The following is a 121896-nucleotide window of genomic DNA, read 5'->3' on the forward strand; positions in this document are numbered from 1 at the left end:
AGAAAAAAGAAACTGTCTAGATAAAGTTAGCAAGAACATTAACATTATACAACTAAGCTAAACTTTGTCTTTGCTAGCTAACGTTAGCTAACTAGCTTTGCTACATTATGCTCAAATAGCCACAATAGCCTATTGGCTACTGTCTAAAACGGTAAGGGTACAGCCTCAGTGTTAACTGTAAACACACGCCGGAAGTTGAACAAAATTCTCACAATGTTTAAGTTTCCGCTTACAAGACCTAAAATTTGCTCAGTGCCCCAACATTTTTGGGGGAACATTATTTGTAACTATGAAAATAATTTTGTCAAAACAGATTTTGAACCGAAAAGTGTACGTTTGATTCTAGAGTGGGGACAATCAATCCAAAAAATATTTTGGTTAGGGTGTAGGGGCAGATTAATGTAATCTTGTCTTCAGGAGATTTTATTATCTATTAACTTTATTTAGTCTTATCAGTGGAACAATTATCATTCTTAACAATGGCCTAAAATATAGGTTAGTTAATATGCTTGTCAGCAAGAACACTACTGTTATTCGCCACACTTATTATTCCACTTCTTCCCAATTTTGTCAGTCTAATCAAAAATTTTTTATCTGCCTACTTAAATCTTTGAAAATGAATTACAGTGGGGGAAAAAAGTATTTAGTCAGCCACCAATTGTGCAAGTTCTCCCACTTAAAAAGATGAGAGAGGCCTGTAATTTTCATCATAGGTACACGTCAACTATGACAGACAAATTGAGGAAAAAAAATCCAGAAAATCACATTGTAGGATTTTTAATGAATTTATTTGCAAATTATGGTGGAAAATAAGTATTTGGTCACCTACAAACAAGCAAGATTTCTGGCTCTCACAGACCTGTAACTTCTTCTTTAAGAGGCTCCTCTGTCCTCCACTCGTTACCTGTATTAATGGCACCTGTTTGAACTTGTTATCAGTATAAAAGATACCTGTCCACAACCTCAAACAGTCACACTCCAAACTCCACTATGGCCAAGACCAAAGAGCTGTCAAAGGACACCAGAAACAAAATTGTAGACATGCACCAGGCTGGGAAGAGTGAATCTGCAATAGGTAAGCAGCTTGGTTTGAAGAAATCAACTCTGGGAGCAATTATTAGGAAATCTGGAGCTCCACGCAAGATCTCACCCTATGGGGTCAAAAATCCCAGAACCACACGGGGGGACCTAGTGAATGACCTGCAGAGAGCTGGGACCAAAGTAACAAAGCCTACCATCAGTAACACACTACGCCGCCAGGGCCTCAAATCCTGCAGTGCCAGACGTGTCCCCCTGCTTAAGCCAGTACATGTCCAGGCCCGTCTGAAGTTTGCTAGAGTGCATTTGGATGATCCAGAAGAGGATTGGGAGAATGTCATATGGTCAGATGAAACCAAAATAGAACTTTTTGGTAAAAACTCAACTCGTTGTGTTTGGAGGACAAAGAATGCTGAGTTGCATCCAAAGAACACCATACCTACTGTGAAGCATGGGGGTGGAAACATCATGCTTTGGGGCTGTTTTTCTGCAAAGGGACCAGGACGACTGATCCGTGTAAAGGAAAGAATGAATGGGGCCATGTATCGTGAGATTTTGAGTGAAAACCGCCTTCCATCAGCAAGGGCATTGAAGATGAAACGTGGCTGGGTCTTTCAGCATGACAATGATCCCAAACACACCGCCCGGGCAACGAAGGAGTGGCTTCGTAAGAAGCATTTCAAGGTCCTGGAGTGGCCTAGCCAGTCTCCAGATCTCAACCCCATAGAAAATCTTTGGAGGGAGTTGAAAGTCTGTGTTGCCCAGTGACAGCCCCAAAACATCACTGCTCTAGAGGAGATCTGCATGGAGGAATGGGCCAAAATACCAGCAACAGTGTGTGAAAACCTTGTGAAGACTTACAGAAAACGTTTGACCTGTGTCATTGCCAACAAAGGGTATATAACAAAGTATTGAGAAACTTTTGTTATTGACCAAATACTTTTTTTCCACCATAATTTGCAAATAAATTTATAAAAAATCCTACAATGTGATTTTCTGGATTTTTTTTTCTCATTTTGTCTGTCATAGTTGACGTGTACCTATGATGAAAATTACAGGCCTCTCTCATCTTTTTAAGTGGGAGAACTTGCACAATTGGTGGCTGACAGGGAAAAAAAGAGGACTGAGCACGCCCCCATTCTCATCGACGGGGCTGTAGTGGAACAGGTTGAGAGCTTCAAGTTCCTTGGTGTCCACATCACCAACGAACTATCATGGTCCAAACACACCAAGACAGTCGTGAAGAGGGCACGACAAAGCCTATTCCCCCTCAGGAGACTGAAAAGATTTGGCATGGGTCCTCAGATCCTCAAAAAATTCTACAGCTGCACCATCGAGAGCATCCTGACTGGTTACATCACCGCCTGGTATGGCAACTGCTTGGCCTCCGACCGCAAGGCACTACAGAGGGTAGTGCGTACGGCCCAGTACATCACTGGGGCCAAGCTTCCTGCCATCCAGGACCTCTACTACCAGGCGGTGTCAGAGGAAAGCCCTCAAAATTGTCAAAGACTCCAGCCACCCTAGTCATAGACTGTTCTCTCTGCTACCGCACGGCAAGCGGTACCGGAGTGCCAAGTCTAGGTCCAAAAGACTTCTCAACAGCTTCTACCCCCAAGCCATAAGACTCCTGAACAGCTAATCATGGCTACCCGGACTATTTGCACTGCCCCCCCACCCCATTCTTTTACGCTGCTGCTACTCTGTTAATTATTTATGCATAGTCACTTTAACTCTGCCCACATGTACATATTACTTCAACTACCTCAACTAGCCTCTGCCCCCGCACATTGACTCTGCACCGGTACCCCCCTGTATATATAGCCTCCCTACTGTTATTTTATTTTACTTCTGCTCTTTTTTTCTCAACACTTTTTTTGTTGTTGTTTTTTATTTTTAAATAAATGCACTGTTGGTTAAGGGCTGTAAGTAAGCATTTCACTGTAATGTCTGCACCTGTTGTATTCGGCGCATGTGGCCAATAAAATTTGATTTTATTTTATTTTATTTGACTAAATACTTTTTTTCCCCACTGTATATCAGGCTATGTATTTTGCAGCCATTCATGGACAGTTTTGAATAAGTCATACAAATAAGCATTGGATATTAAATGTTCCATGAATCAAATATAATTTTTGACATTTTAGTATTGCGCACAAGCTAAGCAGAGATGGTAGGGGCCTCAACTCATAAACACATCATATTTTTTCAATGTAGAGTAAGATGATGGCAAAGAACACCCAGCATTTTATTTTGAATTTTGAGTGTTCATTTAATGTTCAAAAGGGTGTGCAAAAACAAAATAGTAGGACATTTAGGCATAGGCCTACAGCTTATGAACAAAAAGGGTGGGTCTCTTTCTTCACAGAGATACACACACCCCAATATGCTATTTTTAGTTGCTTGCTTGTTGTTCTCAACACTGTACTTATCATTCTGTGTCACTTGTGTGTTGTGAGCTAGTGAGTTGTGCCAGCACTTTCCCGATCCTCCACCAATTCCTATGCTTTTTCTGTGGTCGGAGGCGCCATATGGATGGTGTGACGCAATTGCGGAGCCTCTGGAGGCACGCAGAGGTCAAATTGAACTCTGTACCGCATCGCTGTGCACCTCTCAAATTTTGTAACAATGCAGAGAGCTCCGTATAGCTCCGCACTGACATGATTGGTTGACGGTAGGCAGGAGATCCTGTATAAACACAAACTCACTTCCTAGACAACTTCCTTCACAACAGCTCAGCGCTGCTCGGCGAAGTGCAAGATGTATGAATGCCCTGACTTCTGCAGAGGCCATATCAGCGTAAATCCTGCACGGCCAATGCAGACGTTGTATAGACCATGCAGCACGTTTAAGTTGCTTGTTTCCGTCAATGGATCAGGGACAGGGGCACGGGGCAGCAGATAGCCTAGTGTTTGGAGAAGGTTCGAATCTCAGCTCAGATGAAATATTCTGGTGCGGAGTGAGCCGGCAACTGGAGGGCTGCTGGATACCATTGCCTGCCGTTGTACCCTTGAGCGAGGCACTTAACCCCCTACAATTGCTCCAGCTCGGTGTGTGTGTGTGTGTCTCGGGGAGGGTTGGGTTGCATAAAGACAAATGTCGGTTCTCTGCAAGTTAATGGACAATAAAATACATCTTATCTTACGTGGAAAGGTGAGGACAAACAGACTTACATATTGTAGCGACCCTCTTGCTCTGTCATGTAGCGGGCTCATGGGGAAAGTATGGGGGGAGGAGTTGCTCCTAGTTCAGATAGCTGATAGGGTACTAGTATTGGGGGTTGAGGGGTGTCAGAGCGAGAGCGAGTCAGACCGAGACTGGATGGACCACAATAACTTCTCCTGAGTTCCACCAAGTTAAGATTAGCCAGATGCTTTTATTGTTTTGGGCAGCCATCCTAACCTGCTGTTAGCCGGTCATTCGAGGGCATTAAAATCTGGTTCGCTGGTTCAACTTGAGCTACCGTCTCCTCGTTCTTGTAGTTAGTTTAGCTTGCTAAGGAGTGGACCCGCTAATGCCAAAATATTATCGAAGATACACTATCTAGAGTTATGCTTCCTTGCTGAATAACCTTGCCAAGACCTGTGACAGAAGTGGTTCAATTCAGGGGGGGGAGGGGGACTCAGGCAGGGATGGGCAACTTTGATGGGGTGGGATCCACAAAAAATCTGAACTCATCATGAGGGGCCGCAGTGGCTCACAGGTCTGCATACCCACATACCCCCTCACATGCCGTCAGAGCCGGCCCTAGGCTTTTGGTTGCCCTAAGTGACATGTCTCAGAAATTCAAAAAAGTTTGAATTTCCTGCAATTCTACACATTTTGCCATTGGGCGTAGAGAAAATGTTGCCGTTTTAAAGCAAGTTTGCTGCAATTCTACACATTTTGCCATAGGGTGGAGAGAAATGTTTGCAGTTTTTAATATGATATCTGAGTGAGAGTGACTAACAAAATGAAATGGGGGCCCACCGGTCAGTAATTCGACCATGATTACTACATGTTTCAAATGCCGACCGTATTATCTCCCAAGATAATTTTCTTCGGTTATAGTCACGGCCGTGTATATCCCCCCTCAAGCCGATACCACGACGGCCCTTAAAGAACTTCACTGGACTTTATGCAAACTGGAAACCACATATCCTGAGGCTGCATATATTGTAGCCAGGGATTTTAACAAAGCAAATTTGAGGACTAGGCTGCCGAAGTTCTATCAACATATTGACTGTTGTACTCGCGCTGCCAAAGTCCGTCGACCATTGCTATTCGAACTTCCGGGATGGTTATAAGGCCCTCCCCCACCCTCCTTTCGGAAAATCTGACCACGACTCCATTTTGCTCCTCCCTTCCTATAGGCAGAAACTCAAAAGGAAATACCCGTGCTAAGGACTATTCAACGCTGGTCTGACCAATCGGAATCCACGCTTCAAGATTGTTTTGATCACGCAGACTGGGATATGTTCAGGGTAGCTTCCGAAAATAATTTAGACGAATACACTGAAACGGTGACTAAGTTTATCAGGAAGTGTATAGGTGATGTTGCACCCACGGTGACTATTAAAACCTACCCTAACCAGAAACCGTGGATAGATGGCAGCATTCGCGCCAATCTGAAAGTGCGAACCACCGCATTCAACCATGGCAAGGTGACTGGGAATATGGCAGAATACAAACAGTGTAGCTACTCACTCTGCAAGGCAATCAAACTGGCAAAACATCAGTATAGAGACAAAGTGGAGTCGAATTCAACGGCTCAAACACGAGACGTAGGTGGCAGGGTTTACAGACAATCACGGACTACAAAAGGAAAACCAGCCACGTCGCCGACACTGACGCTTCCAGACAAGCTAAACACCTTCTTCGCCCGCTTTGAGGATAACACAGTGCCACTGACGAGGCCCACTACCAAGGACTGTGGCCTCTCCTTCTCCGTGGCCGACGTGATTAAGACATTTAAGCATGTTAACCCCCGCAAGGCTGCCGGCCCAGACGGCATCCCTAGCCGCGTCCTCAGAGCATGCGCAGACCAGCTCTCCCTTTCCCAGTCTGCTGTTCCCACATGCCAAAGATACAAGCGGCAAGATTTTAAAATGGCTGTCTAACAAAGATCAACAACCAACTTGACAAAGCTTGAAGATTTTAAAAAAAGATTAATGTGCAAATATTGTACAATCCAAGTGTGCAAAGCTCTTACGAGACTTACCCAGAAAGACTCACAGCTGTAATCACTGCCAAAGGTTATTCTAACATGTATTGACTCAGGGGCTTGAATACTTATCTAATCAAGATATTAATTTTTTTAATGTTCAAGTTTTTCTTCCACTTTGACAGAGTATTTTGTATAGATCATTGACAAAAAATAACAATTTAATCCATTTGAATTCCACTTTGTAACACAACAAAATGTGGAAAAAGAAAAGGGTTGTGAATACTTTCTGAAGGCACTAATATTATATGCCCACGGGGAGCAATTATAGTGCCCGTAACTGTATTTAGACATAGCTTATTTAAAGCAAGTTGCTTTGTTTAATTCAAATTATTCACTGTCGATTGATGTCTTTAATTTTGTTTATTGACAATGTTTGGCATGTCCATGGCTCAGACAATGCATTTTACAGTAGGCCTATATCATTGTGAATCATATGTTTAACAATATATTTCCACATTGAAGCCATGCAATTACTTATTACAATGTGGACTGCAAACATGTTCAACATTCTTAGCAAATATGGGATAGGTCTACATTTTGTTATTTTGTTTCTGTTTAACAAACTAGGCTATAACGGACTAACATTCTAATTGGAGTTGATCAAAATGCAATACATAACTTGAAGCAACCACATATTTAGCCATAGAGCATGTTCTGATTGACCAGTGAGGGATCAATCCTCGACACACCTATAACTTGTTTATTCATCAAAATCAAATACATTTTATTTTTTCACATGCACCGAATACAACAGGTGTAGACCTTACCGTGAAATGCTTACTTACAAGCCCTTAACCAACAACGCAGTTTAAAGAAAATATTTACTAAAAAGGTAAGTGAAAAAATAAGAAAAAAATAAAATAACAATAACAAGGCTATATACAGGGGGTACCGGTACCATACCGAGTCAATGTGCGGGGGGCATAGGTTAGTCGAGGTAATTTGTACATGTCGGTAGGGGTAAAGTGACTATACATAGTCCCCTGTAGCTCAGTTGGTAGAGCATGACGCTTGCAACGCCAGGGTTGTGGGATTGTTTCCCACGGGGGGCCAGTATTAAAATGTATGCACTCACTAACTGTAAGTCGCTCTGGATAAGAGCGTCTGCTAAATGACTAAAATGTAAAATGTAATAATAAACAGCGAGTAGCAGCAGTGCAAAAACAATGGAGGGTGGTTGTCAATGCAAATAGTCCCGGTGGCCATTTGATTATTTGTTCAGCAGTTTTATGGCTTGGGGATAGAATCTGTTAAGGAGCCTTTTGGACCTAGACTTGGCTCTCCGGTAACCCAGCCCTTTTGCGCCCATAATTCTGGTTGTGAAAAATCGCTAAAACATTTCCGACACACCCCCAAACCTATAGCGCCATCGCTAAGATTGACCATTGCATTAGGTTTGTTAAAAGGCGAGATCAAAATGCTTTGGTTCGATGGACCACACTGCGAGGTGAGTAACCTTGCCTGAGACCACAAAGCTTGTGTCAGCTCCCCAAATGTGCCAACGTTTACATCAGCAGGTTACCACTCTTGTAGGCTAGTATGCAGGCCTAGGCAACTCAATCATTCGTTTTTTACTTACTTCCACAAATTCACCATTGCAAGCAACAAAACGTAAGTGCGACTTCTGAGCAATGATAATTCAACAGTGATATACCGTAGCACCATTTACAGTCACTGTTGGTAGTGGTACCGCATTAGAATTGGAATCTTTGTTGGTAGGCCTACTGCGTGGAATGGATAGGTGTACAGCAGTTTGCCCTCGTGCATAGAACGCTTGCGCAGACAAACTTGTTAGTCACGAGAAATCCGATTTGCCTCTCAACCAACAAGGTAGACCCCCTGCAACAACACCATAGTAAACGTAGCGCAATTATATTAAATGAAAGGTTCATTGTTGTAAAATAAAAAGGAATGGTATGCATTATAACTTTCGTGCCAGATTTGAAGGTCGGAATTCAGTGGGACTCGGAATTGAAGTTGACAGCTGTGGAATATTTTTCCAGGGTGCTGCGTAGGATTTCAGGAGAGGGAGGGGCTTCTCGGTTGCTCAATATGGCTGCGCCCTGTGGAGAACAACAAGTGTAGAAGGTAATAAAACGTATTCAATGCATTTACCTCAGTGTTGTTTTACGCCGTGACAAATATTGTAGTCTAAAATCTCTACTTTGTTGGTACAGATTTGAATTAAAATAAATAATTCCCCGCAAAATCCTTGATGAACTAATCGAGTTTGTCAGTACAGTATTAGCTACTGGTAACAGTTAACGTTAGCTAGCCAACTAGCTAGCCTAGCTATAGTTAGCTAACATTTTGGGGCAGCGTTCAATCAAGTTTGTGCCGTAACGTCAGCTGCCTTTCATTAGCTAATTCTTCTCGATTCATTGCAATATTTCTTTAGTATGTTGCAATGGTAATAATTTAGAAATATGTTGACACAAGTAATGTGGCGGCTACTCAACTCCCCCCAACCAATGTAACTAACGTTAGCTAGCAAGCTAGGATTCACAGTTGGCTAACTAACCACACGCGCTCACTTCCACCAGGCAGGCACCACTGATCACGAATTTGGCAATTGGCATTCTTTCTGTTGTAGCTAAACATTACATAAAAAGGCAGACTTGGCATAATAACAATTATTGACAGTAACTAGATGGTGGTCAATGGTCATATGATGTAAGTTATGTTCCTATTAATATTCTTGATGTGTATCTAACTGCACAGCTGTATGAATTATTGGATTTTTAGCTTGACCACATTTTCTTTGGTGTCCACAGTGCCTGCCGTGGCCACCCCATTACGACAGCACAGCAGGTTGCTGGCTGGCTTTATCTTGAGAGGGGGGACAGTCTCATAGGCATCTGCCTTCCAGCAGCACCATGGCAAAGGAGCAGCCGAATGTGAGCGACCTCCTCCCGCTCCTGGAGTCGTCCGATCTGCATGAACTGGATCAGATTAAAAGTGTCCTCAATGACCACCTCAGCACAGGTCAGAAATCACAATTCAGCATTATCCTCCCTCTCCCTACTAGTCACTCCACCATGACAGGCTGAGGTTACTACATACAAGTAGGGAGAGAATAGGTCAGTGTTTGCATGGTCTTCTGTAGGTCGTCCGATCTGCATGAACTGGATCAGATTAAAAGTGTCCTCAATGACCACCTCAGCACAGGTCAGAAATCACAATTCAGCATTATCCTCCCTCTCCCTACTAGTCACTCCACCATGACAGGCTGAGGTTACTACATACAAGTAGGGAGAGAATAGGTCAGTGTTTGCATGGTCTTCTGTAGGTCGTCCGATCTGCATGAACTGGATCAGATTAAAAGTGTCCTCAATGACCACCTCAGCACAGGTCAGAAATCACAATTCAGCATTATCCTCCCTCTCCCTACTAGTCACTCCACCATGACATGCTGAGGTTACTACATACAAGTAGGGAGAGAATAGGTCAGTGTTTGCATGGTCCTCTGTAGGTCTCAAACTATAGGTGACATTTTGCCTTCTCTGGTGCTGAGCGAATATTTTTCTTTATTCTGGATTCTTATTAGCTGCTGCCAAGGCAGCACTTGACTGTCCGAACTGTGTAATGTAGTAGGGAGTTGTAGTTACCAACAGGCCAATATTCTACGTAGTTTAGCGCAGAAAAACGTAATTAACTACAATGACCATAATCCATTTTGCGCCTACTTGTCGGGTCTATGTGTTTCTTTTACGCCTGCTACGGAAGAGACAGAAGAATGCGCAATAGAGGGAGGGACAGAGAGCGGTTGCTTCGCAAGGTATCTCTACCTAAAAATAAAACAGGCCCTCAGTGTCTGGTCTGAAGCGTGAAGTCAAGTGCTCTGCTGGTCGGCTACTGCGTAGCAACCTAGCAGTGCCAAAAGCCCTGGTCTGCCTTAGAAAGCATATGTACATTACGATCGCCAGAATGGTAAAAAAAATAGTAATCTATGGCCATTTTGGGCTCTAAAATTAGTTTATTATGAAGTTTGATCTCCTCTGTGAATTATTAAGTTAAGTTTGCGACAAATCAAGATATTTAATTAAATAGTGATCAATTCTGACTACTACATTTGTCATCACACAGGACCATGTGCTGAGACAGACCAATCACAGGCCGGCAGGCTACGAGGAAGCTTGCGCCCTCATGCCATAGACATTAAGGTTGACTCTCTCAGGCAGGATGAAACTGACTACATCGACCATGATCCTTTGATAATTACGGCCACTTTCACCATGATCCTTAGCGGGGTGGGGGGTGCCATTCAGCCCAATAAAACAAATGTAATATACACAACAGCTGAAATATTATATTCAAGTAAAGTAATGTGAATAAATGATGGTTAATAAGTGATGAGCAGTAATGGTCAGTCACTGCCATCATGTGACTTTTATTAATTGTTTTGTTCTGTGTTACAGCATTCAACCCACTTAATGCATAGTGCATTTAATGTTTAAAAAAGAATCGAAATTGAAAACTGACTACAAAAGCATTCATCGCTAGCACTAGCCTTCTCCCTACAGTTTCCAGCGGTTAGCTTTGCCCACGACTGGCTCATATGAACTATGATCCCGACAGTGTTAACGTTTAGAAATGTCAGTAATCATCGCTTACGATACGGCTTTTGAAACATATGGTCCTTATCTTTCATCAGCGAGATATACAAAAGATACACTTACTGAAGCAGTTTAGCACAGATCCATACAGCTATGGGTGCCACCATCCAACGAAACTACAATTCTGCTACTTGCCGAGTTATGCTTACACGCCTCTGTCTTCCGTCTGTTTTCCGTAAACAAGCACTGTAACATGGAGAGATGGCCGTGTGGGAACACTTACCCTATAAAGGTGTGTATCAATTTAACCTTAAGAATATATATTTCTCACATATATGAAAGATAAGGTCCTTATGCTTCCAAAACCGTACAGCAAGCGATGCGTGTTAAAGTTCAGACCGAGCATCGGGGCTCTTAACAAAACTCCCCTGTACAGGAGATACCTTTGTCCAATGACTTATGTGTAATGTAATGGAACTGAGAGTTATGATCAAGGGCTGGGTCCTCTGTAGCTCAGTTGGTAGAACATGGTGCTTGCAACGCCAGGATGGTGGGTTTGATTCCCGGGACCACCCATACTTAAAATATATGCACGCATGACTGTCACTTTGGATAAAAGCGTCTGCTAAATGGCATATATTATTAGCAAAGAATGAACAAATAAACCAACATCTAATGTATTGGCAGGATCTCCCTCTATGTCCTTGACATTGTCTCCAGAGCCATATATTGAGATAAATAAATACATGGCTATTATACATATAATCAATTCAAAATACATGGCTCTGGTTGTCTCTAGTCATCAACATGCTACATACATTGAATGGTTGATTCTTCCCTTGTGTTTGACAGAGCGAGGGTCTGTGCTGCTCAATGGCCTTGTGGATTACTACCTTGACACCAGCTCTCCACAGGCTATACTCATCCTCTGCTCTGTCAGGGAGCCTCATGACAAGGTGAGCACTGTAGGGTAAAGTTGCCCCTAGGCTCTGATCTTGGGTCAGTTTAGCATTTCCCCCCACTAATAGTTAGAATAAGGGGGAGGGGAAGTTGATCTCTGATCTGTATTTATGGGAATCTTCACCCGTAGCACCAATTGAGTTGCCTGGTCCCAGATCGGTGAGCTGTCTTGCCAACTCCTATGATCATTGGCACGAGTTGGCAGGACACCACAAACAGAACTGGGACCAGGCTACCAATCCAGCCTCTGTGGATAAAGTGTGGTTTACCACAGGGATGTCAAAACATAACATTGTGCTCTGAAGAATTGGATCCTGGCTGTCTCACCACACATCTTAAACATCATGATTTATTCATTGACAATATCGCACGGAAGGCATTGTTGACAACATGTTGAATTCCACGAGCAATCATTGAGTGCACACCATAGCAAAATGTTTTCCAGCGGAAAAAAATACTTTCTTATTGGACAAGTTTAGGTTAGTCCCTTTCCCCCCCCCCTCCTGTTTGGTTCCTAGTGAATACACCTTTGCACTGGATATGTTAACCTGTCTGTTGTCCCGCAGCACCTCCTGGACAAGCTGAACGAGTGCATGGCCAAGCCGGCCTGTCGGCTGCCCACCCTAACCCTCCTGGGGCACGTCATCCGCAAGCAGCCCCCCTGGATGCACAAGATAACCCGCTTCCCTCTGCTCACCGCCTTACTCAAATGCCTTAAGGTACGTCAGTCAGCGCCTTGGTCATAAGTAGTGCACTATATAGGACACAGGAGGTTTGTGGCACCTTAATTGGGGAGGACGGTCTCGTGGTAATGGCTGGCGCAGAATCAGTGGAATGGTATCAAATACATCAAACACATGGTTTCCATATGTTTGATACCGTTCGCGCCGTTCCAGCCATTATTACGAGCCGTCCTCCCCTCAGCAGCCTCCACTGTTATAGGGAATAGGGTGCAAAGTGGGACACAGCCATTGACTTTGCACTCTCTTTTTTGCACTTTCTAGACTGACTCTGATGTGGTGGTGCTGATAACTGGAGTCCTGGTGTTGATCACACTGCTACCCATGATACCCCATGCTGGGAAGCAGCACATATACGACTTCTTTGACATCTTTGGCCGACTGTCGTCCTGGAGCCTGAAAAACCCAGGTGGTTTAACGTAGATCAGTGTTGCCCACATAGAAACACAATTACTAGAAAGGGCGTAACCCATCAGACCACAGCAATTTGACACAGCAAATCACACTTCTGGGACGACCAACCGTTTCACATATTTGATCTATTCCACCACTAGATTCAGCTATTCATGGTTTTTGATGATTAGTTGACCAATTGAATCAGGTGTGTTAGTAATGGGATAGATGAGATGAGCGAAATGGCTGGAGGTTGGAGGAACACCCTAAGATCAAACCCATAACCTGTCCCATGGGAATGAAAATGAATGGGAAGGAGGGGACAGTAGCTCTCTGAGTACTATCTGATATAGGATTTTCCCTTCATTAAATGTTTGGTGAATTGTAGGTCACAGCCACACTATTCAGCAGTACTACTACTAGAGAAACCATGCTCATCTAGCTACAGGACAGGATCTATTTCCTTGGAATCTCCTTTGGTCATTTCCTTGGAATTGTGAAATGTTGCATAACCCCCTGTTCTCGCCCCACAACCCACCCTGTGGACCATAGGGCATGTGCACGGGGTATATCTGATCCACCTCCATGCCAGTGTGTACTCCCTCTTCCACCGGCTCTACGGCATGTACCCCTGCAACTTTGTCTCCTACCTGCGCTCCCACTACAGTATGAAGGAGAATGTGGACACCTTTGAGGAAGTGGTGAAGGTATTTTGTATTTGTATTTATTATGGATCACCACACTTCCTGGTGTCCAGCAAAATGAAGGCAGTTCATACAATCTTTAAAACATTACAATACATTCACAGATTTTATAACACACTGTGTGCCCTCAGGCCCCTACTCCACCACTACCACATATCTACAGTACAAAAATCCAAGTGTACTCGTGTGTGTCTGCATGTGTCTGCGTCTATGTTTGTGTTGCTTCACAGTCCCCGCTGTTCCATAAGGTGTTTTTTATGTTTTTTAAAAATCGAATTTTACTACTTGCATCAGTTACTTGATGTGGAATAGAGTTCCATGTAGTCATGGCTGTATGTAGTACTGTGCGCCTCCCATAGTCTGTTCGGGACTGTGAAGAGACCTCTGGTGGCATGTCTTGTGGGGTATGCAGGTGAGTACAACAGGACATGCCATACTCACCCCATGCTAGAGTCTGTGCACTACATAAATGTATGTTGTGTGAAGAGATGTCTCATGATCATCTGTCTCACCAATTTGCTCGTTTCTTAGCCGATGTTGGAGCACGTGCGGATACATCCCGAATTGGTCACTGGAACCAACGACTATGAGCTGGACCCCTCCAGGTAAGCACTCAGAAAGTAGGATTCCCAAATGGCACCCTATTCCCTATATAGTGCACTACTTTTGACCAGAGCCCGGGCCCTGGTCAAAAGTAGTGCTCTATATAGGGAATAGGGTGCCATTTGACACAACCAAAGACTCTTTCAACTAGTAAGGTCTGACCCGACAACAGCCAAGTTTACACTAATAATAAGGGGTCCTATCAAACCCCTTGGCCAGGTGGAAGAGGTTTGAGATCCACGACATTGTGATTGAATGTGCAAAAGTGTCCCTGGACCCCAAGGAAGCGTCCTGTGAGGAGGGTTACTCCAGCATGCCAGACCACGTCTTCATCCACCATCACCCCCACCTGCGGTCCGGTCTCGACTACACTGCCAGCCCCTACACCGACTTCCTCAGCAGCTTCGGTAAGAGCTCCGACACATTCACTTTGATTCAACACAATCCCAATAAAATCTTACCAATGTAGCACAGCTCTCTCCTTAGCCTGGTCCCAGGTCTGTTTGTGCCAAACATGTTTGGCATGACAAGGAGTTGACATGATGGCACAAACCGAATTTGGACCAGGCTACTCCGTCGTTGCTGTATTTTGTTGGAAAGTCATTTGTGATAGAGTACTGCAGTTACAGGCTAGAACAGCAGTTTGGCGATATACCACTTGGTTACTTAGTTGTAAGCCACACTTAACGTTTGTATTTTTCTACCACACAGTGTCAATGTTACTTCAGGGGGGCAAAAGAGGTTTTGAGCTGTTCATCAGCGTGCCTGTATTTACAGGTTGTGTGTGTATTAATGTTCGAGGTGCGTATTTTTCCCCCACACAGGTAGCTCTGCCTCTACCCCCTTATCGGTTGGCCGACCACCTCTCTCCTTGTCCTTAACCCAGCTATCAGGGACCCAGTCCTCCCTCTGCAGTCCCCACACCTCTTTCCATCAGGTGGGTCACCGTTCTCCAAGCAAAAACACCCATTAGCGAGATTACATTGAAAACCTTTGGTAAATCTAAAGCTCTGAACAGAAATATAAACGCAACATGCAACAATTTCAAAGATTTTACTGAGTTAGAGTTCATATGAGGAAATCAGCCAATTGAAATAAATTCATTAGGCCCTAATCTATGGATTTCACATGACTGGGAATACAGATATGCATCTGTTGGTCACAGATACCGTAAAAAAAATGGGCCTCAGGATCTCGTCACGGTATTTTTGTGCATTCAAATTGCCATTGATAAAATGCAATTGTGTTCGTTGTCCGTAGCTTATGGCTGCCCATACCATAAACCCACCGCCACCATGGGGCACTCTGGGTCTGCGGTTGTGAGGCCTTTTGGATGTACTTCCAAAATTCTCTAAAATGACATTGGAGGCGGCTTATGGTAGAGAAATTAACATTGAATTCTCTGGCAACAGCTCTGGTGGATATTCCTGCAGTCAGCATGCCAATTGCACGCTCCCTCAAAACTTGAGACATCTGTGGCATTGTCTTGTGTGACAACTGCACATTTTAGAGTGGCCTTTTATTGTCCTCAGCACAAGGTGAACCTGTGTAATGATCATGCTGTTTAATCAGCTTCTTGATATGCCACACCTGTCAGGTGGATGGATTATCTTGGCAAAGGAGAAATGGTCACTAACAGGGATGTAAACAAATGTATCCACAATTTGAGAGAAATAAGCTTTTTGTGCATATGGAACATTTCTGTGATCTTTTTTTTTTCAGCTCATGAAACATGGGACCAGCACTTTACATGATGCGTTCATATTTTTGTTCAGTGTACCAAGTATATAACATAAAACACTGAAGTTCCCACTGTGAAAAATAAAGTTATTCTACACAATTGTATTCTATTCTGTATTCCCATTGATTGTGATTCACGTAAATTCTCGAGACACATGGCCCTCTTGTCCCTGTGCCTGTGTTTCCAGAACCAACACTGTGAAGTTTACCCTGCTGGGAATAAAGTGTCGATGTGGAGTCCGTCCTCGGAGTGTGGAATGACCACACCTCCCACCTCGAGGGGCATCTCCCCTGCCAATGTCCCAGAGCTATCCCAAAGTGCCTCCCATGCCCCCAGCCGAACAGCCAGCACATCAGGTCATTTTTGTTCATTTTTTTATGTTATGATTTGACTTTTGTTTTTGCTGGTCAAATACCAGCTGGGGAAAACATGAAGATCTAGTGAAAGTTAAGATGGGAGAAGAAAGAACAGTTGGTATACTTTCCGGTGCTACGAAGAGTGTTTTGATGGACTGTCATAAGAACTTTTCACTCAGTTGTGTGTTCTTGTTTCATCACAGGTGGGAAATGTCTCAGTCCTGCCCCGACTCTCTCCAATGAGTTTGAGCATGTTTGTTCAGCCCCCAACACAACCAACCAGGTATATACTGTAGCACACAATTCTTACTACCAGAATCTCTGTACCAGAACCCCTAAGCACTACTCCTAGTAGTTAATTACCGAAGATGTTCTTCAATTATTTAATTGGCCAGTACAGATCATAGCAACGCAGTACAGATCATAGCTATGAAAAGGAAAGTATCTGCAGAGCCAGAGTGTACACTGACCACAAGCAGAGCTGAAGATGGCAAACTGAACTAAACTGAACTCTCTCTAAAAGTCACGCAAACGAAGCCGTCACTCCACCCGCAGAGTAGAGTTTGTTTGCTCCAGACTGTGTTGACTGTATTTATGTTAAGGTTGTACCGAGTGCTGTTTGTGCGCTGGTTGTGTGTGTGTGTGTGTGTGTTTGAAGCCACTGGTCCATCTGTAGGACTTTTCATCAGCTGAATTTGTATCTGTCCCGACAGCTGAAGCAGAAACCGAGCGGAGAGGCGGATAGAGGCAACCCTGAGGTCATCAGCAAAGGTCAGCGGCTTTGCTCATCTCCGAAGAGGAGCAGATTTCGCTCTGTCATGATTCATTGCAGGCCCCGTGTAGCTCAGTTGGTAGAGCGTGGCGCTTGTAACGCCAGGGTTGTGGGTTCGTTTCCCATGGGGGGCCAGTATGAAAATGTATGCACTCACTAACTGTAAGTCGCTCTGGATAAGAGCGTCTGCTAAAATGAATTTTTTTTATTTATTTATTTGCTTTTAATAGGGCGAATGTTAGCCCTTTACACTCGTACCAATATACGGGTTGAAAATGGCAGATTTGGACACCGATAAGCACCTAAATTGGAATGCAGTGGCAGTACAGTAACATGCTATACATGATGTCAGAGCTCAGTGGCAGTACAGTAACATGCTATACATGACGTCAGAGCTCAGTGGCAGTACAGTAACATGCTATACATGACGTCAGAGCTCAGTGGCAGTACAGGAACATGCTATACATGACGTCAGAGCTCAGTGGCAGTACAGTAACATGCTATACATGACGTCAGAGCTCAGTGGCAGTACAGTAACATGCTATACATGACGTCAGAGCTCAGTGGCAGTACAGTAACATGCTATACATGACGTCAGAGCTCAGTGGCAGTATAGTAACATGCTATACATGACGTCAGAGCTCAGTGGCAGTACAGGAACATGCTATACATGATGTCAGAGCTCAGTGGCAGTACAGTAACATGCTATACATGACGTCAGAGCTCAGTGGCAGTACAGTAACATGCTATACATGACGTCAGAGCTCAGTGGCAGTACAGGAACATGCTATACATGATGTCAGAGCTCAGTGGCAGTACAGTAACATGCTATACATGACGTCAGAGCTCAGTGGCAGTACAGTAACATGCTATACATGACGTCAGAGCTCAGTGGCAGTACAGGAACATGCTATACATGATGTCAGAGCTCAGTGGCAGTATAGTAACATGCTATACATGACGTCAGAGCTCAGTGGCAGTACAGGAACATGCTATACATGACGTCAGAGCTCAGTGGCAGTACAGGAACATGCTATACATGACGTCAGAGCTCAGGGTCTCCGTTCTGAACTTGAGCACCCCTCCCACTAATTGAGCAACTTTTGCAACTTTTTTGTTGTCTGAGTGAGGTAAATGCTGTAAATTACGAGGTCTCGATGTATTTTGAAAAGTAAGGTGAACTGTTGTCCTCACTTTCAGTCTAATAATTTTATCATAATCTCCAAACTGTTCCCTTTTAATTGCTACAATGGTTATGCATATGCTTTTCATATTTCTTCTGTAAGAAACATTTAAATGTAGACCTATCCATATAGGCCAATTCCCACGAGTGTAAGGAGTTAAGAACAAATGTCCTCTTCTTATGAACGATCGTTCACTAGACCAGATTTCTTGCCTATTTATTAGGGCTGGCAATTGCTAGGGACCTCATGATACGATATTATCACAATACTTAAGTGCCGATACGATGTGTATTGGGATTCGATACTGCACTTTTTTTATTTTTTATTAATTACTTTTTTTGTTACAAACATATTGCTCACAATATGTCTTCTGCAAAGAGATTAGAGAGAGCATGAGAAAATGAGTTTTGATCACTCGGAAATAAGTGTTGTAAACATGTTGGCTCACTATTTAAAACGATGTAGAACAAGCTATAGGATGAAGAATACTGGAGCACTAGCTAATGCTACCTACAGTAGCTAAACATTTGTTATTATATATTAAGTTGGAGTCAAATATCAATTTAATATTGTCAAAATGATATTTTCCCCCCCATCGCTACTATTTATTGCCTAACATTACTTGTTAGTTCTGTTGACGTCGCCAAAGTACCTTTCCTCCCCCAATTTTTTGGCTTTTTGTGGTGTAAAGAAAGGCATGACCTGAGACCACTATATAATAGAGGTGGTGTTGATGGGACCTGGGTTGAAATGGTATTAACAGAACCTGGGTTGAAATAGTATTGGTTGTCTTTCGAATAGTTTTTGTTTGATTGAGCCTTTCTAGAGTACCCAGATGGTCGGGGTTTGCACTTTTGCTACCTATTCCATTAGTTCCATTGAGGCAAGTTCAATGTAGCGCAGCTGAAGTATTTGAAAGAAAACAAATTCTATTTGAACCCAGGTCTGGTGCTAAGCACTCTCTATGCTCTGTCTTTGTCAGGTGCTGCTGGTGAGAGCGTGAAGACCATGTCGTTGACCGAGCTGTCGGACTTCATCAAAGAGCAGAATCTGGACAGTCAGAGGATGGAGAAGGAACGAGACGAGGGTGAACGGTTTTTCCCAATTCATGAAATGGTGTATGGTGAAGTTGCCCCTATACCACTTGTCTTTGGTCAGTTATGCATTTTCCCCACTAGTGGTTAAGGTTAGGATTGTGGGAGGGGAAGCTGATCCTTGATCTGTACCTAAGGGAAACATCACACCAGAGCTCATTAAATCCCCCCCAAACCTACTACGGTATTAATATCTTCCCATGAAAACCACTTGTGTTCAGTCAGTCGGTGTGAAAGCATTGATTTGTTCCATACGCTCTTCTCCCTGGTCAGATGCCATCACAGAGGAGCTCCTGAAGTTGACTGAGCAGAAGCACCAGGCAGCGGTGGGGGGGGCAGACCGCTCATTCTACAGCACTACAGAGACACTGACTGGGCCTCAGGAGAAGGAGCTGCTCCTCACCGCCTCCAACCAGAGCCTAAACAAGGAGGCTCAGCGCCTGGACTCCACACCCGACAAGAGCGAGTGCTCGGCGGGGGGAGGAGACCAGCAGCTCCCCTGGTCCTTCCGGCCGTGCTTCACCCCCATCGACAACCTGCTGACCGGCTTTAGCTCTTCTCGGAGCCCCTACGGGGCCGAGGAGGAGGGGGGCTCCGGTCTGGCCAAGTATGGCCCGTTCTCCTCCCCCAGTACCTTCAGGGACCCTGCGAACCCCGTCTACGAGCCTCTGTTTGAGCTGGCCCTGCCCAGGGCCGCTTCTCTGTTTGTGGGGAGGAAGACATCGGTGGCACTGGCACAGAGGGCAGCTGGCAACGGGGGGGAGAGGAACGCGAGCAGGGGGGAGGAGGAAGGGGACGAGACGGCGGCAATGTCCCCGCTGGAGGTCCTGGATCGCCTGATTCAGCACGGCAACGAGGCCTACGACAAAGTGCTCAAGAGGTGAGAGGTCATGCATGGCTGGCTGAGTGTGTTTTGCTACTCTGTCCGTATGGACAACGGACCCTTTATGGAAGTCTGGGCGGGCAGGCCAATTCCTACCATAGAATAGTACTCCATCCATGTTAATGCTCTCTCGTGTGAGTTCACGATTCACTGGTAGTGGGTTTGTCTGTACATTGCTATGAAGTGCTCGTGACCTGGCTGTGTGGTGTGCCGTACTGTACTTAACAGCCATGTCTGTTATTGCCCCTTCATTGTGATCTCTCCTCACACTCCTCTGTACTGTGTGTGTGTGTTATAGATTGCCCATGCCAAACACGTCAGTGGATTGGACACACTTTGGAGGTAAACAACAGAGTATGAAAGCGAAAAGGTATTGCAAAATATATTGCCACTACGCTATGCTGGGGAAGAGGACGAGACCTCTATCGTTTTTTCCTGTCTGCGCGCTCCATCCTACCACATCCATCTCTCTATTTTTCGGTTTATGTGTCTTTTTTCTAGCAGGTTCCTACCTGTATCTTTGTTTGAAAAGCTACATATCAGCTGTAAAATATGCAGTAGGGTGTGGTTGACCCTAAACGCTGATCTTGGGTCAGTTTTGGATTTAACCCACTAATGGTTAAGGTTAGGATTGGGAAAGGGGGAGCTGATCATAGATCTGTACCTAGGGGAACTTCCATGAGTGTGTGGCTCAACCTGTCCTTCTGTTTCTGTCCTCCAATCACTCCAGTCTAATATTAATTAGATTGACCTATTCAATCCAATGGAATTTGGCTTACTATGTTGATCACAATCTGAGAGCCACTGTATCTCATGGTTTCTTGCCCTTTGCTATGGAGTCAAAAGTTCAAGGTTTTTTTGAGACAATCTATGCATGCAGTGCTTAGGTTAATGCTTAAAATCTATGCAATATACAGTACCATTTTGTTTTGATATATACTGAACAAAATTATAACACAACATTCAACTAATTTGAATTACATTCCATATAGGAAAATCAGTCAATTGAAATAAATAAATTAGGCCCTAATCTATGGATTTGACATGACTGGGCAGGGGCACACCCACTGGGGAGCCAGGCCCAGCCAATCCAAATGAGTTCTTCCCCACAAAAAGGGCTTTATTACAGATAGAAATACTCCTCAGTTTCATCGGCTGTCCGGGTGGCTGGTCTCCACCGATCCCGCAGGTGAAGAAGCCGGATGTGGAGGTCCTGGTCTGGTGTGGTTGTGAGGCCGGTTGGACGTACTGCCAAATTCTCTAAAACGACGTTGGAGGCGGCTTATGGTAGAGAAATGAGCATTAAATTCTCTGGCAACAGCTCTGGTGGACATTCCTGCAGTCAGCATGCCAATTGCACGCTCCCTCCAAAACTTTAGACATCTGTGGCATTATGTTGTGTGGCAAAACTGCACATTTTAGAGTGGCCTTTTATTGTCCCCAGCACAAGGTGCACCTGTGTAATGATCATGCTGTTTAATCAGCTTCTTGATATGCCACACCTCTCAGGTGGTTGGATTATCTTGGTAAAGGAGAAATGCTCACTAACTCAGATGTAAACCAATTTCTGCACAAAAGTTGAAAGAAATAAGGTTTTTGTGCGTATGGAACATTTCGGGGATGTTTTATTTAAGCTCATGAAACATGGGACCAACACTTTACATGTTGTGTTTTATATTTTTGTTCAGTATAATTGTAATAGTTTTAGATACCACAGTACTAGTATCTAGTTTTCTGTGGAGATGAATAACATGGTCTTGAAGAAATGAGTTGGTAAACAGTCAAACATTTTTGCTCCTCTGTCCTCTCGACAGGCACCACGCCGCTGGATGAGCTGAACACGCTGCGCAGTCAGGTGCTGCTGCTCCACAACCAGCTCCTGTACGAGCGCTACAAGAGAGAGCAGCACGCCATTCGCAACCGCCGCCTGCTCCGCCGCATCATCAACGCCACTGCCATGGAAGAGCAAAACAACTCAATGGTTAATTTAAAAACCTTGCACTCCGTACCCAGTCAGAAGCCATTGAATCCCGAATAGAACATAACTTATTTTTGGAAATGAAAGCATGCATGTTGTTTACCAGGGTCGTATTCATTAGTGCACCGCGTAGCAAAATGTTTTGCAACGGAAAAAGACAAACGACCACTCCATATTGGACAAGTTCATATTGGTGCCTAATGAACATGAGTATGCGGTTCCTTAGGTTGATGTGGGAGCGGTGGTTGACATCTTTTTATTAATTTTTTTTATGGCCTGCTTGTTTTTGTATCTCATTAATTGGTTGTTTTACTGTAAAGTGTGTTGTGATTTTAAATGCAGATGTTTGATTTGGTTGCAGAAGGCCCAGCTGAAGCTGCAGGACGTGGAGATCCAGTCTCTGCAGGCCAGCCTGGCGGAGGAGCAGCAGCGCTACAGGCGCCTGAAGGAGGACGGAGACACTGAGACGGCCTGCCTCCACAGTCAATTCCAACAGCTACAACAGGGCCACAACCAGTACCTAACCAAGGCTCAGAAGCTGCAGGTACACATGTGCACACACACACATATAGTACACAGTATCACTTGAGACACATGAGTGAATGTAATATTTAACCAACCGTATTTTTATGAATCAACCGCCTTATAACCAGGACTTGCATCTTTTCAGGAGAGGGTCTGTATATGTTTTTACTAATGTCCAGGGGCCTCATTTATAACCGAAGCATACATTTTACACTAAATATCTACGTGCGCAATTTCTGAAAAAACTGTGCACGCTCAAAAATATTGAGATTTATAAACTTGCCGTGTACACGTTTCCCGTTATAAATCAGACCTGTCGTAAAACTGTGCAAGCGTGAACGAGCATTATAACTCTGCCTGAAAAACGCACATCATTCACCTTTTATGGTGACAATAACTCCCTGTATATGCCTTCTATGGAAGTATTGGAATTGGGCCAAAACAGTATCTAAAGGATAGCCATGGCAAACTTGATCAAATGTATTTGGAGGTGTTGGCAGAATGTTTTCTTTTGCAGGACATTTGATGTTTCCATTTCTGAAAGACAAAAACAATTAATTGCAAATTGTTGTGGACCAGTTAACAGATTGTTTGAATTCAATAATGTTTTGCATTTACTTTTTCCCGAACCTAAATATGCTGCCCTGCCTGCGAATTCTGAAACATTGTTTACTTGGAAAACAATGAAAACTACAGTAGACCTACTTACAGTGGTAGCCTACACACTTCAATGCAAACGATCAACTGTCTGTTCACCTGTTACATTCTGCTGTATGTTATAAAGCGCGCTCCCTTTCGGATGCATACAGCAACAACTTGAAATTATAATAGCCTATCTAATAGGCCCAATTAAATGAGAGATGGGACGAATGGTAGCCTATCCTAACTTGTTGTAGGCCTAAAGGCTATTTTGCGAGTGAGGAATTTATTCTGTCATGGAAATGAAATAAATAATAGGAAATAGATGCCGATTTCTAATTATTTTAAAATGCTAAGATAAACTAAATCTATCAACTTTTTCTACATTTTGTTGTGTTAAAGCCTGAATTTAAAATAGATTAAATTCAGATTTTTTTGTCACTGGCCTACACACAAATACCCCATAATGTAAAAGTGGAATTATGTTTTTAGGAATGTTCACTACTTAAAATAAAAATGAAAAGTGGAAATGTCTTGAGTCAATAAGTATTCAGCCCCTTTGTTATGGCAAGCCTAAATAAGTTCATAATAAAATGTGATTAACAAGTCACGTAATAAGTTGCATGGACTCACTGTGTGCAATAACTGTTGAACATGCTTTTTGAATAACTACCTCATCTCTGTACCCCACATAAACAATTATCTGTAAGGTCCCTCAGTCGAGCAGTGAATTTTAAACACAGATTCAACCACAAAGACCGGGGAGGTTTTCCAATGCCTCGCAAAGAAGGGCACCTATTGGTAAATACAATTTTTAAAAAGCAGTCATTGAACATCCCTTTGAGCATGGTGAAGTTATTAATTACACTTTGGATGGTGTATCAATACACCTAGTCACTAAAAAGATACAGGTGTCCTTCCTAACTCAGTTGCCGGAGAGGAAGAAAACCGCTCAGGGATTTCACCATGAGGCCAATGGTGACGTTAAAACAGTTACAGAGTTTAATGGCTTTGATAGGAGACTTATGATTGATCAACAACATTGTAGTTACTCCACAATACTAACCTAATTGACAGTGAAAAGAAGGAATCATGGCCTTCTGAGTGGCGCAGCGGTCTAAGGCACTGTGTCACTACAGCCTGGGGTTCGATCCCAGGCTGTGTCACAACCGGCCGTGACCGGGAGACCCATAGAGCGGCGCACAATTGGCCCAGCGTCGTCCGGGTTAGGGGAGGGTTTGGCTTGGGGGGGCTTTACTTGGCTCATCGCGCTCTAGTGATTCCTTGTGGCGGGCCGGGCGCCTGCAGGCTGACTTAGGTCGTTAGTTGAACAGTGTTTCCTCCGACACACTGGTGCAGCTGGCTTCCGGGTTAAGCGAGTGGGTGTTAAGAAGCACGGCTTGGCGAGTCATGTTTCGGAGGACGCATGACTCAACCTCGCCGAGCCCGTTGGGGAGTTGCAGCGATGAGACGATTGTAATCACGAAATAAAAAAATTAAAAATAATAATGGAATCCTGTACAGAATATGCATCATGTTTGCAACAAGGCACTAAAGTAATACTACCAAAAATGTGGTAAAGCAATTCACAATTTTGTCCTGAATACAAAGTATTGTTTGGGGCAAATCCAATACAACACATTACCGAGTACCACTTTAAGTTTTTTCAAGCATAGTGGTGGCTGCATCGTGTTATGGGTATGCTTGTAATCGTTAAAGACTGGGGAAATTTTCAGGATAAAAATAAACTGAATCGAGCTAAGCACAGCCAAAATTCTAGACGATAACCTGGTTTAGTGTGCTTTCTACCAGACACTGGGATTTGAAGTCACCTTTCAGCAGGACAATAACCTAAAACACAAGGCCAAATCTACTCTGGAGTTGCTTACCAAGAAGACAGTAAATGTTCCTGAGTGGCGAGTTACAGTTTTGACTTAAATCTACTTGAAAATGTATGGCAAGACCTGACATTTTTTGTCTAGCAATGATCAATAACCAATTTGACAGAGCTTGAAGAATTTTGAAAAGAATAATGGGTAAATGTTGCACAATCCAGGTGTGGAAAGCGCTTAGAGACTTACCCAGAAAGACTCACAGCTGTAATCGCTGACAAAGGTGCTTCTACAAAGTATTGAGTCAGGGGTGTGAATACTTATGTAAATGAGAATTCTGTATTTCATTTTCAATACATTGGCAAAAATGTATAAAAACATGTTTTCACTTTGTCATTATGGGTTATTGTGCTTAGATGGGTGAGAGATCAATTTAATCAATTTGGAATTCAGGCTGTAACAACAAAATGTGGAATGAGTCAAGGGGTGTGAATACTACACTGCTCAAAAAAATTAAGGGAACACTTAAACAACACAATGTAACTCCAAGTCAATCACACTTCTGTGAAATCAAACTGTCCACTTAGGAAGCAACACTGATTGACAATACATTTCACATGCTGTTGTGCAAATGGAATAGACAACAGGTGGAAATTATAGGCAATTAGCAAGACACCCCCAATAAAGGAGTGGTTCTGCAGGTGGTGACCACTGTTGTGCAAATGGAATAGACAACAGGTCCTGCCCGTTCCCCAGACCTGAATCCAATTGAGCACATCTGGGACATCATGTCTCGCTCCATCCACCAACGCCACGTTGCACCACAGACTGTCCAGGAGTTGGTGGATGCTTTAGTCCAGGTCTAGGAGGAGATCCCTCAGGAGACCATCCGCCACCTCATCAGGAGCATGCCCAGGTGTTGTAGGGAGGTCATACAGGCACGTGGAGGCTACACACACTACTGAGCCTCATTTTGACTTGTTTTAAGGACATTACATCAATGTTGGATCAGCCTGTAGTGTGGTTTTCCACTTTAATTTTGAGGGTGACTACAAATCCAGACCTCCATGGGTTGATAAATTTGATTTCCATTGATATTTTTTGTGTGATTTTGTTGTCAGCACATTCAACTATGTAAAGAAAAAAGTATTTAATAAGATTATTTAATTCATTCAGATCTAGGATGTTATTTTAGTGTTCCCTTTATTTTTTTGAGCAGTGTATATGCCTGTGATCAAAATCAGCACAGGGTAGGCATACAGTGAGTATTTGATCCCCTGCTGATTTTGTACGTTTGCCCACTGACAAAGACATGATCAGTCTATAATTTTAATGGTAGGTTTATTTGAACAGTGAGAGACAGAATAACACCAAAAAATCCAGGAAAACGCATGTCAAAAATGTTATAAATTTGATTTGCATTTGCATGAGGGAAATAAGTATTTGACCCCCTCTCAATCAGAAAGGTTTCTGGCTCCCAGGTGTCTTTTATACAGGTAGCGAGCTGAGATTAGGAGCACACTCTTAAAGGGAGTGCCCTAATCTCAGTTTGTTACCTGTATAAAAGACACCTGTCCACAGAAGCAATCAATCAATCAGATTCCAAACTCTCCACCATGGCCAAGACCAAAGAGCTCTCCAAGGATGTCAGGGACAAGATTGTAGACCTACACAAGGCTGGAATGGGCTACAAGACCATCGCCAAGCAGCTTGGTGAAAGGTGACAACAGTTGGTGCGATTATTTGCAAATGGAAGAAACACAAAATAACTGTCAATCTCCCTCGGCCTGGGGCTCCATGCAAGATCTCACCTCGTGGAGTTGCAATGATCATGAGAACGGTGAGGAATCAGCCCAGAACTACACGGGAGGATCTTGTCAATGATCTCAAGGCAGCTGGGACCATAGTCACCAAGAAAACAATTGGTAACACACTAAGACGTGAAGGACTGAAATCCTGCAGCGCCCGCAAGGTCCCCCTGCTCAAGAAAGCACATATACAGGGCCGTCTGAAGTTTGCCAATGAACATCTGAATGATTCAGAGGAGAACTGGGTGAAAGTGTTGTGGTCAGATGAGACCAAAATGGAGCTCTTTGGCATCAACTCAACTCGCCGTGTTTGGAGGAGGAGGCATATAACCCCAAGAACACCATCCCCACCGTCAAACATGGAGGTGGAAACATTATGCTTTGGGGGTGTTTTTCTGCTAAGGGGACAGGACAACTTCACTGCATCAAAGGGACGATGGACGGGGCCATGTACCATCAAATCTTGGGTGAGAACCTCCTTCCCTCAGCCAGGGCATTGAAAATGGGTTGTTGATGGGTATTCCAGCATGACAATGACCCAAAACACATGGCCAAGGCAACAAAGGAGTGGCTCAAGAAGAAGCACATTAAGGTCTTGGAGTGGCCTAACCAGTCTCCAGACCTTAATCCCATAGAAAATCTGTGAAGGGAGCTGAACGTTCGAGTTGCCAAACGTCAGGCTCGAAACCTTAATGACTTGGAGAAGATCTGCAAAGAGGAGTGGGACAAAATCCCTCCTGAGATGTGTGCAAACCTGGTGGCCAACTACAAGAAACGTCTGATCTGTGTGATTGCCAACAAGGGTTTTGCCACAAAGTACTAAGTCATGTTTTGCAGATGGGTCAAATACTTATTTCCCTCATTTGACGCGCTATGACGCTGTTGACACTCGCGGCCCATCTGTTTGTTCTCAGTCACTAATTCCAGTGTGTTCACGGGCGTAATTGAGCTTGAGTGGCATCATACAGTGCATTCGGAAAGTATTCAGACCCTTCACTTTTTCCACATTTTGTTACGTTACAGCCTTATTCTAAAATTGATTAAATTAATTGTTTTCCTCATTAATCTACACACAATACCCCATTATGACAAAGCGAAAACCGGTTGTTAGAAATGTTTGCCAATTCATAAAAATGTACTTAAGTATTCAGACCTTTTGGTATGAGACTCGAAATTGAGCTCAGGTGCATCCTGTTTCCATTGATCATCCTTGAGATGTTTCTACAACTTGATTAGAGTCCACCTGTGGTAAATTCAATTGATTGGACATGATTTCGAAAGGCACACACCTGTCTATATAAGGTTCCACAGTTGACAGTGCATGTCAGAGCAAAAACCAAGCCATGAGGTCGAAGGAATTGTCCTTAGAGCTCCGATACAGGGTTGTGTCGGTGAAGCATGGTTGTTGTAGCATCATGCTGTGGGGATGTTTTTCAGCGGCAGGGACTGGGAGACTAGTCAGGATCAAGGGGAAGATGAACGGAGCAATGTACAGAGAGATCCTTGATGAAAACCTGCTCCAGAGCACTCAAGACCTCAACCTGGGGTAAAGGTTCACCTTCCAACAGGACAACGACCCTAAGCACACAGCCAAGACAACGCAGGAGTGGCTTCAGGACAGGTCTCTGAATGTCCTTGAGTGGCCCAGCCAGAGTCCAAACCCAATCAAACATCTCTGGAGAGACCTGGATATAGCTGTGCAGCGACACTCCCCATCCAATTTGACAGAGCTTGAGAGGATCTGCGGAGAAGAATGGGAGAACCTCCCCAAATACAGGTGTGCCAAGCTTGTAGCGTCATACCCAAGAAGACTCGAGGCTGTAATCGCTGCCAAAGGTGCTTCAACAAAGTGCTGAGTAAAGGGTCTGAATACTTATGTAAATGTAGTAGTTTTATTTTTGGTATTAATATACATTTGCAAAAATGTCTAAACCTGTTTTTTCTTTGTCATTATGGGGTATTGTGTGTACATTGAGGAGGGAAAAAACAATTTAATCAATTTTTTAAGGCTGTAATGTAACAAAATGTGAAGAAAGTCAAGGGGTCTGAATACTTTCCGAATGCACTGTATATTCCCCATTTGCACAAGGCTACTACTATCCTACTTTTGCTTTTGCCTTCTTGCAATGCAATACTTCAACCATTAGAAACTGTGTGCGCATGGTCTAAAGTTTGTGGGACGATTCTCACGTCAATTTCAGTTTTTATGAATGCCAACTTTTGCGTGAACTGGCACACGCATGTTTTGGTGCATATTTTGTGCGTACGCAACATTTATAAATGAGGCCCCAGGTACTGACTTCTGATTTTGTCTACAGAGTGAGCTACAGGAATGCCAAAGCAACATGGGAGAGCTGGAGTCTGAGCTTCAGAAAGCCAACAACGAGGCATACAACACTGGACACCAGCTCACCCAACTGTCCCTCAAGGTGAGATTACCAACACATAACTATTGCCATTATTACGCATATTAAACTACCAGTCATTTCATATCTCTGTTTATTTCGTAGTCCTCAAAGAGAAAAGAGCTTATCTTAAAGCTAGAGGAAAGGTAGTTATAGGCTAGTCGAGCAAAATAAAAAAACATTCTATTGGTCAGTGTATTTCAACAAACAAAACAAAAAAAGTAATATGCTCCCCCAAAATCTTTCCTTTTCTCTTCCCCTGTTCAGCTCACCAACAGTGAGAACCTCCAGCAGCAGATGTACCTGTTGAACAAACAGCTTCTGTTGCTGGGAGAGACCAACAAGCTGGCAATACAGGAGGTGCAACGTCTGGGACCGGAGAGCAGCAAGGTAGAGGTCACCCCCCCCCCCCATATTCAATACCAAGTAGACCGGGGCCACAAACAACCCAAAGCGCAGTGTTTCCCCAATGCTGGTCCTGGGGACCCAAAGGGGTGCACATTTTTTGTCTTTGCCGTAGCACTTATATTCAACTCGTCAAGCCTAGTTGAATCATGTGTGTAAATCTGAAACTATTGGATAAACATACTATGGTAGTAACTCCCACTTACCCTCTGAAAGGTGAGGTGGAATTATTTTTGCCATATTGCTTATGCCTACCCAAACATTTAAGATCTACACAAGTGGCTAAGCGTTGTTTCTGGACCGGACCCAAACTCTTCATATCAACGATCATATCACTTGTATCCCTCTTTATAACGGTTTCTTGACACATTTATCTTTTGGCCAAGTCAGCTCTTGTACCATAGACCAGTGTTTCCCAATCCTTGTCCTGGGGACCAAAAGGGGTGCACATTTTAGTTTTTGTCCTAGCACTAACAAAACTGATTCAAATAATAAAAGACTTGATGATGAGTTGATTAATTGAATCAAGTGTGTTAGTGCTAGGTCAAAAAGTAAGATGTGACCGACCGGCTCGATTCGGTCTTATGTAGCAAAATTTGAAATTGTGTTTTTTACATTGGATAAAAGTAGAGACTCAGAGCTAGAAAATGGTATATCATACACTACAGTTAAGGAACAATGGGAAAGTAATTCTGCTTTGAAAGTTGATAAACCTGTAACCTCACTTTTGAGAAAATGACCCTTGAATGTTTTGGTACACCCACTGGAGAGCTCTTCTTTGTCTACACCCATTCAGCATTGTTCATACCCTCTTAAGCTTTAGCCCCACCCATCTCTTTAAGGATTCACATGTGAGGCCATGTACTAAACAACCAAAGATTTCAAGACTAAAGGCTGGTTTATACTATGGGTGTGTTTGTAAATTTAATTTGGAGTATCAGAGTGTGCTCAGAGTGCGCTCTGGGCGTTCGTAAACTCAGAGCGTTGTCAGATTGTTCATTCGTAAATTCAGAGCGGTTCGCTCTCGGAGCAATCAGAGTGCACACCTGACGCTGTGGCTGAGGAGTTGGGTTGATCCGAGCGTTCTGGCCTAACAGCAGTCAAGCTAACTGGCTAAAGTTGACTAGCTTGCTAGCTACTTCCAGACACAAATGAGAGAACAGCTCACTGACCATTTTGCTTGCCCTAGCAGAGCTGGTTAGGCTGTTTCTATGTTATCCAGAGCGTTGGTGACTGCAACTGCTGCTGGCAATAATTTAATTACGTGTTTTTTGCCAACGTTTACTGACACCAGCCATATTCAACGTGTGTTGAGCGTTCGTAAATCTGTCAGTTATTCTGCGCTCTGGCACACTCAGACGAGAGTGCTCTGAAATCGGAGTAGATAGCCAGAGTGAATTTACCAGCTACGTCTATCGACAGTTGTCGCAGTGACATCATGAACATTCTATTGAAATGGTTACATGCATAGAGGAGTCTTTTTTTGTTTTGACATGTAGCTAGCTAGCTAGCTCGCTAGACAATGAACCATAATCCTTACTACACAATAATATTACTACACAGATCATACACGTAATGTTAGCTAGTGAGCCAGCCAAAATTAGAAACGTATATCTAAAAATGTAGCTAGCTAGATTATCTTACCCGTATACATAGATGGACGCTTCTCCCTCTCTGTCATGGATGCCATGCTTGCCCTTAGTTTGAAGATGTAATCCGGAGACAGGTGTTTTCTCCATCTCTTTAGCTATCATACTCGTAATTCCACTGATTTCAAAACTCGGTCCTCCCAGAAATTGGAGAGCAATACTCATGCAGTTCTACTAGGTGATATCTTTAAAAAAAGCTGCGTTAGAAAGGATTACCTACACATACTAACCAGCTCATGTTATAGACAGAAGCGTGCTACATGGCAGACCAATCCGAACTCATCTCTCGGCATGTCCAGCCCACTCATTATCTCAGCCAATCAAGGCTAGCGAGAAGGTTGCTGTCTTTTTCCGTGGCTAAACCAACTAATCTCGTAGTTTAACAATTGTATTCTTATTTACAGATGGCATACAAGTATGTTATTAAGGCACATGAAAGTTCACGTTAGAGAAGGCATTTCTGTCAAAAAACGCATTTTGATTTTTAAAAAAAGTTTACGTTCAAGTGGCTCTCCTGTGAAGTAGTGACGCGCGACATACACCTAGTTTCCTGAAACGAGTCACAAATGTGCACCCCTTTGGGTCCCCATTTCCTGGTCCTGTGCGTGCGTTGCTGCAGGAGCTGCGGATGCTGCAGTCAACCATGGGCAAGGAGCAGGAGCGTCTGCGTCAGAGCATGGTGCAGCAGAGACAGGGATTGGAGGCGGCCCAGCAGCGCATCGGAGACCTGGAGGCCCAGCTGGCGAAGAAGGACCACCTCATTCTGGAGCAGAAGAAGTTCCTGGAGGAAGTCAAAGGCCAGACCAAGTAAGGGCCCAACTCCACTCCACATTATGTATAAATTATTTTTCAGAGATTGAATTTAGAGTGGGGGCTAGATTTGAGAGGGGAGAACAGGTAGGAAATGGTGGGGAGGCTGGATTCAACCGACATCAGCTAAGTGCTTGGTTCCTGTACTCAACTCTTATTATTCAATCATTCCACAATGGATGGACTGTATCGTGTAGTCTTTCACCCCTGTGAACTTTTACATTTTAAAGGTGTGTGTGTCTGTCTGTGTGTCACCCCAGGGGCCAGCTGCAGGCGTCGGAGAGCAGGTACCTGGCCCTGCGACGGGTCACCCAGGTGCTGCAGACGGAGATGCTGCAGCTCTACAGCCAGCTGGATGCCGAGATGCTGACCACCAACCAGAGTCTCTCAGAGTCTGACGCCATCGAGCCCTCCAGCGCTCCTCCTCCCGGCACCTCCAGGTGAGACCCAGCACCTCCTTTGATCCCTTTCTCTCACAGTGTGAGGGATGGCTCCAGCTCCCACAGTGTGGAGATAACACCCAAGGGACTTCAAAGTATAGTTACGCAATATAGACAAAATGCTGCTGGTGGTTTTTTTTGTACAATAAATGTCCTCTCTCTGGGACAAAGTTAAATTATATAACCATGCCAAGTGCTACTAGCAGGAGATGTTCTTTTAGCTGGGCTATACCCAGTGCAGTGCAATTTGAATTTATTTGAGCCATCTCATCATTACTACACTCCAGAAATACAGTACTATTGAAACCAACGCAGTCAGGATTAGGGGTGTGAACGCGTTAAACTAAATTGGGATCCTTAATATTAAGAAGAATTGATATCACAGTGCAGCTGGCTCGCCTGCTCTTTCTCTTAGCTAATGCTGCGAGTGTGTGTTCAATCTTCGGTCTGCTGCGTGTAGAATATTCCAGCCTATTTCTTGATGATAGGCCCTGCTTTACTGAAGTTGCGAGCCATTGCAAGCCAAGAAATTGTGATGCCCCTCCCCCCTCTTTCCGTCCCTCACTAGCTTGCTATGAAAGATGCAAGTGTTTGTGTTCTCAGAAGTACGCCAACTAATCAGTCTCCTCCGTGCCCAAAATACTGAATCTTAGGAGTCGATTCCTAGCGGAAGATGTTTTCTTTCTACAAAATGGCTTTCTTTTTTAGGAGAGCATGGCCTGCAGCAGGCAGTTTAAGATTATGTGATGGACGTTAGTCCCCGCTTCAGAAGCGGCATTCCTTTACTGACAAGTAAAATGCCCGTTAAGTGGTGCTTCGAAACTTATCTCCAGAGAAGGTTTTGTTTCGGCATTTAAAAAGTTGTAGTGTACCCTTGGACAAACAAACATGCCGTAGCCGAGGTGCTTTCAAGGTTTATATGACTGCGGTAGATGTAACTTAATTGCCTGGCCATAGTGGATATACATAAGTAATAGGACCATTATTCTGCATTGTAAGTTGATGTCTATTTTTATTATTGTTTTAACAGAAAACCGATACATGGCTGTTTAAACGTTTAGCAAAATTGTCAATTTGTCACATTCCTAGTCAGGATAACGGAGAGGATATTAGCCTGTACATAAATTAAAAGTAGGGACTATGGACTAATCCCAGAGAGATACAGCTCTTGAACAGAATGTGTTGATTCATCTAGTGAAGCTGAAGACCAATGTAAAAAGATGAACAATAGTGTGTCTCTGTGTGTTTGCTAGGCCAAATGGCAGCAGTAGCAGAACTGTGCCAACTGCTCAGGGCAGCGCTGACCGAGGCACCCAAGCGTGGCCGCCTGGCAACGGAAGCACTTTACCCCCCGGGGGTGGCGCTCAGTCCACCACCACGGTGACCCTCAACGGCAGTCTGCAACAGCCCCCTCTCCTGTCAGAGATGTCCCCGACCCACCTGGCCGCCTCTCCACTTTCCTTCTCCCCGGTTGACACCCCCTTAACTGTGGGCTCCTACCCCAGTGCCAAGAGCTTCCTAGGCATGCACACCCGAGAGCTGTTCCGCAACAAAAGCGAGAGCCAGTGTGACGGGGATGAAGGCACCCAGCTCAGTAGTCTCTCTCAGGGCCTGGTCGCCAGTGAGGAGAGCAGCGAGTCGACCGAGAACGTCCAGTCCAGCCCATTTCCTCCTCCCGCCACAGGCACCCCCCCTCATTCCCATCCTGCTCCTCCATCACAGGGCTCTGCTCAGTCTGCTCTGGCCCAGGAGCCACCCCCGTCAGACAGCCAGCAGCTTAGGGCCCACCACGGGCAGGGGGCAAGGCCTAGGGCCAGCGCTGCCGCTGCCGCCCGCCAGAGGAGGAAGGACCTGCGGATCATGGACTACAATGAAACACAGCATGAGCACATCTGACGACGAGAGAGGGAGGGGCGGGGCAACAGCTGCTGATGAGCTGCCACTGTAACAACACATGTAAGGAAATATCTCTAAATGCAGTGTTATTTTCCCTGTGGTTGGCAGCGTTTAGGTTCTTACAAAAGCTCTATTGTAAAAACAAGAATAAAAAAAATTACAAAAATAATCCCTAAGCAAGGGACAATGAGCAAATTAATGTTATTCAACTTTGCCCTTCTAATTAGCTTTTGAATGTATTCCATTAGGGTGAGCAAGAGTGAACAAAAAGTATTCAACAGTGAACCTAACATGGATTCCTAATGGCAAGTCCTATCACACGGAATTGGTCTGTTGGGTGTGTAAATCTATATCTTGAGGCTACATCGGTCTGTGTGAGCTTTGTGTGAGGTAAAACGAGCAAGAATCTTTTATGTTAGATGTTTTAATAAGCTATTTATTTATGGTTTCGGCACACCCCAATCTAGAATGGCCTGAACGTTTCTGTCGGGTTCGGAGGGTCCTACTCACAAGTGCAATACTTTTCTCAAATGACACTTCAGGCCAATGGATTCATGTTGTTTTTTTGCTGCTTGGTCAAAGGCCTCACAGCCTCAGCTTTTCAGAACACTTCCTGAGTTGTTCCATCACATTTCCCTCCCCAAAACACTGAGTGCTTCTTGTTTAACATATATAGTTCTACAAATAGGTACTTCAGTTATTGCAATAATCAGTTGATATCATTGAAGAAATGATACAACCAGGTAAAGAGAAGCTTAAAAAGGATCAAGTAACTATATTTTATTTTGTCTTGTTGATAAAATGGGCATGATCCCACCATCCAATGAAGTTTTACAGCAATAATGCATCTTGCCTAGGTTCAAGCTAAATCTCTAGCTCAGGTCTAGGTTGTTAGTATGTGTTCCTGCAGTAACACCCTGGACCAGAGCTAGTTAATTCTTATACATTCTCTTGTTCTGTGTGCCACTTTGCATCCATCTTGCTTTTTGGGGGTTTATTGATCAAGTTGATGTGGATCACTGCATTATTTTGTCTAGGCTAGAGGCCTGAGAGGACTGTGTTCTTTTGGATATTCAGTGCCTTGATGGCTGCACACAACTGCCAGAACTTCTGTAGTGGGACTCTGATGGCACTCTTGATGTCTTGGCATTGAAACTATGCCAGGTAAATATCCCTCTTCATAGAGGTCCTTCCTCACCCAATGCCTTTAAAGTGAATCAGGGGTCATATTGGAGTTCTAAACATGGACCTATTGTGAATTGGTTTCTGTTGCCATATCATTGTCAATCGTCTAGGATGACGATCATTCTTTTTCCATCATTTTTCCATCCCCTACTCAGGTTAAGGGCTTGCAAGCTAGTCAGTTAAGTTGCATATCCAATGAAATCAGTATTACCCATCTCCAGCTGTTATCCTCAAAGCATGGTCTCTGTCCAAGATCCTGGTGTCCATTCAAGTGTTCCTTTTTTCCCCACATCTTTTGTTATCAAGCATGTAAATCAATGTTAAACACCATCGGAATAAGGAAACTATTGTACGGTGAATCTGACAGTATGTTAAGACAGTTCTCATTACAAATGTTCTGATAAAAAAAAAAGAAATTGTTAACTGAACAATATAAATCAATAAAAATATTTTGCATTGTCGCTTGTTCTTTTCATTTTGCCAAAGCACACAAACATTGTTACATGGTAATGTACCAAGATTTGGTTCTGGGTGCCGAGATTATAGTTATGGGCGGCAGGTAGCTTAGTGGGTAAGAGCGTTGTGCCAGTAACCTAAAGGTCGCTGGTTCTAATCCCCGAGCAGACTAGGTGAAAAATCTGTCGATGTGCCCTTGAGCAAGGCACTTAACCCAAATTGCTCCTGTAAGTCGCTCTGGATAAGAGCGTCTGCTAAATGACTAAAATGTACCATCTTTGTCTAATTCTACAGTGTCAGTGGGGTTTAGAAAAGCCACTGCATTGTTTTGATAGAAATCACTTATGTCTCAAAACCCAAATGGTGTTGAAGACTATTTTTCCAGTTGCAGTCTGTTGTATCAAACATTTGTGTAATATGGTTGCCAAGTTCTGAGTAATAGTTAATCACAAGTCAAACCAAGAGAAACTAACTTTCTTACAATGCTGATTTATGTAAAATAGAGGAAATGGTCAAAGGCCTAATGCCTAATCCTGGCGGTGAGGCCCGGAGGTCTCCAGGCTGGTTTGCTTGCATGCCACGCGCCTGCTCTCTTAGCCTGGGTCTGCCTAGTGTTATGACCACCAGCAGCGTGCCCAGTCAGGCTGAAAGACATGTCTCCCACACCAGCCGTCCCACCTCGCTGTGCTGAAGACTCAAGGACATCAACATTAGGATTCCCAGCAGACGGGTTGTCCTGGCTGCAGTAGGTGTAGGAACTGGCCATCCTTTGCAGTAGCTCCAGTGCTAGTGGGATAAGGCTTACCACACCACTGTAGTAGTTCCTGGCCTCGTCACAGCTCAGTCGATTCACTTCATCATGTGGGTAACTGCAGACAAAGAAAGGACCTGGGTTAGAAAACACAGGCAAAATAGTCTAACAGTGGATGACCCTCGCAACTCTAGTTTAAAAATGCAACTAATATTCTGCAACATTTACCATATCTATTGTCAAACGCAGTCCTTGATGTACATTACAACTCATTGACAAACCAGCTATCACTCAACTGGGCCTGCAGTTTGCTGATGTTGCAGTTGTAGCTGAGAAGCAACCTGTAAGTGTCTAGGATGCCACCTCCAGGGCTTTGGTTTGCGCCCTCCAGGAGCCTCAGAAAATCCCTCAGCTCCCCCACAATTTTCAAGAAGAGGGTGAAAATGCGCCGATCTGTGGCATTACTGCAGTGGTGCTCCATGTACCCTTGAACCTGTGCAATAAGGGATAGGTTCATTATTTAATTTTTAAAAAGGAATTGTGAGAATAACTGCTGAGATGGTCTCACCTGCATGACTGATGCCACTGGTTCTGTCCTATCATGAGCATGCTCCCGTGACCTCTCTAGGGCTGCTATGAAAATGAACTGCTGTTGTTTGAAGAGCTTACGCATGTGTTCAATGGCCTTCAACCTCTCCCTTGCCTCACTCATTGTGACCCTTGCCAGTTGTGCACACTTGTCAACAGGAAAATACAATTTGAGATGGATAAGAAGTTTACTATATGGAGCTGCAGCACAATACTCTGCTGCTCTGGACAAAGTCTCTAGACAGACGGGTTGCCTTGTACCAACGTAGGATCTGGGTTTCCGAGACTAATCTGGACAGGTCCCAATAAATAGAATTTACCTGCTGGTCTATGTGCGAGTCAGTCTTGCAGTATCAATAATTTTTCCATGGATAAAAAGTTAGTTAGCCCAGAATTTTGCTAAATGATAGTTCAGGTTTGACAACGAAGCGCTGTGGTCTCAGAATGTAGTCTTGGGGAGTTCTGTCGAACCAACAATCAACGAAGGTTCTGACGTTGCTGGGCAACATGACACCAATAACGTTTTCCTTAGCAACGTGCGAATTCGTCTTGGCAAGCGACTTGGATTCATATGATAAGCAGGTAAGAAAATATTCTACAGTTTTCCAAAAGCCAGGCGCAAACTAAGCTATATACTTAGTCACATTTCATTAGGTATTGTACAATAAGTGTACAAGTTCATGAGTGTTGGCAAATACCCAAATGAAACGCAATGTTTATTAATAGTCAGAATTCGCTAGTTAGCTAACGTTAGCTAGCAACGTTAGCTAGCATTTTGGTTAGCAAAGAACAAAAAACACGCAGCTTGTTTACTTTGGCTAACTTGATAAGTCAATCTTTTAACCAGAGGGCCTAGAAGTAGGACCAACGGGGGCCTCAGAGTGCTTTTCAGGGGGTCCCTGAAAAAACGGATAAAATAGCAGGAAGGCCAAAATACAGCTCTCGTCACATTCAATGGAATAACTGTTTGACATCCAGACATTAAACAATTTCATTGTGCAATTACATGGCAAAGTTGTTTGGTATTCATTTTGGATATTTATATATCTTGTTACAAAATATCCCACCTTTTCCCCATCAAACAGACTGCAAATCACCTTATTGCAATGGATGAAACTGCAAAACCCCTAAGAATTCCACCTGAAATGGCTATTTATGCAGAGAAGCATGAAATATTTGATTTAGTCCAGGTAAACCTATTTACTATTTCATTTGACAATAACATTGCAAAAGATTCCTGCTAGTTACCACCACCTCTCTAGTCTGGTCTCAGATCTGTTTGTGCTATCATATCAACTCCCTGTCATACACAGAACAGATCTGTAACCCGGCTACCGGTTTGACAAGAGGGAGTACAGCTACAGCCGGAAGTGACTTTATGTAGCAGGTTAGTTGAGCATTTTAGCTAACCCAAACCTTTTTCCTACCCTTAACCCAAGTCTCCTAACCTGCCACATTAATGATCCTAACCTGCTATGAAAAAGTCACTTCCGGTTGTAGCTGTACTCCCTCTAGTCAGAACCCAGGCTACCTCTGCTCTCCTTTTGCTTCAACTCCCTGACTGATCTGTCATCTTACCCTTTTTCAACAGAGCTGGTGATGAACACTACTACTTTCATCCCTTTCATTGCTTGTTTACATTTTAATAAATATAAAAATAAACATGCTCTAATGGTAGAGTGTGATTTTGTTGTTTTAGACATTGGTGATGAATCTTATGGTTGATAAGCCAGAGGATCCCATCCAGTATCTAGTCGGTCTTCTCAAAAGGGGCAGTGTTGAGGGTAAGTGCTTTCTGGTCCACATACAGTAGGTATTTCATGATTGTATGCCTAGTTTGTGACTAAGCATTTTCTGCTTCATATACATTTACTTTAAAAACGGTGTCAAATGGTCCCTATGGCTCTGTCTTGCTCAAACCTGGGTGTAAATATTACACTGATTCTGTTGCAAAACGTTTTGCAACAAACCGTTTACTCCAAATGGAAAACACAAACTAGAGTTTCTATTGGGCAAATTCAGGTAGGTCACTACCCGTTTGCTTCCGTTTGGTTCTTAAAAGGTTTCCGTAATGAATACACCCCTGATGTGCATACAACTGAATTTGTGTAGTGTTGTTACTCTACCACTAGGTGGCACTATAGGAGAAGTTTCAGCCACTGGCTGTGTTTACATAGGCAGCCCAATTCTGATATTTTTCCCACTAATTGGTCTTTTGACCAATCAAATCAGACCTTTTCACGTCAGCTCTTTTTCAGAGCTGATCCGATTGGTCAAAATTCCAAATTGGTGGGAAAAAACTATCAGAATTGGGATACGTGTGTAAACGCAGCCTATGAGGCGCATGGCGTTCACATCCCACATGTCTTTTCATTGAATAATGTTAACTGAAAAACTAAATTGTGGTCGTAATACATGTTTGTTTTATTTTTGCAGTACCCAGAGTAATGTTGTTAGGTCCACCTGCATCAGGGAAAAGAACAATTGTGAGTAGATGTTTGGTCTCAAACTGATTTTTAAAGTCTACAGTATTAGGATGAATTGAGATGTCATGAAAATCGATGGAATAGATTTTGTTTGGGATCAAATATTTGTTGTGTCATAAGACAGTAGCTACTACGCCACCCCTTGGTTTACACCGGAGAAAAGGGGAGCTCCAAAATGCTAGGACATAAGGTTCCCAACACAGGCCTACCAAATGTATGTAACACTGATGAACAATGGGAAACTGCTAATATTTGATCAGGGAAATCTTTTTACATGACAACTTTGTTTCAGTACTAAAAACAAAGAGCAAAGAATGGGCTGGCATTTCACTTCTAAAGAGAAGAATGACATGACAAAAAAACATGAATACATTTGATCATTGACAAAATTCAAGCTTGCAAATTTCTATTTTTATTTTTTAGAAAGTACACTTAGACAATAAGTATTCTTTACAGATATACCAGTCCCAATATATGGCTTGTGATTTTAACACCTAGGGAAGGACAAATTCATATAATAAATGTACTTTACCCTTATATATACAGTGCATTCGGAAAGTATTGAGACCCCATCCCTTTTTACATTTTTAAAGTCTACAGTATTAGGATGAATTGAGATGTCATGAAAATCGATGGAATAGATTTTGTTTGGGATCAAATATTTGTTGTGTCATAAGACAGTAGCTACTACGCCAGTTGTCATGTAAAAAGATTTTTCCACATTTTGTTACGGTACAGCCCTTTTTTTTTTATATCCCTCATCAATCTACATACAATACCCCATAATGACAACGCAAAAACAGGTTTTTAGAAATGTTAGCACATTTCTTAAAAATAAAAAACAGAAATACCTTATTTACATAACTATTCAGACCTTTTGCTATGAGACTCGAAAATTGAGCTCAGGTGTATCCTGTTTCCATTGATCATCCTTGAGCTGTTTCTACAACTTGATTGGAGTCCACCTGTGGTACATTCAATTGATTGGACATGATTTGGAAAGGCACACACTTGTCTATATAAGGTCCCACAGTTGACAGTGCATGTCAGAGCAAAAACCAAGCCATGAGGTCGAAGGAATTGTCCATAGAGCTCCGAGACAGGATTGTGTCAAGGCACAGATCTGGGGAAGGGTACCAAAACATTTCTGCAGCATTGAAGGGCCCCAAGAACACATTGGCTTCCATCATTCTTAAATGGAAGAAGTTTGGAACCACCAAGACTCTTCCTAGAGCTGGCCGCCCGGCCAAACTGAGCAATCGAGGGAGAAGGGCCTTGGTCAGGGAGATGACCAAGAAACCGATGGTCACTCTGACAGAGCTTCAGAGTTTCTCTGTGGAGATGGGAGAACCTTCCAGAAGGACAATCATCTCTGCAGCACTCCACCAATCAGGCCCTTATGGTAGAGTGGCCAGACAGAAGCCACTCCTCAGTAGAAGGCACATGACAGCCCGCTTGGAGTTTTCCAAAAGGCACCTAAAGGACTCACAGACCATGAGAAACAAGATTCTCTGGTCTGATGAAACCAAGATTGAACTCTTTGACCTGAATGTCAAGCGTCACGTCTGGAGGAAACCTGGCACCATCCCTACAGTGAAGCATGGTGGTGGCAGCATCATGCTGTGGGGATGTTTTTCAGGGGCAGGGACCGGGAGACTAGTCAGGATCGAGGGAAAGATGAAGTGGGCTCACAATTTTGCCTAAGAACACAGCCATGAATAAAGAATGGTACTAACACATCCTCAGAGACTTCTCCCAACCATCCAAGAACAGTTTGGTGACAACCAATGCCTTTTCCAGCACGATGGAGCACCTTGCCATAAGGCAAAAGTGATAACTAAGTGGCTCGGGGAACAAAACATCTACATTTTGGGTCCAGACCTTAATCCCATTGAGAACTTGTGGTCAATCCTCAAGAGGCGGGTGGACAAACAAAAACCCACAAATTCTGACAAACTCCAAGCATTGATTATGCAAGAATGGGCTGCCATCAGTCAGGATGTGGCCCAGAAGTTAATTGACAGCATGCCAGGGCGGATTGCAGAGGTCTTGAAAAAGAAGGGTCAACACTGCAAATATTGACTCTTTGCATAAACTTAATGTAATTGTCAATAAAAGCCTTTGACACTTATGGAATGCTTGTAATTATACTTCAGTATACCATAGTAACATCTGACAAAAATATTTCATAACACTGAAGCAGCAAACTTTGTGAAGACCAATACTTGTGTCATTCTCAAAACTTTTGACCACGACTGTAAATGTGATATTTCAGTTATTAATATATTTGCAAAAATGTCCAAACCAGTTTTTGCTTTGTCATTATGGGGTATTGTGTGTAGATGGATGAGGGAAAAAAACGATTTAATCAATTTTAGAATAAGGATGTAACGTAACAAAATGTGGAAAAAGTCAAGAGGTCTGAATACTTTCCGAATGCACTGTATACCTGTGGTAGAATTATAGGCCTACCTTCAAGAAGACACATTCATTCAACAAACAATTCTGGCACATGGCACCACAGGATGCTGACATGTAAAATGGCTTCTCAAAATGGCTTCTTCTTCTTTGGGATTGGGTTAGCCGATCGCATCCAACTTTCATGGTGCATACACCGCCACCTACTGTACTAGAGTGTAAGGCCAGTCACGGCCTAACTATATTAAATTCTCTTCATTAGTGTTCCTCTAAGAAAGTGAAATAGAGCCCTAGACACCACTTCCCTTTCCTCCTTCCACTTCACCACCCAAACCACAACACCGTCCAGCCTCTCTAACCCTTTCACATACTTTCCCTATCTACGTCATACAATTCACAAAATATCAACACCTGCTCCACCGTTTCCTCCACTAGACACTCATCACACAGACCTGTTTCATGTCTCCCTCTCATCCACAACGTGCCATTCAAACCAGTGTGCCCAAACCCTAGTCTACTCCACACAACTTCCTCTCTCCTACATCCCCTACTCCCCACCTCTTCCTTTACTGATCGATGCATGCGATAAAATTGCCTCCCCTTAGTACTAGCATCCCACTCCCTTTGCCAAAGATCGAACCCTTTTGCCCGGATCAAAGACTTGACTTCCCTGCGGCCCAGTGGGACCTGAATATCTACCCCCTCTCTCCTCACCGCACTCTTAATCACCACATTGGCCTTCTCATTACCCTCCACACCCACATGGGCGGGAACCCAACAAAAGCTTACCACCCCTCCCATCCTCTCCAATCCCGTTAACAGCACCATCATCTCCACATCATCTCCCTATCCGACCTGCCCGTCTTCACACTACTCAACACTGCAGCCGAATCAGAGCAGATCACCACTCAGTGGTTTCACCTCCTCCAACCATCTCAAACCTATAATCATGGCCATCAACTCTGCCGCCATACACTGACACACAATCAGTTAACCGCTGACATACTCTAACATTGAAATCTGGGATATACACCTCAGCTCCCACCCTTCCACTGACTGGATCCTTTGAACCATCTGTATATATCCTTAAAAACGAATAAAGCCGATCATCTATACACCTCTCCACACACCGTCTCACGTCCTCAGCCCATTCTCTCCTGCCCTCAATCATGTCCACATCTGCAATTGGTTTCGAAAACAGCTACAGATGCAATTGCAATTGCCGGCCCTCTCCCTCTCTCCCCCAGTCCATATTCTACAACGTTCTGCCCGATTGTCCACCCGTACGCCCTCTGCTTACCCCCTCCTCGCTCCCAGCATTCCCCAGTTGCCGTGATCGCAGGATGTCCTTAACTCCCTTTCAACCTCGCCCAGTACGCTAATGCCAGTTTGTCCCGCCTTATCCTCAGTGGCAGTTCGCCACTATCCACCTGCAATGCCTCAACAGGTGTCGTCCTGAAGGATCCCACACACCATCTCAGGGCCCTTGACTGTATCCTATCCAGGTGCTGTAGTACCGTTTTGGCTGCCGTTCCATATACTAAGCACCCATAATCCAAAGATAACCTGATCAATGCTTAGTACATATACAACAGTGTTTGTCTAGCCAACCCCCAATCATATCCTGCCACTGCCCTCATGAGGTTCAGCACCTTCCTGCATTTAATTTCATACTCTCATCAAACAACATACCTAAATACTTAAAGTCAGACACCCTACCTATATCCTGACTGTATATTTGCAGCCCTAACATCTTTAAATTTCCTCCTAGAAAACACCATAAAGCAGGACTTGGCCACAGACATCCTAAACCCCTATGTTAGAGACCAAATCTTCCACAACTCCCACAGCTTCTTGCATCTTCCTCATCACAGATTTCACATTCCCACTTCTCTTCCATACAGTCCCATCATCAGCATACAAGGCCACACCCACTCCCTATCCCACCTCCTTAAATATGTCACCAATCATCAGGGGGAACAACACCAGACTAACCACACTTTCCTGAGGAGTATCATTGTCCACTTTAAACCGCATTGATAATTCTGACCCCACTCTCACTCGTATGACTCGATCGAAAAGGAAGTCCATGATCCAGTTATACAGACGTCCCCCAATGCTCTCAACTTGATCAACAACCCTTCCCTCCACATTGTATTGTAAGCTTTCTCAATGTCAAAATGCATAACACTCACCACCTCTTCTATTGCCTTGGCTATCTCTGTACTAACTGTCACCAGGACATCCATGTCAGACCTCCCTCCCCTGAACCCACTCTGTGCTACGCTCATCAAACCCCTAACTTCCAAGAAATGCATCCTACTCACTATCATCTTTTCCATCAACTTACACATGTTGGATGTCAGCGTGATAAGCCTATAACTGCCCACCCTAGCGGGATCTTTACCTGGTTTTACAAACGGCAACACCACCGCACGTTTCCACCCAGGTATCACCCCAATCCTCCACACCTTATTATACAACCCTAACACTGCTTCCAACACACTGTTCGGTGCATGCTTAAACATCACCTAACACACCCTGTCTTCTTCAGGAGCAGTCCGCCCGCAGCCCTCCAACGCCCTTGTCATCTCAAACATAGAAAACTCTGCATCCATAGCTGCTACTGATTCCCCTTTTCTCTTTAAGACATCTCCATGCTCCTTTAACTTTTCCTTACGTCTCCTCTTACCCTGATCACACAGGTGCTCACGTCTATGAACCGCTGCAAATGCACCACCTAGGACATTTGCCTTTTCTTTACTTGGTACAGCTGTGACGTTTCCTTTTACCAACAGTGGAATTCCAGCAGTTTTACCCTTCCCCATCATTTTTTAAAACATTTTCCAAACCGCACCAATTTCGGTCCCTCTACCAATAGTGGATTCATATTCCCGCCATGCCTCTCTTTTCTCAGTCTTAATCGTTCTTCTCTCCATCGCTCTCTTCCTTTGATACTCCATGAGATTCCTTTCTGTCAAGCCATTCTTAAGTACCCGTACTGCTATATCCCCTTTCCCGCACTCATTTGTCCACCACGGCACCACCCACCGTCTTCCTCCCCCGGAACACACTGGAACAGTCACACCTGCAACTGATATAATTACAGACGCTACTACCTCAGTGCACTCATCCACAGACCCCTCCGTTGATAACGATTGTCCCGTCCGCCCGCTCACACAGGTACTTGAACATCTTCCAGTTAGCCTTCTCAAAGCACCTCATGTTATTGCCTCTACTCTGCATACACACACCCATATTGACCTTACACCGGATCTAGAAAACGATCACTCCCAACCTTGGTTTCTCTTATCACTTCGTATTCACACCTCCCTGACACCACTGCAGATACCAATGTCAAGTCCAAGCATGACTCTGTAGCCGTCGCCACGTTGATTCTCGTCCCCCTCCCATCATTAACACCCACTAATCCCCTGTTATCCATCAATTCTTAAACTATACTCCCATTGTATATCTTTATGCGTACTAACCCAGAGTTCATTATGGGCATTAAAATCACCACACCATATTACCTTCCTACCGCTACACGTCCTATCAATCCCTTCTAACTGTGCTAACATGAGGTTTGCAGGGGTTATAGAAATTAAACTATTACAACGTTACCTCTATTCCGACATATTTCTATTACCACACATTCCAATTCCTGTATCTCCAATACTCTGTACGCCATCCCCTCATTAACGAACGTAACACAACCCCCACCCGACCCCTCCCCTCTATCACACCGTACCGAACTGAATCCCGGAATCACAAACTCCAGTTGAGGTTTGAGCCGTGTCTCTTGGACACACACTACATCTGGCACTACATCCATGTCATATACAAACTTCTTAAACTCCTGCCCTATTAGGTATTAAGCTTCTAGAGTTCCATTGAAGGACCGCAAAAAAACAGACTAAATAGGATGTTCCAACCCATCAGCTCTTGACTGAGTCAACAGCTCATGCTATTTACTCCAGTTGCTTCTGTAATTCCCAGGAAACCTTTGGCCGCGCGTACCACCACATCTATGCGTGCAGACTTGTTCTTAACCTGATCACTCATATTCATCACACTACACATGAACGCCAAGAAGTCAACCCTGTTCACCACCAACAATTATTTTGTGACCGCACACTGATGGTCACATTTGGTGGAAATCCCAGTTTGTGCTACTCCCTCACCTCCCCCTTCCATCGGAGGCTGCTGCACCAGTTTCCTCACAGGTTCTGTACGTTGAACCCTCTGTGCTGCTTTAACATACTTGACCTTGTTTGGGATCTTTTATCTCTATACATCCCGCTTCCTGCTTCTGTACTATACAGCCCCCAAACGCAGCACTATGTTCCCCGCCACCGTTACAGCACCTTGCCTTGGCCTCCAGCCCACACTTGCCATATTCATGCGGTCCCCCACACTTTGCGTAACGTCTCTGCCACTTACAGACGCTAGCCACATGTCCCTTGCGCTGGCACTTAAAGCACCGAAGCGGCGCTGGCACAAACTCCCTAACATAAAAGCTGATGAATCCACCTCCATCAGTACTCCCGCAATCACCCCTCTCACTTTCGCCCTTCTGCCAGCGATATGGCATTTCACCGTACCTCCATTTAGAGCCTCCATTTTCTGAGTTATATTAACCGCAAATATCAATACCTTAGCTTTCCCTACGCACCTAGCATCTTTTACATGTCCTATATCTGATTTGATGCCTTTTGACAAGGTAATCGGATGTAACATTTTGCTGGTTGGCTCAGAAAAGACCACCATTACTTTGTTCTCCTGTACCTCATCTCCCTGCCTGTTTGCTTTTCTTGATTCCCCCCTTCCATCTATGTCCCCATCTGTAGTAAATCCCCCCTCATCCTCTTTTCTGAACCTTTTCCTTTTTTTTTTCTCTCGTACAGTCGTGTAGGTAGACTCCTCACTAATCCTACCACCTTCATCCATCTCAGACTTACTCCCATCTGAGCTGCCATGCCTGTCTCAGTACAGCTGTGCAGATCCACCAACCAAATGCAACACTGCGTTCACTTTCGAAACCGAACGTTATTATCGAACACAAAAAAATAAAAATAAACTATGACCAGCCTTTTTATCGTTGTTCTGTTCGATTGTAACAAACAAATGTTTGTAAACTAAAATGTCGTCTTCTTCTTCTTCTATGGTATTATGGTGGTCCGCAAACATACATTATAGGTGCATGCCGCCACCTACTGTGTGGGGTGAAAACTCTGGAACTTTATCAAAAAAAATAATGTTTCAGCTGTAAAGTCCTGGAGATCCAAAAACCTTTTTGCTGCATTAACAATTATGTGAAGTTTCTTCGATTTCTTGTTAGTTTGACCAGGCCCAGATCCAGGATGACATGCCTGAGGGGCCATTTTAAATCCATGAGTGGCACAACGAGAATTGCTTTAGAGCCCTAATAAAACAAGGTAGATTGGTCCTACTACTGTTCAAATATACAAAAATGTATCTGAAATGTAGCCGTACACATCAACAACCGTCGTTTTATAGAACACAAGAAAGATATGCGCCCCACTACGACATACATAACTGCCGTAGGCCTACACATAATTTGCGCCTACCAACACACACAGATCAGCTCCACAAAATGAGCACCATGGCTAAAATATTCTTACATGCTTCATAGCTTGAACTTGAATAATTAGAACTATAGGCTACATTGCTGTTGAATTTGTGACACTACGCAATGAGCGTAACCAAGCCTCCACTTCTCCAGTTGTGCCATATTTTCTGTATGGAAGAGTTTCACACACACACACACACACACACACACACACACACACACACACACACACACACACACACACTTCTCGTGATGTATTGTTGTCTCTACCTTTTTGTCCTTTGTGCTGTTGTCTGTGCCTAACAATGTTTGCACCGTGTTTGTGCTGATTCCATGTTGTGCTGCTGTCATGTTGTGTTGCTACCGTGTTGTTGTCATGTGTTGCTGCCATGCTGTGTTGTTGTCTTAGGTCTCTCTTTATGTAGTGTTGTGGTGTCTCTCTTGTCGTGATGTGTGTTTTGTCCTACATTTTTATTTTTTATCTCAGCCCCCGTCCCCGCAGTTGGCCTTCTGCCTCTTGGTAGGCCGTCATTGTAAATAAGAATGTGTTCTTAATTTACTTGCTTAGTTAAATAAAGGTTCAACAAAAACATTTTCATAGTATTGGCATCACCTTTTCAGTAGCCTATCACACAATTAATCTGAAATGCAAAATAGTGATAACAGAGTGAACGTTTGCCTAGTTATTTTAGTAGGCTACACACGGTATTGGTGGTACTACTGCGACATACAAAATGTAAAAACATTTTGGCTTATCTGAAATGCAGCCATATACACAACAACTGTTATTGAAGAGAAGGCACTCGAAGACTGGTAGCCCAAGAACCACTCATTAAAACAGCACACACCATAACCATCGATTCAGGACCATGGACAGAAGGCTACCGCCAGTCAGCTTATTGAAAGGACAATGTTAGATGTGCTGCCAATTTCAGCACCACCGGAGTGGACAGCCAGGACAACAGGAGCGCTGTGCCAGGGCTCACCTCAGAGTACAACCAATTAGGCTACATTGGTCATTGTCCTGTACCCATCAAATAATGCCAAACTGTATATCTATCAATAGCAATTAGACCCGCAAAAGCAAGTAGCCTAATGACATTAAGAATCACAGATGCATTGAAGTAAAAAGCAAAGGACTAAACTATACATTACATAACTTTTTTGCCAAACAACCAGTAGGCTTACATGAGGAAAAACCAATGAATAAATAATTCTGGCACGGCGGCCAGGGCCATAAAGGTTGTAGCTTACCATTTAGAAGAGTTGCAGCCTCCTTGATGCTGTCGTGAACCTCATGAGAAGTTTCTGATTCCATTCTCCTTCCTGGCTAAATTTACTTGTCAGGTCCCTCTCAATTGCCAGCTGGACAAGCTGAGCTTTTTGTTGATGTATCATGCTCTGTGTTCAGAGTCTGTTTTTCACTGAATACGTTCTTCAGGGTGGAGAACACATTTGCACATTGCTGTAGATGCTCCAACATTTTGAATCATATTTCACTGCCAACAGCACAGTCGGCATTGCTGACAAAGGCCCGCTGTATGTTTGAAGAACACTGAGTGGGTCCATTTGTTGTTGCTGGCTGTGGTTGCGATTTCACTTTGCAAGCCACAATAAACTCTGCTTACACTGGTTCAGTTTTGGTTAGATTCAACAGGTCGTCAGGTGCTAGTGGCGGGGGTAATTGAGGTGCAGGTGCTTGTTGTGACATTACCCAAATGCTGTTGGTGCTAGGCCCTGGCTCTTTTCGATCTTGTTGGTCAGCAGGCGGCGTGGGGGATGCATTTGATGCTAGGCTCCTCAACCTCGGTGGTCGGGCCTGCTGCAGGCTGGTCGGTGAGCTTGGCATTTCTCTCGACATGGTGGTTCCATTCACCATACGGTTCAATCGACGTGCATCCACCACTCCTGGTATGTTGTGCTTTAGATTTTCAGCCTCAATTTCCACCGCGACGCCAGAGATGACACATTTTACCGGTGCCCTGTTCAGAAAATCGAAGCTTTCTACTTCATACTCCGATAATTCCCAGAGACACAATGCGCTTTGCTTTTGTTCTTCTGACATACAATAAATCAACACCATACCACCCCTGGTCACTTTGATTGACTCAACCTTTCCCAGTGCGTCCTCCACCATCTCCTTGACCGCAAATGGATCTCCCAAAAACACATCCTTATCCAATGAAACGTACTCCAACAACGAACAAGGCATTATTAGACCGAGGTTTATCTTCATTAACAACTTAAGCCTGTTTGCTCAATTTTTTTATTCTTACACTCATTTCCATTGACTTTAATGCGCCATCCGACTCAGTGTTTCTGCTTCCGCCATCTTTGCTCAAGAGACTTCTCAAAATGGCTTATTTCCACTTCCCTTATAAAGGCTAGCAGAAATGGCCCAATACCTGAAACAGTGCCACCACTGGTAGACCTCCCATGGTCCCAACAAGCATTTAAACATTATAGGCTAGCCTATGTACAGTGGGGAGAACAAGTATTTGATACACTGCCGATTTTGCAGGTTTTCCTACTTACAAAGCATGTAGAGGTCTGTCATTTTTATCATAGGTACACTTCAACTGTGAGAGACTGAATCTAAAAATTCCAGAAAATCACATTGTATGATTTTTAAGTAATTCATTTGCTTTTTATTGCATGACATAAGTATTTGATACATCTGAAAAGCAGAACTTAATATTTGGTACAGAAACCTTTGTTTGCAATTACAGAGATCATACATTTCCTGTAGGTCTTGACCAGGTTTGCACACACTGCAGCAGGGATTTTGGCCCACTCCTCCATACAGACCTTCTCCAGATCCTTCAGGTTTCGGGGCTGTCGCTGGGCAATACGGACTATCAGCTCCCTCCAAAGATTTTCTATTGGGTTCAGGTCTGGAGACAGGCTAGGCCACTCCAGGACCTTGAGATGCTTCTTACGGAGCCACTCCTTAGTTGCCCTGGCTGTGTGTTTCGGGTCGTTGTCATGCTGGAAGACCCAGCCACAACCCATCTTCAATGCTCTTACTGAGGGAAGGAGGTTGTTGGCCAAGATCTCGCGATACATGGCCCCATCCATCCTCCCCTCAATACGGTGCAGTTGTCCTGTCCCCTTTGCAGAAAAGCATCCCCAAAGAATGATGTTTCCACCTCCATGCTTCACGGTTGGGATGGTGTTCTTGGGGTTGTACTCATCCTTCTTCTTCCTCCAAACACGGCGAGTGGAGTTTAGACCAAAAAGCTCTATTTTTGTCTCATCAGACCACATGACCTTCTCCCATTCCTCCTCTGGATCATCCAGATGGTCATTGGCAAACTTCAGACGGGCCTGGACATGCGCTGGCTTGAGCAGGGGGACCTTGCGTGCGCTGCAGGATTTTAATCCATGACGGCGTAGTGTGTTACTAATGGTTTTCTTTGAGACTGTGGTCCCAGCTCTCTTCAGGTCATTGACCAGGTCCTGCCGTGTAGTTCTGGGCTGATCCCTCACCTTCCTCATGATCATTGATGCCCCACGAGGTGAGATCTTGCATGGAGCCCCAGACCGAGAGTGATTGACCGTCATCTTGAACTTCTTCCATTTTCTAATAATTGCGCCAACAGTTGTTGCCTTCTCACCAAGCTGCTTGCCTATTGTCCTGTAGCCCATCCCAGCCTTGTGCAGGTCTACAATTGTATCCCTGATGTCCTTACACAGCTCTCTGGTCTTGGCCATTGTGGAGAGGTTGGAGTCTGTTTGATTGAGTGTGTGGACAGGTGTCTTTTATACAGGTAACGAGTTCAAACAGGTGCAGTTAATACAGGTAATGAGTGGAGAACAGGAGGGCTTCTTAAAGAAAAACTAACAGGTCTGTGAGAGCCAGAATTCTTACTGGTTGGTAGGTGATCAAATACTTATGTCATGCAATAAAATGCAAATTAATTATTTAAAAATCATACAATGTGATTTTCTAGATTCAGTCTCTCACAGTTGAAGTGTACCTATGATAAAAATTACAGACCTCTACATGCTTTGTAAGTAGGAAAACCTGCAAAATCGGCAGTGTATCAAATACTTGTTCTCCCCACTGTACATACAGTATTCACCAAGGTTTACATTTGTTTTGCACGCGTCACAGCACAGCAGATCATGCCGCACTTGCCTGGGTCGAAATCCGTGCTGTGATGTGCGCACAAAAAAGACTGCATCTGTACCAGGTTTGGTTGTCCGGATATTTATGCTACTCAGTGTATCATACGGTAGCAGCGTGTATTCAAAAAACCACCGAACCACACCTATTTGCTCCATGTTTTTCCTAGAGAGTAGAGCACAGCTATCTCAACAGGTGGTAAATTCAACATGGGTGGCAAAGTTATATGAATTGCCTCTATGAACTGATAGCCTATTTGTCCTGTTATTTTCAAGCCATTTATTTTTTATCCCCACAGGCCAGGAAGCTGTGTGAACACACTCAAGTGATCCATATTACAGCCAGCAACATTCTGAAGGAAGACACTGACCTAACCAAGAAGGCTCTACAGTACAAAACCAAGCAACAGGTACAGTTCAGGGGATTTTATTGTGTCTGTGAAGAACTAGAGACACTGTATCCTTATTTCTGAGTTATCATTCCTTACTTTAAAAAAAGTGGAATAGAAAATTATTAGATAGAAATAACACTGTCCCATGATCTTACTTCACGTGGAATATGGGATCGAAGTATGACAAGTATATCTTTCCTGTGCTTCTGAAAAGGTAAGAAAAAGAGTAGCCGGCAATGTTGTTCAATTTACGTGGAAGCAAATAACTCAGCACATCAGAAAATAAGTTTGATAAGAGAACGAGAAGGAAGAATTCACAGGGCCTGCAAAAGCAGGTCCTCGTGGTATAATTAGTTTCATTATCATTCCCCCTCCAGTCTTTCAAGGTCCTTCCTTCGGCAAAAAACTGCCCCTTAAAAGGCCTATTTTGGTGATTCTATTTAAAAGCCAGGATGGAGAGAAAGATAGAAGACAGGAGCGTTTCTGAATCAGAGCCCGTATTCATAAAGCACCTCAGGGTAGGAATGCTGATCTAGGATCAGGTCATACCTGTCCATAGAATACTGTTCATTATGATCGAAGACGCTTGATACATACAGCTCCATGTCTTTCGTGGAGGTGAAACTGCTTTTAATTGTTTTTATATACACTACCGTTCAAAAGTTTCGGGTCACTTGGAAATGTCCTTGTTTTCCATGAAAACATACATGAAATTAGTTTGAATAGGAAATATAGCAAAATGAATAGGACATGTAGTCATTGACAAGGTTAGAAATAATGATTTTTAATTGAAATAATAATTGTGTCCTTCAAACTTTGCTTTCGTCAAAGAATCCTCCATTTGCTGCAATTACAGCCTTGCAGACCTTTGGCATTCTAGTTGTCAATTTATTGAGGTAATCTGAAGAGATTTCACCCCATGCTTCCTGAAGCACCTCCCACAAGTTGGATTGGCTTGATGGGCACTTCTTACGTACCATACGGTCAAGCTGCTCCCACAACAGCTCAATAGGGTTGAGATCCAGTGACTGTGCTGGCCACTCCATTATAGACAGAATACCAGCTGACTGCTTCTTCCCTAAATAGTTATTGTATAGTTTGGAGCTGTGCTTTGGGTCATTGTCCTGTTGTAGGAGGAAATTGGCTCCAATCAAGCGCTGTCCACAGGGTATGGCATGGCGTTGCAAAATGGAGTGATAGCCTTCCTTCTTCAAGATCCCTTTTACCCTGTACAATTTTCTCACTTTACCACCACCAAAGCACCCACATTGCCTCCACCATGCTTGACAGATGGCATCAAGCACACCTCCAGCATCTTTTTATTTGGTCTGCGTCTCACAAATCTTCTTCTTTGTGATGCGAACACCTCAAACTTCAATTTGTCTGTCCATAACACTTTTTTCCAATCTTCCTCTGTCCAGTATCTGTGTTCTTTTGCCCATCTTAATATTTTCTTTTTATTGGCCAGTCTGAGATATGGCTTTTTCTTTGCACCTCTGCCTAGAAGGTCAGCATCCCGGAGTCGCCTCTTCACTGTTCACGTTGAGACTGGTGTTTTGCGGGTACTATTTAATGAAGCTGCAAGTTGAGGACCTGTGAGGCGTCTGTTTCTCAAACTAGACACACTATTTGTCCTCTTGCTCAGTTGTGCACCGGGGCCTCCCACTCCTCTTTCTATTCTGGTTAGATCCAGTTTGCGCTGTTCTGTGAAGGGAGTAGTACACAGCGTTGTACGAGATCTTCAGTTTCTTGGCAGTTTCTCGCATGGAATAGCCTTAATTTCTCAAAACCAGAATAGACTGACGAGTTTCATAAGAAAGTTATTTGTTTCTGGCCATTTTGAGCCTGTAATCGAACCCACAATTGCTGATGCTCCAGATACTCAACTAGTCTCAAAAGGCCAGTTTTATTGCTTCTTTAATCAGCACAACAGTTTTCAGCTGTGCTAACATAATTGCAAAAGGGTTTTCTAATGATCAATTAGCCTTTTAAAATGATACAGTGAGGGAAAAAAGTATTTGATCCCCTGCTGATTTTGTACGTTTGCCCACTGACAAAGAAATTATCAGTCTATCATTTTAATGGTAGGTTTATTTGAACAGTGAGAGACAGAATAACTCCAGAAAAACGCATGTCAAAAATGTTATAAATTGATTTGCATTTTAATGAGGGAAATAAGTATTTGACCCCTCTGCAAAACATGACTTAGTACTTGGTGGCAAAACCCTTGTTGGCAATCACACAGGTCAGACGTTTCTTATAGTTGGCCACCAGGTTTGCACACATCTCAGGAGGGATTTTGTCCCACTCCTCTTTGCAGATCTTCTCCAAGTCATTAAGGTTTCGAGGCTGACGTTTGGCAACTCGAACCTTCAGCTCCCTCCACAGATTTTCTATGGGATTAAGGTCTGGAGACTGGCTAGGCCACTCCAGGACCTTAATGTACTTCTTCTTGAGCCACTCCTTTGTTGCCTTGGCTGTGTATTTTGGGTCATTGTCATGCTGGAATACCCATCTACGACCCATTTTCAATGCCCTGGCTGAGGGAAGGAGGTTCTCACCCAAGATTTGACGGTACATAGCCCCGTCCATCGTCCCTTTGATGCGGTGAAGTTGTCCTGTCCCCTTAGCAGAAAAACACCCCCAAACCATAATGTTTCCACCTCCATGTTTGACGGTGGGGATGGTGTTCTTGGGGTCATAGGCAGCATTCCTCCTCCTCCAAACACGGCGAGTTGAGTTGATGCCAAAGAGCTCGATTTTGGTCTCATCTGACCACAACACTTTCACCCAGTTCTCCTCTGAATCATTCAGATGTTCATTGGCAAACTTCAGACGGGCCTGTATATGTGCTTTCTTGAGCAGGGGGACCTTGCGGGTGCTGCAGGATTTCAGTCCTTCACGGCGTAGTGTGTTACCAATTGTTTTCTTGGTGACTATGGTCCCAGCTGCCTTGAGATCATTGACAAGATCCTCCCGTGTAGTTCTGGGCTGATTCCTCACCGTTCTCATGATCATTGCAACTCCACGAGGTGAGATCTTGCATGGAGCCCCAGGCTGAGGGAGATTGACAGTTCTTTTGTGTTTCTTCCATTTGCGAATAACCGCACCAACTGTTGTCACCTTCTCACCAAGCTGCTTGGCGATGGTCTTGTAGCCCATTCCAGCCTTGTGTAGGTCTACAATCTTGTCCCTGACAACCTTGGAGAGCTCTTTGGTCTTGGCCATGGTGGAGAGTTTGGAATCTGATTGATTGATTGCTTCTGTGGACAGGTGTCTTTTATACAGGTAACAAGCTGAAATTAGGAGCACTCCCTTTAAGAGTGTGCTCCTAATCTCAGCTCGTTACCTGTATAAAAGACACCTGGGAGCCAGAAATCTTTCTGATTGAGAGGGGGTCAAATACTTGTTTTCCTCATTTAAAATGCAAATCAATTTATAACATTTTTGACATGTGTTTTTCTGGATTTTGTTGTTGTTATTCTGTCTCTCACTGTTCAAATAAACCTACCATTAAAATTATAGACTGATACTTTCCTTGTCAGTGGGCAAACGTACAAAATCAGCAGGGGATCAAATACTTTTTTTCCCTCACTGTAAACTTGGATTAGCAAACACAACGTGCCATTGGAACACAGGACTGATGGTTGCTGATAATGGGCCTCTGTACGCCTATGTAGATATTCCATAAAAAACCAGCCGTTTCCAGCTACAATAGCCATTTACAACATTAACAATGTCTACACTGTATTTCTGATCAATTTTATGTTATTTTAATGGACATAAAAATTGCTTTTCTTTCGAAAACAAGGACATTTCTAAGTGACCCCAAACTTTTGAACGGTAGTGTATATATTTACTAGAGTAATACTGAAGTTATGATCCGGTAATGGAAGTGGGAGAGGGTTGAGGACTTGTGTCTGTCTAGCAGGTGATTTCAGATATACACTCCTCTTGAAGCTGTGCAAGCATTCTCACACTTTTGGCCAGTGGCGCTTCTCTCTAGGTGACACTTCAAAGAGTGTGTGCAGACATTGTGCATGCTGTGTGGCAGCAACTGACTGGCTTTAGGGCAGTTTGGGCAAATGCTAGCTGAGCTGGTCCACCTTTATTTGTCTAAATTGTTAGTTTTTTCATAGAATGGTCATATTTTGGCTAATAATGGGAGCCCTGTGGAAAAGAATGGGCCGGTGTGGGGGCCTTGAGGAAAAATAGTGGGGCAGTGTTATTCGAAGTACCCAGGACAGAGCCAATATTCACTCCCCACAAAGGCCCATTGGTGTTGCCACAACACATCTAGCATAAGGAAGACCAATCAGAGATACAGTAGTTGTTCCTGTTTTTGAATATATTGTGTCGTTTGCGATGTGGCCTGGATTCAGTCTGAGGCAGAGGGCTACTTGGGTCACTTTTGAAGTGAGGATTGGAATCTCAATCAAGAGATTAAAATGTTCTGTTCTTACTTGTTGTTTGTTGTTGCTTTTGTTTTTTTAGGAAATCCCAGGTGACCTTTGGATCAAGTTGATTCAGCAACGGCTGTCGAAAATAGACTGTGTCCGACGGGTAAGAGTGCACATATGCATGAAGGCATGCACCCACGCATGCATGTGCACACACACACACATTACATTTGTAGCTCTTTATTGAAAGAAAAGATAGGCCATATTATGAAATTGGAGAATAACAGTGCCTTGGAAAAGTATTCATCCCCCTTGGCGTTTTTCCTATTTTGTTGCATTACAACCTGTAATTTAAATGGATTTTTATTTGGATTTCATGTAATGGACATGCACAAAATAGTCAAAATTGGTGAAGTGAAATGAAAAAAAGAACCCCCTTTGCTATGAAGCCCCTAAATAAGATCTGGTGCAACCAATTACCTTCAGAATTCACATAATTAGTTAAATAAAGTCCACCTGTGTGCAATCTAAGTGTCACATGATCTGTCACATGATCTCAGTATATATACACCTGTTCTGAAAGGTCCCAGAGTCTGCAACACCACTAAGCAAGGGGCACCACCAAGCAAGCGGCACCATGAAGACCAAGGAGCTCTCCAAACAAGTCAGGGACAAAGTTGTGGAGAAGTACAGATCAGGGTTGGGTTATAAAAAATATCAGAAACTTTGAACATCCCAAGGAGCACCATTAAATCCATTATTAAAAAATTTAAATAATATGGCACCACAACAAACCTGCCAAGAGAGGGCCGCCCACCAAAACTCACGGACCAGGCAAGGAGGGCATTAATCAGAGAGGCAACAAAGAGACCAAAGATAACCCTGAAGGAGCTGCAAAGCACCACAGCGGAGATTGGAGTGTCTGTCCATAGGACCACTTTAAGCCGTACACTCCACAGAGCTGGGCTTTACGGAAGAGTGGCCAGAAAAAAGCCATTGCTTAAAAAAATAAATAAGCAAACACGTTTGGTGTTCGCCAAAAGGCATGTGGGAGACTTCCCAAACATATGGAAGAAGGTACTCTGGTCAGATGAGACTAAAATTGAGCTTTTTGGCCATCAAGGAAAACGCTATGTCTGGCACAAACCCAACACCTCTCATCACCCCGAGAACACCATCCCCACAGTGAAGCATGGTGGTGGCATTATCGTGCTGTGGGGATGTTTTTCATCGGCAGGGACTGGGAAACTGGTCAGAATTGAAGGAATGATGGATGGCACTAAATACAGGGAAATCCTTGAGGGAAACCTGTTTCAGTGTTCCAGAGATTTGAGATTGGGACAGAGGTTCACCTTCCAGCAGAACAATGACCCTAAGCATACTGCTAAAGCAGCACTCAAGTGGTTTAAGGGGAAACATTTAAATGTCTTGGAATGGCCTATCCAATCCAATTGAGAATCTGTGGTGTGACTTAAAGATTGCTGTACACCAGCGGAACCCATCCAACTTGAAGGAGCTGGAGCAGTTTTGCCTTGAAGAATGGGCAAAAATCCCAGTGACTAGATGTGCCAAGCTTATAGAGACATACCCCAAGAGACTTGCAGCTGATTTTTGGGGTTGAAATGACGTGAAAAAAAACTTTGATTCAACCAGTTTTTGCCCAGTGGGTTTATGTTGGTGTTTCCTTTATATCGGTAGTTACCTCTAGCTAGTCCATGACATTGTGCAGTTCCAAAAAGACTTGGATGAGTTACCAAGGCATGGGACAAGATCAATGTTGAGATGTGTAGGCTTCCATACCCCTCCTACTTCCCGGTCCGTCACTTTCAATTATAACAGTTAGACATGCCAATGGACTCCCACACACACACTTAGAAATGAACAGAATTTTAGCGGATCAGCAAATGCTAATAGTAACAAATACCTGTATATTATCTAGCCCTTCCATTTGATGTGTTTACTTAATGATGTGAATTACACAAGTGTACAGCTCCATTCCCAGCGGATCAGCCCTTCCTCCCAGGGGGATTTGGGCCTCTTGTGATAGAACATGATGACTCTTTGAGGAAAACCCTCATCACACACCCGTCACCCGCCTCCACCTGTCTGTGATCTCCTCTCTAATGTGACATGGGTAACCCACAACAGAGTCAGCCATACCCCCAAACCTAGGCCCTCTAATCCTGACACTGTCTCTATCACACAGTCAATAAGCTCACTATCAAACACACAGCAGCCATTCTTGTGATGGGTATCTTATCTCTGAAGTGTCAGTTTTCCCTGTAGTGGTGTGAAAAAATATGGAAATAGCAAAAAACTGCTATTATTTATCTTCTAAACTTTGCTTAGGCTGAATACATTACTTTTTCGCTTGGCATCCTTTAACTTTCGCCTTTTAAGTGCCGTAGTTTGTGATTCGTTTTTTCTTTTAATTTGGTAATGGCTGTTTATCCCTTTAGGCTAAATGTCTGATGGTGTTTAATCATTTGTTTCATTATTTTCCTGTACATCTTCATAAACGGCTGAGAATTCAGTCAGGAATAGGAGCTAGTTCTGTCGCAGGCAACAAAGCAGTACTGTTGCAGATTTACCAGATCTGCATCGGGTTGGAGTCTCTCTGTCACACACAGGCACTCCTTCATCTCCTGGTCCCTCTCTTCACGTGCACAAAAATGGAGTAGCGACAGAGTGATTGACACATTGCATCACGACTGAAGTCAAGGCCTATCTGCTTAATTGCAGCTCCACTCGTTATCGGCTGTTTTTTTGTGCTCTCTCTCTCTCTCTCTCTCTCTCTCTCTCTCTCTCTCTCTCTATTTTTCTCTCTCTCTCTGTGTTTTTTTCAAATGAAAGTGATTGTGGAACGTTAATCATACCTATTCTAGGTCGCTCGGGTTCATTGTCTTTTTTACTCCTCGTTCTCTTGAGGCTGTTGTTTGTAAAACTTTCGACTTGTGATCTACAGGGAAATCAGAGAAGGGAAAAGTGGATGGAAGCGTAATAATGAACGAAGTGGAAGTGGAATAACAACTGAATTAGTATAGTGTTCCTGCTGATTTAAGAGGTTGTACTCTGTGAAAAGAGGTACAAGCCACACGGATGTATCAAAGATCTCAGTCACTCTAGACCTCTAGCACTGGCGTAACGCGGTTTCTCTGGAACCCCGCAAGGTCCTAGTTCGCCGAAGCCTAACATTTCACAAAGCTATACACGGTGTCGCAATGCTGCCATTTTTAGACTGCTGGCTGGTGGCAATAATGTAATTACTTGTTCAGTAATTAAAGTTGGAAATGCAAACATTGCAGATTGTAACATTTATATTCGATGCAACAGCATACTAATCAGCTACAGTCCTGTATAGTCCTGTATAGACTACCTGAACCTGCATGGCATGAGCCGTCCTCGCGCTCTCTCCCAACTTGGTAAAAAGTTGTTGTGCGTAAAAGCAGTCTATGAATGCTAAATAATACAGTCAGTCCACACTCATTTTTTGTCTTCCATTATGCATTGTACTATCTATAGCTATATACCGTATTTAGCTGCTATTTATAAACTTTTTATCAAAAGTACACATCATATAGCCTAACAATGAGGAAAAAAGTAGTCGGCTTGAGGATAAATTCAGCCACTATTTATTGTTGAACTCAGGGTGTTTTGTCTGGCTAATAGCCTACACAAATGGGCTGCAATATTCAAGGTAAATACAATCCAATGAAATCCAACTTGAGAGACTCCCCTGGTCTCCTGAAGGCCTTTTTTGTGTGGAAATGTTTTCACCATGGCCTGTAGGTCCAGGTTGCAGGACCGACTGTTTTTTATACTGAGTATTGCCAACCCAGACAGTCCTTCCTGAGACATTGTGCATTATATGTCCATTGCGCTGCACACAATTTAAACTTAGTCTTGAATGATGCATGCCAAGATGTACCAGAGATAAAGGACTGTTGATATTGCAACCACACAACTCAAACGCCGATTCGCCAGTATGAACAAAATAGCAAACCGCTTTCTTTGTTCAAGCCGTCAAGAACTGTTGTCCACTAAAGATGATAATCTGTTTGCATCTGCCAATTTATTGGCCGTCCAGTATCCAGACGGCCTGTCCCCAGAGCTTCCTATACAGTTAATCTCTTTCCGTAATGTTGTTGAGGCCGGCAATTAAGGAGAATGAGAGGCTCAATTAAAGATGTTGCAGATCTGCTGTATTTGAAGCACAACTCCCTTCAGCCTAGTTTCCCTGATGATGCTACGGAATTAAATATCCCTGTAACTGACGCTTCTGCGCAGAGATGGTTTTCTAAACTTAAACTCATAAAGAACTACCTAAGAAGCATTAGGCTCTCGGTCTGATATGTGCTTTTGAATATCTGAGTAAGCTCCACTCATTGCACTGGCGCCGTTGTAGCCTGGACCACTGCATTTGTTCACCGATATCCCCTTATACTTTCAATCAGTTTCATTTGGTCTTTTTCAAGGCCTGGGGCATTTTTTCAGTCACATTCCTGAAGCCCAAGAAACAAACACTTAGCTTCTAAGTACATATGGACATTTTGAAGGGTTACTGTCAATATTATTTATAAAAATAAAAAAAATGGACCGATGAGAGGCGCATGGGGGTGTCTGGTACGCCAGTGACCTCTAGTATTATTTTTCACCTATAAGTCTGTTTTTTTATATCTAAAAGAAATGGTGAATATTCAGCTTGGATTCTGTGAATCATGCCTGCATTAACATAAATTAATTTCTGTAAATTTCTAGATTTAGGCTTGTTAGTTTGAAATCGTATAAAATATATATTTAGATTGTAAAGTTTGCCAATGTGTTATTAACATGCACCTTTACACATTAATACTAAGAATAAGCCTAATTTCTTTGTCAATTTCATGTCTTTTCTAGAAAACGGTTTATACAGTATGTGCTAAACTAAAAAAAAAATACCCAAGATGGGATCTAGGCTATTATTTAAACACCCTAAAAACAGAATGTTCAACAAAACAAATAAAGAGCAATCAGAGCACCGTTCTTGAAATCAAACTTTATTTGTATAGCACATTTCGCACAATACAGTGCAATGCAAAGTGCTTGGAATTACAAGGAGTATAAAAGTCTGACCTGCTAAATTGAATATGTATACCGATGAAATACCTCATCATTTATTAATCAGCGCTTAACATATTTACATTTTAGAGTATAGTAATAAAATGTATTTGTCATTTAAATGGCATTACTCCATTGTGCTGTTATACTATTAAGGTAATGGTGAAAAAATTAAAGGTTGAAGCTGTCTCTGAAAGATTAGGATAAAGGCTGATTACAACAATGGTTGCAACAATGTTATAGATTTTTGTTTGGTGGTGTAGATGGAATTGCCCATTAATAAGTAAAGTTTTGATCCAATGTACTTAAAATGATCTATTTTAGTAACATGGTGTGGTGAGCTTTAGATGTTTTCCATTGCCAAGTACTCAAGATCCATTTTTAGATTCAGCTTTGATTTGGTATAACATTGTAGGGTAATTACAGTAATAACCACACTGTCAATTCCATTGAGAAGTATCTAGTCGTGCACTAAGTACCTTTTAATTGGTGCCGCATTGCTATCCCATAGTAGATAGATAGATGGACAAAGCCTCCAATGCACAATGGAGCTAGCGTACCTCCTATGGGACGTGTCCCGTGCAGGACATGGCTCCTTAGTAACAAAAACACACAGACAAATGATTAGCTGATTAGCAGCAGGGTGACTAATTGGCTGATTGTACTGTCAAAAGGGCCTTGTTAGCGGGCCTCCGAGACGGGGCATTGGACTATTGTGTGCGGGGAGCACAGCAGACTGCTAAGGTCTCTTTCTGGCGTGTCGAGCCCTGCTCCCCTACACTCCCCCCCCCAGCCTGCTGTTGAGCGCCCCGTGACATCTGCTTCATGCGTGTCCATCCTGTGATACATCCCCCCCTCCCTCCTCCCCACTGCAGATGTTGTGGTCCTGGGGTTCTGTCTGAACGCCGAGCCCTTTTGATGTAGGGATGAAACGGAATGGAGGGAGCCACTGTGTGGGACCCCAGGGATGGAGGCAGGGAGGAGGAGTGTGCTGTGGAGAGTGGGGAGGGGTGTTGTGAGACGTAGCTCATTAGAATTTCAATCAGGCCTGAGCTTTGGGGGCCTGGCTGGTAGTGACTCACCCTGCCTCTCCACAGCCCTGGCCTCAGTCTCCCCTGGGAGGGAGTGGTGGAGAGGTAGAACAGTATTACCAGGAGCTGGCCTGGACTGGCCTGGTCTGGCTGGAGTCTGACATCTTTCCTGTTCTCCACTATTCCTCATTGGACCTGCTGTTTGTATGGGCTCCATTACTTCTCTATACCTTACTAACTACACACTTTCATTTGTAACCATGTACAGTGCTTACCACTTCATCCAGTCGATTTTGTCATGGCATCACTTTCATTGTCACTTTACTAAAGTGAAGAGGCTACTACTGTGTATATCCAGTTTGTCTTGGTTTTCATTGTGATTTTATTGTAGGACAGAGGAGCCAATTACAAAATTCTCCTCATGGTTATGGAAGTGGACTCCCACTCCTATTATCAGCTCATGGGCAGCACTGCCACAGAGGCAATCAAAGGTTTAATGGGAAAGCAAGTGGGAGGAAGAAGCGCGTGTGTGTGTAATTCAGGTGAAGCGATGATTAGTGGTTAAAGATCAAAATGGAAAACAAAGGTGAATTTCAAACAGGCCCGGAAACTTGGCAACACACCCCATAGCTCTCTGATAATACTTAGATCTATAAATGTTTGCCATAGTTATATATTTATTTGAAGATTATTAATTGAAATAATAAATTGGCCCTAACAAGCACTTGAGGGAGCCAGTTTCTTTTTCTCATCATTATATTCCAGCTCCATTGCACTGTAAGCCCCGGGATTTAGGAGGCTATTAGAGAGAGAGAGAGAGAGAGAGAGGTTTTTTTGTGGCTAAGGAATGATATGCATGCCGCCTTTTTCTTCTTATGTTTCTTTTTCTAGCAAATTGAGAATTGGGGATAGGAACTGGATAATTAGCCATATTTTCAAGGTTTATGAATTTAACCCACCTTTTGTATCACTACTTGAAGCTGCAATTATTTTCCTCTCCCTGTTTGTACAGAGATTTATTCATTCAGTTATTGACTCTTAAGGTCTCAGTCAGGGACTTGGTTTAACTGCATTATAAGGAGACTTGTCTAACTTGTTTAAACAACCAGCTATTTATCACACTGAGAGAATGGCACAGTTTAAACGAAGTGATCAATATTCAAAATAGGCCGCTGAATAGAAATAGGGTGGATTGGAAATGCATTGCATTGTAATCATATTACTGTATAAGGCCATATGCCATTGTAGAGATGTTTTTAAACATAGAAATATAATTACTAAGTAAGTCATTCTATTTCTTTAAATTATTGAGCACAGGGCACAGAGCTAACCTTGTCGTTTGGTCCCACAGATCAGGCAATGATCATCTCGAGAATGATTTGGGGATTTTTGTGTCATCTCAGGAGAAAAGAAAACCACTCCATCAGAGGAACTATACTTGATCATTTATATAATTGTATCACTTCTAATATACATGTGATAAATAATACATATGGGGGCGGTTTCCTAGACACAGATTAAGCCTAGTCCTGGAAATACTTTTTGATGGAGATTCTCCGCTGAGTTTGCTTTTTAGTCCAGTCTTCAGGAAACTGCCCCATCATGTCCTATATGAGAAATATTGTAGTCTTTTGACCCCAGTTTGAGCCATGTTGTTTAGTGCTTGTGTCGTTTGTTCTGTGTCCAGGGCTGGGTGTTGGAGGGGATACCTCAGACACGAGAGGAGGCCCTGTCCCTACAGGAGGCTGGAGTTGCCCCAAATCACGTTGGTTAGTGCATCAGTTTACCTCAGTTGTCCATTTATGTTTGGTTATTTCCATGTTGCGTGTGTTAGTTCGTACGTGTGCGCATTTGTGTGAGAGTGTGAGTGTGTGTGTATTGAAGAGACTGTTTATGTGTGTGTTCTCTGTCAGTGTTGCTGGAGGCTCCCGATGCAGTGCTGATTGAACGGAGTCAGGGCAAGAGAATAGACCCCGTCACAGGAGGTAAGACGACGTGGAGATGGAGAACACTGAAGATGTATTCCAGAGTGCCCGATTCTACCGAGGGGAGGGGGGTGAAAGTGATACAGAGAGACATTCCTTTTTTATAATGCACATCATAACCACAAACCCACATCCATATTGAACCTGGCTTTAAAGGAGCGGGACACTAATCCGGACGCTTATATGAAATCCCTCTATGCCCTCAGACGAACCATCAAACAGGCAAAGCGTCAATACATGACTAAGATTGAATCCTACTACACCGGCTCTGACGCTCGTCGGATGTGGCAGTGCTTGCAAACTATTACGGACCACAAAGGGAAACCCAGCCGCGAGCTGCCCAGTGATGCGAGCCTACCAGATGAGCTAAATGCCTTTTATGCTCGCTTCCAGGCAAGCGACACTAAAGCATGCATGAGAGCACCAGCTGTTCCGGACGATTACCAGGATGTGTACTCAGAGCATGCACAGACCAACTGGCAAGTGTCTTCACTGACATTTTCAACCTCTCCCTGACAGAGTCTGTAAAATCTACATGTTTCAAGCAGACCACCATAGTCCCTGTGCCCAAGAAAGCGAAGGTAACCTGCCTAAATGACTACCGCCCCGTAGCACTCACGTCGGTAGCCATGAAGTGCTTTGAAAGGCTGGTCATGACTCACACCATCATCCCGGAAACCCTAGACTCATTTCAATTCACATTCCGCCCCAACAGATCCACAGATGACTCAATCGCACTCCACACTGCCCTTTCCCACCTGGACAAAAGGAACACCTATGTGAGAATGCTGTTCATTGACTACAGCTCAGCGTTCAAAACCATAGTGCCCACAAAGCTCATCACTAACCCTGGGACTAAACACCCTCTGCAACTGGATCCTGGACATCCGGACGGGCCGCCCCCGGATCCTGGACATCCGGACGGGCCGCCCCCAGGTGGTAAGGGTAGGCAACAACACATCTGCCACACTGATCCTGAACACAGGGGCCCCTCATGGGTGCGTGCTTAGTCCCCTCCTGTACTCCCTGTTCATCCACGACTGCGAGGCCAAGCACGACTCCAATACCATCATTAAGTTTGCTGACGACACAACGGTGGTAGGCCTGATCACCGACAACGATGAGACAGCCTATAGGGAGGAGGTCAGAGACCTGGCAGTGTTGTGCCAGGACAACAACCTCTCCCTCAATGTGAGCAAGACAAAGGAGCTGATCGTGGACTACAGGAAAAGGAGGGCAGAACAGGCCCCCATTAACATCGACGGGGCTGTAGTGGAGCGGGTCGAGAGTTTCAAGTTCCTTGGTGTCCACATCACCAACAAACTATCATGGTCCAAACACACCAAGACAGTCGTGAAGAGGGCACGACAACACCTTTTCCCACTCAGGAGACTGAAAAGATTTGGCATGGTTCCCCAGATCCTCAAAAAGTTCTACAGTTGCACCATCAAGAGCATCCTGACCGGTTGCTTCACCTCCTGGTATGGCAACTGCTCGGCATCCGACCGTAAGGCACTACAGAGGGTAGTGTGTACGGCCCAGTACATCACTGGGGCCAAGCTTCCTGACATCCAGGACCTATATACTAGGCGGTGTCAGAGGAAGGCCCCAAAAAATTGTCAAAGACTCCAGTCACCCAAGTCATAGACTGTTCTCTCTGCTACCGCACGGCAAGCGTTACCGGAGCACCAAGTCTAGATCCAAAAGGCTCATTAACAGCTTCTACCCCCAAGCCATAAGACTGCTGAACAATTAATCAAATGGCCACCCGGACTATTTACATTGACCCCCCCCCTTTTGTTTTTACGCTGCTGCTGCTCACTGTTTATTATCTATGCATAGTCACTTTACCCCTACCTATATGTACAAATTAGCTTGACTAACCTGTACCCCCGCACATTGACTCAGTACCAGTACCCCTTGTATAGCCTCGTTATTGTTATTTTATTGTGTTACTTTTATTTTTATTTTTATTAACTCTATTTCTTGAACTGCATTGTTGGTTAAGGGCATGTATAAGTAAGCATTTCACGGTAAGGTCTATCTATACCTGTTGTATTCGGCGCATGTGACAAATTAAATGTGATTTGATTTGTTTGCTGAATCCCCACCATGGCTCTCCAGGAGAACAAGTCCTTAGAGTATAACAAAGCCTCTGCTCCCAGTAGGTTGTTTTGTTATGGTGAGGATGTACTCGATGAAAATAATTGCCATCTCTCTTTTCATTGTGCCGAGGTCTCATTTTGCCTTTGTCAGTAGAATTACATGCATGGTGCAAATGAGGTTTTTTCAAAGCTGTCCAAATACTTACACACATTTTATTTTTCACTCATACAGAATTTGTTTGTCAACCTGACGAAATGATTGGTACCTATCTAAACATTTTCAGAATCAGAATCACTTTATTCGCTAAGTACATTTACACATACCCAGAATTTGACTTAGTGAATAGGTGCTGCCAGCAATAGACAGAATATAGACACAAAGTCAACATACAGAATATACAATATAAATACAGGAAACATAAAACTCTGGAGTACAGGCTGATATACAATGAGGATATACAGGTAACTGCCAAAATAATGGAAACACTTAAGTAAATGAGGGATACAAAGTGTATTGAAAGCAGGTACTTCCACACAGCTGTGGTTCCTGAGTTAATTAAGCAATTAACATCCCATCATGCTTAGGGTCATGTATAAAAATGCTGGGCAGGCCATTATTTTGGCTATTATTCTGGCTACGGCTATTCCCCCATAGGATGACAATGCCCCCATCCACAGGGCACGAGTGGTCACTGAATGGTTTGATGAGCATGAAAACGATGTAAACCATATGCCATGGCCGTCTCAGTTACCAGATCTCAACCCAGTTGAACACTTAGGGGAGTTGCTGGAGAGGCACCTGAGACAATGTTTTCCGCCACCATTAACAAAACACCAAATTATATAATTTCTTGTGGAAGAATGGCGTCTCATCCCTCCAATAGAGTACCGGGAACTTGTAGAATCTATGCCAAGGTGCATTGAAGCTGTTCTGGCTCATGGTGGCCAAACGCCCTATTAATCAAATACAATTGTATTTGTCACATGCGCCGAATACAACAGGTGTAGCCCTTACCGTGAAATGCTTACTTACAACCCCTTAACCAACAACGCAGTTTTAAGAAAATAGAGAAAAATATTTACTAAATAAACTAAAGTTAAAGAAAATTAAACAAATAAAAATAACACTATAAAATAACAATAAAGAGGCTACAGTGAGGGAAAAATTTTTTTTGATCCCCTGCTGATTTTGTACGTTTGCCCACTGACAAAGAAATTATCAGTCTATAATTTTAATGGTAGGTTTATTTGAACAGTGAGAGACAGAATAACAACAACAAAAATCCAGAAAAACACATGTCAAAAATGTTATAAATTGATTTGCATTTTAATGAGGGAAACAAGTATTTGACCCCCTCTCAATCAGAAAGATTTCTGGCTCCCAGGTGTCTTTTATACAGGTAACGAGCTGAGATTAGGAGCACACTCTTAAAGGGAGTGCTCCTAATCTCAGCTTGTTACCTGTATAAAAGACACCTGTCCACAGAAGCAATCAATCAATCAGATTCCAAACTCTCCACCATGGCCAAGACCAAAGAGCTCTCCAAGGATGTCAGGGACAAGATTGTAGACCTACACAAGGCTGGAATGGGCTACAAGACCATCGCCAAGCAGCTTGGTGAGAAGGTGACAACAGTTGGTGTGATTATTCGCAAATGGAAGAAACACAAAATAACTGTCTCCCTGGGCCTGGGGCTCCATGCAAGATCTCACCTCGTGGAGTTGCAATGATCATGAGAACGGTGAGGAATCAGCCCAGAACTACACGGGAGGATCTTGTCAATGATCTCAAGGCAGCTGGGACCATAGTCACCAAGAAAACAATTGGTAACACACTACGCCGTGAAGGACTGAAATCCTGCAGCACCCGCAAGGTCCCCCTGCTCAAGAAAGCACATATACAGGCCCGTCTGAAGTTTGCCAATGAACATCTGAATGATTCAGAGGAGAACTGGGTGAAAGTGTTGTGGTCAGATGAGACCAAAATCAAGCTCTTTGGCATCAACTCAACTCGCCGTGTTTGGAGGAGGAGGAATGCTGCCTATGACCCCAAGAACACCATCCCCACCGTCAAACATGGAGGTGGAAACATTATGTTTTGGGGGTGTTTTTCTGCTAAGGGGACAGGACAACTTCACCGCATCAAAGGGACGATGGACGGGGCTATGTACCGTCAAATCTTGGGTGAGAACCTCCTTCCTTCAGCCAGGGCATTGAAAATGGGTCGTGGATGGGTATTCCAGCATGACAATGACCCAAAACACACGGCCAAGGCAACAAAGGAGTGGCTCAAGAAGAAGCACATTAAGGTCCTGGAGTGGCCTAGCCATTCTCCAGACCTTAATCCCATAGAAAATCTGTGGAGGGAGCTGAAGGTTCGAGTTGCCAAACGTCAGTCTCAAAATCTTAATGACTTGGAGAAGATCTGCAAAGAGCAGTGGGACAAAATCCCTCCTGAGATGTGTGCAAACCTGGTGGCCAACTACAAGAAACGTCTGACCTGTGTGATTGCCAACAAGGGTTTTGCCACCAAGTACTAAGTCATGTTTTGCAGAGGGGTCAAATACTTATTTCCCTCATTAAAATGCAAATCAATTCATAACATTTTTGACATGCGTTTTTCTGGATCCTTTTTTTGTTATTCTGTCTCTCACTGTTCAAATAAACCTACCATTAAAATTATAGACTTATCATGTCTTTGTCAGTGGGCAAACGTACAAAATCAGCAGGGGATCAAATACTTTTTTCCCTCACTGTATATACAGGGGGTACCTGTACTGAGTCAATGTACCATTTTTTGGGGCCTTCCTCTGACACCACCTAGTATATAGGTCCTGGATGTCAGGAAGCTTGGCCCCAGTGATGTACTGGGCCGTACGCACTACCCTCTGTAGCGCCTTACGGTCGGATGCCGAGCAGTTGCCATACCAAGCGGTGATGCAACCGGTCAGGATGCTCTCCATGGTGCAGCTGTAGAACTTTTTGAGGATCTGGGGACCCATGCCAAATCTTTTCAGTCACCTGAGGGGGAAAAGGCAGGTTACCTTCGCTTTCTTGGGCACAGGGACTGTGGTGGTCTGCTTGAAACATGTAGATATTACAGACTCGGTCTGGGAGAGGTTGAAAATGTCAGTGAAGACACTTGCCAGTTGGTCCGCGCATGCTCTGAGTACACGTCCTGGTAATCCGTCTGGCCCCGCGGCCTTGTGAATGTTCACCTGTTTAAAGGTGTTGCTCACATCGGCTACGGAGAGCTTGATCACACAGTCGTCCGGAACAGCTAGTGCTCTCATGCATGCTTCAGTGTTGCTTGCCTCGAAGCGAGCATAAAACGTATTTAGCCCATCTGGTAGGCTTGCGTCACTGGGCAGCTCGCGGCTGTGTTTCCCTTTGTAGTCCGTAGTTTGCAAGCCCTGCCACATCTGACGAGCGTCAGAGCCGGTGTAGTAGGATTTAGTCTTAGTCCTGTATTGACGCTTTGCCTGTTTGATGGTTCGTCTGAGGGCATAGCGGGATTTGTTATAAGCGTCTGGATTAGTGTCTCGCTCCTTGAAAGCGGCAGCTCTAGCCTTTAGCTCGGTGTGGATGTTGCCTGTAATCCATGGCTTCTGGTTGGGATATGTACGGTCACTGTGGGGATGACGTCGTCGATGCACTTATTGATGAAGCCGTTGACTGACGTGGTATATTCCTCAATGCCATTGGATGAATCCCGGAACATATTCCAGTCTGTGCTAGCAAAACAGTCCTGTAGCGTAGCATCCGTGTCATCTGACCACTTCCGTATTGAGCGAGTCACTGGTACTTCCTGCTTTAGTTTTTGCTTGTAAGCAGGAATCAGGAGGATAGAATTATGGTCAGATTTTCCAAATGGAGGGCGAGGGAGAGCTTTGTTCACGTCTCTGTGTGTGGAGTAAAGGTGGTCTAGAGTTTTATTTTTTATTTTGTTGCACATATGACATGCTGGTAGAAATGAGGTAAAACGGATTTAAGTTTGCCTGCATTAAAGTTACCGGCCACTAGGAGCGCCGCTTCTGGAAGAGCATTTTCTTGTTTGCTTATGGCCTTATACAGCTCGTTGAGTGCGGCCTTAGTGCCAGTGTCGGTTTGTGGTGGTAAATAGATGGCTACGAAAAATATAGATGAAAATTCTCTTGGTAGATAGTGTGGTCTACAGCTTATCATGAGGTACTCTACCTCAGGCGAGCAATACCTCGAAACTACCTTAGTATTAGACATTGCGCACCAGCTGTTATTGACAAATAGACACACACCCCCACCCGTAGTCTTACCAGACGTAGCTGTTCTGTCCTGCCGATGCACGGAAAACCCAGCCAACTGTAAATGATCCACTTTATGTTGCCGTTTCCTTTATAATTTATGGTGGGATATTTTACAGTGGGGATATATCTAGAACGTGAAGTCTATGAATAAGAAGAGATCAATAGATCCCACCCTCCCTGTCATGGGGCCATCAGGGCCTGTATTCGTAAAATGTCTCAGGGTAGGAGTGCTAGGATCAGTTTGCCTTCTAGATCATAGTACATTTGATTAAATGGATAGGAGGGACCTGATACTAGTTCAGCACTCTTACTCTGACACGCTTGATGAATACGGACCCTGATCTTCTCTGTATTACCTGTGTAGATGTGTACCATATCACGTTCATTTGGCCCGAGGACAAGGAAGTGGTGCAGCGGTTAGAGCGCCAGAAGGCTGTGTCAGAGGAGCAGCTTATCGCCCAGCTGATGCAGCACCATCGCAAGGTTCACGCCCTGCGCAAGACCTACCTCAACTGCCTGAAGAGCATTGACGCCGACCAACCGCATGTGGACGTGTTTGACCAGGGTGAGAAGACCACTCCCAGCTAGCACATTTGGTTCCTTGGATGTTCTGGGAAAGTATGTTTTTGGTTTGAAGGGAGGTTCTGAGAATGTTTTACTCTGGTTCCTTGAATGTTTTCCTGGGAGGTTTCATTAACGCTCTGAGAACAGAAATGATAGGTTGGGGGCCTCCTGAGTGGCACAGCGGTCTAAGGCACTGCATCGCAGTGCTAGAGGCGTCACTACAGACCCTGGTTAGTTCCCAGGCTGTGTCACAGCCGGCCGCGACCGGGAGACCTATGAGGCGCCGCACAATTGGCCCATCGTCATCCGGGTTAGGGGAGGGTTTGGCCGGCCGGGAAGTCCTTGTCCCATCACACGCTAGCGACTCCTGTGGCCGGGCGCATGCATGCTGACATGGTCGCCAGTTGTACTGTGTTTCCTCCGACACATTGTTGCGGCTGGCTTCCGGGTTAAGCGAGCAGTGTGTCAAGAAGCAGTGCGGCTTGGCAGGATCGATTTCAGAGGATGCATGGCTCTCGACCATCGCCTCTCCCGAGTCCATACGGAAGTTGCAGCGATGGAAAAATACTGTAACTACCAATTGGATATCACGAAATTGGGGAGAAAAGGGGGTAAAATACAATAAAAATGATTTGGAGGTTTTTGTTTCAATAAGACTTTTAATAACACTGCTAGCTTATTTTGGGTTAACTTTTTTTAAACTCCAAGCACAGATTGGACAAATGAAAATAAATGTCCTTAGGCATTAATCATTGTGACACAGCATCAGTGAGATTCAAACGTATAATCTTCTGTTCTCTATCCATGGAATTAGTCCACTGCGCCACCAGGATGGAGCTAGCATGTCATGTTTTTTTACACATACAAAGCTGTTCATTTTAGTCTATTTAAACAGACCCATTTCAAATGAAACAAGCACTCATTAAGATCAGAGGTGCGTTCAGTTCGAATGAACGTTTGCTACGTTACAGAACGGTTTGTACTGAACGACACGTTTCCCCAAAACGTTCTTGTACGTTCTTGAACAGACTTTGAGGTTAGTTTGCTCCCTTTTGGTTGGTGTGGTGAGGTGTGGCTTGAAGCAATGAGTGACGTATTTACAGTGCCTTGAGAAAGTATTCATACCCCTTGACCTATTCCACATTTTGTTGTGTTACAGCCTGAATTCAAAATGGATTAAATTAATTTTTTTTCTCACACATCTACACACAATATCCCATAATGACGAGGTGAAAACATGTTTTTAGAAATGTTTGCACATTTATTGAAAATGAAATACAGAAATGACCATTTACATAAGTATTCACACCTCTGAGTCAATACTTTGTAGAAACACCTTTGGCGGCGATTACAGCTTTGAGTTGTCTTGCACATCTGGATTTGGGGATTTTCTCCCATTCTTCCTTGCCCAATTTCTCAAGCTCTATTAAGTTAGACAGGGAGCGGCGATGAACAGCAATCTTCAAGTCTTTCCACCGATTTTCAATGGGATTCAAGTCTGTGCTTTAGCTGGGCCACTCAAGGACTTTTACTTTCTTGTTCTGGAGCCATTCCAGTGTTGCTTTGGCTGTATGCTTAGGGTCATTGTCCTGTTGGAACGTAAATCTTCGCCCCCAGTCTAAGGTCGTTTGCACTCTGAAGCAGGTTCTCATCAAGGATTTGCCTGTATTTGGCTCCATTCATTGTTCCTTCTATCCTTACCAGTCTCCCAGTCCCTGCCGCTGAAAAGCATCCCCATAGCATGATGCTGCAACCAACATGCTTCACGGTAGGGATGATGTTAGACGGGTGATGAGCTGTGCCTTGTTTTCTCCAGACATAGCACTTTGCATTCAGGCGAAATAGTTGTTGGTTTTTCTCATCAGACCACAGTCTTTTGCCTTATGATCTCAGAGTCTTTCACGTGCATTTTTGCAAACCCCAGGCGTGCTGCCATGGTAGCCACTCCTGAGAAAAAGGCACGTCTGGCCACTCTCCCATAAAGCCCAGATTGGTGCTATAGAGACTGTTGTCCTTCTAACAGGGATCTCAGCCAAGGAACTCTGTAGTTCATTCAGAGTGGTCATTGGTCACCTCCCTGACCAAGGTCCTTCTTGCCCGTTTGGTCAGACGACCAGCTCTAGGCAGAGTCTGGGTAGTTCCACATTTTTCAATTTCCCAATGATGGAGACCACTGTACTCTTGGAAATGGTTTTATATCCTTCCCCAGATATATGCCTCATCACAATTCTATCTCGGAGATCTACGGACAGTTCCTTAGACTTGGTATAGTTTTTGCTCTGACATGCACTGTCAACTGTGGGACCTTATATAGACGTGTGTTTCTTTCTAAATCATGTCCAAACAATTCAATTGGCCACATGTGAACTCCAATCAAGTTGTATCAAAGGAAATTGGATGCACCTGAGCTCAAATTGGAGTGTCATAGCAAATACTTATGTAAATTAGATATTTCTGTATTTCATTTTGAATACATTTGCAAACATTTCTAAAAACATGTTAAAGTAATGAAATACTAAGAAAATTATGTTTTTTTGTCAAGTTCTGTAAATGTGCTGAGAATGTTCCAAAGCCAAGAAACTATCCTGCACCATTCCCAGAAAGTTGTGGGAAGGTTGTATGCAAAATAACCATAGGACAACCACGCTCTCACCAAGCTGTAAGAAATACATGGTTCTCAGAACGTTATGTGCTAGCTGGGGTGTATGACTGCAGACTAGAACGCCACTCTAAGGGGTCCAACTTAAATTATTATTATAGTTTCCAAGTATCTGTCCTTCCTCCTAAAGTGTGCACTTGTTCCTTTCACTTCAAGGAAATGACTGGTATAAGAAACATGGTGGAAACTCTAGCCCATGCCTTCACCAATCCAATACTTTTAGGTTTGTGGGAAGTAGTGAAAGAGTGTATATATTATTGGGACGAAGGACGCAGCCATATAGAAGGACACACTTCTTTAAACCAGAAGAAAATACTCACTGACTGACATGTCTCCATATTCCACAGTTAGTACACTGATAAAAATTCAAACGCAACATGTGAAGTGTTGGTCCTATGTTTCATGAGTTGAAATAAAAGATCCCAGAAATTATCCATAATCCATCCACCTGACAGGTGTGGCATATCAATAATCTGTGCTGGGGTCAATAAAAGGCCACTCTAAAATGTGCAGTTTTGTCACACAACACAATGCTACAGATGTCTCAAGTTTTGAGGGAGCATGAAATTGGCATGCTGACTGCAGGAATGTCCACCAGAGCTGTTGCCAGAGAGTTTAATGTTAATTGCTCTACCATAAGCCGCCTCCAACGTCATTTTAGAGAATTTGGCAGTACATCCTCACAAACACAGACCACGTGTATAGCGTTGTGTGGGCGAGCGGTTTGCTGATGTCAACGTTGTGAACAGAGTGCCCCATGGTGGCGGTGGGGTATGGTATGGTATGGGCAGGCATAAGCTACGGACAACGAGCACAATTGCATTTTATCGATGCCAATTTGAATGCACAAAAATATTGTGACGAGATCATAAGGCCCATTGTGAGGGGGTATCTGTGACCAACAGATGCATATCTGTATTCCCAGTCATGTGAAATCCATAGATTAGGGCCTAATGCATTTATTTCAATTGACTGATTTCCTCATATGAACTGTAACTCAGTAAAATCAATGAATTTGTTGCATATTTTTGTTCAGTATAGTAATGACTTACATAAATCCCCTCTCTTTGATGTTTGGCTACCTGAGACAGTGATTGACAATGGATGACAGTCCCTCCCATCACGGGCTTCAGAGGCTTTGTTGCACAGCATCAAAGCCTCATCACCACATAATCTCAGTCTGCGTCCCAAATGGCACCCTATTCCCTATATAGTGCACTACTTTTGACCAGAGCCCAATATATAGGGAATAGGGTGCTATTTGGGACACACTCTCAGTGGCCTGCTGCCCCTCCACGGCCACCCCTTCTGGCGGGATGTCAGCACTGCACTGCAGCAGACCCATGGGGAGGTTTTGATTCCCCTCCCTGTCAGCCCAGCTGACGGACGGGGAGTTTGCCTAAGGCAAAGCTACAGGCGAGGGGAGGAGGAGCAGCCGTCGCAGCCTTCAGCCACACCATTAAAGCCATCTGAATACAACCTATCTGAACATCACCACCACTCAACAAAATAGTTCTGTCATTCTCTCTCTTAAGATTACTTTAGCCCAACCCCTGCAACAGATACACATACAGGTTTTGGAGAGGTACGGGGGCTGCCACACTGGCGTCTGTTGTGGGGGAAAAGTGCTTTGCTCAAGGGCACAACAACAGGCAATGTCATCTAGGATTTGATACCAGCAACCCTCCGGTTGCCAGCTCACTTCTCGACAGATTTTACCTCACGTGTTTTTTTTATTTTATTTTTTATATATAATGGAAAAGTGGTGCGTGCATATGTATTCACCCCCTTTGCTATGAAGCCCCTAAAAAAGATCTGGTGCAACCAATTACCTTCAGAAGTCACATAATTAGTTAAATAAAGTCCACCTGTGTGCAATCCAAGTGTCACATGATCTGTCACATGATCTCAGTATATATACACCTGTTTTGAAAGGCCACTAAGCAAGGGGCACCACCAAGCAAGCGGCACCATGAAGACCAAGGAGCTCTCCAAACAGGTCAGGGACAAAGTTGTGGAGAAGTACAGATCAGGGTTGGGTTATAAAAAAATATCAGAAACTTTGAACATCCCACGGAGCACCATTAAATCCATTATTAAAAAATGGAAAGAATATGGCACCACAACAAACCTGCCAAGAGAGGGCCGCCCACCAAAACTCACGGACCAGGCAAGGAGGGCATTAATAAGAGAGGCAACAAAGAGACCAAAGATAACCCTGAAGGAGTTGCAAAGCTCCACAGCGGAGATTGGAGTATCTGTCCATAGGACCACTTTAAGCCGATACTCCACAGAGCCGGGCTTTACGGAAGAGTGGCCAGAAAAAAGCCATTGCTTAAAGAGAAAAATAAGCAAACAAGTTTAGTGTTCGCCAAAAGGCATGTGGGAGACTCCCCAAACATATGGAAGAAGGTACTAAAATTGAGCTTTTTGGCCATCAAGGAAAAAAATGCTATGTCTGGCGCAAACCCAACACCTCTCATCACCCCGAGAACACCGGCAGGGACTGGGATCCGAATCGAAGGAATGATGGATGGCACTAAATACAGGGAAATTCTTGAGGGAAACCTGTTTCAGTCTTCCAGAGATTTGAGACTGTGACAGAGGTTCACCTTCCAGCAGGCGAATGACCCTGAGCATACTGCTAAAGCAACACTCGAGTGGTTTAAGGGGAAACATTTAAATGTCTTGGAATGGCCTAGTCAAAGCCCAGACCTCAATCCAATTGAATTGTGGTATGACTTAAAGATTGCTGTATACCAGCGGAACCCATCCAACTTGAAGGAGCTGGAGCAGTTTTGCCTTGAAGAATGGGCAAAAATCCCAGTAGCTAGATGTGCCAAGCTTATAGAGACATACCCCCAAGAGACTTGCAGCTGTAATTGCTGCAAAAGGTGTCTCTACAAAGTATTGACTTTGGGTGGGGGGGGGTGAATAGTTATGCACGCTCAAGTTTTCTGTTCTTTTGTCTTATTTCTTGTTTGTTTCACAATAAAAAAAATATTTTGCATCTTCAAAGTGGTAAGCATGTTGTGTAAATGAAATGATACAACCCCCCCAAAAATACATTTTAATTCCAGGTTGTAAGGCAACAAAATAGGAAAAATGCCAAGGGGGGTGAATACTTTCGCAGGCCACTGTATATAATTGTAAATAAGATCATCTTGGAGAAGTAGCAATCACCCAAATAAAAATGATGCATTCAGGAGTATATTTGTGAAACTGCGCATTTTGGAAATTAGCTTTAAACGGTAAAATTTTCACTCCGCCCCATGGCAAAATGTGTAGAATTGCAGGAAATTTGCTTTCAACTAGAATCCTTAGTTTCTACGTCCATTTTTGGGCATACAGTGCATTTGGAAAATATTCACATTTTGTTATGTTACAGCCTTATTCTAAAATGGATTAAATCGTATTTTCCCCTCATCAATCTACACACAATACCCCATAAGGTCCTCTGTAGCTCAGCTGGTAGAGCACGGCGCTTGTAACGCCAAGGTAGTGGGTTCGATCCCCGGGACCACCCATACACAAAAATGTATGCATGCATGACTAAGTCGCTTTGGATAAAAGTGTCTGCTAAATGGCATATTATTATTATTATATTATAATGACAAAGCAAAAACAGGTTTTTATCAATTTTTGCACATTTATAATTTTTTAAAAACGGAAATATGACATTTACATAAGTATTCAGACCCTTTACTCAGCACTTTGTTGAAGCACCTTTGGCAGCGATTACTGCCTCGAGTCTTCTTGAGTATGACGCTACAAGCTTGGCACACCAATATTTCGGGAGCTTCTCCCATTCTTCTCTGCAGATCCTCTCAAGCTCTGTCAGGTTGGCTGGGGAGCGTCGCTGCACAGCTATTTTCAGGTATTTCCAGAGATGTTTGATCGGGTTCAAGTCTGGGCTCCGGCTGGGCCACTCAAGGACATTCAGAGACTTGTCCCGAAGCCACTCCTGCGTTGTTTTGGCTGTGTGCTTAGGGTCCTGTTGGAAGGTGAACCTTCGCCCCAGTCTGAGGTCCTGAGCGCTCTGGAGCAGGTTTTCATCAAGGATCTCTCTGTACTTTGCTCCGTTCATCTTTCCCTCGATCCTGACTAGTCTCCCAGTCCCTGCCGCTGAAAAACATCCCCACAGCATGATGCTGCCACCACCATGCTTCACAGTAGGGATGGTGCCAGGTTTCCTCCATACGTGACGCTTGGCAGTCAGGCTAAAGAGATCTTGGTTTCATCAGACCAGATAATCTTGTTTCTCATTGTCTGAGAGTCTAGGTGCCTTTTGGCAAACTCCAAGTGGGCTGTCATGCCTTTTACTGAGGAGTGGCTTCTGTCTGGCCACTCTACCATAAAGGCCTGATTGGTGGAGTGCTGCAGAGATGGTTGTCCTTCTGGAAGGTTATCCCATCTCCACAGAGGAACTCTGGAGCTCTGTCAGAGTGACCATCGCATTCTTGGTCACCTCCCTGACCAAGGCCCTTCTCCCCCGATTGCTCAGTTTGGCCGGGCGGCCAGCTCTAGGAAAAGTCTTGGTGGTTCCAAACTTCTTCCATTTAAGAATGATAGAGGCCATTGTTCTTGGGGACCTTCAATGCTGCAGACATTTTTGGTACCCTTCCCCAGATCTGTGCCTTGACACAATCCTGTCTCGGAGCTCTACAGACAATTCCTTCAACCTCATGGCTTGGTTTTTGCTCTGACATGCACTGTCAACTGTGGGACCTTATATAGACAGGTGTGTGCCTTTCCAAATCATGTCCAATCAATTGAATTTAACACAACCAGCCCCAATGCACTGTGATACCCTTTGCACGTTAACAACTGGCTTATGTGATCATACATGACAGTGCAAGTAATCTAACAGAGTTATTGTGAAGCACAAGAGATTAACGGTTTAGTATTATTTTTGCATTGGTAAATAGTGTCATACCTTTTGTATGGAAATGTACCCGAGTGAACCCTCTTCATAAAGACACAACCAAGACCATACTTTGCAAATTAGATGTAATTTATAACAATCTTTGCAGATTCATTCTTGGATGCCATTATAAGACGCATCATTGCAAAATGTATGAATCACTAAATTGGCTGTCACTCCCAAACAGAAGACAACTCCATTGGTAACTATTTATTTTTTAAATGTATCAACTTACATTTCCCTGTATATATTAAGACTCACAGTACTCTTTTCGACAACAGCAGCAATGACATATTCCAAGGGTACATCATGAGGTTGGATTAAGATCTTTCAGATACAAAGGCCCAATTGACTGGAATAATTTACCTATAGAAATCAGGACATTAAAATCACACATTGATTTTAAGAAAGCACTTTTTCAAATGTTAAGAACAAACTGTTTGTGTTTTTAACTATTACGAACATCGCTATGATGAGATATTTGTAAATATGTATGTACAGTGAAAGAGATTTTGTTTAACAAGTAATGTATTTTTCTCAAAAAGTTTAGAATTTGGTTCCCATATTCCTAGCACACAATGACTACATCAAGATTGTGACTCTACAAACGTGTATGTATTTGCAGTTAGTTTTGGTTGTGTTTCAGGTTATTTTTTGCCCAATAGAAATGAATGGTAAATAATGTATTCTGTCATTTTAGAGTCACTTTTATTGTAAATAAGAATAGAATATGTTTCTAAACAAGATCATACCCCCAAGACATGCTAACCTCCCCTGTAATTGGTAATGTTGGGAGGTTAACATGTCTTTTGGGTATGATCTTTGACTCCGTAACCATGGTAGCATCCACATTAATGTAAAAGTGTTTAGAAACATATTCTGTTCTTATTTATAATAAAAGTGACTCCAAAATGACACAATACATTATTTACCATAAATGTATATTGGGCACAAAATAATCTGAAACACAACCAAAACGAACTGCAAATGCATCCTACACGTTTTTAGAGTCACAAGCTTGATGTAGTCATTGCATGCTAAGAATATGGGACCAAGTACTAAACTTTTGACTATTTTATTTATTTATAAGGATCTTTAGGGGTGTCAATAATTTTGACCCCTACCTTTGTGAGAAAAAAAGTATTACTTGTTAAACAAAATCTCTTTCTCTGAGCAATTTTATTAGTATAGTAGAATAGAATTTCCCCTTTTTTTTGCATACAATATAGCTCAGTATTTGAATTATTTATTTTATACCGTCATTATAGCTCATCTTTATCAAGGGTGTTAATAATTTCGGACACCACTGTATGTCTTATTAGTGATATTAGCAGTAGTTTTATTAGCTGTAGGCCTATTAGTAGTTGTATAACAACTTTTTTGTTATTAATTTATTATTTTATTGTTATTATTATTATTATTAGACAGTAGTTGCCATATTCTTGTTACTAAGTATTGTTTGTTAATTTGGGTTTTTATTTGGACACTTTTGAAAACAAGATGGTTTCATCCTGCAAATGTTTTAATAAATATGTGTAAGTGTTCTAGCTATTCCTATATCAAGATAGATAGCATTTGGTAAAGAAAGCTCTTAGCAATGCTTTTGCTAAAATAACATAATTAAAATTGTGACACACTAGAGACGAACAGAATTTAGCTGTAGTTTATACATTTTCAATATGAATTAACTGATATTCTTGTTAACCATCACTTACAACTTTAACACTGTTTCCAAGGTAACATATGCTTACTAGGCTATGTGGATAACTTAAAATAAAATACTTATGTGAATCCCCTCACTACAGAATCTACCACAAAGGACCAAGCAAACAGTTTCTGAATGAATACCTACTGGGCACCGATGTCAGTTCAACGTCTAGTTTTGATTTACATTTGGTTGAGTTGTCAACTAACGTGAATTCAACGTGAAATCCCCCCAAAAATATTCACCATGTCATTGGATTTAGGTAAACATTTTGTGAAAAAACAATGAAATTCCCTTACGTTAAGGACTTTTTTCAAATCCTATCAGTTTTCCACATTGGTTGAAATGACGTGGAAATAATGTTGATTCAACAAGTTTTTGCCCGGTGGGTAGGATTCAGTTAAAGACATTTTTAAAGACGTCCTCCAGATATTTTTTTACTTTTACTGTTGAAGTATAAATACAGCAAAGTACACACACTAAAGGTGTGCTATAATGACATACCTGGACCACCAATTGAGATGTGCCTTTTGTTAAGTAAATCAGGTGTTAAATGAGGTGAAAAGGAGAACTGGATTGCCACTTTAATGCTGTGATTGTTGTCTCCTCCCACAGTGCTGACGTACATTCTCTCGCAGCACCGTTCTGTGGCCCCTCACACCCCCAGGGTCCTCCTCTTTGGTCCCCCTGGCTCAGGCAAGAGTCTGCAGGCGAAACTTATCTCTCAGAAATACAACATTGTCAATCGTAAGTTCTCACCCAGAACAGTTCTTCACTGTCCTTCTCAATGTGTTCACCATACTATTGCCTTTACCTGGCTCTACAGAATACTCATTGATTGAATTTGTACTACTCTGGGTTATGGTGTTAAATTCAAAATGGGTTTTAGAAGTACTTCTTATGATACAACTTTTGGATGTTAGTTCGACACAAATAATATTTTGCCATGTTCTCTAGTGTAGACACAGAAACCGACAGAATGCGGTTATATTAATTGCGGTGTTCCTGTTTGAATGCAGTTTATAACAGAATGCGTTTATCCAATATTGACTCCCAGTTTGCAAACCAGATACAGTGGGGAGAACAAGTATTTGATACACTGCCGATTTTGCAGGTTTTCCTACTTACAAAGCATGTAGAGGTCTGTAATTTTTATCATAGGTACACTTCAACTGTGAGAGACGGAATCTAAAACAAAAATCCAGAAAATCACATAGATTTTCACATGATTTTTAAGTAATTAATTTGCATTTTATTGCATGACATAAGTATTTGATACATCAGAAAAGCAGAACTTAATATTTGGTACAGAAACCTTTGTTTGCAATTACAGAGATCATACGTTTCCTGTAGGTCTTGACCAGGTTTGCACACACTTCAGCAGGGATTTTGGCCCACTCCTCCATACAGCCTTCTCCAGATCCTTCAGGTTTTGGGTCTGTTGCTGGGCAATACGGACTTTCAGCTCCCTCCAAAGATTTTCTATTGGGTTCAGGTCTGGAGACTGGCTAGGCCACTCCAGGACCTTGAGATGCTTCTTACGGAGCCACTCCTTAGTTGCCCTGGCTGTGTGTTTCGGGTCGTTGTCATGCTGGAAGACCCAGCCACAACCCATCTTCAATGCTCTTACTGAGGGAAGGAGGTTGTTGGCCAAGATCTCGCGATACATGGCCCCATCCATCCTCCCCTCAATACGGTGCAGTCGTCTTGTCCCCTTTGCAGAAAAGCATCCCCAAAGAATGATGTTTCCACCTTCATGCTTCACAGTTGGGATGGTGTTCTTGGGGTTGTACTCATCCTTCTTCTTCCTCCAAACACGGCGAGTGGAGTTTAGACCAAAAAGCTCTATTTTTGTCTCATCAGACCACATGACCTTCTCCCATTCCTCCTCTGGATCATCCAGATGGTCATTGGCAAACTTCAGACGGCCCTGGACATGCGCTGGCTTGAGCAGGGGGACCTTGCGTGCGCTGCAGGATTTTTTATCCATGACGGCGTAGTGTGTTACTAATGGTTTTCTTTGAGACTGTGGTCCCAGCTCTCTTCAGGTCATTGACCAGGTCCTGCCGTGTAGTTCTGGGCTGATCCCTCACCTTCCTCATGATCATTGATGCCCCACGAGGTGAGATCTTGCATGGAGCCCCAGACCGAGGGTGATTGACCATCATCTTGAACTTCTTCCATTTTCTAATAATTGCGCCAACAGTTGTTGCCTTCTCACCAAGCTGCTTGCCTGTTGTCCTGTAGCCCTTTCCAGCCTTGTGCAGGTCTACAATTGTATCCCTGATGTCCTTACACAGCTCTCTGGTCTTGGCCATTGTGGAGAGGTTGGAGTCTATTTGATTGAGTGTGTGGACAGGTGTCTTTAATACAGGTAACGAGTTCAAACAGGTGCAGTTAATACAGGTAATGAGTGGAGAACAGGGGGGCTTCTTAAAGAAAAACTAACAGGTCTGTGAGAGCCGGAATTCTTACTGGTTGGTACGTGATCAAATACTTATGTCATGCAATAAAATGCAAATTCATTACTTAAAAATCATACAATGTGATTTTCTGGATTTTTGTTTTAGATTCCGTCTCTCACAGTTGAAGTGTACCTAGGATAAAAATTACAGACCTCTACATGCTTTGTAAGTAGGAAAACCTGCAAAATCGCCAGTGTATCAAATACTTGTTCTCCCCACTGTAAATTATTTAATGCTGTAGATTTATGGCTGAAGTGCTGGAGTATAGAACCAAAATTAAAATTGTAGCTTCACTGTCCAAATACATATGGTGAGGACTGTATGTACAGTATATGATATATATTTGTTTAGACATAAACATGATTAAAATGTTCTGTTTTGACATGGTGTCTTATATCACTGCCATTTCTTCATGTTTTTTTGCACAGACTTTCATTTTCCATCCTTCATCTCTCCTTGTTTACTGTATATGGCTGCATCCCAAATGCACGCTATTCCCTATGTAGTGAACTACCTTTGACCAAGGCCACTCTAGGGAATAGGGTGCCATTTGGGACGCAGCCTATGACTCCAGGAACAGGAGCTGTCATTTTTCCTATTCTGTTTACTCCCTGTCTGAAAGGTTACATTGTGTATTCTGTTTATTTCAACTTGAATGTCTCCCCTTTCTTGTCCCGACTCTCCGCTCCCCTTGTAGTTTGCTGCGGTGAGCTTCTGGAGGCGGTTTCTGCAGACGCCACCAATATGGGAGAACTCATTAAACCTTACTTGGAATCTGGACAGCAAGGTACACAGCTAGTCATACAAGAGGGTGCACTCTTACATACATGCGCTCACACACCCGCACACATCTTTGTGGCCATACAATTTACCTGGTTCCTCCTTCAATTATATGCTTTTAGCATCAGAACCTGCATGTAAACAGTGTTAAAGGGGGGAGTCCAAATGGATAAGTGTCCACAGAGACCTGTGTCCCTGCCCATGCAATAGTAATGAACAGCTCTGGAATGGCTAGAGTCATTTGCCTAGGAGAATTAGATGAGCTCGGACTACTCATCATCAGACAATTCTCTTATGTGAATAATAACTAAGGAGACATTCTCTAGTACTACATTTCCAAATACTTCGAGTCAGGTTTTGATCTGGGTTATGTTTCTCATCTTGATTGGAAAAATATAGATATTTCAGTCAGTTTTGTTATTTAATTGTTTTGCTACTATGGAATAATATCCTGTGGAAAAGAACATTAGACATGATATAAGGCGTTTGCCATTTAGCTGGGACTACAGCTCCACTCTAGAGAGTGCATGGAGCTGCCAAAGCTTGCCAATCACTGCTGTGCCCAGAGCCTGTGTCTGGGCCACTCGCCTTGAGCAACTTTTTATTAATTGAATAAACATCCCCTGGGGAGTGGACTCCATGCAGATGTGTGTCGAGATTGTGCCTCCAATGCATACTGAGCTCAAGCCTAATGAGGGCCTTGGCTCGCACACTTATCCCTCACACGCACACACACCACACACACATACACACACACACATAGGCTACGCATACACAAACACACATTTGCACACCTGCACACCCACACACACAGGCTTAATCTGGGTCTGGGAAAATGACCCATAGATTCCATTTGCGACTATTTACGACCAGAATAACCACTGCTGGCCCCTGCAGTGTTGGGAACCAACTCACATTCTTATTGTTACCAATGTACATATTGGAGTGGAGAATATGCACGGCATATGTTAATTGTTGTGTTCAACTTCTTGTATTTTGTAGAACTGGGCTTTATGTTATCCAGTGGGAGAAGGCGGCTTTTGCCATTTGCCATCTTTCTCCCCAACCCTTCCTACATCACTCTCCCTCTCTCAGTGACAGTGAGGGTTGCAGGGAGAGGAGCTTGCTTAAATAATTTACTAGTTGATTAATAGACTCACTGGGGTGTAATTAGAGTAGGGAGAGATGGGGGCTAGTGTAACCAGTCCAGTGCTTCAGGGATTTGGAGAGCCACATTAAGGAAGTAGAAAATAGGAAATGGTGTTATGGAGGAGTGGAAGGAAAGGAGGGAGAAGAAGAAACCTTTTTTCAGGCTGACTGACGTTTTGAAGATGTTTCTGCAGGAGGGAGAAGCTCAGATTGTTTGATGTGGAAATCGGACCGTTTCAATCCATCAACTTACATTTTTCACAAGCTTCATGGTCCCCTTGGGTTTTGCACTTATTTTTTCTCTCTCAACGAATATAATTATATTACCTCCCCCCCTTTTCATTTTCTGCTATTTTCTCTCTACCTTTCGCACACACTTTCCTTCTCCCACCTCCACCCACTGTTTTTTCTTCTCTTATTAAAAGCCACTGCTTCACCTTACTTTTGGAATGCCATCATCAACATCAACAATTCACTTACGCTGTCTGTCATGCTGCAGCTAGCTGATTTCAGAGTGGAAGGTGTGTGTGAAGTGTCTTCAAGAAATGTGAACATGAATTTGTCTGATTCCAACTGAATTATTTTGTAGCTGGATACATAACTCCGTGATTCATTCCTCCTTGATTTAGAAGAAAATGCATGTATCTGACGATATAGCCTACACTTAATAGGCATGTTTCTTTTTGGAAGCATGAGAGATTTCTGGCTCAAGGTGCAATAAGTGGGGTTGGAAAAAAACAAGACCAAATAGAAAGTACAGAGGGGGATAAATTATACCAGACAAGCCGACATAAAGGTTGATACCCAATTTTCTTTGGGGGGGGGGGGTTATATATTTTTTGCACCACAAGCCTTGTCAGAAAGGAAGAGCACATGTATAAGAATCCTCTGGACACAATCTGCTGATATGATGATAACGCCAGGAATTAGGCTAATCAATGAAATGTTCTATTTCTAAATGAAAATATTAATAAAGAGTAGGCTATAGAGTGTTTATTAAGGAAATTCCTGAAGAATCCACAAAGCAACGAAAGTAATGAGATAAATATGTTAATCATGAATATGTCCGTTAGCATGTGTAAACTATGGAATGTGACTGATCTAATACAAATTGATAGATACAGTATAAGCAATGGTTCTATCACATCTTCCACCAATCCAGGCATGTCAGATCAGGGATCTATCTGTCTGATCAGGAAGGATGCATTCTTAAAGTCTTCTTAAGAATTCTTAAAGAACAGGACCAGAGTTTCTAAGGGAGTGTGTTATGTGTGTCCCCTGTGTTTCCTCAGTGCCTGACAGCATGGTGCTGCAGATCCTGACTGAGCGTCTCAGCAGGCTGGACTGTACCACACGGGGCTGGGTGCTGCATGGCTTCCCCAGAGACCTGGAGCAGGCAGAGAAACTCCAGGAGTCCAACTTCATCCCCAGCAGGTAGGCCTATTTCCCTCTAACTCTGGTCCAGGGCGTTAGAGCGCGTTCCTCTACTAACGCCTCTAGTTGCATAGGAAACATGATGGGACCCGAGCTAATTTACCTCTAGATCCCCTAGAGGACACAGCCAATCAGCCTATATCTCAGACCTCGGTCTGACTTAACGATCACTCACACTCCACTATAGGGTTGTGTGTATTTGTGGAGCACCAGGTGTCAAAGTTAACGATAGAGTCCTATCAGTGTGGTAACGTGAAACTACTGTAGTAGCTCTGTAATATCTCCTGCTTCTCCGTTCTGTGTAAAGGGATGAGTTTATGTATCTAGTATTGTATTGTAAATGTAAAATGTTCCAGTTGAATTCATGTTTTGGTTCAAATACAGTTTACCACTTCACTGCATTACATGACAGTCAGGCTACATGTTTGCCTGGTGGAACCAGCCTGATAGCTGCATTCACCATTCTGTTTTACTGAAATAGAAGGGTGAATGCAGCTATCACTAGAGGATAGCACCATATAATAACACTATTACTCTAAGAAAGGTGTTTAAAGAGGCAATCCTTAATTGAAACCTTAACAGTTTCAGTAAAAAGCTGAGGGATGGGGCTGGAGAAATGCAACCACTCAAATCCATAGACGCTATGGATGCAAGGATTGACCATCCATGATATCAACATTAAAGTTTTAACCATGTTTTTAGGCTATACAGTGGATGTTTACATTTACTTTGTTTACAAACATTGCAGTAAAACAAGTTTGACTCATAACCCGCAATCGGGGCGGGCTTGTTTAGGGTCATGAAATATTGTGTGGATGAAGGGCAGGTGGGTTGAATAAATAGAAAATCCATGAATGTATAATTCTTGTGAAATGTATATCTATAGGCTACATTTAGGTTTTTCTTTCATTCTTTTTAGGCTATCTGGAATTAGTGTGTAAGCCTGTAAGCTTTAGGGCCTAAAGGAAAACGCATTGTGATCAATATTACATCTTCTTCTCAGGTTTTATCTTAAGAGACAGGCTTTTATGGCTATATGCATTTTTTTCCAAATCAAGGAGGAATGTATCCAGCTACAAAATAATTAAGTTGAAGACACTTCACACACCTTCCACTCTGAAATCAGCTAGCTGCAGCATGACAGACAGCGTAAGTGAATTGTTGATGTTGATGATGGCATTACAAAAGAAAGGTGAAATAGTGGCTTTTAATAAGAGAAGAAAAACAGTGGGTGGAGGTGGGAGAAGGAAAGTGTGTGCGAAAGGTAGAGAGAAAGTAGCAGAAAATGAAAAGGGGGAGGTAATAAAATGTTGCCTACCAAATTGTCGGAAATTCTAAGCAGAAACATATCTAAATTAAGCAACAACAAAAAAATCCTGCACACCCTGTCACAAAATCATTCCACCTTCTCTGACTGTAGCCTACAGCGCATTTTCTATATTTGCGAGTTAGGGTCGGGTGTGGGCCTCAGATTTTCACTTTATCACACAGTCATGTGGTTGCGGATGGCTTATTAGCAATTGCGGGCGGGTGCGGGTGAACAAACAGCGTCAATAATCAATGGGTACATATTAATTTATAGGTCCAAAAATGGATGTAGCAACTAAGGATTGCCCCTTTAAGAAATCCTGTTATACTCTGAGTGATTGTTTTGGGCCCTGTATAGGGCCCGGGGACAATTTGGGAAAGGCCCTTTCCTGTTTGCAAATGTATTTGTATTTATTAGTATTCAGACCCTTTACTCAGTACTTTGTTGAAGCACCTTTGGCAGCGATTACAGCCTTGAGTCTTCTTGGGTATGACGCTACAAGCTTGGCACACCTGTATTTTGGGAATTTCTCCCATTCTTCTCTGCAGCTCCTCTCAAGCTCTGTCAGGTTGGATGGGAAGCGTCTCTGCACAGCTATTTTCAGGTCTCTCCAGAGACTTGTCCCGAAGCCACTCCTGCATTGTCTTGGCTGTGTGCTTAGGTTCGTGGTCCTGTTGGAAGGTGAGCCTTCGCCCCAGTCTGAGGTCCTGAGTGCTCTGGAGCAGGTTTTCATCAAGGATCTCTCTGTACTTTGCTCCGTTCATCTTTCCCTCGATCGTCTCCCAGTCCCTGATGCTGAAAAACATCCCCACAGCATGATGCTGCCACCACCATACTTCAACGTAGGGATGGTGCCAGGTTTCCTCCAGATATGACACTTGGCATTCAGGCCAAAGGGTTCAATTTTGGTTTCATCAGACCAGAGAATATTGTTTCTCATGGTCTGAGTCCTTTAGGTGCCTTTTAAAGTGGCTTCGATCTGGCCATTCTACCATAAAGGCCTGATTGGTGGAGTGCTGCAGAGATGGTTGTCCTTCTGGAAGGTTCTCCCATCTCCACAGAGGAACTCTGGAGCTCTGTCAGAGTGACCATCGGGTTCTTGGTCACCTCCCTGACTAAGGCCCTTCTCCCCCGATTGCTCAGTTTGGCCGGGCGGCCAGCTCTAGGAAGAGTCTTGGTGGTTCCAAACTTCTTCCATTTAAGAATGATGGAGGCCACTGTGTTCTTGGGGACCTTCAATGCTGCAGACATTTTTGGTACCCTTCCCCAGATCTGTGCCTCGACACAATCCTGTCTTGGAGCTCTGAATCAAATAAAATAAAATAAAATTGCATTTGCCACATGCGCCGAATACAACAGGTGTAGACCTTACAGTGAAATGCTTACTTACAAGCCCTTAACCAACAATGCAGTTTTTTAAGAAAAGAAAAGTGTTAAGTAAAAAATAGATATAAAGAGCAGCAGTAAAATGAATTAACAGTAGCGAGGCTATATACAGGAGGTACCGGTACAGAGTCAATGTGCGGGGGCACTGGTTAGTCGAGGTAATTGAGGTAAAATGTACATGTGGGTAGAGTTAATGTGACTATGCATAAATAATAAACAGAGTAGCAGAAGCGTAAAGAGGGGGTTGGGGTGGGTTGGGGTGGGGTGGGCAATGCAAATAGTCCAGGTAGCCAGGGATGGTCATTATTCCTTCAGGGTGTACTCCTCTTTATCTAACCGTGCCAGAAACAGAGGAACTATGCTGTTGGAAATGCTGTGAAATTACATCACTATTGTTGCCTGTACTGGTGTACAGATCCTTTCTGTGTCCACAAAATATTCTCTATCATACCTACCCCGGTGTAATCAAACATTAATCGGGTTTATCTTCATTGTGTACACACAGACCATCTGAAACAGGCATACAGACAGACTCTGGACTTTGTTCAAATTATGTTCCTTCTCACTGGGCAGAAACTGGTTGAACCAACTTTGTTTCCGTATCATTTCAACAACAAAATGATATGTGATGACATTGAATCAATGTGGAAAACTGATTGGATTTGCAAAAAGTCATCAATGTTAGGGAATTGTGTATTTTTTTTAACCAAACTTTTAACCTAAATCCAATGGTGATTTTTGGGGGGGATTTCACCTTGCATTCACGTTAGTTGACAACTCAACCAAGTGTAAATCAAAAATAGACGTTGAACTGTGGGTTATGCTTCATTGTCAACATTTAATCTTGAGACACATTGACCCTCCACCACAACTGAATTTTGTTGTGTTATTGACTGAAAATCTATAGAACTAGCTGCCTCTGACTTTTGACAAAAATACAGTTTTAAAAATGTTAACAGTATTGAAGATTGGCCCGGTTGTATAGTTAGGCTTTCAGTGCTGTTCTTATTTTTATTGAAGGACGCAAACACTCTTGGAGAATCACAAGAGAGCCATCTACATTTACAGTACAAGCTCCATTCCATGTGTTGTATGACCTCAACTGGACATCTACCTCGTCTCCAACATGTACATGTCTGCAATGGAAATGAGTGGCACCCAATTCCCTACATAGTGCACTACTTTTGACCAGGGGCCATAGGGAAGAGGGTGCCATTTTGAATACACCCCATGTCCTAGCTAGACCCTACACCTCCTCTCTACCAGTGTTTACTAATCATAGTGGTCTCCTTTTCCTTTCTCCAGTGCAGCCTGCTGTGTGGCATTAAGCACTAGTAGAGATGTCAGTAAATACTGCAAAGTGTCCAGAAAGCTCTCAGGCAAGACTGGCGTTGGCGCTAATGGCAGGAGACCTAATTTACATAGCATTAGCTTAATTGAGTCGGAGAGACAATGGAGAGATAATGTTACTGATGGGATGATGATTATGGTAGTGGTGGGGCGGCCAGGGCGGTTAGGGGCAGTGATTTACCTGACGGCTTTATTAATTAAGGCCTATCGACAGGTTGAGGTACCGCAAAGGAAATATAGTCATGACGCTGATTGACATTGTTGACATAAGTATACCCAATTTAGGCATATTTTTTAACAATGTGATATTGCGCTCCGAAGGGATAACTTGAAGAGAAAGGGGATATCTAGTCAGTTGCACAACTGAATGCAATCAACCAAAATGTGTTGGGGGTTAACTGCCTTGCTGAAAGGCAGAACGGCAGATTTTTCACCTTGCCGGCTCGGGAATTACAACCAGCGACCTTTCAGTTACTGGCCCAACACTCGCTGCCTTTTTCTATTATCAAGACACACCTGCTGGTAACTCAGTCTTAACTGGTTAGGACAGCTCATGAGGTCTCCTAAATATCTGTCGACTAGGTGAGACTCTTATGACTAAAGAGAATTGCTTCATGCATAGCTTTTATTTTTAACCATGTTGTTCAGCAGCTGAGCCTCAAATTTGAGGGGAATTGTAGACTGTGATAAAGGCACCAAATTTCACACACAGTGAGGACAAGTCCCTATATGGTGGTGTTAAAGCCATTTACAAACCATAGCATCCTCATTTTCAGTATTTTACATATATCCCATTCATGTCCATAACGGAAATGTATAATTTCCTTTGGTACACTTGTTCTCTGAGCTTACTGATGGACAAATCTGAAGAAATTTTTTTTCATCGGACAAAGCGTTGTGAGTTTTTGATTGTCCGGACCAATATATATGAAAACAATATCTAAAGAAATCCACACACACACTCTCCCCCCAATGGAGACTGTAGAGAGAGTCATTTTACAATGTTTTCTTTCTTTCTCAGATCTTAAACATAATGTGAATAATATTTGGTACAGTCCATTCGGAAAGTATTCAGACCCCTTCACCTTTTCCACATTTTGTTATGTTACAGCCTTATTCTAAAATGGATTCAATAAATGTTTTCCACATCAATCTACACAAAATACCCCATAATGACAAAGCAAAAGCAGGTTTTTTGAAATACCTTATTTACATAAGTATTCAGACCCTTTGCTATGAGACTCGAAATTGAGCTCACTCAGGTGCATCCTGTTTCCATTGACCATCCTTGAGATGTTTCTACAACTTGATTGGAGTCCACATGTGGTTAGGGCTGTTGCGGTGACCGTATTACCGCCACACCGGCAGTCAAATTCCACGTGACCGTTTAGTCACGGTAATTAGGCTTCTCCAATCTCTGATGCTGCTGCTGGTCATTAGTAGCCTATCAAACTTGCTAACTGCCTGGAACTCAGCACTCTATTGTCCCTCTAATCACGCTGACATCAATGCAAATGTAATCGAAAATCTAATCAAACACTTAATGAGAGCCAATGAGCTCATGTTGCGCAACATTTTTATAGCCTATGCAATTGTGCTAGAAAACAGAGTGATGGCCCCTAACTAAAAAGAGGAGGATCCCATCAGCTTTCTATAGGCTAGGCCTACTATATTTATTTCTCAACTTTCCTGATATTAAGCACATTGCTTATATTTACGACAGTGTAGCCTACCTGGCTGGCATGAAAATGAACAATGTGAAAAGCCTCCTCCATTCACTATTTAAGTGCATAGATGAGATGTATTTTTTCCCGCTGCCCTTGTTTTGATACAGGTGCATGATAATGGTCCATTCTAAATCAAAAAAATGTCACACATATATTATTTAGTATAGACAAGATGAAATCAAGAATAGTCTGATGGGTGACAATATTAGCCTACCACTTGTGAATTATATATTATAATTTGTGAATGATGCCCAGCATAAGAAACAATGCCTTTTTGGGGGGACTTCTTCTAATCATAGTCGAACACCTCATGTAGCCTAGCCCATAGGCATATGTGTTTTGATAAGGTTTGTATCACAACTAAAGTGGCCAAATAACTTATTAAAATTAAGCACATTAATCCACTTTATAAGGGGTGTAGAGCCAAACTGGTATACATAAGCATCGTGTGAGTTTCAAGTTTGGGGAAGATCATTTTCACCATAAAAATGCACCTTTATAATAAAAGTGTTACATGCATAATTGCATTTGCGGTCACTTTTGATAATGGTGTTTTCCGCAAATGGAACATCAGCGCTTATAGCCTACTGCCGTGTGCGCATTGTTGCGCTGATAATGTGAAGAAATAGCCTAATAGTTTATCAACATTTTAAGCTAAACGTTCTGATCTGTTGCGTCAGCCACATTGCGTAAAAAAGTTTTTTTGATGCTAGTGTTTGTATTAATGTGGGATCCATCGCATCCCACAACTGGCCTAGACTATGTTTGGAATATTTATTTCTCGCACAGAATAGAATAGGTAGACGTTTGTACTATGGGGATAGTAGATTGACATAGCCTAGTGCTTTTGCTGTTCGTTAGGCCTACTCATCTTGTTGGCTGACGAAAAGTAAATGTGGACAGTTCTTCCAATATCTTCAATAAGCACCTCGGAATTGGATAAGGACGCGCGCAGTTGCGTCCCCGATGTGTCTGTCTTCACTTGTAGCCTGTGAGAAAGACCCGATCACGTGATGGAGAGCCATTTGAGTGAGAGGTGCTTCCGAGTGCGCAGCACTCAGGGAGAAGGGCACAATGGACACTGGCCACAAATTTTTTTAGGGTGCATTACGGCCTGCGCAAAAACACAAAGCAGAGCTCATGCATTTCAAGCAACTTTTTCAAATCATCTTGAGAGTCGCATCATGCAGCCTTTCAATGTATTAAGAATCAAAACATATAGCCCAACGTTTGTAGAACAACTAAAGTTACATTAATAACTCTAAATTAAGCATATAGGAGTACCTATTACTTTGTTAACCGCTCAACACAGAATAGCCAAATGTGCGCACTCCCTCAAATCGCGTGGAGGAAATATCCCCACCCCAACCCCAACCCCCTCTTTACGCTTCTGCATATCAGCTTTGTTCAATTGTATTCTTCATACTATAAAATAATGCCACGGAATCAAAGCAAATCTTGTCTGCTAAATGAACTAGTGTAGCCCACAGGCATTTGGCATAGCCAGATCAGGACCTAACATAAGGACAACTCAGAGTATGCTATTCTGTTCTTCTGAAATAGACTACATTTTCTTCAGATCATATTTCTTTAGACCTGTCTAAAATAAATGATGGATTTATTGTGACGGTGTAGGCTATAATACATGGATTTATTATACTTTTTCAAATGTAGATGTTCCAAAGGTCTGCATCAGTGGCTTGTAGGCTATGTGTGGAAGCCAGGAGATGCTAAATGTGTTTATATTAATTAACGGTCAATTACAGTGAAACCGACAATTATTTGCTTGACAATCACCGGCTGACGAAATTCCGTGACCACCACAGCCCTGCCTGTGGTAAATTCAATTGATTGGACATGATTTGGAAAGGCACACACCTGTCTATATAAGGTCCCACAGTTGACAGTGCATGTCAGAGCAAAAACCAAGCCATGAGGTCGAAGGAATTGTCCGTAGCACTCCGAGACAGGATTGTGTCGAGGCACAATCTGGGGAATGGTACCAAAACATTTCTGCAGCATTGAAGGTCCCCCAGAACAAAGTGGCCGCCATCATTCTTAAATGGAAGAAGTTTTGAACCATCAAGACTCTTCCTAGAGCTGGCCGCCCGGCCAAACTGAGCAATCGGGGGAGAAGGGCCTTGGTCAGGTAGGTGACCAAGAACCCGATGGTCACTCTGACAGAGTCTTCCAGAAGGACAACCATCTCTGCAGCACTCCACCAATCAGGCCTTTATGGTAGAGTGGCCAGATGGAAGCCACTCCTCAGTAAAAGGCACATGACAGGCCGCTTGGGGTTTGCCAAAAGGCACCTAAAGGCTCTCAGGCCATGAGAAACAAAATTATTTGGTCTGATGAAATCAAGATTGAACCCTTTGGCCTGAATGCCAAGCCTCACGTCTGGAGGAAACCTGGCACCATCCCTACGGTGAAGCATGGTGGTGGCAGCATCATGCTGTGGGGATGTCTTTCAGCGGCTGGGACTGGGAGACTAGTCAGGATCGAGGGAAAGATGAACGGAGCAAAGTACAGAGAGTTCCTTGATGAAAACCTACTCCAGAGCGCTCAGGACCTCAGACTGGGATGAAGGTTCACCTTCCAACAGGACAATGACCCTAAGCACACAGCCAAGACAATGCAGGAGTGGCTCAGAGACTTGTCCCAAAATGTCCTTGAGTGGCCCAGCCAGAGACCGGACTTGAACCCGATCTAATATCTCTGGAGAGGCCTAAAAATAGCTGTGCAGCGACACTCCCCATCCAACCTGACAGATCTTGAGAGGATCTGCAGAGAAGAATGGAAGCTTGTAGCGTCATACCCAAGAAGACTCAAAGCTGTAACCGCTGCCAAAGGTGCTTCAACAAAGTACTGAGTAAAGGGTCTGAATACTTATGTAAATGTGATATTTCTGGTTTTTATTTGTAGTAAATGTGCAAACATTTCTAAAAACCTGTTTTTGCTTTGTCATTATGGGGTATTGCGTGTAGATTGATGAAGAAAAAACACAAATTTAATCAATTTTAAAATAAGGCTGTAACGTAACAAAATGTGGAAAAAGTCAAGGGGTCTGATTACTTTCCGAATGCACTGTATTTTCCTCACTACAAAATATTAATGCGGTCCTTGTGGTTACTAAACATATTTTAGATATGCCTTTATGCTATAGCTTGTTCCATGTTTATATCTTTGGTTAAATGACTTCAAATGCAAAACTGAAATTTACTTTGTGGAATGTCCGTGGAGTTTGTAAACTATCCAAGCTTAAACTGGTTATTACTAGGCTTAAACAACTTTATGAATCTATTGTGTTCCTACAAGAAACTCACTTGTTGAAGGATGAGCTACTTAAAGTACGCATGAGATGGTAAGGTCAAGTAATAGCATCCTGTTTCTCCTCTCATTCTTGTGGTGTTATGGTTATAATTCACAAATCTGTTCCGTTTCAAGTGGATAATATTATAACTGATACAGCTGGTAGATACATTTTGATACAGGGAACTCTTTTGATTGAGCATATTAATCTGGTTAATGTTTATGGTCCTAATGATGATAATCCCAAATTCTTTGAGAATTAATTTCTATTGATAGCCTCCCTTCCTGGTAAAGTCCTAATGGCAGGGGATTTTAATTGCACTCTTGATCCTCATCTATATCGCTCCTCTGGTTTAGACACTTCCCACTCGCAGAGTAGAAAGAAATTACTGCATTTCATTAAGGACTTAAATCTATGTGAACCTTGGAGGACTCAGAACCCGAGTAAAAGGGAGTATTCATGTTACTCGTCGACATTTAAATAATATTCTCGTATAGACTACTTTTTTGTTTCTTGCTCATTGCTTCCCAATGTAGCAAGAAGTGGATATGATAGTATTTTTCTGAGTGACCATTCTCCTGTGTCATTATTCTATAGGGATACAAAACTAGTAAAAGGATCCTCTAGATGGCGTTTGCATCCCAGGTGGTTACAGGACCCAGACTTCTTACATTACGTTGGAGAGCATGTAGATGTTTATTTTACATTGAACACTGACCAAATGGGAGGTTTTCAAAGCATATACAGTGCCTTGCAAAAGTATTCATCCCCTTTGGTGTTTTTCCTATTTTGTTGCATTACAACCTGTAATTTAAATTGATTTTTATTTGGATTTCATGTAATGGACATACACAAAATAGTCCAAATTGGTGAAGTGAAATTAAATTACCTTGTTTCAAAAAATTCTAAAAAATAAATAATGGAAAAGTGGTGCGTGCATATGTATTCACCCCCTTTGCTATGAAGCCCCTTAATAAGATCTGGTGCAACCAATTACCTTCAGAAGTCACATAATTAGTTAGATTGTACACAGGTGGACTTTATTTAAGTGTCACATGATCTCATTATATATACACCTGTTCTGAAAGGCCCCAGAGTCTGCAACACCACTAAGCAAGGGGCACCACCAAGCAAGCGGCACCATGAAGACCAAGGAGCTCTCCAAACAGGTCAGGGACAAAGTTGTGGAGAAGTACAGATCAGGGTTGGGTTATAAAAAAAAATCCTAAACTTTGAACATCCCACGGAGCACCATTAAATCCATTATTAAAAAATGGAAATAATATGGCACCACAACAAACCTGCCAAGAGAGGGCCGCCCACCAAAACTCACGGACCAGGCAAGGAGGGCATTAATCAGAGAGGCAACAAAGAGACCAAAGATAACCCTGAAGGAGCTGCAAAGCTCCACAGCAGAGATTGGAGTATCTGTCCATATGACCACTTTAAGCCGTACACTCCACAGAGCTGGGTTTTACGGAAGAGTGGCCAGAAAAAAGCCATTGCTTAAAGAAACAAATAAGCAAACACGTTTGGTGTTCGCCAAAAGCCATGTTGGAGACTCCCCAAACATATGGAAGAAGGTACTCTGGTCAGATGAGACTAAAATTGAGCTTTTTGGCCATCAAGGAAAACACTATGTCTGGCACAAACCCAACACCTCTCATCACCCCGAGAACACCATCCCCACAGTGAAGCATGGTGGTGGCAGCATCATGCTGTGGGGATGTTTTTCATCGGCAGGGACTGGGAAACTGGTCAGAATTGAAGGAATGATGGATGGCGCTAAATACAGGGAAATTCTTGAGGGAAACCTGTTTCAGTCTTCCAGAGATTTGAGACTGGGACGGAGGTTCACCTTCCAGCAGGACAATGACCCTAAGCATACTGCTAAAGCAACATTCGAGTGGTTTAAGGGGAAACATTTAAATGTCTTGGAATGGCCTAGTCAAAGCCCAGACCTCAATCCAATTGAATTGTGGTATGACTTAAAGATTGCTGTACACCAGCGGAACCCATCCAACTGGAAGGAGCTGGAGCAGTTTTGCCTTGAAGAATGGGCAACAATCCCAGTAGCTAGATGTGCCAAGCTTATAGAGACATACCCCAAGAGACTTGCAGCTGTAATTGCTGCAAAGGGTGTCTCTACAAAGTATTGACTTTGGGGGGGTGAATAGTTATGCAAGCTCAAGTTTTCCGTTTGTTTTGTCTTATTTCTTATTTGTTTCACAATAAAAAATATTTTGCATCTTCAAAGTGAGAGACATGTTGTGTAAATCAAATGATACAATTTGAATTCCAGGTTGTAAGGCAACAAAATAGGAAAAATGCCAAGGGGGGGTGAATACTTTCGCAAGCCACTGTATTAGGGGGCAAATTATACGTTTTACCAGTTTCAAATCCAATCAATTAAATATGAAACGAGAGAGATGGACAGCAAAATCAGAGAATTGGAGAGGGAAGCTTTTTTGGATAACTCAGTAGAAGTAATTATTTGCTCTTAAAGCTCAGTATGAAGAACTTTCCACCTCAAAGGCTGCAAACAGCTTAATGAGGCTGAAACAGTCCTTCTATGATCAAGGTGAAAAACCTGGTATATTGCCGGCCTGGCGAATTAAGAAGTTAAATTCTGACCGAGCCATTGATGCAATTCATAATTAACAAGGACAATTATCAATGGGTCCTGTAGAAATAAACCAAACATTTGCTTCCTACTACAACACACTTTACAACTCTGTATCTCCTGAGAACTGAACTAATCAGACATCATTTTTGGATGGTCTTGATTTTCCCTCTATTTCAGAAGACACACAATTGGATCTGGAAAAGGAATTGGATGGTGTTGAAATATCTGATGCTTTTTCCAATATGAAGGGAGGTAAAGCGGCAGGTCCAGATGGGCTCCCAATAGATATTTATAAGATATTTAAGGACAAACTTCTAGGTCCACTTTTGGATATGTATCCTTTCAGCAAGGTTGTTTCCCCCCCTCTCTAAGGAGTGCTTTAATCACTCTTATTCTGAAGCCTAATAAATCCCCAACAAAATGTGAAAGTTACAGACCGATTTCTCTTCTGAACTCCGACCAAAATGGCTTTGTGAAAAAACATGGTTTTCACAATGTGAGGAGAGTACTAAACATGTGTGAAGGGTCCCATGATACTGCCATACTCTCACTTGATGCAGAGAAGGCATTTGATAGAGTTGAGTGGTCTTATTTATTTGAAGTGCTTAAGAGATTTGAGTTTGGGAACTACTTCTGTAAATGGATTAAGATATTATATACCGACCCCACTGCAGAAGTTGCCACTAACAACTTGATTTCACAACCTTTTAAGCTTTTTCGGGGCACGAGACAAGGATGTCCGGCCAGTCCAGGACTCTTTATTTTAGCAATAGAACCCTTTGCCATTGCAGCAAGGACCCACCCGTCAACATCGAGTGGCCCTGTATGCCGATGATACCCTCTTATTCCTAACAGATCTAAATAATTATATCTCTTCCCTCTCCAATTTAATTAATAACTTTGGGTTTCTGGGTTTAAAGTTAATAAAACCAAATCTTCCATCCCTTTCCTCAAAAATTAAGAGAGACTGAATCCAGTTGTACAGCATCCATTTGTGAATACAGAACCAGGTTTCACATATCTTGGTATTAAAATCACACCAGAAATTAGCTCCTTGAGTTCAACAAATTATGAACCCATGGTAACGAGTGTAACAGAATCCATCAACAGATGGACATCATTGCCTATATCTATTATTGGTAGAATAAATATCATTAAGATGAATATTCTGCCCAAATTTCTTTATCTATTTCAATCAATTCGTCTGGCTCCACCACCTTTATTTTGCCCAAAGATCAGAAAGATACTCTCAAATTTTATCTGGAGCAACAGAAAACCAAGGCTTAAGCTGTGTTCGAATACTCATACTAACCATAGTATTTGTGACGTAAATTGAGTATGTAGTATGCTTATAGGTCATAGTATGGACATAGTATGCTAAACGTTCCCGGATGTCATACTAAATTCGCCAAAATACGAAGTATACAAGCAGTGGACACTATTTCCGTGCTTTTAGGGCTTATAATTTTGGTTCTATACTCCAGCACTTCAGCCATAAATCTACAGCATTAAATCATTTACAGTGGGGAGAACAAGTATTTGATACACTGCCGATTTTGCAGGTTTTCCTACTTACAAAGCATGTAGAGGTCTGTAATTTTTATCCTAGGTACACTTCAACTGTGTCTAAAACAAAAATCCAGAAAATCACATTGTATGATTTTTAAGTAATTAATTTGCATTTTATTGCATGACATAAGTATTTGATACATCAGAAAAGCAGAACTTAATATTTGGTACAGAAACCTTTGTTTGCAATTACAGAGATCATACGTTTCCTGTAGGTCTTGACCAGGTTTGCACACACTGCAGCAGGGATTTTGGCCCACTCCTCCATACAGACCTTCTCCAGATCCTTCAGGTTTCGGGGGCTGTCGCTGGGCAATACGGACTTTCAGCTCCCTCCAAAGATTTTCTATTGGGTTCAGGTCTGGAGACTGGCTAGGCCACTCCAGGACCTTGAGATGCTTCTTACGGAGCCACTCCTTAGTTGCCCTGGATGTGTGTTTTGGGTCGTTGTCATGCTGGAAGACCCAGCCACGACCCATCTTCAATGCTCTTACTGAGGGAAGGAGGTTGTTGGCCAAGATCTCGCGATACATGGCCCCATCCATCCTCCCCTCAATACGGTGCAGTCGTCCTGTCCCCTTTGCAGAAAAGCATCCCCAAAGAATGATGTTTCCAACTCCATGCTTCTCGGTTGGGATGGTGTTCTTGGGGTTGTACTCATCCTTCTTCTTCCTCCAAACACGGCGAGTGGAGTTTAGACCAAAAAGCTCTATTTTTGTCTCATCAGACCACATGACCTTCTCCCATTCCTCATCTGGATCATCCAGATGGTCATTGGCAAACTTCAGATGGGCCTGGACATGTGCTGGCTTGAGCAGGGGGACCTTGCGTGTGCTGCAGGATTTTAATCCATGACGGCGTAGTGTGTTACTAATGGTTTTCTTTGAGACTGTGGTCCCAGCTCTCTTCAGGTCATTGACCAGGTCCTGCCGTGTAGTTCTGGGCTGATCCCTCACCTTCCTCATGATCATTGATGCCCCACGAGGTGAGATCTTGCATGGAGCCCCAGACCGAGGGTGATTGACCGTCATCTTGAACTTCTTCCATTTTCTAATAATTGCGCCAACAGTTGTTGCCGTCTCACCAAGCTGCTTGCCTATTGTCCTGTAGCCCATCCCAGCCTTGTGCAGGTCTACAATTTTATCCCTGATGTCCTTACACAGCTCTCTGGTCTTGGCCATTGTGGAGAGTTTGGAGTCTCTTTGATTGAGTGTGTGGACAGGTGTCTTTTATACAGGTAACGAGTTCAAACAGGTGCAGTTAATACAGATAATGAGTGGAGAACAGGAGGGCTTCTTAAAGAAAGACTAAAAGGTCTGTGAGAGCCGGAATTCTTAATGGTTGGTAGGTGATCAAATACTTATGTCATGCAATAAAATGCAAATTAATTACTTAAAAATCATCCAATGTGATTTTCTGGATTTTTGTTTTAGATTCCGTCTCTCACAGTTGAAGTGTACCTATGATAAAAATTACAGACCTCTACATGCTTTGTAAGTAGGAAAACCTGCAAAATCGTCAGTGTATCAAATACTTGTTCTCCCCACTGTATATGCTATCTAACTAACTACCCAACGTTTGACTTGATTATTCACGTCATTCTTAGCTAAGTGATATAGTCATTGTGCGTTCTCAATGGACATTGTAATTCTGGCTATCTACTCCGATTTCAGAGCACTCTCCTCTGAGTGTGCCAGAGCGCAGAATGACTGATGAATTTACGAACGCTCAACACCCGTTGAATATGGCCAGTGTCAGTAAACGCCAGAAAAAAAAGGCGTTATTGAATTGTTGCCAGCAGCACAGTTAGTCACCAACGCTCTGGATAACATGAAAAAAGCCTAACCAGCTCTGCTGGGGCGAGTAAAATGGACAGAGTGAGATGAACTCTAATTTGTGTCTGGAAGTAGCTAGCAAGCTAGCCAATGTTAGCCAGTTAGCTTGGGTGCTTGACTGCCGTTGTGAGGTCAGAACGCTCGGATCAACCCTACTCCTCGGCCAGAGCGTCCAGTGTGCGCTCTGAACGCTCCGAGAGCGAAACGCTCTGAATTTACCAACGGATAATCTGACAACGCTCTGGATTTACGAACGCCCAGAGCGCACTCTTAGCGCACTTTGGCACTCCAGATTGAATTTACGAACACACCCGAAATCGTAAAATGTCTAGCTAGTCATTTGTTATGCTAACAAGCTAGCAAGAGGTTGCATAGCAATAGCATCAACTTCCGGTAGACAGGTGAAGCGCTAGTACGCTCAACTGAAATGATACCATTCGTTTGCAGTATACTAAAATGATTTAATAGTATGTAGTATATACTCATTAAGTATGTAGTATACAGTATGTTAGTATGGGTATTCGAACAGCTTTAGACTTTCTCTTCTTTATTTGCCCTATGACAGAGGAGGGTTGCAACTTCCAAACCTACAGTGGTATTACTGGGCTGCAATGTTTTGGTTCTCCAAGAAATCATACTTACCCTGGCTGCAGACTGAAATGCTGTCCCCAAAAGGCTTAATTTTGGATGGATATTTGTACTCTGCTCCCTTTAAGAAAGTAAAGAAGAAAACTACTAATCCCTTTGTTAAAAACACTCTAACTACAGTGCATTCGGAAAGTATTCAGACCCATTAACGTTTTCCACTTTGTTACGTTACAGCCTTATTTTAAAATGGATTAAATTATTTTTTCCATCAATCTACACACAATACCCCATAATGACAAAGCAAAAACTGGTTTTTAGAAATGTTAGCAAATTTATATATATATATTTTTAAAAATGAAATAGCACATTTACATAAGTATTCAGACCCTTTACTCAGTACTTTGTTGAAGCACCTTTGGCAGCGATTACATCCTCGAGTCTTTTTGGGTATGACGCTACAAGCACACATGTATTTGGGGAGTTTCTCCCATTCTTCTCTGCAGATCCTCTCAAGATCTCTCAGGTTGGATGGGGAGCGTCACTGCACAGCTATTTTCAGATCTCTCCAGAGATGTTACATCGGGTTCAAGTCTGGGCTCTGGCTGGGCAACTCAAGGACATTCAGAGTCCCGAAGCCACTCCTGCGTTGTCTTGGCCGTTGCTTAGGGTCGTTGTCCTGTTGGAAGGTGAACCTTCGCCCCAGTCTGAGGTCCTGAGCGCTCTGGAGCAGGTTTTCATCAAGATCTCTGCGTTCATCTTTTCCTCGATCCTGACTAGTATCCCAGTCCCTATCGCTGAAAAACATCCCAACAGCATGATGCTGCCACCACCGTGCTTCACTGTAGGAATGGTGCCAGGTTTCCTCCAGACGTGAGGCTTGGCATTCAGGTCAAAAAGTTGGTTTCATCATACCAGATAATCGTGTTTCTCATGGTCTGAGAGTCCTTTAGGTGCCTTTTGGCAAACTCCAAGTGGGCTGTCATGTGCCTTTTACTGAGGAGTGGCTTCCGTCTGGCCACTCTACCATAAAGGCCTGATTGGTGGAGTGCTGCAGAGATGGTTGTCCTTCTGGAAGGTTCTCCCATCTCAACAGAGGACCTCTGGAGCTCTGTCAGAGGATAAGTTAGTTAGAGTTATCAGCTTTAGATATTGCAGCCCAAAAAATGCTTCACAGAGGTCAAGTCACAGACACATCTCAACATCAACTGTTCAGAGGACATTGTGTGAATCAGGCCTTCATGGTCGAATTGCTGCAAAGAAACCACTACTAAAGGACACCAATAAGAAGAAGAGACCTGCTTGCACAAAGAAACACGAGCAATGGACATTAGACCGGTGGAAATTTGTCCTTTGGTCTGTAGTCCAAACTGGAGATTTTTGGTTCCAACCGCCGTGTCTTTGTGAGACGCGGTGTGGGTGAACGGATTATCTCCGCATGTGTAGTTCCCACCGTAGAGCATGGAGGAGGAGGTGTTATGGTGTGGGGGTGCTTTGCTGGTGACACTGTCTGTGATTTATTACTTAACCAGCATGGCTACCACAGCATTCTGCAGCGATACACCATCCCATCTGGTTTGGGCTTAGTGGGACTATCATTTGTTTTTCAATAGGACAATGACCCAACACACCTCCAGGCTGTGTAAGGGTTCTTTTACCAAGAAGGAGAGTGATGGAGTGCTGCATCAGATGACCTGGCCTCCACAATACCCCGACCTCAACCCAATTGAGATGGTTTGGGATGAGTTGGACCACAGAGTGAAGGAAGAGCAGCCAACAAGTGCTCAGCATATGTGGGAACTCCTTCAAGACTGTTGGAAAAGCATTCCAGGTGAAGCTGGTTGAGAGAATGCCAAGAGTGTGCAAAGCTGTCATCAAGGCAAAGGATGGCTACTTTGAAGAATATAAAATATATTTTGATTTGTTTAACACTTTTTTGGTTACTACATGATTCCATATATGTTATTTCATTGTTATGATTTATTCACTATCATTCTACAATTTAGAAAATTGTAAAAAATAAAGAAAAACCCTTGAATGAGTAGGTGTGTCCAAACTTTTGACTGGTACTGTATAATATGATATTCTGTATTGTGTCAATTTCAAGAAATGTGACAAGAAACCTGCCCTGTCACTCTAGGTAAAATCCCATAGGAATGCATTTTATGTATCAATTATTTATGGAAATATGGCCATGTGAATCCTGTCCACAATTTTTCTTAATTCTGGGCATTTTGGAAACATTGTTCCCTAGAATATATAATTGCAATCATTAGACTAAAGGGAACACCCATATAAAACAATTTTTTTGAGTGTTTACATGTAAACTATTGGAACTAACCATGAAAATATTTACAAAAAACAGTAATTTGGCACACTTTTTCACCACTTTTCTAATATAATTTTAATGGAACAAAAATATAAATGCAACATGCAACAATTTCAAAGATTTTTACTGGGTTACAGTTCATGTAAGGAATCAGTCAATTGAAATAAATTCATTAGGCCCTAATGAACACGCTGTCATACACGTTGATCCAGAGCATCCCAAACATGTTCAATGGGTAACATGTCTGGTGAGTATGCAGGCCATGGAAGAACTGGGACATTTTCAGCTTCCAGGAATTGTGTACAGATCCTTGTAACATGGGACCGTTATCATGCTGAAATGAGGTGATGGCGGCGGATGAATGGCACGACAATGGGCCTCAGGATCTCGTCACGGTATCTCTGTGCATTCAAATTGCCATCGATAAAATGCAATTGTGATCGTTGTCCGTAGCTTATGCCTGCCCATACCCCACCGCCACAATTGGTCACTCTGTTCACGACCTTGACATCAACAAACCGCTCGCCCACACGACGCCATACACGTGATCTGCGGATGTGAGGCCGGTTGGGCGTACTGCCGAATTCTCTAAAACAACATTGGAGGCAGCTTATGGTAGAGAAATTAATATTCAATTATCTGGCAACAGCTCTGGTGGACATTCCTGCAGTCACTTAACACTTGTGGCATTGTGTTGTGTGACAAAACTGCAAATTTTAGAGTGGCCTTTTATTGTTCCCAGCAAAAGGTGCACCTGTGTAATGATCATGCTGTTTAATCAGCTTCTCTATATGCCACACGTCAGGTGGATGGATTATCTTGGCAAAGGAGAAACGCTCAGTAACAGGGAGGTAAATACATTTGTGCAGATAAATTGAGAGAAATAAGCTTTTTATGCGTATGGAACATTTCTGGGATGTTTTATTTCAGCTCATGAAACATGGGACCAACAGTACATGTTGCGTTTTATATTTTCGTTCAGTGTGTATATACAGCTCTAGAAAAAATTAAGAGACCACTACAATTTTTTCCAACACAGGCACACCTCATTCTACTGAATTAGGTACTGATTAGGTGATAACCTGAACCAAATCTTATTTAACGAGAAAAAGTATAAAAACCTTCCATCCTTAAAATTTAAAAGACAGCGGTTCATAAGAACAAGGTCAAGCAGCAGAGATTGGGGACAACAAAGCTACAGACCGGCAGAGGGCGAAAACGACTCTCTACTGACTGGGATGACCGCCAACTCATTAGAATGTCACTCAACAACCGTAGGATGACATCAAGTGACCTACAAAAAGAATTGCAAACGGCAGCTGGGGTGAAGTGCACGGCGAGGACGGTTCGAAACAGGCTCCTAGGGGCAGGGCTGAAGTCGTGCAAAGCTAGAAAAAAGCCCTTCATCAATGAGAAGCAAAGAAGAGCCAGGCTGAGGTTTGCAAAAGACCATAAGGATTGGACCGTAGAGGACTGGAGTAAGGTCATCTTCTCTGATGAGTCAAATTTTCAGCTTTGCCCAACACCTGGTCGTCTAATGGTTAGACGGAGACCTGGAGAGGCCTACAAGCCACAGTGTCTCGCACCCACTATGAAATTTGGTGGAGGATCGGTGATGATCTGGGGGTGCTTCAGCAAGGCTGGATTCGGGCAGATTTGTCTTTGTGAAGGACGCATTAATCAAGCCATGTACAAGGTTGTCCTGGAAGAAAACTTGCTTCCTTTTGCTCTGACATTGTTCCCCAACTCTGAGGATTGGTTTTTCCAGCAGGACAAGGTGTGGATGGAGGACCACCAGATCAAGACCCTGTCATGGCCAGCCCAATCTCCTGACCTGAACCCCATTGAAAACTTCTGGAATGTGATCAAGAGGAAGATGGATGGTCACAAGCCATCAAACAAAGCCGAGCTGCTTGAATTTTTACGCCAGGAGTGGCATAAAGTCACCCAACATCAATGTGAAAGACTGGTGGAGAGCATGCCAAGACGCATGAAAGCTGTGATTGAAAATCAGGGTTATTCCACCAAATATGGATTTCTGAACTCTTCCTATGTTAAAACATGAGTATTGTGTTGTTTAAAATGAACATGAACTTATTTTCTTTGCATTATTCGAGGTCTGACAACACTGCGTCTTTTTTGTTAGTTTGACCAGTTGTCAATTTCTGCAAAAAAATGCTCTAAATGACAATATTTTTATTTGGAATTTGGGAGAAATGTTGTCAGTAGTTTATAGAATAAAACAAAAATGTTATTTTTACCCAAACACATACCTATAAATAGTAAAACCAGAGAAACTGATAATTTTGCAGTGGTCTATTATGTATTACCAGAGCTGTATATATACAGTTGAAGTCGGAAGTTTACATACACCTTAGTCAAATACATTTAAACTCAGTTTTTCACAATTCCTGACATTTAATCCTAGTAAAAATTCCCTGTCTTAGGTCAGTTAGGATCACCACTTTATTTTAAGAATGTGAAATGTCAGAATAATAGTAGAGAGAATTATTTATTTCAGCTTTTATTTCTTTCATCACATTCCCAGTGGGTCAGAAGTTTACATATACTCAATTAGTATTTGGTAGTATTGCCTTAAAATTGTTTAACTTGGGTCAAACGTTTCGGGTAGCCTTCCACAAGCTTCCCACAATAAGTTGGGTGAATTTTGGCCAATTCCTCCTGACAGAGCTGGTGTAACTGAGTCAGGTTTGTAGGCCTCCTTGCTCGCACACGCTTTTTCAGTTCTGCCCACAAATGTTCTATAGGATTGAGGTCAGGGCTTTGTGATGGACACTCCAATACCTTGACTTTGTTGTCCTTAAGCCATTCTGGAAGTATGCTTGGGGTCATTGTCCATTTGGAAGACCCATTTGCGACCAAGCTTTAACTGTCTGATGTCTTGAGATGTTGCTTCAATATATCCACATAATATTCCTTCCTCATGATGCCATCTATTTTGTGAAGTGCACCAGTCCCTCCTGCAGCAAAGCACCCCCACAGCATGATGCTGCCACCCCGTGCTTCACGATTGGGATGGTGTTCTTCGGCTTGCAAGCAACCCCCTTTTTCCTCCAAACATAACGATGGTCATTATGGCCAAACAGTTCTATTTTTGTTTCATCAGACCAGAGGACATTTCTCCAAAAAGTACGATCTTTGTCCCCATGTGCAGTTGCAAACCGTAGTCTGGCTTTTTTATGGCTGTTTTGGAGCAGTGGCTTCTTCCTTGCTGAGCGGCCTTTCAGGTTATGTCGATATAGGACTCGTTTTACTGTGGAAATAGATACTTTTGTACCTGTTTCATCCAGCATCTTCACAAGGTCCTTTGCTGTTGTTCTGGGATTGATTTGCACTTTTTGCACCAAAGTACGTTCATCTCTAGGAGACAGAACGCGTCTCCTTCCTGAGCGGTATGACAGCTGCGTGGTCCCATGGTGTTTATACTTGCGTACTATTGTTTGTACAGTTGAACGTGGTACCTTCAGACATTTGGAACTTGCTCCCAAGGATGAACCAGACTTGTGGAGGTCTACAATTTTTTTTCTGAGGTCTTGGCTGATTTCTTCTGATTTTCCCATGATGTCAAGCAAATAGGCACTGAGTTTGAAGGTAGACCTTGAAATACATCCACAGGTACACCTCCAATTACATAATAAATAAATAATATGCCATTTAGCAGATGCTTTTATCCAAAGCGACTTACAGTCATGCGTGCATACATTTTTGTGTATGGGTGGTCCCGGGGATCGAACCCACTACCTTGGCGTTACAAGCGCTGTGCTCTACCAGCGGAGATACAGAGGACCACAAATGATAACTCAAATGATGTCAATTAGCCTATCAGAAGATTCTAAAGCCATTTTCTGGAATTTCCCAAGCTGTTTAAAGGCACAGTCAACTTAGCGTATGTAAACTTCTGACCCACTGGAATTGTGATACAGTGAATTATAAGTGAAATAATCTGTCTGTAAACAATTATTGGAAAAATTACTTGTGTCATGCACAAAGTAGATGTCCTAACCGACTTGCCAAAACTATAGTTTGTTAACAATAAATTTGTGGAGTGGTTGAAAAACAAGTTTTAATGACTCCAACCTAAGTGTATGTAAACTTCTGACTTCAACTGTATATACTACCGGTCAAAAGTTTTAGTACACCTACTCATTCAAGGGTTTTTCTTTCTTTTTACTATTTTCTATATTGTAGAATAATAATGAAGACATCAATACTATGAAATAACACATATGGAATCATGTAGTAACCAAAAAAGGGATAAACAAATCAAAATATATTTTATATTTGAGATTCTTCAAATAGCCACCCTTGATGACAGCTTTGCACACTCTTGGCATTCTCTCAACCAGCTTCACCTGGAATGCTTTTCCAACAGTCTTGAAGGAGTTCCCACATATGCTGAGCACTTGTTGGCTGCTTTTCCTTCACTCTGCGGTCCGACTCATCCCAAACCATCTCAATTGGGTTGAGGTCGGGGGATTGTGGAGGCCAGGTCATCTGATGCAGCACTCCATCACTCGCCTTCTTGGTAAAATAGCCCTTACACAGCCTGGAGGTGTGTTGGGTCATTGTTCTGTTGAAATACAAATGATAGTCCCACTAAGCCCAAACCAGATGGGATGATGTATCGCTGCAGAATTCTGTGGTAGCCATGCTGGTTAAGTGTGCCTTTAATTCTAAATAAATCACAGACAGTGTCACCAGCAAAGCACCCCCACACCATAACACCTCCTCCTCCATGCTTTACGGTGGGAAATACACATGTGGAGATCATCCGTTCACCCACAGTGCGTCTCACAAACACACGGCGGTTGGAACCAAAAATATCAAATTTGGACTCCAGACCAAAGGACAAATTTCCACCGGTCTAATGTCCATTGCTCGTGTTTCTTGGCCCAAGCAAGTCTCTTCTTCTTATTGGTGTCCTTTAGTAGTGGTTTCTTTGCAGCAATTCGACCATGATGGCCTGATTCACACAGTCTCTGTCACGATCGTCAAAAGGAGGAGACCAAAGCGCAGCGTGTTGAGCGAACATCGTAGACTTTATTATAAAGAAACCACGATCAAAACAACAAACCAAATATGACGAAAGTGAAGTTCAATACTGATAATGACTAACAGCAACAAGGAAACAAAAACCCACAAAACCAAGGTGAAACCACACAGTATAAATATGGCTCCCAATCAGAGATAACGAGCCGACAGCTGACACTCGTTACCTCCGATTGGGAGTCATATGACTAAATCAACATCAAAACCAAACATAGAAATGAAACAACTAGATCCCACATAGAACTACACCCAAATGAAAATGACAACCCTGGCTCACTACTAAGAGTCCCGGAGCCAGAACGTCACAGTACCCCCCCCTAAAGGCGCGGACTGCGACCGCGCCTCACAACCCCACAATAGGGGAGGGCTGGGTGGGTGTTGCTCCCCCGAGGCGGTTCCGGCTCGGGCTTGACCACCACCCCACTATAGTTACTACCCGCTTTCTTAACCTCCTCCCAATGACCACCCTCCACTTAAACCCACCTGGATTAAGGGGCAGCACCGGACTAAGAGGCAGCACCAGGCTGAGGGACAGCACCGGACTAAGGGGCAGCACTGGACTAAGGGGCAGCACTGGACTAAGGGGCAGCACCTGACTAAATGGCGGATCCTGGCTGGCTGGCTCTGGCGGATCCTGGCTGGACGGCTCTGGCGGATCCTGGCTGGACGGCTCTGGCGGATCCTGGCTGGACGGCTCATGGCTGGCTGACGGATCTGGCTGCTCATGGCTGGCTGACGGATCTGGCTGCTCATGGCTGGCGGAAGGCTCTGGCTGATCCCGTCTGGCGGAAGGCTCTGGCTGCTCCTGGCTGGCGGAAGGCTCTGGCTGATCCGGTCTGACGGAAGGCTCTGGCTGCTCCTGTCTGGCGGAAGGCTCTGGCTGATCCTGTCTGGCGGAAGGCTCTGGCTGATCCTGTCTGGCGGAAGGCTCTGGCTGATCCTGTCTGGCGGAAGGCTCTGAAGGCTCATGGCAGACGGGCGGCTTTGCAGGCTCAGTACAGACGGGCAGTTCAGACGGCGTTGGGCAGACGGACAGTTCAGACGGCGTTGGGCAGACGGGCAGTTCAGGCGCCGTTGGGCAGACGGGCAGTTCAGACGGCGTTGGGCAGACGGACAGTTCAGGCGCCGTTGGGCAGACGGGCAGTTCAGACGGCGTTGGGCAGACGGACAGTTCAGGCCCCGTTGGGCAGACGGCAGACTCTGGCCGTCTGAGGCGCACCGTAGGCCTGGTGCGTGGTGCCGGAACTGGAGGTACCGGGCTGAGGACACGCATCTCAGGGCTAGTGCGGGGAGAAGCAACAGGGCATGCTTGGCCCTGGGGACGCACCGTAGGCCTGATGCGTGGTGCCGGAACTGGAGGTACCGGGCTGAGGACACGCATCTCAGGGCTAGTGCGGGGAGAAGCAACAGGGCATGCTTGGCCCTGGGGACGCACCGTAGGCCTGATGCGTGGTGCCGGAACTGGAGGTACCGGGCTGAGGACACGCATCTCAGGGCTAGTGCGGGAAGCAGCAACAGGGCATGCTTGGCCCTGGGGACGCACATAAGGCCTAGTGCGGAGAGCAGCAACAGGGCATGCTGGACCCTGGGGACGCACATAAGGCCTAGTGCGGAGAGCAGGAACAGGCCGGGCTGGGCTGGCGACGCGCACCGTATCTCTGGTGCGAGAGGCCGGAACAGGCCGGGCCGGGCTGGCGGCGCACCGTATCCCTGGGGCGAGGAGGAGGAACAGGCCGGGCTGGGCTGGCGACGCGCACCGTATCCCTGGTGCGAGTGGCCGGAACAGGCCGGGCTGGCGAAGCGCACCGTATCCCTGGTGCGTGGAGTAGGAACAGGCCGGGCTGGGCTGGCGACGCGCACCGTATCCCTGGTGCGAGTGGCCGGAACAGGCCGGGCCGGGCTGGCGAAGCGCACCCTATCCCTGGTGCGTGGAGCAGGAGCAGGCCGGGCTGGGCTGGCGACGCGCACCGCATCCCTGGTGCGAGTGGCCGGAACAGGCCGGGCCGGGCTGGCGTAGCACACCGTGGACCTGGTGCTTGGAGTAGGAACAGGCCGGTCCGTACCGGGAACACACACCACTGGCCTCAACCGAGGATCAGGAACGGGCCGGACCGGACTGGCAACACACATCAGTCTTTCACGCCGTGCCACACACACTTCCCTCCCTCTACTCGCCAATGGCTCCCCGTACTCCGTTAGCCTTCTCTCCTTTTCTCCCTGTGGCAGCCTCCTGCTGCCCAGCCGCCAAGCCATGTGCCCCCCCAAAAAATTTTTTGGGGTTGCCTCCCGTCCTTCCGACGATGGCCCTGCCGATGCCGTTGCTCCTCTCGCCGTCGCCTCTCCACCGTCTCGTTCCATGGTCGGCGATCCATACCATCCAGGATCTCCTCCCAAGTCCAGGACCCTTTACCGTCCAACAGTTCCTCCCATGTCCAGACCCTTTGCTCCTGGACGCGCTGCTTGGTCCTTTTTATGGTGGGTTTTTCTGTCACGATCGTCAAAAGGAGGAGACCAAAGCGCAGCGTGTTGAGCGAACATCGTAGACTTTATTATAAAGAAACCACGATCAAAACAACAAACCAAATATGACGAAAGTGAAGTTCAATACTGATAATGACTAACAGCAACAAGGAAACAAAAACCCACAAAACCAAGGTGAAACCACACAGTATAAATATGGCTCCCAATCAGAGATAACGAGCCGACAGCTGACACTCGTTACCTCCGATTGGGAGTCATATGACTAAATCAACATCAAAACCAAACATAGAAATGAAACAACTAGATCCCACATAGAACTACACCCAAATGAAAATGACAACCCTGGCTCACTACTAAGAGTCCCGGAGCCAGAACGTCACAGTCTCCTCTGAACAGTTGATGTTGAGCTGTGTCTGTTACTTGAACTCTGTGAAAAATTTATTTGGGCTACAATTTCTGAGGTTGGTAACTCTAATGAACTTATCCTCTGCAGCAGAGGTAACTCTGGGTCTTCCATTCCTGTGGTGGTCCTCATGGGAGCCAGTTTCATCATAGAGCTTGATGGTTTTTGTGACTTCCAAAATTCTTGAAATGTTCCGTATTGACTGACCTTCATGTCTTAAAGTAATGATGGACTGTCGTTTCTCTTTGCTTATTTGAGCTGTTCTTGCCATAATATGGACTTGGTCTTTTACCAAATAGGACTATCTTCTGTATACCCCCCCTACCTTGTCACAACACAACTGATTGGCTCAAATGCATTAAGAAGGAAATAAATTCCCCAAATTAACTTTTAAGAAGGCACACCTGTTAATTGAAATGCATTCCAGGTGACTACCTCATGAAGCTGGTTGAGAGAATGCGAAGAGTATGCAAAGCTGTCATCAAGGCAAAGGGTGGCTATTTGAAGAATCTCAAATATATAATATATTTCGATTTGTTTAACACTTTTTTGGTTACTACATGATTCCATATGTGTTATATCATAGTTATGATGCCTTCACTATTATTCTACAATGTAGAAAATAGTAAAAAAAATTAAGAAAAACCCTTCTAAAACTTTTGACATATATATGGCATATTTGGGCAATTTTATTGTGTTCTCCAGACCCCTCAAACATTTTAAGCAATCATTGGGCTTTATGCTACACTCTACGTTGGCCACACCTGGGTCCTTAAAGGCCCGACACGAGTGCAAACAATCAAAGTCTTTGTGAACAATGAAATATGCATGCCTATTCGTGACACGTAGATAAAGCAGGGCAATTAGCCATGTAATCCTAGAGAGCTGTAGACAAACGTCAGCTTGAGCCTTCCCCTCCTCTTTTCCCCCCCAATCCCTCTCTCACTCAGATGTATTTTAACTGTCCAGCAGACCGCATCAAATCAACACTTCCTCTAATTGGCTTATAAATAATACAACAGGCCCTGCATTATAATTTAATCAGTGGTAAACATTGCCACGGCGGGCTGTAAAGAATACCCCTCATTCATTTTTGAATTTGGGTAGTTGGAATGGGAGGAAATAAGGACAGAGGGTTGGGGTTTGGGGGTTGGGGAGGGGATCAGATTAATGGAGCCTCTTGGTTTAGTTGAGGAGGGCTGCATCCCAAATGGCACCCTATTTCCTAGTGCACTACTTTTGACCAGAGCCCAAAGTGCATTATTTAGTGTATAGTGTGCCATTTGGTACGCAGAGAGGGTCTTTGTGGAGAAAATAGGTACTTGTACTGTGTGGACATCCCTCACTCATCAAAGGTAGGTTAAATACCCACATGCCTAAAACACAAACACAGAAATGCATTCATTCAAGTGCGCACACACACACACACACACACTTTACATTTCATTCCAATGTTTTCCCATATCTCCGCAGACTGACAGCTGCTTGTGAGCACTCTTGTTCATGTAAGTCATTTGTTTTAGAGCATCAAGCTGTTCCACAAACAACACCCAATGTAAATGATCTCTTCTCCTAAAAAAAACCTACCCAGACTGACTCCCCTATCACTCTTTTTCTCTTCTTGGTTTAACTATGAATATTTCATGTAGTGGCATAAATATTAATTCTAATAGCTTTGCAGAGTAGTTATTATTTCTTTTTTTAAAGACAAATATTCATAAAAAATTCAGGACACTCTCCCCAAAATAATTGACCATAGTCACACACACACACAAACACACACACAAAGCTTTCTCCGAGGCATACATTTAAAATCTTCTTCTGGAAATGTTTGGCAGTGGTGATTGATAGCTCTGTGACATGTTGTTCAGTATGCCCCAGTCAGGACATCCCTGTCACAGTCTCTTAATCTGTAACAGTTAGGAACACTTGGGGAACATAATGAAATGGAAGACATATCAAAGGGCTTTAGTAGGCCTATATATTGTATCACACATAGTATATTCCGAGGACTGTGTGTGTGTGTGTGTGTCATTGATCCTTTGTCATTTGAAATGTTCCAAATCTCACCTTAAGGAGGGATAGAGGGTGGTCCTTCTATACACTCTCCTCTTGAAGTAGATGTGAAACATTTATGATACAGTGAACGCAGTCAAGAGGTCACCATCCTATGATCCTCCAGAGACCACTATGGGGCCGATGTTTAGAAGGGGAGGACGGGGACTGGGGGGGCGAGGACAGTTAGCATGGTGTTCCTCCACCTGAACACACCATTAGAGGCACTTTACGTAAGCAGCAGCGTGTCCTGGGAGAGACCCGTGTGGACATTCCTGCGATTATTATGCCGTGCCTGCTCAGGAGACCGTCAACATCCAGCCACTTTCTCTTAGCCGCCCTCATGATTATTTCAGTTAGGCACAGTGATATTCAGGCATTACCATTATTGTTTTCCTAGGACATTTCGACGACAAAATCATTTAGTAGTAAGTAAGTATACCAACCGTCGTCTTCTCTCATGTGGAAGTAAAGGGAAGAGAAATGGTCTCTAAGTGATTGGACCTTGACGGTCCCAAACCTGGCCCTGGCTTTTGTGGCTTATTTTGGGGTATTATATCCTTGTGATGATCCAAGAAAGGTGACTGGTCATCATTTGTTTGTCTGGAGGAAATACATAGTATATTTATCTAACAATGTATGTGTCTCTTTAAACCTGTCCTAAAATGAACCTAAGATGAAGCTCATACAGCTAATTGCAGTCCTTGCAACTAGTTCTGCAACTTCTTCTGAAGAGAAGACAGCGCCGGAGAAGATGGCTGCCGTTTTACAGCCCTCTAACCAATTGTACTATTATGTGTGTTTTTCCGCGTTATTTGTAATTTATTTTGTACATAATGTTTCTGCCATCGTCTCTTATAACCAAAAAGAGCTTCTGGATATCAGGACAGCGATTACTCACCTCGTATTGGACGAAGATTTTTTCTTCAACGAGGCGGCCGCGAAGGATATCATACAGACACCCGACAAGGCCCAAATCCCCGTCATTCGCGTGAGGAAGAGACGGAGATATCGTGGACGGAGATCGGGGTTCCTTGTAAGGATCCGACGGCGAGCGAGTAAACTGCCTCTTCCATCAATCCTATTAGCCAACGTTCAATCTTTTGAAAATAAAGTGGACGACTTAAGATTACGGTTATCCTACCAACGGTACATTAAAAACTGTAATATCTTATGTTTCACCGAGTCGTGGCTGAACGACGACAATGATAACATTCAGCTAGCAGGCTATACGCTACATCGGCAGGACAGAACGGCTGACTCTGGTAAAAGGGGTGGCGGTCTGTGTATATTTATAAACAACAGCTGGTGCACAAAATCAAATACTAAGGAAGTCTCGAGGTTTTGCTCGCCTGAGGTAGAGGATCTTATGATAAGCTGTAGACCACACTATTTACCAAGAGAGTTTTCATCTATATTTTCCATAGCTGTCTATTTACCACCACAAACCAATGCTGGCATTAAGATTGCACTGAATGAGTTGTACAAGGCCATTAATCAACAGGAAAACGCTCATCCAGATGCAGCGCTCCTAGTGGCCGGGGACTTTAATGCAGGGAAACTTAAATCCGTTCTACCTAATTTCTACCAGCATGTTAAATGTGCAACCAGAGGGAAAAAAACTCTAGACCACCTTTACTCCACACACAGAGACGCATACAAAGCTCTCCCTCGCCCTCCATTTGGCAAATCTGACCATAACTCTATCCTCCTGATTCCTGCTTATAAGCAAAAACTAAAGCAGGAAGCACCAGTGACTCGGTTAATAAAAAAGTGGTCAGATGATGCAGATGCTAAGCTACAGGACTGTTTTGCTAGCACAGACTGGAACATGTTCCGGGATTCTTCAGACAGCATTGAGGAGTACACCACATCAGTCACTGGCTTCATCAATAAGTGCATCGATGATGTCGTCCCCACAGTGACCGTACGTACATACCCCAACCAGAAGCCATGGATTACAGGAAACATCCGAACTGAGCTAAAGGGTAGAGCTGCCGCTTTCAAGGAACGGGACTCTAACCCGGACCCTTATAAGAAATCCCGCTATGACCTCCGACGAACCATCAAACAGGCAAAGAGTCAATACAGGTCTAAGATTGAATCGTACTACACTGGCTCTGACGCTCGTCGGATGTGGCAGGGCTTGAAAACTATTACAGACTACAAAGGGAAGCACAGCCACGAGCTGCCCAGTGACACAAGCCTACCAGACGAGCTAAACCACTTCTATGCTCGCTTCGAGGCAAGCAACACTGAAGCATGCATGAGAGCACCAGCTGTTCCGGATGACTATGTGATCACGCTCTCCGTAGCCGATGTGAGTAAGACTTTTAAGCAGGTCAACATTCACAAAGCCGCAGGGCCAGACGGATTACCAGGACGTGTACTCCGAGCATGTGCTGACCAACTGGCAAGTGTCTTCACTGACATTTTCAATATGTCCCTGACTGAGTCTGTAATACCAACCTGTTTCAAGCAGACCACCATAGTCCCCGTGCCCAAGGACTCTAAGATAACCTGCCTAAATGACTACCGACCCGTAGCACTGACGTCTGTAGCCATGAAGTGCTTTGAAAGGCTGGTCATGGCTCACATCAACAGCATTATCCCAGAAACCCTAGACCCACTCCAATTTGCATACCGCCCCAACAGATCCACAGATGATGCAATCTCTATTGCACTCCACACTGCCCTTTCCCACCTGGACAAGAGGAACACCTACGTGAGAATGCTATTCATTGACTACAGCTCAGCATTCAACACCATAGTGCCCTCTAAGCTCATCACTAAGCTAAGGATCCTGGGACTAAACACCTCCCTCTGCAACTGGATCCTGGACTTCCTGACGGGCCGCCCCCAGGTGGTAAGGGTAGGTAACAACACATCTGCCACACTGATCCTCAACACGGGGGCCCCTCAGGGGTGCGTGCTCAGTCCCCTCCTGTACTCTCTGTTCACCCATGACTGCATGGCCAGGCACGACTCCAACACCATCATTAAGTTTGCCCGACGACACAACAGTGGTAGGCCTGATCACCGACAACGATGAGACAGCCTATAGGGAGGAGGTCAGAGATCTGGCCGTGTGGTGCCAGGACAACAACCTCTCCCTCAACGTGACCAAGACAAAGGAGATGATTGTGGACTACAGGAAAAAAAAGAGGACTGAGCACGCCCCCATTCTCATCGACGGGGCTGTAGTGGAACAGGTTGAGAGCTTCAAGTTCCTTGGTGTCCACATCACCAACAAACTATCATGGTCCAAACACACCAAGACAGTTGTGAAGAGGGCACGACAAAGCCTATTCCCCCTCAGGAGACTAAAAAGATTTGGCATGGGTCCTCAGATCCTCAAAAAATTCTACAGCTGCACCATCGAGAGCATCCAGACTGGTTGCATCACCGCCTGGTATGGCAACTGCTTGGCCTCCGACTGCAAGGCACTACAGAGGGTAGTGCGTACGGCCCAGTACATCACTGGGGCAAAGCTTCCTGCCATCCAGGACCTCTATACCAGGCGGTGTCAGAGGAAGGCCCTCAAAATTGTCAAAGACTCCAGCCACCCTAGTCATAGACTGTTCTCTCTGCTACCGCACGGCAAGCGGTACCGGAGTGCCAAGTCTAGGTCCAAAAGACTTCTCAACAGCTTCTACCCCCAAGCCATAAGACTCCTGAACAGCTAATCATGGCTACCCGGACTATTTGCACTGCCCCCCCACCCCATCCTTTTTACGCTGCTGCTACTCTGTTAAGTATTTATGCATAGTCACTTTAACTCTACCCGCATGTACATATTACCTCAACTACCTCAACTAGCCGGTGCCCCCGCACATTGACTCTGCAACGGTACCCCCCTGTATATATAGCCTCCCTACTGTCACTTTATTTTACTTCTGCTCTTTTTTTCTCAACACTTTTTTTGTTATTTTTTGTTTTGTTGTTGTTTTATTTTTACTTTTTTTGTTTAAAATAAATGCACTGTTGGTTAAGGGCTGTAAGTAAGCATTTCACTGTAATGTCTGCACCTGTTGTATTCGGCGCATGTGACCAATAAAATTTGATTTGGATGGATATCTAATGTTCATTTCCTTTCTCGCCATAGGGTTTTCTTTTTGGAGATGACAGACGACGTGGCCATCGAGAGAGTCACTCTGAGGTCAATCGACCCTGTCACCGGGGAGAGGTGAGTCATGCCACACCGTCATCGCTCGGTCTTATGGAGATGTTGACCCCATGACATAGACGGTGTCCCAAATGTTACCATATTCCCTATTTAGTGCACTACTTTTGACCAGGGACCATAGGGTTCTGGTCAAAAGTAGTGCACTATATAGAAAAGAGGGTGCCACTAAATGGGGATGTTCCCACAGTCTGAGGTACAAAGTTCTCTGTTGTTTATTTTTCCTTGTTTAGTCCTTTGTTGTTCTTAGTCCTGTTTTTTTTGCCCCTGACAGGTACCACTCTCTGTATAAGCCAGCCCCCAGTCCTGAGGTGCAGACCCGTCTGCAGTTCAATCCCAAGGACTCCGAGGCCCAACTGCTCCGGCGGCTAAAGGAGTACTGGGCCAATGCTTACTCCCTGCAGGACCTCTACCCTGAGGCTGTGCATATCAACGCTGACCAGGACCCACACACTGTCTTTGAGTCCCTAGAGAGTCGTCTAGTCGGACGTCTTCCCAAGTCCTTGCCGGACAGAGGACAAAACTACTCCTGAAGTCGAATCGAGACCCCATGATTTATCTTATTTTTACATTAACACAAGAGCGGAGTGAAGGTCCTTTTTAGTTAGTATAACATATTGTAATCTTAATTGTAGAAATAAAAGGAGTTTATTGTTCAAACCCACTGAAGCCATCATCCTTGTAATTTGTTTCCGCATTCACTTTGTCTGTGGCCTCCTGCCCCTAATCCTCACAAGGTGCACTGGTTAACTCTGCTTTTGCTTTATTAACATATAGAAGTAACACTGAAGTCATCTGTACAGGGGAGCCATTAGTTTGCCATTAGGGAGACTTAAGTGCAGCAGTTAAACAAATATGTTAATATGGCAGATTTCTCAAAGTCCCCTCAGACGCGCTGCAATGACTGGTCCAGACTGACTTCATTACTGCAGATGAGTTTGAACATAATATGCATCTCCTTTGAATATTTTAGTAGTAGGATATGGTGGGGTTTGAAAGTTTGTACACTAGAGTAAAGCAACCAATCCCCATGCCCTCTTTATTTTTTTGTGTTCCACTAATCAGTGTAGTTCTGATTTATTTAGTAGACAAGTCTATGTTTCATAATGTGGGGGATTGCTTACTTGATATTTTAGTCTGTAGTGTAAATGCAGGTGAGAAGACAGACTTGTCCATCTTATCATAAGCATCAGAATCTATTTCAAAGCTCTGTATTTGTTGTTGGTCTCAACTCAGAAAATAGACTTGTCAATCAACTCAAACAATACCACTACAAAGCACGTTTTCTGAATGTAAGTTTACAAAGAAGAACTTGCTCCATATTATGATGTTGCATTGTAGAAATATAAAACTACAGTAATTTGTCAAAATGTCATTTTGAAATAAGACTGTATTTGAAACACTCGTTATTCATGATATGTTGTATTGCATGGCCAAATCAATCATCTCTAGAATATCATTGACTATTCTAAGAATAATTATTCAAGAAGATTCTTAGACAAAAATGGAAATACTGTATTTACATAAAATGAATCCTCCTCATCAACTTAAGTGAAACAAATAATACATCTTAGTAGTCACTCTTATTCGTATCCCAGACACTTCTACATTATAACCCTTCCTTGGCTTTTGTAGAGGCATGGATAGAGATGTATACCATATGAAAGTGGACATGGTCCTCTGGGTCCCCAAATATTGACTCCCAGTCGCATCTTTAATCATGAGGCAGTCACCTCGATGTTACCCGACCCATTGCTTGCTTTGGGATTGTGTTGCCTACTGCTCCCCCGGCCCATGTTCTCAACTAAGGGTTAATAATATTTAACAATGTACACTCTGACCTCACTAATTAAAATGAATCTCACATCTGCCCACAGGATCGGGGCCTCATTACTGTGGAATCTCATTAGACCAACAAGGCCCTTGGGGAGGGAGGGATTCAATACGCCCTACATCCACATGCATTCTGGTATACGTCCCAAATGGCACCCTATTCCCTATTTAGTGCACTACTTTTGACCAGGTTTTTGACCAGGGCCCATAGGGATCTGGTGAAAATGTATGCACTACAGAGAACACATGAGAAAGTAGGACGATGGATCAGATGATTTTTCAAAGCCAAATACGCTAACAAATATTGAATAAGATTACATTCTTAGTTGAAGGTATAATATACAGTACAGTGCGATCAGAAAGTATTCAGACCCCTTGACTTTTTCCACATTTTGTTACGTTACAGCCTTATTCTAAAATTGATTACATTGTTTTTTTCCCCTCATCAATCTACACACAATACCCCATAATGACAAAGCAAAAACTGGTTTTTAGACATTTTAGCAAATGTATTAAAAAAATAAGACCCTTTACTCAGTACTTTGTTGAAGCACCTTATGCAGTGATTACAGCTTTGAGTCTTCTTGGGTATGACGCTACAAGCTTGGCACACCTGTATTTGGGGAGTTTCTCCCATTCTTCTCTGC

General features: G+C 43.5%; 3 protein-coding genes, 1 long non-coding RNA gene and 1 other non-coding gene across 8 annotated transcripts; 4 read left to right on the forward strand and 1 right to left on the reverse strand.

The window, feature by feature from the left end:
• Nucleotides 1-7382: 7382 nt before the first annotated feature.
• Nucleotides 7383-9299, forward strand: LOC121584592. The gene is made up of 3 exons (XR_006003741.2): nucleotides 7383-8074; nucleotides 8248-8332; nucleotides 9019-9299. It is a non-coding gene; the product is annotated as an uncharacterized LOC121584592 (long non-coding RNA).
• Nucleotides 9300-9504: 205 nt separating this feature from the next.
• On the forward strand, nucleotides 9505-36263 carry tsc1a (TSC complex subunit 1a). Its single transcript, XM_041900559.2, has 21 exons — nucleotides 9505-9595; nucleotides 11653-11756; nucleotides 12327-12479; nucleotides 12765-12909; nucleotides 13446-13600; nucleotides 14129-14202; nucleotides 14420-14607; nucleotides 15025-15137; nucleotides 16129-16297; nucleotides 16501-16580; nucleotides 17011-17068; nucleotides 19236-19340; nucleotides 19621-20227; nucleotides 20529-20572; nucleotides 22045-22211; nucleotides 22570-22752; nucleotides 29331-29441; nucleotides 29685-29807; nucleotides 32091-32278; nucleotides 32542-32721; nucleotides 33975-36263. The coding sequence occupies exons 1-21, from the start codon at nucleotides 9520-9522 to the stop codon at nucleotides 34615-34617; spliced, it is 3666 nt and encodes a 1221-aa protein (XP_041756493.2). The 5' UTR covers nucleotides 9505-9519; the 3' UTR covers nucleotides 34618-36263.
• trnat-ugu lies at nucleotides 17129-17204 on the forward strand. Its single transcript has one exon. It is a non-coding gene; the product is annotated as a tRNA-Thr (tRNA).
• Nucleotides 36264-36501: 238 nt separating the features above from the next.
• On the reverse strand, nucleotides 36502-38005 carry spaca9 (sperm acrosome associated 9). Its single transcript, XM_041900558.2, has 4 exons — nucleotides 37918-38005; nucleotides 37578-37745; nucleotides 37306-37502; nucleotides 36502-37127 (listed from the first exon to the last, which is right to left on the reverse strand). Exons 2-4 carry the CDS (start codon nucleotides 37719-37721, stop codon nucleotides 36779-36781), a joined length of 690 nt encoding a protein of 229 aa, XP_041756492.2. The 5' UTR covers nucleotides 37722-37745; nucleotides 37918-38005; the 3' UTR covers nucleotides 36502-36778.
• A 76-nt stretch (nucleotides 38006-38081) lies between these two features.
• On the forward strand, nucleotides 38082-121050 carry ak8 (adenylate kinase 8). 4 transcript variants are annotated; one of them, XM_045225951.1, is made up of 15 exons: nucleotides 38093-38179; nucleotides 38683-38787; nucleotides 38911-38984; nucleotides 39297-39381; nucleotides 40034-40083; nucleotides 52522-52632; nucleotides 57109-57177; nucleotides 64830-64911; nucleotides 65056-65127; nucleotides 71880-72080; nucleotides 81983-82114; nucleotides 84530-84619; nucleotides 87054-87195; nucleotides 119339-119419; nucleotides 119691-121046. In XM_045225951.1, exons 4-15 carry the CDS (start codon nucleotides 39306-39308, stop codon nucleotides 119947-119949), a joined length of 1365 nt encoding a protein of 454 aa, XP_045081886.1. In that variant the 5' UTR covers nucleotides 38093-38179; nucleotides 38683-38787; nucleotides 38911-38984; nucleotides 39297-39305; the 3' UTR covers nucleotides 119950-121046. The 4 variants fall into 4 exon arrangements, with proteins under 4 accessions (XP_041756488.2, XP_041756491.1, XP_041756489.2 ...); XM_041900554.2 differs by lacking the exon at nucleotides 38911-38984 and having other exon boundaries at nucleotides 38082-38179; nucleotides 119691-121045; XM_041900557.2 differs by lacking the exons at nucleotides 38911-38984; nucleotides 71880-72080 and having other exon boundaries at nucleotides 38082-38179; nucleotides 119691-121050.
• The last annotated feature ends 846 nt before the right edge of the window (nucleotides 121051-121896 follow it).

This window comes from Coregonus clupeaformis, chromosome 16 (genome assembly GCF_020615455.1).
Source record: "Coregonus clupeaformis isolate EN_2021a chromosome 16, ASM2061545v1, whole genome shotgun sequence".
Lineage (NCBI taxonomy): Eukaryota > Metazoa > Chordata > Actinopteri > Salmoniformes > Salmonidae > Coregonus > Coregonus clupeaformis.

Bases quoted from the DNA above. Each gene is read 5' to 3' on its own strand.
- spaca9 (XM_041900558.2), bottom strand. From the start codon at position 37,721: ATGAGTGAGGCAAGGGAGAGGTTGAAGGCCATTGAACACATGCGTAAG. The intron at 37,503-37,577 runs GTGAGACCATCT...CTTATTGCACAG, and splicing joins CAGTGGCATCAGTCATGCAG to GTTCAAGGGTACATGGAGCA. The intron at 37,128-37,305 runs GTTGAGTGATAG...CTTTGTCTGCAG, and splicing joins ATCAGCAAACTGCAGGCCCA to TTACCCACATGATGAAGTGA.
- tsc1a (XM_041900559.2), top strand. From the start codon at position 9,520: ATGGTCTTCTGTAGGTCGTCCGATCTGCATGAACTGGATCAGATTAAA. The intron at 9,596-11,652 runs GTCAGAAATCAC...TGTGTTTGACAG, and splicing joins CAATGACCACCTCAGCACAG to AGCGAGGGTCTGTGCTGCTC. The intron at 14,203-14,419 runs GTAAGCACTCAG...CCCCTTGGCCAG, and splicing joins TATGAGCTGGACCCCTCCAG to GTGGAAGAGGTTTGAGATCC.
- ak8 (XM_041900554.2), top strand. From the start codon at position 38,105: ATGACACCAATAACGTTTTCCTTAGCAACGTGCGAATTCGTCTTGGCA. The intron at 40,084-52,521 runs GTGAGTAGATGT...TTATCCCCACAG, and splicing joins CATCAGGGAAAAGAACAATT to GCCAGGAAGCTGTGTGAACA. The intron at 84,620-87,053 runs GTACACAGCTAG...GTGTTTCCTCAG, and splicing joins CTTGGAATCTGGACAGCAAG to TGCCTGACAGCATGGTGCTG.